This window comes from Danio rerio, chromosome 4 (genome assembly GCF_049306965.1).
Source record: "Danio rerio strain Tuebingen ecotype United States chromosome 4, GRCz12tu, whole genome shotgun sequence".
NCBI classification, from domain to species: domain Eukaryota; kingdom Metazoa; phylum Chordata; class Actinopteri; order Cypriniformes; family Danionidae; genus Danio; species Danio rerio.
The window spans coordinates 31207933-31349137 of NC_133179.1; the positions used below are offsets into that span (position 1 = coordinate 31207933).

Here is a 141205-nt window from a genome sequence, read left to right on the forward strand (position 1 = left end):
AGGTCTCTGACCCCAGCAAGCTACCCAGGGGCCCACCTTTCTCCCTGGACTTGCAGACGGGGCCCCAGAGGGCCCCCTAGCCATCCAACTAGTGGTCTCTGACCCCAGCAAGCTACCCAGGGGCCAACCTCTCTCCCTGGATTTGTTGTCTGGGCCCCAGAGGGCCCCCTTGCCCTCAACCTAGGGGCCTCTGACCCCAGCAAACTACCTAGGGATCCATCACTCTCCCTGGACTTGCAGTCTTTGCCTCAGAGGGCCGCCTTGCCCTCCACCTATGGGTCACTGACCCTAGCAAGCTACCCAGGTACCCACCTCTCTCCCTGGACTTGTTGTCTGGGCCCCAGAGGGCCCCCTTGTCCTTCACCTAGGGGTCTTTGACACCAGCAAGCTACCTAGGGGCCCACCACTCTCCCTGGCCTTGTTGTCTGTGCCCCAGAGGGCCACCTTGCCTTCCACCTAGTGTTCTCTGACCGCAGCAAGCTACCCAGGAGTCCACTTCTCTTCCTGGACTTGCAGCCTGGGCCCCAGAGGGCCCAGTTCCCCTTCACCTAGGCGTCTCTGACCCAAGCAAGCTACCAAGGGGCCCACCTTTTGTCCCTGAATTGCAGCCTGGGCCACAGTGGGCCCCCTTAACCTCCACTTAGGGGTCCCTGACCTCAGCAAGCTACCCAGGGGTCCACCTCTCACCCTGGACTTGCAGTCTGGGCCCCAGTGGGCCCCCTTGCCCTATACTTAAAGGGTTCCTGACCCCAGTAAGCTACCCAGGGGGCCACCTCTCTCTCAGGACTTGCAATCTGGGCCCCAGAGGGCCCCCTTGCCCTCCACCTAGGGGTCTCTGACCCCAGCAAGCTACCCAGGGGTCACCTCTCTCCCTGGACTTGCAGTCTGGGCCCCAGAGGGCCCCCTTGCCATCAAACTAGTCACATCTGACCCCAGAAAGCTACCCATGGGACACCCTTTTTTCAGTGGACTAGCAGTCTGGGCCCCAGAGGGTCCCTTGCCCTCCACCTAAGGGGTCCCTGCCCCCAGCAAGCTACTCAGTGGTCCACCTCTTTCCCTGGACTTGCAGTCTGGGCCCCAGAGGGCACCCTTGCCCTCCACCTTGGGGTCTCTGACCCCAGCAAGCTACTCAGGGGCCAACCTCTCTCCCTGAACTTGCAGTCTGGGCCCCAGAGGGCCCCCTTGTCCTTCACCTAAGGGGTCACTGACCCCAGCATGCTGTCCAGGGGTCCACCTCTCTCCCTGGACTTGCAGTCTGGGCCCCAGAGGTACCCCTTGCCCTCCACCTAGGGGCCCACCACTCTCCCTGGACTTGCAGTCTGGCATCCAGAGGGCCCCACTGCCCTCCACCTAGGGGTCTCAGACCCCAGCAAGCCACCCAGGTTTTCACCTCTCTTCCTGGACTTGCAGTCTGGGCCCCAGAGGGCACCTTTGCCATCCATCTTGGGGTCTCTGACCCCAGCAAGCTCTCCAGGGGCCAACCTATGTCCCTGAACTTGCAGTCTGGGCCCCAGAGGGCCATCTTGCCATCAAACTAGTGGTCTCTGACCCCAGCAAGCTACCCAGGGGTACACCTATCTCCCTCGACTTGCAGTCTGGGCCCCAGAGGGCCCCCTTGTCATCAAACTAGTGGTCTCTGACCCCAGCAAGCTACCCAGGGGTACACCTATCTCCCTCGACTTGCAGTCTGGGCCCCAGAGGGCCCCCTTGCCCTCCACCTAGGGGTCTTTGACCTATTTTAATACGTTTATCTGTTTTATCTATTTTTTATTCTTAGTTTTATAATTCTTATTATGTGTTTTTATTTTCTTACAGTTGTCTCTTTTATTTCTGTTTATGTAAAGCACTTTGAATTGCCACTGTGTATCAAATGTGGTATACAAAATAAACTTGCCTTGCCTGACTTTGTGTCCCTCTAATTGTAGGTCGAGTTGTGAGATCTGCTGTGTACAGGATTTAGGCCCAATAAGTAATAATTCTGTTTTGTCTGAGTTTAAGAGAAAGAAATTGTTGGTCATCCAGTCTTTAACATCTTTAATACACTCAGTTTAGACAGTTCAGCTTAGACAGTTCAGACATCTCATGAGGTTTAGTTGAAATATACAATTGAGTATCATCTGCATAGCAGTGAAAGCTGATCCCATGTCTTCTATTAATGTCTCCCAGGGGTGGCATGTATATTGTAAACAGCAAAGGGCCAGTGAAACAGTGTGAGTTAAATTGAGTTAAAATAGCCAAATACTGATGTGGTTTGTGTTTCTAGAACACTCTGCTAGACAACAGCCATCAGAGTCCAAAATAAACTGCTGGATGGACAAACAAGGATGGACGTCAAACATCCCACAGGCTGCAGTGGTTCTGAAGTAGTAGAAGTATGTTGCCAGGTTGAACTTGGTCATCAACAGCAGTTTTGTGCATAAAATGATCATGTCTTAATGGTGGAAAGGACAGACTATCAAGCCCCTTCCTGACAAGGGTGATGGTGTTTTCACCAAAACACCCTTTTAGATTGGGGAGGTTGTCTGTGAATGCCATGGCCAGTTGGTTAGCCATAAAGATGGGATGGCAATTGCTTCGACCAGCGGCATCAGAGCTAGTCATTTGTTTTTTTATAAGAACAAACAACATGAAGCCATGTGCATTGACGCACATGAAGAAAGTTGCCAGTGCCATATGAAATTCAATTATAGATGCCTGATACATCACTCTAGCAACAGAGCCAATATTCGGCCCAGGCTACATGACCTTAATGATAGAGACATGATTCTCTTAATTACTACAAAGGACATTTTGAGTAATGAGGAGTTACACTATGATTATGGTTTGATGAGGAGATCTTTTGCAGGGAAAGAGCTGGAATTGGACTGGATATGAAACAACATTTTTCCATCACCATCCCCAATCCTCAGCCACTTTTAACAAGTCCAACTTCAAGTTTCCACCTGTTGCCATATTCTTTTTTCTCTCTCTGGACTCTACAACCATCACTGCTCTTCTCACCCTGAAGTACCCTTCCTGCAATGTCAAGCACCAACACTGCTCTCCAAATAGAGATTTGGTTGTAATAGGCTAAATGAGTGGGTCTTACAAACCATTCACCTTTACTTCCAGAGAACTGTATTTTCTTTTACTGACATGTCTTTTTTACTTTTTTTTTTTTTCAAAAGTTTCCTTTATGCAGCGAGAGTGTGAGTAGGCTATTCCATATTCTCTCCTGTCTCTATGTTGTTTGAATAATGTTTAGATTTTGTTCATTTGTTTGCACTTGTATGTACTGGAAGTTGTTTATTTTCTTTAGTGTTGTTATTATTTGATATTACTATTATATATACAGTCCCTATCTGTGCCGTTTTTTCACATTCTCTTTTTATATACTTTATTTTTATTTCTCTTTATTAAGGAAAAAAATACAAATAATGGTCAAATAAATAAATTAAGTAATATATATAAAACACCAGAACTTAAAAGACTGGTTGACTGGTTACATATTTCCTTACAGGTCACAGGAACAAATACATATATAAATCAGATTACACTGTGAAAAGGCATAAGTACAATCCATTTCCCCAATATTGCAGGTATTTGTCCATTTGTAGTTTTAAAGAAAAAGTCATCCTCTCCATGCTTTGAACATTAGATTTGATATCCAACCATTCTGATTTTGTAGGGGGTTCCAGTTGTAGCCACTTTCGAGTCACAGTTTTCTTACTGGTTGCTAGGAGTATTTTTAATAATCACTTGTCTTTTACCTTTAAGTTGGCTGCAATATTTCCCAGATAAATTGTTGTAAAAGAAAAATCCACATCATCACCAAAAATATTTTGTATTACTTGCATTATGTCCTGCCAGTATGACTGAATGGATGGGCAACTCCAATTATGTGAAAGTGGTTTGCCAAGTCTTCTCCACATTTCTTCCAACACTGTCACCTGTTCCTCTCCAGTGTTGTTCCTCTCCTGTGCAAGCATGTTAATTTGGGGGTTATAAAGTACCTGGTAAGATTCCTCCAGCAAAAATCTCTCCACATTCCAGAGCTCAAAGAGGTGGCCTGTACTGAGCAGATATTCAACCAATCTTCCAATGAGATAACTAGGTTGGATTCTCTCTCCCATTTTAGTTATTTCACATTCTTATTAAAAAGTTGCAGAAATGACACAGTCACAAAGTTCTGTTTCAGTGGATTCATAATATGCTTTTTAAACTAAGTAAAAGTGTAAACACAGACACAGTGTTTCGGATATATTTAACAATCATTTAAACTATTTAGGCCTTAAAAGAAAAAAAAATACACTTCATTATTTAAAACATATAAAGCTTTTTCAAATAAGTGCAACATTTTTCCCCTTCACCTGAAAAGTGTGTGATAGTTCAAATAAAAAAGAAGAAGAAAAGGAAAATGACCGGGAAAAACAACTCAATGATCAAAATTCAAATTTGTCCCTGCCATTTTCCTTTTTCCATGTGATCAGCTGAGGACAAGAAAGAAGGAATTCACAAAATCCTGGAAAAAAAACACTGAAATAACAAGCTCTGTATGAGAGCTGCTCTTTGAACAGCTGGCCTAATAAAAAAAAAAGATAGTTACAGTCAAATACAATAAGAGTTTATTTAAACAAAAGGGGAAAAAAAGTCAATCTATTTGGGACAAAATTCAGTGTAAAATGTAAGACATTATTTATAAAGACAGATAGGCCTATAAAATTATTTTTAGAGTGCATCAACATGAATGGCAGCTGTTGTTTTTGATCTAACAGCAGCAAAACTACATGCTGAATGCTGTGAGTTTGCGTCAGGATGATGATGATACATGAGCCAACTTTTTTTTTCTTTCCTTTTTCAAAACAGTTTAGAATAAAACAAACAAAACAGCAAAAAAAAAAAAAAAAAGCAAACAAACAGACATTTTTAAAGGAACACAGAAACAAAAAAATACATACACTACAAATGTTAAAGGTCACCTAATACAATCTTGTTTACATTCATATTTATCGTTGATAAAATGTTGCTATATAAAATTCTGTTAAGGGTTACAAAGATCAACAGGCTCCAAACATATATAAAATAAAAGCACCACAATGAAATTAAAACAATACTTTTCTTCTGAACCATTTACCCCAGTACGCAGATATTTTTAAGCTTGTTTTCTTAAGGAAAATGTCAGAACTTTCATGTCATACACCTCTTTAACAATATTATACCAATCGCCTACAAATGGAGGATCTTCCTTGAGCCATTTCTTTGTAATGGCCTTTTTGCTACTTGTTAGTAGTGTGTTATTAAGATACACATCATTTTATGGTATTTTTGTAGAGTAAATCCCAGTTACATAGTTTTAAAATTATATTCTAGATTCAATCCCATTATTGCATTTATCTCTTTACTTAAATCTTGCCAATAGGTGTGTATAATATTACGATCCCAAAATATGTGGAAATGATCTGGCGATACATTTTCTCCAGCATTCACTATTGTTTTGATTTCTAGTTTGAAAGTATTTTATTTTAGGTGTTAGAAAGAACCTGATTACATTTTCCCAAATACATCCCCTCCATGAATCAGAATTAATTGTGATCATCTGTGTTTCCCAAATAGTTAACCATTCCTCATTTGTTATTATTATATTGGCTTACCTTTCTGCTTGATATACATTGTTGAGTGTTTCTTTGTTAACGTCAGACAGGAATAAATTCTTGATACTAGTTTTTTTATCAACCTTCTATTTGTAAGCATCTATAAATATACCTGCACTAATGTAGTTTTTATGTCTTCTGTTCTGAATCTCTTTGTTTTTATTGAAGTAGTCTCTAACTTAAAGGTAACAGAAAAGGTCTTGTTTATCGAAGTTATATGTATTGCAAAGTTGTTAAACTTTCTAATTCATTATCAGTAGTGATGAGACAGGAGGATGTTATGCCTTGCAAACTTCATTGTTTAAATCTCAGATCTAGTTTTGCTGATTTAAATTGAATATCGTGTTCAACCCATCTTAATATCTTAGCTTGTTTTTCACTTTTAGGATTCTTTAGGAAATTTATGCAATTCTGTATCTCCTAAAAAATACTCGGAGAGGTAATTGGATTTGTAATTGTTCAAATTCTTTCCACTTTGCACAGTATTTGTCATTGCACCAACAAATTATGTGTCTAAGCTGTGCTGCCTTATAATAATCATCTAATGATGGTAGACCTCTACCACCCTGATCTTTAGGAAGCTGTAGAGTGTTAAATTGGACTCTTGGATGTTTTCCGTTCCAACTGAAGTGAGATACTAGTTTTTTCCATTCATCAAATAGCCTTTTTGGTATCTCCACTGGTAAAGCTCGAAAAAGAAAAAGTAGGCATGTTAATATTTTCATCCTTATTATTTCTATTCGATTGAATGAATCTAAAGGTAGAAGGAGCCATCTGTTTAAATCCTTTTTTATTGTTTCTGTAATGGGGAAGTAATTTATTTTATAGATATCTGATAGTTCTGCAGGGATTTGAACTCTAAGATATCTGTTAAAAGGTGTATCCCATTTAAATTCCTTGCGTATTTTTCCTTAATCCAAATTTATCAAGAGAATACATCACCTTGGCTAAACTAAATTCTAAGTATGTAAGAAACAGTAACACATCATCAGCGTATAAACAAATTTTATGTTCTATATCTTTAATTTTCACTCCCCTTATTTCTGTATCATCTCTGATTAGTTGTGCCAATTGTTCTATAAATAACGCAAATAAGGAAGGTCTTAATGGGCACCCTTGTTGACACCCTCTTTCTATAATATGTTACGAAATATCTCCGTTAATTTAATTCTAGCTGTAGGAGTTAAATTTAAAGATTGTAAACATTGTAGTGTCATTCTCAAATCCAAATCATTGCAGAACTAAATTTAAAAAATCCCAGCTTACAGAATCAAATGCTTTTTCTGCGTCCAGGCTAATTAGGACAGTACAATGATGCATTGCTGCCACACACATATTTTTTTCCCCACTCAGCTATGTCGTTATAATGAGATTTTTTCTTGTTATAACGAGATCTTTGTCTTGAAAGCCAAGCTAACGAGGAGTTTCTTATTGGGCTGATAAATGTTACACACTTGAAGCAATGTTGTTTTGTTGTGCTGCTGCAATCTACACATAGAAAATTAAAAACCTAAAATATTAACAACAAAAAAAACAACAAATTATTATTATTATTATTATTATTATTTTATTATTATTGAATCAACACACGTGCATTTTAATATAAACAAATTCCAACTTAATCATAATCATGGCCAAAGTGCTGTACCATCTGGCAGTTTTTCCAACATTTATCCTAACACTCTCCAAAGCCTAATGTTTAAATGCATTCTAGCCAACCTTTAGTTATTAAAAGTCTTATTTTATTTGGAAAATAACAACTAATTTAATGTGACACTTCATTGACATATAATGTGCTTGGCCCATCCTTAAAGTTGGAGTTGGGCATGATGGAGCATTGAAAAAACAGAATCAATTTTGAGGCAAATAGATGTAAAAACGGGATGTTCTGTATTCCCACCAACAAAAATACTAACATATAAACCAAATGTGATAAATAAAGATGCAATATAGGCAGTTAAAACGTTACAAAATAAATATAGAACATCATGTCTTAAAAAAAGACTACAGCTAATTATGGGTTACATTTAATGTTAAAAGATTATTCTGAAACAACAAGTGAACTTATCAGTGCCTATATGAAAGAATATGCCTGGTAAAATCCCATAACGCTCTATAATTTCGGAACCTTAAAGACACTTAAAGCACATTGACGGACCTGTCTTATTCTGCCATCTAGTGGCTCAAGGCGAAATAATAATTTAATTTCAAAATAACGACTTATGTTGTTTTAAAGAGAAAAGTTGTCGTCTTAATGAAAAAAGATCTCGTTATAACGACAACGCTGAGTGGGAAAAATATCTGTGTGGCAGCAATGTGTCACCGTAGGAGAGTGCTAATTTTGTTATGACCTATATAATCTATTACATGAAGGGCTCGCCATATATTACCATATGTTTGTCTTTATTTTTTAAAGTCTGTTTGATCAGTATCTATTAGGTCTGAAAGAATGTCCTCTAATCATTTAGCTTTTATAGATGCATAAAGTCAATATTTAGGACTGAAATAGGTCTATATAAATCACACTCTAGTGGTTCTTTTCTCTCTTTTGCAATCACAGACATGATAGTTTCTCTCCAGGATCTGGGGGGGGGGGGGGGGGGGTTGTCGTCCTCATGTAAGGTACGATTAAAGCATTCAAAAATCATTGATAATTTATCCCATTCTGTAGAGAAGCTATCTATGCCTGGTACTTTAGATGTTTTAAGTTTTGATATAGTGTTGGTTATTTTTTCTAGTTATTTTTTGAGTTAGGGTTTTATTGTGTATTGATCAAAATCATGGTAAATCTAAAGTTGTGTAAAAATGCTTGCATGTTTCCAAGTTCAATATTATCTTTTGAGGCATATAATTCCTTATAGTATTTTCGAAAAGCCTGTTGTATTTCCTTCAATTTATTACATATCTTTTTAGGTTTTCTTGGGGGATCTTTAATTTTAAATATACTCCTTTCTGCCAGTTGTTTCCTTATTCTCCATGCCAGCTTTTTTGCTTTTGGACAATTTTTATAAAATTTAATTTTTAAAAATGTAAGTTTTAATTGTACTTGCTCATTGAGTATTTTATTGAGTTCCACTTTAACTTCTTTGATTTAAATAAAATATCTGGATCTTTTTTACTACCATATGTAGTCTCTAATTCTTTAAGTTGTATATTCAGATTATGTAATCCTGTTTTTTTTTCCCTTGATCCCCACATTATAAGTTTACCTTGCATAACAGCTTTAGCAGCATCCTATAGGGTACTAGGTGACACCTCTCTGTTATTAATATGTTTTAAATATTCTAAAAGTTCTTTTTTTTTTTTAAAGGGCACCTATGGTAAAAAATCTACTTTTCAAGCTGTTTGGACAGATCTGTGTGTTGGTATAGTGTATAGACCGTCATACTGGGGTGATGTGAACACACCCAGTCCTTTTTTTTTCAATTTAACTACAAAAAAAGGGTCGGCCAATTGGAGCTGTTTTCAAATCGATCGCACCATTACGTAGGTGTGCGATCCCCCCGCCCACCGAATTGATTAACAGCTGCGCGCATTAACATGTTCCGGTAGTCGCGTGTATATGTCAACAAGACCAGGCAGACATACACAAAGCAACCGGGAATAAAAGGTCTGTTCTGTTCGCTAGGATCAGCAATCATCATCAAATGTGATTAAGAGTAAGTTTCACATGTTTAAAGTGTTTTAAAACAGTATGTGTGTAATTAATTGCAGCGTTTTACTTCAGCTTTACTTCATCAGCACAGCCGCGTGTCAGAACAATTGAAAAAGAAGATGCTTCAATCCCAGTTTGTGGAAGTTAAATCAGGTTTATTTTGTACATTAGCATAACAGATATCCACACAGTACTTGAGGTTAGCCTTTACTAAGCTAAGCGCGCTCTGTCTGTCTGCCTGCCTGCGTGCGTGTGTGTGTGTGTCATCTGTGGTGTGCGTGTGTTCACAATACTGATTAGTAAAGGTTAGTTCTTACTGTAGTATCTCAAAAACGCTACCTGAGACCTTCTTCCTTTAAGTCAGCTGAGGGAGGAGGCATGTAGAAATAGTGGGCGGGAAAGACTCGTCTTAAAGGCGCAGTTCGACAAAACCACCCCCTGCTGGAAATCAGTATAAAACAGCATCTTGTAAAAGGTATAATGAAAAATCTGATGGGTATTTTGATCTGAAACTTTATATACACATTCTAGAGACGCAAAAGACTTATATTAAATCTGAAAAAAGGGGTAACCTAGGTGCCCTTTAAACATATTCTACACTGGTAAAAACATATTCAAGAAGTTTTACCAGTCTCTCAGAATGCTTTGTTAGGATCTGTCAGGTTTTGCCTTTCTTTCAAACAGAGCTAGTGTTGTCGCTTTGAAATTCACATAGTTTTTATTATTGGTAGCCTATTAATTTAGTAACCCCTTAATATTCAAAGTAATTACTCTATATTCCTGTTTTTGCATATACTATAATCAGATGTTATTGCGAAGATCACTGTGACCGGAAAATGAAAAACACAAACATGAATATCTTGAACCACTTAAAAAAAAACATAACAAAAAAGGTCTCCAAACCATGAAGTGTTAAATAAATTTTTAAAGTGAAGGGAAAGCCTTCCTTCTCTAAAGGGCCCCTCCATGCCTTGCCTATTGCACAAAAAATGTTAATGAAAATATTCAGCGCCCATTTCTGGAAATATTATATTCTTGTATTTTTATTTGGCTACGTTTTCAAGTTAAATATTTCTACTAATTATAGCAAGGGATTTTAAGTGTATAAATTAGAATCTCTTTATGTCTTCCTTCCAGTATGTTACTCAATGACTCGAGTCTTGTTTAATCGAGTGTGATCGAGTGTGCTTTAATCATTCATCTTGTGTCGTTGATCAGTCTGATTAAATAACATTCTTCCTTCAAACAATTTAAATGTCTATCATCAGTGAATCAAGTCAAGAAGTTTTACCAGTCTCTCAGATTGCTTTATTGGGATCTGTCAGGTATTGCCTTTCTTTCAAACATAGCTAGTGTTGTCGCTTTGAAATTCACATAGTTTTTCCCAGATCTTCGCTTAATGTTTTTCCTTACTTTTCTTCGATATCACTCCAACCTTTTGCCAAAGTCTTTTTTTACACTTTCCCAGAGATTCATACAATAGTTTTTCTTTTCTTTGTTGTTTATCAGTCCTTTTTCTTTCAGATCTCGATGCCTCCATCATCGAATTGTACATGACCGGCCCATTTTCCAGAAAGTGAAAGAAATCTCAATCCAGTGTAACTTGTTGCTTACTCTTAATGAAAAGGAGAAAATGTGTTTGATGATAAGCAACTTTAATGTTAGTGGTGATTCTTGTTCTCGCATTACACTTCATATTAAACAATTCACATCACTCTCATTGAGTTAGGTATAAAACAGTCTGCTAGAATTGCAGTTCAACACAACACGAGTTTGTACAGAATTTCTGTAACAGAATGTCTATTTGAATGTGTTGCAGAACAATTGTAAACACACTTTTTATTATAAAATATTATGAATTGTTGTAAGCCTTTAAAATGTTGAATAGACGAAAAAACATTTAAAAAGGTTCATTTTAATGCTGTTTAAGAACTGCATTTTAGTGTTTCTTGAGACTTCTGACTTGTTGAATTTTTGTTAAACAGCAATTGTAGCAGACAGAGTTGATATAGAATGTGTGTAACAGAATGTCTGCTATTGTGTAATATGAAGTGTAATGCGAGAACAAGAAAAACATAATCACTTACAATAAAGTTGCTTATCATCCAACAAATGATATCCTTTTCTTTAAGATTAAGCAACTCATTATATTTGATTGAGATATATTTCTTAAAGTTAAATGAACAACATGATTATCAATAAGTTTGAGCATGGGTGAGCAAACTCCACTAAACACTTCAAGTTCAACTGCAAGTTCACAGAGTAAGAATCACAGAGCCACCAATTTTCAGGATCTTTTTGGAGAATGTCAAATGTATATTGGATTTCCTTGAGATAAGTGATATTCAGGGCAAGAAGAAACCCTATTAGCACAGCAAAGTCATCTGACATAACTCAGGCCATCGTACAACGCCTTCCTCTAACACCACAGCCACATTCACTGTTTCTTTTGGATGAAGATTCGAGGTGATCTCCTTTATGACTATCAATAGTCCAACATTTATTCCTTTCACTGCTTCTTTTGCCTTATTCAGAATAGCAGCGACTTCGCAGCTGCCTGTCGCTTTGGTTGGCGACCTGCTTCAAATGCAGGTCTGTGTAGGTCTATACAGCACTAATACAACCAGCCTCTGAGCGAGCTGAGAGAGGATCTTATGAGCTCTACTGGTGTTCCCATTGGTTGTCGCTCAAGAAAGTCGCTCTTTATTTGCATAAAGTTAAAGCATTCTCAATGCTGCCATGTCCCTTGACACGCCCACCTTGTAGCCAACGATCGCTGTCGCTTGAGTAGACGGAGGTCACTGGAAGTTGCACGCTCTCTGTTGAAATGAATGGTCGCTTGTCACTTTGCCTCTGTGAGTTGCTTGTAGTGTGAATGAGGCTTTCCTCATCAGTTGTCTAACAGAAAAAACAACAACTATGAATTAGAAAAAAAAAAAAAATCACAAAATTTACACACCATCTGAGTTAAAAATTAATCAGTTTTAAACAGAGGTATCCCCACATCAGAAAGCTTGTATGTGAATAACTCATAGTTTCCAGAAGGAAAATGGATTTTAAGTGACAATTTACCTAAAAAAGAAAGTTGTCATTTACTTATCCTCCATATGTTCCAAACCAGTTTCCTTTCAAGTTAGATAGATGAAGAAAACTGACTTCCATAGTATTTTGTTCCTACTATGGAAGGCAATGGCTGTTTATTTTCCAACATTCTTTAGAATATATTTTTTTTAACAGAAAAAAAATTAATTTATAAAAAGTTTAGAACTACTTGAGTAAATAAGAATATAAATGTTTAGATGAACTTTCCTTTTAATCTTTTAATTACTTTATGACAAAATTTCTTTCAATTAAGGACATGATTAAAAATAGTAAAAAATTATTTCATTTATTTCAAAGAACTTTACATACTAGACACCCTCTCCTTGGGGAAATAAACATTAAAATAGTGTTACAGTATCAAAGAAAGCCAACAGAAAATCTTTTGGAAAAAAAAAAAAAAAAAAAAAAAAACAAGGATTAAACCAAATTCACATATTTAATATATTTACATACCTCACAAGTTTTGATGAACTTGATGGTGACTACTTTCCTGCAATAATGAAGGCCAAGCAGGACAACAGCTCTTTTACATTGTTTTGAGCTTTGCAAGGAAATACATGGTTTAAAACCTGTGAACTAGTGGTCACAAGCTGTGACGGGCAATATTGAGCATTAATGTCAAACTCAATGCTTTACTAAGGCAAACTAAAGTCTGCCCGTTACATGTGAAAATGTTTGGTCTGAAAGAGCATATTGTAGGTTAGACACCTCAGTGAGCCAATGTGCGTAAGAGTAAAGTAGGAACTTTATTATTTTTTTTAATTAACGTTTAAGTTTATTATAAAGCCATCTGGAGTTGTTTTTGTCCAAAAAAAAAAAAAAAAAAAAAAAAAAAATCGCCACACAATACCGGACATGAGGACGAGAGAGATTGCGTAAATAAAAAGTACGAAGACAATTGATCGCAGCGTCCGTTTTGATGGCGAGATAAGATATTCTGAGATATTCAAATGACGGACCGCAGCCATACAATTATGAGCCTGTGATCACACCAGCAGACAGAACAGCAGTCAGAGAAGAGTAATTGATCTGTAATGCCATAAGAACATCATCTATAAGTATTAATACTTACCAGTAACAGGAACTAATGAGCATTTAACAGAGTTATGCCACATTGACCCTATTTTTTAATTGTAGATAAGTGAATACAAAACACTAATAACACAGAACGTCTGGAATAATGCAGAAACATGTAAACAAGGTACTTAAAAATCTGTTTATTATACTAAAGGTTTTCAGAGGTTATGTATTAAAAAAACAACAACATCAAATATTAAAACAATTAAAATAAGTTTTAAAATATGTGTTTTTTGGCAACTTTTTGTTTGCAAAAATTTGATCAACAGATCTTATCTGCATTTATGGTTAAATAAACTTCAACCCTAATTCAAGTTCAAATTCTAATTCAACTCAAATTCTTGTTTTTTTTATATAGCACAAAATCATAAGCAGTGTTAATACCAGCATTTTTACTCTTTATATATGTTTAAGTATCTGTGTGAGTGTGTGCATAGTGAAAGAAAAATATTTGATCAGACCCATTTAAAAGTAAACCTTTTTAAATAATTTTTCAGTAAATTGGCCAACATTTATGTGGGTGCCACACTAACATGTCTTTAAAGTGTGCTAAATTGTGAATGCTGTGTAAAAAGATGCCGACAGCCTCATCCTTGTAAACCCACTGGAAGAATCTAGAAAGCAAACGTGGACAGTTCTGCATTCACGTCGAGCCTGTGATGACCTCCAGTATTCCACTGTCAGAGACGCAGTGAGGGTTGATGCATATATGCTGCGGAAATAATGCAAAAGTTTCAATCATCTTTATCAATCATGTATATTTCAAAATTTACCATATGATTTTAATATAACATAATACAGAATACCCAGCCACATTTGCAGACCCCTGGATAGTGAACTGCATACCACCTCACAAATATAGATTGTACCTATTATAAGTTGAGCATGTGTGAACAAACTTACATTTTTCAAATGTTATTTGTTTTTCTTCTACAAGAGGAATTTTCCTCATATGTGAATAAAAGATGTCTTTCCTCATTGAGAGGACAGAACATTTTTTACTCTCCCTTAAGTGGCTCCAAAACTTATTGTCTTTCTTTCTTTTGTTGATCACAAACAAAGATATTTTGAAGAAAGCTGAAAACCTGTAACCACTGACTTCTATAGTAGGAAAAACAAATACTATGGAAGTCAATAGTTACACATTTACAATAGTAAAAAAAGGAAGTCAAAGATAGTGTTTGAGTTTTACATGTCTGCATTATATAGAAATATTCTAGTAATTATTTCCCCCTCTAGCTTTTGTAAACAGATAATACCATGTATAATTGAGATAGGAGAAAAATTTATCTACCTGATGAACGAGGTGAAGGTCTGAGGTTACTCTGTGAGCCAAAGTGAAGCACAGTTGAGCGAGAGGCTGTGGAGAGAAAGCCTTCAGCTCCGGGTCAGCATCACTGCTGCAGATGGGTCTCCCACAGCCTTAAAAACACATCACATGACAATAAATTATTAATTAGCTGAACAAACAAAGTCACTATGCTGTAACTGTATAAGACATTTATAATATAAGCAAATTGATGGTACAAGTAGTTTTATTATATGTTTACATTTTTACATATTTAACATGCTTATGTTACAAGCTAACAGCTGTGCTGTACTGTAGGTTACTCCAACATAAACACATTGTGTTGCTTCAAATTATTCAAATAATCATGCTTTCTGATTTGAAAGTTGACAAATATTAAAGAAAATGAGTTATGTACAGTCATGTACAGTTCTCATTTTCATTGAGCTGCATCTCCAAGGATCCAGGAGCGCGTTTCGCCGTTTCGAGTCAGCTTTTGGTTTTATCGGGTTCATCTCATTTTATGAACAAAAATCAACCAAAATGACAACGGGAAACTTGTGGACTTGATATGCTGACAGGTTTGTGCAGTTCCCATAAACGCAATAATATACCATGATGATAATAAATCACACCAAAACTAACGACCGTTTCTGCTATATGCTACTCTGCTTCATTGTAAACAGTGCGCGCCTGTCAAATAAGTCCCCAGTCTGACGTCACTGGGGTGGTTAGATAAAAAGCGGATTTTCTGAAAGTGGGAAAACAGACACATTTTCCAAAAAATTTGTGCCCTTGCGCTTCGTAAAACATTTTAAAATGGTACTTTATAGTATTTTCACAAGCGATTCTACCTTTTTTTAAAATAGATTTTAAACCTACAATATGCTCTTTAAGGCTTTAGACCTGACCAGTGGTTTTCAAAAAAAGTTACAATGACAGAAATGCATTTTTTTTTTGCAGAAGTACACAAATTATATATCTGGTATTTATATGTTTTACAACAACAACAAAAAAGGAGATAACATGCCTCTTGCACTGGTTTACATGCATTTGCAGTCACATAAATAAACAAGACTGAAGGCCCCCTTAAATCTGATTTATTTTTAAATTATTTTAATGTTAAACACCAGTGATTTTCAACCTTTTTTTGAAAACTCCACACGATTTATTATATGCTGATATTTAAAAAGAAAAAAATAAGTTCAGGGTAAACTTAGTTATATAAGTTTATATAGTTTATATATATTTTGTATTTTCATAAAAAAACTAAAAAATTATGTAATTTACTCTCACTTTATTTGTTCAAAACAAGTTTGAGCTTTTATTTTTATTTCGTTAAACACACAAGCCAATATTTTAAAGTATTAGTAACTAATATTTTAAACTTGTAACCACTCACTGTCATAGTTTTTGTTTCCCGTACTGTTGATGCCCATGGTTACAGGTTTTCAGCTTTCTTTAATATCTTTTTTTGTGGTAAACAGAAGAAAGAAACCCAAACTTGTTTGGAACAAGTGAAGTGTGAGCCATTTTTTTATTTGTGAGTGAAATTACAATAAATTATTAAAAAAATAAGGCACAGACTCTTAGGATTTCTATATGATAGAGACAATGAATTTAAAAATTACTTACCCTAAACTTTCTTTCTGCAGAAATATTGAAGTTGGGCCACTTTATTTCTGTGTAATCTGCATCATATTGGCGCATGTAATGTTCAGTCTCAAAATGTTATAAGTCAAAATAGCCTCAAAGGACATACCCGTCAACATTGGGATGTGAAAATAAGGGCTATGTCCACCATAATATGACAACCCTATTTAGAAAATGCCCATATTACTAAATATGCTCATTTGAAGCTGTTTCGTTGTAAATAAACAGTTAAGTGGTCAGTAATAAGTTTTATTATTATTTACAAAAGAAAAAATAAATAGCATACATTAGCAGCAAATACATTAGCAAAAAGATCAGCTTATTTAATATTAATAGCTATTATAATGAAATAGAATCAATATCAAATCTCATAAGCCGTTTCTTCACTGTATAACTAACACATTCTGAATATAGAGCAGAGAATAAATGATTTATTTAGATTTTTTTAGTTTGATTACATTAATAATAGAGGTGTCACTTTAAAAATCCACACCTCTAACATTATAATTAAAGCATTCATCTGCTTTCCTAACTGTTTATGCTCATTTAGCACGAAATCCAAAAAAACCACCAAGATCGACATCTTTATATGTTATTATTATTAATTATGTGTATATGTCTGTTTAAACACTCACCCAAAACCCAGACTCTTGCTCCTCTTCAAATGGCGTGTACAGAATCAGTTTGGGAAACAGTGTCTTTTCATCATTATAGAGCGCGTCACCTGACAGTCATGCACCATTATATGACTGTTTTGAGACATGCATATGAAGGGGCGACCTCACCTGTAATGAAAAGGAAGGGAATCACGCCGTATTAATGTTTACTTCAAAGTGTTTTCCTACCCTAAACAAGGCAAAAGCACAGAACAGACTCGTATTTAAGAACAATCGACGCCTTCTAGTGGTTCGGCGGTATGGGTTGCGTATAGGGAGGCTCGACTCTTTAATGTTTATTTGCCACCCTTCAGAGAAAGACTAAAAATACAGGAAAAAATAGGGAAAATACCTTTATGGGATGATAGCAGGATAAAACTGTAAAATATGGAAAAAAACAGCAGGGTTGATAGGTAATGTTATGCTCAAAGGACCAGGTGACAGAGGCCATTAATGACTTTCATCCACATTTTGAGGCAAAATTATAATAAAGTTCGATTTTTGACCACTGCTAACTTCTTCAGCAATACTTCAAATCACTCTTAGACAACATTTTTGAAACGTTTAAAAGGATTTTTAAAAGGACTTACCATAAAACTTGCTCGTCTCTAAAGGGGAGAAAATGACAATGCTTTCAGTGTTGACCCCGGAGCATTGTGCGCTTGCACAGGGTAAACGAAGTCTCAGGAGTCAAGTGAACTAATCTATTAGTTGAATCAACTAATTTTTTTCATGTTAAATCAGTGAGTTACCACCATGCTATCCTTTTAATCAACCTAAACTAAAAATCTTTTGTTATCTCAACTACTATAGTGAATCTAGTTGACTTGACAAAAGAAATAACGTTGTGATGACAAATCATGGAAATAATTTTTTTACAGTGTGGGGTTGCATCAGTGGGTGGTTTTAGTCCGAGTGCCCAGTGACACCGTTGGATTTTAAGGTCATATTCGTCGAGTGACAGCTCCATTTTGATAATAGTTTCCACTAAGTCTTGGATATTATTCCCTTCGCTTCCTTCCGGGATTCCAAAGATCCAAATATTATTTCTACGGAAGCGTGTTTCTAGATCTCACCGTTTCTCTTGTAAATTTTCTTGAATATGGATGGATTGATTGAGCATTTCTTTCCTCCCAGCATTGTTCTCCTCCAATTCTCCAACTCGTTGCTCTGCTTCGTTGACCTTTTCTGCGGTTGCGTTTAGGTCCATGATAAGGCCATCCAGTTTTTGATTGACTTTTAATATCCATCCGGAAAGCTTTGATGTCCGTATGTATTGCTGCAATGCTAGCTGACAGGCTATCAGCTATTCCGTCTGTCTTTTTCTTTTCAGGTTTTAATGGTTGTTTTGTCTGCATGTGAATGGCTTCTCTCCAGTGTGGATCCTCATGTGTTTATTAAAGTATGATGATTGGCTGAAACTCTTCCCACACTGAGTGCATGTAAATTGTTTCTCTCTATTGTGGATCATCATGTGTTGTTTAAGGGATGATGATTGGTTGAAACTCTTCCCACAGTGAGAGCATGTGAAAGGTTTTTCTCCAGTGTGGATCTTTATGTGATTATTAAGATTTGATAATTGGTTGAAACTCTTCCCACACTGAGTGCAAGTGAATGGTTTCTCTCCAGTATGGATCCTCACGTGTAGATTAAGGTTTGATGATTGGTTGAAACTCTTCCCACACTGAGAGCATGTGAATGGTTTCTCTCCAGTGTGGATCATCATGTGTTTATTAAGATATGATGATTGGCTGAAACTCTTCCCACACTGAGTGCATGTGAATGGTTTTTCTCCGGTGTGAATCTTCATGTGTCTATAAAGCGATGAAGATTTGCTGAAACTTTTCCCACAATGAGGGCATGTGAATGGTTTCTCTTCAGTGTGGATCATCATGTGTTCATTAAGGTGTGATGAGTGGATAAAACTTTTCCCACACTGAGTGCAAGTGAATGGTTTCTCTCCAGTGTGGATCATCATGTGATTATTCCGTTTTGATAATTGGTTGAAACTCTTCCCACACTGAGTGCATGTGAATGGTTTCTCTCCAGTGTGGATCTTTATGTGATTATTAAGATTTGATAATTGGTTGAAACTCTTCCCACACTGAGTGCAAGTGAATGGTTTCTCTCCAGTGTGGATCCTCATGTGAATCTTAAGTTTGCTTTTGCTTGCCAAACTCTTTCCACACTGACTGCAGGTAATACGACTCTTGTCTCTTACTTTTAAAACACCATCAGTCTCTAAATGAGTTTTGTCCTCAATTTTGACAAGATGTTCCTCCTCTTTACTCTCTTCATACTCTTTAATTTGGTCTGAAAAAAAAAAGTTTAGTTTTTGGTAAATCATTAAAAACTCATCAAAAGCTGAAGTTAAAGGCACTGAAAACATTGGCTACATAAACCTTAATTTTGATGCACATTATATCCTGGGGTCCATGACACACATGTACATTTAAGCAGATTCTTGTATGATTAATTCTAGATCATTTTTAGTCATATTGATGATACATAAATTTGAAAGCTGTAAACGGTCAGTTCTTTTATTTGTATATTTTCGTAATCACAACAAAACAACATGTTTTTGTAAAACTTATAAAGCAGATAGGGAATTCTTTAAGGCAACACCATTATTTCTGCAGCTCTATAGGCGACAACCTGTTGAATTAGTTAGATTTAATAGATTTGTATTCCATATACAAATGTATACAAAATCTACTTTTCAAGCTGTTTGGACAGACGTGTGTAAGTATAGTTTCTAGTTTGTCATATTGTGGTAATATAAACAGACACAATCCTTTTGTTTTTCAATTTAAAAACATAAAAAAAAAAAAAACTGTGGACCAATTGGAGCTGTTTTTTAGATCAACCGCAACTTGATGTAGGAGTGCGGTCCCCCCACCCACCAATATTGATTGACAGTGGCGCGTCACGATCATATCCTCAGTTTCTTGTTTCATGTTAGCCATTTTTAGCATTTGAGTCAAAGCGATATCACTAAAGGTACACCCTTGCTCTATTTTTAAATGCAAGGCTCATTGGGCTCAACACAAGATCAATATTCTCCACATTATTGCTCTAATGGGAATTATTGTTTGTACCTTTTGGTAGGTTTGCAAACATGTGCACTTTTCATTGTGTCTACATTAAACATCAGCCGTTTGCATTTCTCGTGAACACAGAAGCTTCCTGTGATCTTAGATGCAGCTGGAAAAGTGCAAGCGCGTTGCCTCATGTGTGCGTTTCTCCATTAGAAATAAAATAACAAACTTGCCTGCAGGTCACACACCAGAAGCACCAGAAAATATTGGTGGTTTTAAAACCTTGACTTTTTTCAAACCGCGATATAACTTGAAACCTGTTATCGTCCCATGCCTAAGCAGCATAACACTGTTTTTAGGATCTAAAAATATATATATTTTAAAAAGTCTCAGGTAAAAAGATTCCAATGGCGGCACCTGCTGGTACGTGAAGAATATGGTCAATACTGACGAACTTTACACTCAAATGTTTGCATATCGTCAGCATGCTGTAATCCATTTGTTACACAGAAAAAGTCATTTGTAGACTATTTGTTGGCCAGTTGTAGTCAGTGCAATGCTAATCGTTATTGTTCCACTATAATTTGTTTTGTTTCATGTTTTCCCAACACATCATATAGTTTAGAATACTGTACAATGTTTTATAATAATTAATTATTTTAGTGTCCGTTTCATTCAGCATATTTATTATTGGGGCATCCACATTATTTGACATACTGTAAACCAGGCTTCACCAAGTTAAATGTAAGACTTAAGACCAGGGGTCACCAACCTTTTGGAAACTGAGAGCTACTTCTTGGGTACCGATTTGTGTGAAGGGCTACCAGTTATTAAATAACACATTTTTCTTAATTTACTTTTAATTATATGTTATTATTAATAATTAATAATATTCATCTATGTGAAGGCATTGATCATGTTAATGATTTCTCTCAGTAGTTGTCAACAATGATTTAACAAGTTAGATAAATATCAATATGCAACACTTCATTTGTCTGAAATTGTTTTTAAAGTTTTTTTTTTTTAATATATAACTTAAAGTAATTTTCAAATTTACGCCAATGCAAGTGTGATTTAAAAATAATACCTATAAAAATATTAGATGCAGCTTACTCATATGTGGTGCTATGGTGAGCTATTTTTAGAACAGGCCCGCGGGCAACTCATGTGAACCTGGCGGGCTACCTGGTGCCCATGGGCACCATGTTGGTGACCCCTGCTTAAGACCATTATAAATAAAATTTTAGACTCATAAGGCTAAGGAATGTTTCAAATGGCCCAGATGAAAACGATTTTTATTTGTCCTATCAAAAAATAGTATAATTTATTACATTCAATAATGTAATAATAATGAATAAAAATAAATTAAAACATTTTATATATTTCTTAGCAAAATATCTTAAATATTGTGTAAAAACAAGCAAGTTTTACATGTATTCATGCACTTTTTTGAAACATACACTTTTTTAAAAATTAAAAACAAATGTTTTAAACATTTTAAAAAGTATAATAAACTAAATCTATGCACAACAATCTGTCCAAGTTGATCTCCTTAGCAGTGAATACATAAAGCATGTTTAAACAAATGTTATATTAAGGAAAATAATTAAACCAATATAAAAAAATAGAAAAAAATGACATTTCTTTAATAAAAAAATAAACATTTATTGAGATGGATTGTTGATGATTGTAAGGGTTTTGGCCAGATTTTATAGCAAAACATGAACAAAGGAAAATGAAGTCTTGTTTAAAAAGATTTAAGACCTACAATACAATATTTCAGTAAATTTAAGACTTTTTAAGGCCCAACATTTAGATTTTGGAATTTAAGACATTTTAAGACCCTGTGGAAACCCTGTTTAAACACATTAGCCCTGGAAAAGTAGTTATTATAATAATTATGTAATTCTAACTCAGATATCATCTGTGAGAACTAGTAACAACTACTAAAAACAAGTTTAAACCCATAAAGAAATTGATTAAAAAAAAAATAGTGATCAAATGGAAATGAAAAGTACTAAGCCAGTACTAAGATGAAAAGCAACCAGAACTATGAATATACTCAAAAAAGTCTTTTCCATTGCAAATATTAATGTAGCCTATACTCTTTTTGATTTGTTTTATTATTATAATTATTATTCTTTTTCTGTTTATTAACGATGTGGATGTCATAATTGTAAGATTTTGGTATTATTTTGATTGTTAAATATTCAGCATATACAAAAACAAAACTATAAATATATGTATATATACATAAACATACACACACACACATATACATATATATATATATATATATATATATATATATATATATATATATATATATATATATATATATTAGTGCTGTCAAAATTAGTGCGTTAACGCATGCGATTAATTTGAAAATTTTAACGTGTTAAAAGAAATTAAAGCAATTAAAGCAGTTGCAGGTTATGGCTGTCAAGCCGGGATCTTGATGGTTTATTGTGGGTATGTTGTTTACATGAAGAAATCTGTGTTACAAGTTAAACAAAAATTCTAATAAACAATTATATTTTAAATTTCAATAGTTTTTGTGTTGCGTTTACATTAATTTTACATTTGAATAGCCAAAACTACAAATTTCAGTATTTTAAATGCGATTAATCGCAATTAATTAAAAAAAAAGTGCCATTAATTATCTGTTTGTAAAGGCTAAATACAAATAAAAATTGAACGAAAACTTTTTGTACTTTTTTTTTATTTAGAAAAAAATTATAAGAGCCTGGAGGTTTTAAAGACTTTGCAAATTCAGTTTACAGACATTTGTAGGTACAAACATCTTTTGTGTGCGTTCTTGGCAGTTTTTTCTAGTCTTTTTAATATTGTCCATATCAATATCGGTATATTATACCGTATCAACCGAAATTAAGAAATATATTGTGATATATTTGCCATATCGTCCAGCCCTTTAAGAAGGTAGATAAAATGGGAGACTAATACATAATAAGAAGGACAAAAGACATGGGAACAAGTAACAAGAAACACACTTCTTCCTGTCTTTTAATGAGCGTTTATGTGCATTTAGGGGAACTAGGCAGCACACTCAAGGCTGCAAGATAGATTTAATTTACTAGTCTTCTTATTAAAAATATCTGTATGGAAACCAACCTGTTTGTTCCTGCGGATCTTCATGTTTGACTCTGAACGTTTCTTCAATCTTCACATCTTCACTCTCCTCTTTAATAAACGCCATCTTTATAACAGTGTGGAGATTCCCTCTGTTTGGACACTTTATCCTGATTAAAATGAACAAAACAATTAAAATGTTTTTTTTTATAAATAAAACAATGAACAGAAAAAAAAAACTTCTCTTCAACACTTGCTTCAACAGAAATCAGGTAAAAGAGGAAATCCGAGCAAGAAACAATAGCCACAAATTATTAGCTGAATAAAACTGTGTCGCTTCATTTCTTATGATGATGTATACTTAGAAAGGAATGACATTATGCTATTTAATAAATTAAACCTTTATAAAAACACTTATTACACACATTTCTGTTGCTTTAGTCAAACAATAGCCCTCAATTAATGTAAGTGAAATAGTATTACGATGTAAAAAGGGTTAAAATCATTGTCAACAGCAGGTTTGTCATTTAGCATCGGCTGAAAACCTTAACTTTAATTGTCGGTTTATATTTATGTAAAAGTTTTAACACAAACCTTTCTCGAGTTGAATCACAACGCAGTTGCGGCGCAGCCTTATGACGTCACAAGCCACGCCAAAATAAAAGTCTTTTTTGTTTAGCTTACCCCTGGCATCTGTTTATACTATGTATTACTGAGATAATTTCTCTCATTTTATTTTATTTATTTTTTATTTTGTTTATAAATGTTGTGAGATGTATTCTCTTGTACTATTTTGTACATATTTATAATTAAAAATAAATAATAAAATTGTTTAGCTTTTTATTGCCACTTACTGTTGCAGTCATCATGACTAGGGCCAGACGGAATCTGCGGATGTTTTTTGCTATTTCTGCGGAAAATTTTGGTTAAAAAAAATCTGCGGATTTCTGCGGAATGATTTTGGGAGTATCATAACTAAAACCTTAATATGGGAAATTTAAAAAAAATACCTTTTTTACTTTTGTTTAATGTTTAAAATGCAAATCCAATTAGATTCACTTTATTTGGTAAACAAAGCAAGTCTATCATATAATATATCTACTAAAAGACAGAAAATATTACTTTACAAACTGCATCATACTTAAATCCGATTAACATTTTCAATAAAATTACTGTAATTAATTTTAAAACTGAATAAATTTAGATTTACACATATTTACTTAAAGTAAATAAACAGAATTAATGATGGGCTAAAAATCTGCTGAATTCTGTGGAAAATCTGCGGAATTCTGCGCGCGCAGATTCCTTGTGGGCCTAATCATTCATGACTTATTGATACATTTCTCCCTCGTTTTCCACTCCCATATATATATATATATATATATATATATATATATATATATATATATATATATATATATATATATATATATATATTTGTTTCCAAAGCTTAAAGTAGTTTATTCAAGGGTTCTTGCTTGCATGATATATTATCATTATTAAAGAGTAATACTCTTTTTTTTATATACTTTTTTATGATTACATGACAAATTGCACGTCCGTGCTGACTAACATTGCATTTGCACCTAAAATATCATCAAATAAATTACTTTTTTCCTCCGAAATTTGTATTGTTTTGAGGTTTATATGTGTGTTTCTATTTCCATAAGATATATTTATTTTATAATTTTTTTTGTAAATATTTCACGATTTTTGTGCACCCCATCACACTAACTTGTTTCATCTATAAATGATAAACTTTTGTTTTAAAGGACATCACAACAACAGAATTGACATCATATGGGCCCTGCACCCTCCAAGACTAAAAGCAGGAAATTACAGAAATTCATTTTTCTTTTTTTGTTGTTGTTTTTTCTTGTTAGACAGGGTCCGTCAAGCTCAACCCAACCACTCCGTCATGCAAAATAGATAGGGTAAACTTATTTATTTATTTACATTTATAAAGCAAAGTAGAGTAAATTTTATATTGAATGAATGTATTCTAGGTGAGGAACTTGACCACAGGGGAGATTTGTGGTGATTTTTGGATGCACTTTACCACATTGTCACATTTTTTGTTGTGAGTGGGTGGTAAGGGATGTGATGGGGTGGTTCTGCATCCTATTTGAATGTGAAGATGTATGAAATCAAAGAGGGGCAACGCAGTGGTGCAGAAGGCAGCGCTGTCGCCTCACAGCAAGAAGGTTGCTGGTTCGAGCCTTTGCATGTTCTCCCTGCGTTTGCGTGGGTTTTCTCCGGATGCTACGGTTTCCCCCACAGTTCAAAGACATGCGGTACAGGTGAATTGCGTAGGCTAAATTGTCCGTAGTGTATGAGTGTGAGTGGGTGTATATGGATGTTTCCCAGGGATGGGTTGCGGCTGGAAGGGCATCTGCTGTGTAAAACATGTGCTGGCAAAGTTGGTGGTTCATTCCGCTGTGGCGACCCTGGAATAATAAAGGGACTAAGCCGAAGAGAAAATATATTAAATCAAAGATTCTAATATAGGGCTAATCAATTAATTCAGAATTTTCTTTTAATTTAACCCTGTTTGGTCTCTCACACACTTCATTACTTTCTCTTTCACTCTTTCTCTTTTTTAATGTTTAGTCATTCACTCAATATCCCTTACTCAAACATTCATAATCTATCTGGTTTTAATAAAAAAAATTAAATTACATTTTACAACATAATTGCAGACAGATCTGTTTCCATCAAGAGTAGTACACAATTCAGATAAAACATTATTTGACATGCAGCCCAGATAGCAGGCAGTAATCGGCCCGAGCTCGGCTGCCCTCCGGCGCCTCCGGCTCCGACTCGGCATCGGCGAGTGTTATCCGGGCCGAGTGCGGCCCGCAGCTCGCTCGCGCACATGCGGTTGTGATGCGGCTGTAAAGCACTGGCCCGATTCCGATCAACCATATCCGGCCCGAGTCTGTCTGTAGAGTCCTGGCCGCTTCTGGCAAGGACTCGGCTGATGGCAACCGATTAAGTTCTTATTTTATCTAGTAATCTGTTAGCTCCACGTTTAATGATAATTTGAGAAAATATTCATGGTACGATAGCAAAAAAAAAAAAAAAAAAAAGAATATTTAGTGTGGATGGTCGCTATATTTAGACGCAAACAAAACAATATTATTTATAAATAGATTATACATGTCATCTAGAGAAAAACTATGTAAAATTCGCTTATTTTTGAGATAGCACGCTCCTGTGCTGACAGTTTTTTTTTTTAAAGCAGAAGTTGGTTTCATAATAAACACATGCGTGACTAAACTCATGATTCACACTCCAATCCAGACGGTGGCGGTAATGCTCCAAAAAGCTGGTTGTCAACCACCATGGCACGAAGATCACAAGAAGAAAAAGTTTGGTTTTTCAAAGATTCACGTGGATTCTGGTCAGAAAGGTAAGCTTTTTACTGCTTGTGTTCTGTATAATTAGCGAATTTAGAGCTTAAAACATTTCCACGGTGTTTGGTTGTAACAGCGTTTAGTAATTTAAAACAGTTTGATACGAAATGTAACTTGCTTTGAGAAACACGACTGGAGCTAATGTATGCTAACGCTAACAGTTACAAACACGTCTGAAAGTTCCTGTCCCTAACACAATGTTAGATTGTAACGTGTGTAGTAACTGAAAACTATTTTAATTATTTTAAAGAAACATGAAACGAATTTGTGTGTATTCTAACTTTGCGTTAAAGAAAGTTTCTGTAGACGAATCCATTAACTAACAAGGCAAAACGTGTTTTTTTTCCTGATTTAACATTATAAAGTACTGTGGATGTTGAAAAAATCATTGTACAGGCGTATACTTATCCAACAGTATTAATTCTGTGATTATGTGTAAATAAAAACTAATCGTTTTGGATTAATAAAATATTGTTTATCTTGTTTATGCAGTTAGTCACGAAAAATGATCGAAACTCGACTGTTTACTATTCTCTTTAAATTATCCAAGAGAAATATATTACTATGCACTTAAATTTATATGTGTTAGCCTATGTGAATAAATTATATCTTTTGTTCAAGCTGTAATGGTCAGTTAATGTAAAACTGAACGTCTTAAAGCAGATTTTGATGTTTTTTTATGTTATTGACAGTGATAAATTCTGATTTAAATGAATGGGTAACAATGTTTGTTGGTTAAGTCTTATTGTTCTTGTTTAACAAAGGTTAGTGAGATCATTTTGCAGCACATCACGACCAAAGAAGTCAATGGCACACTCTTTTGAACGTGAATAGGCATGTTATAGTTGTGTGCTAAAAGTCCATTATAAGCTGTAAACTGCTGATACATTTTTAACATAGATTGAGCTTTTCAGACATTACATTACTAATTGCTTCACAAACAGCTGAAATGGTTTATTGTTATTGGCTATCATCATCAAACATTTTTCACAAAGGTAGGTTAATCTTCATGGGTACAGAATAATGCATGTGCTTGACCATCTTACAAATCTATGTCTCAGATTCATAAGGCTGTCACTCTGCATGAATCTCCGAATAAATCTTGTGCAACCTTCTGTGTACTGATTATTTACACTATAGGTATTATATGCATTAATTAACTTTGATAGTATTTCAGGATTTGAACTTTTCTTTACGGGAGGTTAACAACAATGTGATATTTCATTATAGATGCATATGAGGAAGCTCGACTCAAACATCCACACGCAACTGTGATTTCTGACTGGTAGACAGATGAGGATGATGATCGCCTGTCATACATCTAAAGACAGAACAGGTTTGTTTGCAATTATTTTAAACACATACTGTCAACATTATGTCATTGATCTATTACAACCTGTGAGTTTTGCCCTGGCACTATACTAAAGTGATGTTTTGTTTTGTAAATGTATCTGATAAAGGGACAGTATAGACACATCTATACTATGATGAAGAAAAATTACTTGGAACAAAGAGGCTGGATAAAAGGCAGGTATGAAGATTTCAGAAATCAAGGCAGCACCACAAGTACCATGACCATCAATGACTATGGCAGAAATCTTAAGACCACCATCAAGATGCACAGATACTGTACATTCCAGTACACCAGGCGTGTCCAAACTACGGCCCGCGAGGCTTTTTATAAATATCAATAGAATCTGGCCCGCTATACAAAAATGAACGTAATTCAATAAATAACCACCGGGTGTCGCTATTACATGCATTCAATTAAGCAGCAGTTCTTGTTATGATCTATATATCTGTCTGTCTGTCTGTCTGTCTGTCTATCTATCTACACACAGTTGAAGTCTAAATTGTTAGCCCCTCATTGATTTATTTCTTCTTTTTTAAATATTTCCCAAATGATGTTTAACAGAGCAAGAACATTTTTACAGTATGTCTGATAATATTTTTTCTTTTGGAGAAAGACTTATGTTTTATTTCGGCTAGAATAAAAAGCGGTTTAAATTTTTTTATGAACCATTTTAAGGTCAAAATTATTAGCCCCTTAAGTCTTCAGAACAAACCATTGTTATAAAATAACTTGCCTAATTACCTTAACTTGACTAGTTAACTTGATTAACCTATAGTTAAGCCTTTAAATGTCACTTTAAGCTGTATAGAAGTGTCTTAAAAATATCTAGTCAAATATTATTTACTGTCATTATGGCAAAGATAAAATAAATCAGTTATTAGAAATGAGTTACTAAAACTAATATGTTTAGACGTGTGGGAAAAAATGTTTAACTCTCCGTTAAACAGAAATTGGGGAAAAAATAAACGGTGGCTAATAATTTAGGGGGGCTAACAATTCTGACTTCAACTGTATATATATATATATATATATATATATATATATATATATATATATATATATATATATATATATATATATATACACACACACACACACACACACACGTGTCTGTGTGATGTATGTAAAATTTGGCCCGCGACAACGTTTGTTTTTTTGCATCTGGCCCTCGGTACACCTATGAACATTTACAGTCTTTGTTCTAGTGCAGTTTGAGATCATGACAGAACTTATTGCATCTCGTGATGTCTTTGTAAGAATTGAAGACATCACTAAATTTGTTAAGGTTTAATGCAGCTAGAAAGTAAAGATCAACTAGAGAATATCAGCAGTGTCTAACCCACTGTTGTATTTACAGAAGTTGTATGAGAATAAGCTACAGGTTGATTTATACTAATCTGTTATTTTTCTTTTTTAGCACGACTGACTGAAGTTTTAAAATCATGCAACGTCATAAAGCAGCAGCTGGGCCTGATTCTCACAAAACCAAAACAGACGTGATGAAATTCCAGATGTAAACACATTTGACCTTCCTTTGGCCAATTTGATTTGGAAAAGCTTGAAAATCAACTAAAGGAGCAGCCTGAACAAATGAAGAAACTGGTAAGTTCAAGCTCTTGCTCATTTCAAAGTGTTTTAAGTTTATTTGTTTTTTTTTATTGTTTTTTTTTTTTTTGCTTCGTAGGTAGCCTACTTTTTTCCTACTTTTTTCTTTTTTTTTACATTAGTACTTGTTCACTACTAATTATCTGTTTATCTTTTAATCACAGATGGAGTGAAGACAAATGTCCATAACACGCCACTGATAAAGAAGTGGAAAAATGCATTACAAGGTAGCTACAACTTGCCCCTGACAGGGATGGAGGAAGAAAGAAGAGAAAGCTAATGTGTCAAATGTCTACATCACTATTTTGTTTTATTTTTTAAACAACATTTTAAGTGTATTAGGATGTTCCCTGATACTTGAACAATTTGTTTCTTTCATTTGCATTTATATATATATATATGTATATGTGTATATATGTGTGTGTGTGTGTATATATGTATGGTATGTATGTATGTATGTGTGTGCGCCAAATTCTGAAGAAACATCTTGATACATTTTTAATAAACGTAATACAAATAAAATTATAAATATAAAATTGCACAAGACGTGTATATATATGAAATGTATAATCATCTCACTCATGTCTTGCTGTTTGTGCAATTGATTTTGTTCAAGTTTATTTAAAAAAAAGTTTGACTTTATACTTATGCAATTATATTTATATATATATATATTTGTTTGTTTATTATTATTTTAATGTTTTATTAAAAAATGTTTCAAGATGTTTCTTCAGAATTCTGCAGTACTTTTTACAAGTTTGACTTGTATATTTTACGGATTGTCATTGGTATTTTTAAGATGTTTCTTGCTATATCTTAAATTGGTTTCTATATTTAGGTTTATATAAAATTTAGCTGTTTTTTTACCAATTTTTAATTCAAGTCTATTGGGAAAACAGGGTTGTTTTAAAAAACATCTGTGTTTGTGTGTAATTTTTAGATTTTTTGTTTAAATCTTTCTGTGTGTCTTTATTGTGTTGTTTTATTGTTGTTTTTATATTGATATTCTTGTGCACTACAAAATTATTTATAAAATTTTAGTACTATTTTTTTCATGCAATCAATAAACGTTTAACATTTATTTATTTTGTCATTTGTCTGATTATTTTCGTTACAGAATATGTATGCAGTTTGCACTTTATTCAAAGGTTAAACGCAGTGCTTACACTTTGTGTTTACATTATAGCCTGTGTTAGCTGTTATATAAATTCAAATGGTTGTAATACCATATATCAAGTACCAATGTAACACCAAAAGGTTTTATAAGGTGTATAAATACGGAGTCGCGCCAGCTCCGGGCCGCAGCGCACATTACCCTCGCGCCGATTCCGGCGCGGATGCGCAGCGTCGGCTCGCTTACGGCCGCCGCATCTGGCCCGCTTGATTCGGGCCGGAATCGGGCAGTGAGTCCACAGGCATCCGGCCCGAGTCCGGCAGCCGAAGTTGGGCCGAGGGGTTAGTCTCCGGCAGGCGACAATCTAGCCGGAACTGGCCCGAGTGTATTTTGCTATCTGGGAGTGCTCAGCATTCATTCTTTTTTATTTTTTTTTTGGCTTAGTCCCTTTATTCATCTGGGGTTACCACAGCAGAATGAACCACCAACTTATCCAGCATATGTTTTACGCAGCCGATGCTCTTCCATCATTCCATCATATTCCAACACCCATACTCATTCACACACATACACTAAGAACAATTTTACTTACCCAATTCACCTATATCACATGTGTTTGGACTTGGCAGAAAACCTACACCAACACGGGGAGAACATGCAAACTCCACACTAAAAAGCCAGCTGATGTGGTCCATCTTACCTCAATGGTCTAATTTTACATACCCCAAAATAAAAATGATATATTTTTAATTTCACAAATTACCCTGTTTAAAGGTTTACACTGGTTAAATTACTTTTAAAACACATTGTCCTTACCACCCTGTCACAGTGAACAACCCCGTCACAGCAGATGCCACACTGTCATTTTCTCGAAGGTTTATGTAAATGTGACATAAATTAATGTTGAATTGTGTTCTTACTGTGTCCATTTAATGAATTAAAAAGTAAGTTGATTTATATTTTTTTAAAGGAATTTGTTTTTTCAGTAAAAACAATGAGGCACTTGATGTGTCAAATTTATTTTTTAAAGTTAAAAATGTAATAATAAAAAAAATTATTAAACTACAAATTTTCTATTGACAGTTACATAAAAGAGGAAATTTTATTATTTAGAAAACATTTGAATTTAAAAAGCAATTTGTTGTTTTACTACTGTAATATCACACATATTGTCTGTAACGATGTGGTACAAGAGAGGCTCTCTTGCCTATAAGGAAAAGCAATATAATTAAAAAGGATTTTGTGCCTGAGGTGGGAAAAAAGCTGTTTTGGAGGGTTAAAATATCTTTCAAGTTGTATTTTTTTTACTTATTTTTTTTGAAGTTTGTACTTAATGAGAATTTTGAAAATTTCAATGTGGAAATGGCACCCATTTCATATGAATTATTTTCTGTATTCTTCGTTTCTTGCCATTCTATAGCAATATCTTCAGTAATAATACCTTTACATAAAGAAGCAATAAAGGGGTAGTTCACATAAAAACTACAATTCTGTCATTTACCCATCCTCTACTTGATCCACACCTATTTGAATTTCTTCTGTTGAATGCAAATGAAGATATACTGAAGAATACAGAGGCAAAAAAAACAGCCACTATGGTTCAATGGCACAAAGTGTTTTTGGGACTCGATTACAATTAAACTACTGAAGTCACATTGACTGTTTTGACAATGTTTTTGGTTCCTTGTCTGTTATTTAAGCATCTAGGGATTTTCAGATTTTATCTAAAGTGTCTTCATTTGTGTTCTGAAGATGAGCAAAGTTCTCAGGGGATTGAAACAACACGTGGTGGACAATACCTAAGTGCCTAGTGTACACCCAAGACTGCACTAAAACCCTAGATATAGCCTATGAAGTTGTAGAAATACAAAAATGTAAATGTCATAATTACGAAGAAGAGATTTGAATATTAATATTCATCTGGGCCATTTGAAACCTGCAGAAACCCTGGTTTAAAATATGTCAAAAAATGTGAATGCCCCCAATTTTAAATATGCTGAATGAAATGGACAGTAAAATTGTTAATTGTTATAAAACATTGTACAGTATTCTAAACTATATGATGTTGCTGTGGGACGATGTAAGACAAAATGAATTAACTATAGTGGAACAATAACGTTTAGCATTGTACTGATTACAACTGGCCAACAAACGAGTCTAAAAATGACTTTTGCTGCTTAAGAAATGGATTACAGCATGCTGATGATATGCAAAAATTTGTTAACCCTGGGTCTTTCTAACACTGGATAAACAGAATCCTGGGTTATCTGTAAGCACGTTCCACACTGCTCATACTATACCTGGGGTAACAAATAATCCTGGGTGTTTATTATCGGACGTTTCACATTTGCAAACACGGGTTAACATTATTATTTGCATATTTACGTTGTCACTGTCCCTGATTGGACAAACAGCAAAAGTACCTAAGATGGCATTTCTGCATCTTGTCAGCTTTATAAAATATCACCATATAGGTCTTTAGCTAAGCCTTAGGACATGCACAAAGGAAAACAAATACAAAAGTAAAAATTAATGAAAACAAGAAGCAAAGTATGTCATCCTGCCATCTCCTCATCACTCCAGTTTACAGCAAACAGGGCATAAAACATTTGCATAAGTTATATACAATAATGCAAACTCACAAATATAAGTGTGAATTATAGGTACTTGCTATGAACATGCAGGATTTGTGTCAATCAGGTTTTCCAAGCAGGATATATAATTTATACATATACATGTAGAAATTACCATTCTTTGCTGTTCAACCTTCCACAAAAAGGTACGGCACACTAGCACTATTTGCCTCCCACTGCAAAAGACCCCCTCTTGATGCCTCCGTCATCGAATTGTACATGACCAGCCTGTTTTGCAGAAAGATTCTAAGTTTCACAGGCGGTGGTGTTTGAAGCTTAATCCCCTTTTCTTTATGAATTTTTCTTATCGGGGTCTTTTCTGTTGGATTTCAGGTGGGTAGATTTGTCAAAGAAAATTCTTTTTTCCATTCCAGTGTATTACTTTCTTTCTTCATGCAAAGCGGAGGACCAGGTCCTCCGTTTTGTATTCCAGGAAGAATAGCATCGCTGATCTAGGGTGTGCGTCAGCGTGTGGTTTTGGTCCGAGTGCCCGGTGACACTGTTGAATTTTAAGGTCCAATTCGTCGAGTGACAGCTCCGTTTTGATAATCATTTTCACCAAGTCTTGGATATTATCTTGGATAGATTATTCCCGTCGCTTCCTTCTGGGACTCTAAAGATCTGAATTTATTTCTACGGGAGCGTGTTTCTAGATCTAAAAGTTTCTCTTTTAAACTTTTTTGAATTTGGATGGTTTGATCGAGCATTTCTTTTATTTCAGCAACGTTCTCCTCCAATTCTCCAACTCGTTGCTCCGCTTCATTGACCTTTTCTGCTGTTGCATTTATGTCCGTGATAAGGCCATCCAGTTTTTGATAGACTTCTTGTTTAAAGTTACTTTGTCTGTATGTATTGCTGGAATACTAGCTGACAGGCTATCAGCTATCCCATCCGTCTCCGATTTTTCATCTGTTGATTTCTCGTTTTTTTCAGGTTTCAATGGTTGTTTTGTCCTAGCCTTTTTGTTTTTGTCCCCCTCCATGTTATTTAAATATGGTTTAGGTAATCATATACAATGTAAAAAGGTGGATTAATACCAGTGTGTATGGGAGCGCTCTTTGTATGCTGCTACTTATTGACCCCATACCGGAAATCATCCCATGTGTTTCTTAAGCTGCCCTGAATGAGTGAAACTCTGTACACACTGGTCATGTCTACGGTTTCTCTCCAATGTGAATCATCTCATGTGTTTTCAGGGTTCCTGAGTGAGTAAACCTCTTATTGCAGTGTAAACACTTGTACGTTTTTTGCTCTAGTGTGAATTCTCAGGTGCCGTTTGAATCCTGCAGCTGTAATAAAAGTCTTCTCAAACTCCAAGCACATTTACTCTCTCACACCAGTGTGGATCTTCATGTGTCTATAAAGCGATGATGACTTACTGAAACTCTTCCCACACTGATTGCATGTAAATGGTTTCTCTCCAGTGTGGATCATCATGTGTTGATTAAGGTGTGATGAGTGGATGAAACTCCTCCCACACTGAGTGCATGAGAATGGTTTCACTCCAGTGTGGATTCTCATGTGTAGATTACGGGATGCTGATTGGGTGAAACTCTTTTTACACAGAGTGCATATAAATGGTCTCTCTCCAGTGTGGATCCTCATGTGTCTAATAAGGTATGATGATTGGCTGAAACTCTTCCCACACTGAGTGCATGTGAATGGTTTCTCTTCAGTGTGGATCCTTATGTGTTTATAAAGGTATGATGATTGGTTGAAACTCTTCCCACAATGATTGCAAGTGAAGGGTTTTTCTCTGGTGTGGATCTTCATGTGTCTATTAAGCGATGATGATTTGCTGAAACTCTTCCCACACTGATGGCATGTGAATGGTTTCTCTCCAGTGTGAATCATCATGTGTTGATTAAGGTGTGATGAGTGGATGAAACTCTTCCCACACTGAGTGCAAGTGAATGGTTTCTCTCCAGTGTGGATCCTCATGTGAATCTTAAGTGTGCTTTTGCTTGCCAAACTCTTTCCACACTGAGTGCAGGTAAAACAACTCTTTTCTTTCACTTTTAAAATACCATCAGTCTCTAAATTAGTTTTGTCCTCAATTCTGACATGATGTTCCTCCTCTTTACTCTTCTCATACTCTTTAATTAGGTCTGAAATAAAAAAAAAGTTCAGTTTTTAGTAAATCAAAAGCTGAAGTGAAAAATCACTAAAAACATTGGCTACACAAACCTTAAGTTTGATGCACATTAAATGTAAAAACTTAGCAGATCATATTTAGATTGATCTTGTTATATCAACCTCCCGGGGTCTATTACAAACATTTTTTATAACGGATTTTTATTTGAATGATCCCAGATAATTTTTGGTCATATTGATGAGACATAAATTTGAAAGCTGTAAATGGACAGCTTTTATTTGTATATGTTCATAATCACACAAAACAACATGTTTTTGAAAAACCTGTAAAGCAGATAGGGAATGCTTTTTCATTTTGTGCCTGACCGGTAAACCTGTCAGAAAAAACAGCTAATTCTATGCAAATATTTGCCTCACAGACATGAGACATATCTGCATAATATCTGCACAAGGCCTTTAATCTGCACCTTTAAATGAAACGTTTTAGAGGTAAGTAATCTGTATGTAACAAATGCAGTGCACAATTCTAACACTTAACGGTTTCAGCTCATCAAAGAAATGTAAATATTAGTCAAAGATTACACAATTATACACGTTGTGCAGTTTTTAAATGAAGGTTTTTATTCTTAAAAGGAAAACAAAGCAAAGTACTGAACTACATAGCTTTGTATGAAAATGTTTTTTTTCCCAATAAACCAACTAATTTATCACACTGAAGTTCTCTTGCCACACCCAGACCTGATTACAACCACACGTTCGCAATCAAGAAATTACCTAAATAGGATCTGTTTGAGTGAAGTGAAGTAGACCAAAAGAGCCTCAAAAGTAAACATTAACATTGGCCATGGTAGCCCATGATAAACATTTACATTCACACAGTTCAGTGGTGACACTGTTTTCCGAGTTCAGGGTTTGATATTGGCAGTTGATATAAGTACATTAATTGATAATAATAATAAAAAATAAATATAAATAAATAAAAAAACTCTGCCACATCTGATCTGATAGTCATTGCCAATAATGACTCGTATATCAATACATACATAGACAAGTTTATAATGGCAAGTCTGTGGGATGTGACACTGCAAAGAAACAACTTCCTGCTTAACTGCTACAAACTGGAGGAGGACATTTCTGGCAATGGAATAACCTTTTTATACATTGACTGTGTTAGATACATTTGCTTTTAAACAAACTTCTATATCACTAAGGGGTTTCAACTCCACTCCACTATCATCTCACCAGCTCTCCAAGAGGTACTTCCAGGACCAGGACCACCAGCCCAGACACACCCCATATCCTCAGCTCTCCATAAAATGTACTATTTCAAAAATAAATTATAAGTGTAATGCTTAAAAGTATCATTTGATTGCTATAACAATAGTTCAAAGTTAGTAAACTTTTACATAGTTGTCACAAGTATAAATTAAATTGAACCTTTAAAATATATATTTAAATATATATATATATATATATATATATATATATATATATATATATATATATATATATATGGCAATAAAGTGTATGTAAATATGTCATACATATAATGCTTAAAAGTGTCATTTGAATGTATTTGACAGTATGACCCAGGTGAAAAAAGACGTATTGTATTTTTATACTAAGTTAATGATTTACATTTCATTACTAAAATAAGTATCGATTATTTACAAACCATTTGTATTTGAGAGTAGTTGAGGGTTTTTAGGATCATTCAGGATGAGTTAGTAAATGATTAACAAACTATTGAAATCAACATTTATATGTCTTATTATTCAGGCATATACTAATAGTTAACTAATATGTTAATAAATGATTTATTAACTTAACTTCATGCAGTTTTGCAAACTAATCTAAAGTGAGGACTATTTATGCTTTATAAATCCCTTATAAATGACTATTAAAGGCTCAGAATCAAATGAACAGTAATCTTTGCAATCTTTTCAAAAAAGTAAAATTACTGTAAAGTATAAACATTGCTGAATAACAGGGGTGTCAAAATACGACAGAAAACTGGATAAAACAACAACAATATAATAATTGAACAATATAATAAGATGCAAAGTTTAAACTCTACAGTGATTTTATTTTAGATAAGGTTGCAAAGATTTATTTTTCATTTGAAGTACAGTTTCATTTGAGTATCTTTAAAAGAATAGGAATGAATAATGTCATTTTCCCTGTTTAGAATTTAACTGTGCCTTTATTTGTCATTTATAAGGGATTTATAAAGCATGAATAGTCTTCACTTTAGGTCACAAAACTAGATGAAGTTGAGTTAATAAATTTATTAATATACATAGTAAACATTAATATATGCCTGAATAATAAGACATAAACATTGATTTCAATAGTTTATTAATCATTTACTAACTCATTCTGAATTATCCTAAAAACCCTCAACTACTCTTAAATACAACTGGTTTGTAAATAATGCGATACTTAATTTAGTAATAAAAAATAAATCATTAACTAAGTATAAAAGGTGCTTATAAGTCAAGAATAGAGAATTTGTAGCTGCAGTTATAAACTGCTTACTAACATTTATTAATGTAGAGTTAATGCTTAACAGATAATGAATTCACCATTTGCTAAATTATTTATTGTGTGTAGTTATTATAAAATGTCTTAATCATAAAATATTCATCAAGTTTGTATTCTACTCAAAAAAAGTAAATGTAGTAAACTAGAACGAATCTTGAACCCAAAACTAAAGAAACTTTACTAATAAAAGCTGCAACACAGGACAATTGAATGGGCTTTCTAAACTTGAGGCCCTGGTATACTGCAAACTAACCATCCTGGAGCTCCACCTTCTCTTATGTGCAGTGTCTTTGTGGCTATTTGTTTCTCATTTAGAGAGCCAGACAGAGAACCTCATCCAAAACAACACTAGCTACATAAATACACTGAAGAGTGGAGGACAGATTTTGCCGCACTTGTACAATCAATTGCAAAGAGATTTCAAGCTGCAGAGTTGCTGTTTGCCAGATGTTTATGAAACTGTTCTTCTCTCAGCCGCCATCATTGTGTTTACGGCAAACGTGACACATTTACAACCCCACCTACTGCAGTGTAGGAGTGTTGGAAAACAGTATACCGTCACTCAGCCTTTTCAAACATTATTCAGACATGAAACATCCTGTGCACTTGAGAAAATGTTGCTGCATTAAGTTTCTTAAGCTGCGCCAAATGAGAGAAACTCTGTAGGCACTCATCAGATCTGTACAGGTTCTCTCCAGTGTGAATCCTCTTCTGTTTTCAGATGTGTTAACTGATTAAACCTCTTGTCACAGTGTGAACACTTGTACGGTCTCTCCAGTGTGAATTGTCTAGTGCAGTTTTAATTTTGGGTCAATTTTGAGGATGTGCTGAATCTCTTCTCACACCGAAGCTGCAGTCACACTAGAGTTTGAGCATGCAAAATTCTGTTGTATGGCGCTGCGAAAAGGGGCGGGATTAAGCAAGATGATTAGACATTAAAAAAGTGAGCGATTGGTCCATATTTTAAATTTCTGTCCAGAAAGGTAATTTTTTAATATTCGATTACACACATTCTCACACAGTCCAGTAATGTGACTTCGCAGGTCAGAGTTCACCAAGCTTGAACTTTGCAAGGCAATGAACTAGGAAACTTGACGCATGAACTTGCATTTCTGATCTGACGCATTTGCCTGCATATGAATGGAAGTCTATGGGGAAAAAAGTCCAGTGTGACCGCGGCTTAAGTGCAAGTGAATGGTTTCTCTCCAGTGTGGCTCATAATGTGTTTATTAAGAGATGATAATTGGCTGAAACTCTTCCCACACTGAGTGCATGTGAATGGTTTCTCTCCAGTGTGGATCCTCATGTGTTGATTAAGGTGTGATGGGCAGTAAAAGCTCTTCCCACACTGAGTGCAAGTGAATGGTTTCTCTCCAGTGTGGATCCTCATGTGTAGATAAAGGTGTGATGAGCAGTTAAAACTCTTCCCACACTGAGTGCAAGTGAATGGTTTCTCTCCAGTGTGGATCCTCATGTGTAGATTAAGGGATGATGATTGGCTGAAACTCTTCCCACACTGAGTGCATGTGAATGGTTTCTCTCCAGTGTGGATCCTCATGTGTTTATTAAGGGGTGATGTGCAGTTAAAACTCTTACCACACTGAGTGCACCTAAATGGTTTCTCTCCAGTGTGGATCCTCATGTGTAGATTAAGGTGCGATGATACGCTAAAACTCTTCCCACACTGAGAGCATGTGTAGGGTTTCTCTCCAGTGTGGATCCTCATGTGAATTTTAAGACTGTTTTGTCTTCCAAAGCTCTTTCCACACTGAGAGCAGGTGAAACTATTCTTGTCTCTTCTTTTCGAAATATCATCAGTCTGTAAATGAGTTTTTTCCTCAATTTTGACATGATGTTCTTCCTCTTTACTCCCCTTATTCTTTTCAAGTAGGTCTGAAAAAAGAAATAGTTTTCATTAAGTCTTAAAACTCTCATCAAAAGCTGAAAAGTGAAAAGACACTGGAAACATTGGGTACACATAGTGTAATTTTGATACACATTAAATGTAAAATAAATCAAACCATATTATGTTGTTAATCCATTAATGTTTACACATTTAAGCAGATTCGATTTAATTTATCTTTTTTTATCTAGTGCTTTTACAAATGTAAATTGTGTCAAAGCTGCTCAACATAGAAGTTATAGTAAATTGAAACAGTGTCAGTTCAGTTTTCAGAGTTTCTCATAAAAGTAATTTTGGTCATATTGATAAGACACAGATTTGAAAGCTGTAAATGGCCTATTTTAAGTAAATGGTATATTCATAATAACAACTAAATGTTTTTCAAAAATTTGTACAGCAGACGGAATACTTGTTCATTCTGTGACTGACTGGTAGACACATCGGAAAAAAAGTTCTGGGGTAACAGCTGAACAAAGAGCTGAATAATTGCTTCGCAGACACAAGACATCCCTGTACAGCATCTGCATAAAGGCTGGAATGTGCACCTTTCCCCTTGTGTGCTGTTGGGTCATTTTCATCCATTCTGGGGTGATTTTAAGGCTTAATTTGACCAAAACTTTCTCTGGTATTTGGGGACATCTTATTTTGACATGTTCTTGGAAAATGCTTCGAAATAAAATACACTGGTCAAATTTACTCCCTTTTCGTTTTAATTATGGCTGTTTATCGGCCACTATTGTAAAAAATGTTTTATTATTATTGCTAAGCCATGACAGCATATAATCATGCATTTATAATTGTTGGTGTTTTCTGTGGCGACAGTCAACATTGTTTAATTGGTCTCCACCCATGGGACGGCAAACAGGAAATGGGTGAGAGTATAAAGGAAGAGGAGGAGAGTTGAAGAGGGCAGCATTACGTGGTGTGTGGAAGAAAGAGAAGTTGACTGAACTGTTGAAGTGCGGGGAAACGAGTAGAGAAACCGGGACAAGACGAGCAGTGTAAACTTAACGACTGTGAGAAACAAAAAAGCGAAAGTATGTATTGAAGCAACAAAGACAGCTGTCTCGTTACTAAAGAGCTTGTGAACGGGTGCATCACCAAAGACATCAGTGCAGTGTGTCCTGAACAAAATCAACTTACTGATTTATCTCGCTGACATGGAGTGAGCTGCCGAAAGCCTTCATCCCGCAGTCGACGGTGTCAGAGTTTTCTGTTTGGCACCCATGGCTGCTACTCACCGGCTGGGTTCGTCGACGCCCTCAACCTTCACATCCACACCTCCACATTCGCCATTCACCTCTCATTTTCCTTGACCCCTCCGCTACGTGGGTAAGAAGCAAAAGTTTTTTTTGTTTTCTTTGCCTAAATTCTCATTTTATTTCTCTTGTTTTGTTTTCTCCCTGTACTATTATTATCATCATTATTATTATTTTCCCCCATTTTCAAATCTGATTAATCTGCTGGCCTGAAATCCTTTGCATTATTTCCTTTCACTTTCATTTGAGTTATAAGTGCTGAGGGTTTTGCGTTTCATTGTGATTATTGTTATATTGCTTGTTTTGGACTTTCGGTTGGAGTGGCGCCATGTAAAGACGGAAACGGTTGAGGTCCTCATGTAAAACTTAAAATTTCATTTAATATTGCTTGTATCCTAAATACAACCCCAATACCTTAAATCTACCTATACTGGAAAATAAGCGTTTATAACTACATGAGTTTAGCTGTTCTCAGCGTGATTCAACTTGAATCAGGATGAATAACGGCTGAAGCAAAGAGAGGTGGAATCCGCTACTAGCCTCCATGCTAATGCTTACCTTGAAATGCAAGCTGCATCTAGGAAAGAGATGGCTCCGGCGAGTAATAACAGTGTGGACCTTCAAGCTATTGATGCACTAAAGGCGATTTGATTGCTAAAATTGAAGAAAAGACCGTTGCACAGTCAAATGAACTTTGCAATCAAATTGACCAGCTTCGGACAGAGTCACACAATGCTGTGGAGCACATTAATGCCAAAGAGGAAGCAGCGGAAGAGCAAGTGACTGGTCTGGAGTCTGTGTTGGGTGGATACTCCAACTCTCTTACTACCCTGGAAAAAGAGTTTAGTATAGTGAAAAAGGAGCTGGCTCTGCTGAGAGACCGAAGCGAGGATCTTGAGGAGAGGTCTCGCCAATCAAATCTCCACATTACAGGAGTTAAAGAAGGGAGCAGACACATGACAGAATTTGATAACCTGAGATATAAAGATAACCTGAACCATGAGAAGACTCCACTTCTGGACTGGGCACACCGCACTCTACACAGCAAAATACTGGACGACAAGGAACCGCCACATGACTTCATGATTAAATGCCACTACTTTTCCGAAAAAGAGGACATTTTGAAGAAAGCCATTGAAATGAAGGCAATCACGAGAAGTAGCCAAGTACACTGGGCTGTCAAAGACCATACAAATGTTTATGTCACTTTAATGGAAATTCATTTTTAGATGAACATGTGTAGTGAAAACTAGCTTACTCCTCATCTTTAGATGTGTGAAAAGTCACTTGTGTTCACAGTGTACTTTTGTTTATACAGCCTTACATTCCAGTATGTGACCACCTGGTCCTTATCTTTCAATTAGGCTTTACGATGAACATCTGTTAGGGGTAGGGGGCATGGGCTGTGTGATATGTGACTGGAAAGCAGCAGGATGGTTTTCACACCTGTCGTGGTATGTGTGGTTTGGGTTGAACTGGAGTTGACCTGGTAAGCAGCACAACCCAGATAAAAGGATGAGCACACTTTGCTTCATTGTCTCACTCTACGGAAACTGTTGTTGCTGTATGACTGTGACCTTCTTTGCAAAGAATAAAAAAACCTTAAAAGACACTTTGGGTAAGAATTTGTCTTCTTGACCACTGAGAGAGCCTCTTTAAAGAAAATTGCCACTACATCACTCTCCGGTTAACTTTTAAATTACCACTATAGCACATGGTTGTTGTTGTTATTTATAGTTTTCAAGTATATTTTGTCAATAATGGGGTAGCTTTGTAGTAAAACATCAAGAGATGTTCAAATTGTTTTGTTTTATATGTGAGGTCCCACATGATAAGCTAGTTAAGAGAGGGAATAACTGGAAGTGTGAGCAAGTTTACACGCAAGGTTTCAATTAGCAAGGGCGCAATCACACCTTTCTTTTCTCTCTCTTTTTTTTCTTTCCTCTCTCCCACACACCCCCTCTGCATACAAAACCCACAGATACCTTTCAGATGCTTCTGATAAATGTTTTCGACAGCTCTCCATAAAATGGGTAAAGACAAACTTTACCAGTTGGAATGTGCGGGGGCTAAATCGCCCAGTGAAACGAAACAAGGTGTTCAGATATCTTAATAAGTTAAAATCTGATATTGTATATATACAGGAGACACATCTGTTGATAAAAGACCATTCTAAACCTAATAGAGGAGGCTATACACTTATATCATTCTAACTTCAATAGCACAAAGTGGCATTGCTGTACTTATACATGAGAATGTACAGTTTGTTATGGAGTCAAATGTGTTGGATAAAAATGTATAAAGGTATTTTTTGGTGCAAACTTCCCAAGCAGCTGTAAAAGTGTAATTTGTAGTTGTAAAGAATAGCCACAAATATGTATCATTAAATTTGTACTCCCAGAGCAAATTTGCAATTGGGACGCAACATTTTACACCTTTTCAAATTCTTCAGTGCAGGTGCACAAATCCCATCGGACAAATCACAAATACAGAAACTCATCTGCTCATGCCCTTTGCTACTATTGTTGCAGTGAAATAGTGCAAAATATTCACACACCTGCATACAGAAATGTGAAGTCACAGACTAAACTTGCACATCTGTAGATTAGAATGTGTATCCAAGCAAAGATAGCTGAACGCATGTAGAATGTTTGATTTATTTGGTTCTATGCACGAACACAAATATGTTACTGCAACGGCTAAAGTCTCCCGCTACAAGTGCGCTGTTTTTTTACTTGCAAATCTATGTTTTGCGCTCTCGCACTTTTGCCCCAAACATCACTGTGATATTTGGTGTAAAGTGACTTGCCAACCAAAATGTGAGCTCTCAGAGAAATCATAAGAGGTTTCCTTGATCTTGTTTAGCCATAGGAAAGAGCTTGCAACAGAACGAGTGGGGAAACAATGACATCCTAAAAGCAGCAGTCCAGTAAAGGTACGTTTTCATTGCTTCTTTTTTTAATAAAATCACTTATAGTTGGACAGTTTGTTGTTAGTTTAAATATATGTAAGTGATCAGTATTTATAGCTAGGATAGCAATTCTTGTTTTACGAAAGGTAACGTGGCTAGCTTACCCTAATGTCAAGTTCGCTATTCAGTCTTCTCGCATAATACGACCCTGTAAATTTAACTACTTAATTCATATTTATTTTAGAAAAATTGCAGACCAGGGTGCGTCCAATGCATTGAGGTGAAGTTGATTTTATAGTTGTAGATGTTGACTTTCTCCTTAATAATATAACTTGAGAAAAATATTACTTTCAAATTCTACACAGCGAAATCATATTAGCAGCCAATGACTATCAAAATACAGCTTTGTCCACAGTCAATCAAATAGTGCTAATGTTGTTTTGAAGTCATTCAGACCGATTATTTGAAGTACCATGGTAAACAATAGCCGCGTTTCCACTATCGCGCCTAAAGCGAGCGAGCCAGGGCGAGCCAAGGCCAGTGGCGTTTCCACTGTCACTTCCGGGGGCCTAATCGGGCCAAAGCGGGGCTTTTTTGGGGCCAGCGGCCGGCCTTTTTCGGCCCGCCGAATACCTTGGGCCAAAGAGGGCCAGCCGGGGCTTCGGGGCGGAGTGAAAGGAGAGGCGGGCACAGTTTTCCGATTGCACTCGAGTACATGCGCCAAACAAATAAATAAATAAGGGAAAGAAAACATCTGGAACAAATTATAGGCTGGGGTCTTTTTTTTTTTTTGCATATGATCGCCCTTATGTTTCTCTTTTAAATGTAAGGCTGTTGCATAAAATGATCTTTCTTTGCTGCATCTTTGATGTTTCAATAACGCATAATAATCTTTACACCATATTAAAGACACAGCTGACAGTAAAGGTTTTCAAGAGGTTTTGTCAAGTTTAATAAGTGTGTTTTTGAGCGTTTAGATGTCTGTGTATGTGTGTGAGACCGAGGAAAAGAGCGCTCCATTTATAGCTCTGTTGATGCGGCGAGCGGCTTTTTTCTTTTATTTTTATTGTTTTAATTTATTTTGGTGATAATACACTATATAAATACAACAGTAAGACATTAAACTTTACAAATTTCATGTCCACTTTTGTAGGCTCAAAACAATAGTGTCATATCTAGATAAAATAGCCCTATATTGAAATAATTTAAAGAATTACAAATATCAGATAGGCCAATAATAAAATCACATTAAATAAATAAACCAATATAAAACTAACAAAAGCTATAGCTATAACAATTAGGCACTATATCAAACGGTTTCAAATTTATATTTAACTTTCATTTTTCAAAAGCCTCTTTGAAAAAAAGATTTTAGATATTTTCTAAAAAAATAAATAAACAAATAAATAAACACCGGATAATGTTTTAAATATTATATATAAAGTATTTGGATTCGATGAAATTAATCAAATCATGCAAATAGAGCATTTTCGGGGTGAGTGAAAGCAGAAACTAGGCGACCTTTTTTTCTGTCTGCAGCCGCGCAGCACTTTTTTGACGGGGAAAACTGCAAGTTCAAAATGTGTTCTGTGTCCTCAAACAAGTGTGTATGTTTTTATATAACGTGGTAAAATTAAAAAAGGAAATTTTAAATACATAAAGAGCTTTATTAGTGCATAGCTGCTGAGTGCAACGAAATATAGGCTATACTTTATTACGTGCTGCTCTTATGTGCTGAAACACTTAACACTTTCCTTTACTTAAGATATAATAAGCAACATCTTTAAATAAAGGGAATCATCTATTAAGTGTCATAAAGCCTATAGGAAAAAAAAATCATGTTTCAGTTCTCTCCGGAGCATTTGGGATGAATGTTGGACAGATTCTGTCTAGAGGATGTTATAAAATACATTTTATATCGAGTTATTAACTGATAATTTTATATATGTGGTGTTATATTATGGATGTGTGCGCTCCCTGCGCTGCGGGTCCCTCCGTTGGCTGCAAGACCACTGGATTTCGATGCCAATAGTCGGTCGGCGAGTAAATTAATATGATGAATGAAAACACACAGGCATGTGCGTATAGACATGCGTTGTACTGCTGTACAATAACGTGTCATCTGTTTGTTTTGGTTGTCCTAATTTTAATAGTTTCGTGATGGTGTGCTTTATCTGCATGATTCTCGCTGAAGTGGGTGGTTTGAGTGACGTTCGATTCGGGGGATGTTCTGGGGGTGGGGTTTGCGTGACGCGCTGCGAGCTACTAGCCCCACAGTGGAAACGCGACATGATTTTGGCCTCACTGCTCAACCTCCCTGGCGATTGGCCCGGCCTGGCCCGATATAAGCCCTGGCTCGCACTGGCCTGATAGTGGAAATGCGGCTAGTATAGGGACCATTAAAATGTTTAAATGTGCAAATATAAAACCACTTTTACCTTAATAACCAATGCTACCATGTTTTTATGATTAAATTTACACTCTAAAAGCCACTTTAGTACTTTCTTATAGTTACTAAATTTTCAAATGTACCCCTTTCTTTAGGTATATTTCCTTCTACTATGAAACACCTAAGCAGGCATTTTCCCTGCTTAGGTCCCTTTCAGGACCGAGTTTGGACACCCCTGGTGTAAGTGACCCCTGGAGATTTAAACATTCATATTCCAAGCAATTTTCCTTCTATTCACCTGTGAAACAAACCTATTCCAGGACTGACCGTTTTCTCCTGGACAAGCAGTTACTTCCCTTAATATCAGAAGTAGAGTATGGTAATATTGTTATTTCGGACCATTGTCCAGTCTCACTAGAGCTATGTTTTCCAGGCAATGTAATCCCCTAACGTACATGGCAGTTTAACTCAAGACTCTTGGCAGACAACGATTTTGTAAAATTTATTGATGCTCAAATTGATTTCTTCCTTGAGACAAAGGAATCCCAAGAGATTATAGATTAGCATATATAAGGACAGGTTATTTCATATCAAGCTAGTGCAAATAAAAGAATGTCAAAACAGCTTAGAGAGATAATGAATAAAATTAATACAATTGATCAGCTACACTCAACATCACCTTCTGAAGAGCTTCATTAGAAAAGACTTCTTCTTCCAGCGGAATATGACTTCTTGACAAGTGAAAATGCAGAGGATCCCCACATGAGATCTTGCCAGATTCATTATGAACATGATGAACGAGCTGGCAGGTTATTGTGTTACCAACTGAAACAATCCTCAGCAGCTGGTTTTATAGCAGCAGTTAGTAAGGATGATGAAAGTATTACTACTGATCAACAAGGAATTAATGATCAATTTAAAAGCTAAACTATGTGCATGTTCGAGTAACAGCACTGTCGCTGTTCGGTTGCCTCGCTGCGTGTGTTTGGAGTTTAGATTCGCAATTTACATTTTTATCATAAAATAAATACTTAGGGTGAACAAAGCCTTAATACATTTATACAAACAAATCTGCTTTAAAACGTTCTGTCTTTTGAGCATCTGCTTGTTGTTTGTAGCTTTAGCCTGCTAGCACCGCTAGTCAGCTAAGGCTGCCGACCTCTTCCCTTAACTCATTAGCCGCATTTCCACTATCGCGCCTACAGCGAGCGAGCCAGGGCAAGCCAAGGCCAGTCACGTTTCCACTGTCACTTCCGGGGCCTAATCGGGCCAAACCGGGCTTCCTCTGGGCCAGCAGCCAGCCTTTTTTGGCCCGTTGAATACCTTGGGCCAAAGAGGGCCAGCTGGTGCTTCAGGGCGGAGTGAAAGGAGAGGTGGACACTAGTTTTCTCGATCGCACACGAGCACATGCACCATCAAATAAATAAATAAGAGAAAGAAAACATCTAGCCTTATAGGCGGGGGTCTTTTTGCGTATGATCGCCCTTATGTTTCCCTTTTAAATGTAAGGCTTTTGCATAAAATAATAAAGTTTTAATTTATAAGTGACTTTGCTGCGTCTTCGATGTTTCAATAACCCATAATAATCTTTACACCATATTAGAGACACAGCAGACAGTAAAGGTTGTCGAGAGTTTTTGTCAGTTTTAAAAGGCTTGTTTGTGCGCGTTTACATGCCTGTATGTGTGTGCGAGACTGGGCAAAAGAGTGCCCTGTTGATGCCGTGAGTGGGTTTTTTCTTTTTTTAAATTTATTTCTGTCCAACGCAGTGCCTCTTTACAAAGGCATCAGGGAAAACTGCAAATACACCGACTTGCGGCGCCGGTGTGTCCCCCGATAGAAACCTATGTTTAGAATTCTAAACTGCATGGTGCTGCATGGCGCGACGCTCTGCGTTGCCGAGCAGCGCTTTTGGTGTGCGACTGGCTTATGTCTGTAGCTATGTACTATGTTAATTTGTTGTTCAATATGGGTGTTGTGGAACAATTTAAGACTTGAAAAATCAATATAAGTATTTGAATAATAAGAATGTAAACAGTACTAAAAAATAGTTTTTAGAACGTGTAATCTCATTAATCTAGTTACAGTACATGTCTCTGTAGAAGGTCAGTGAATTTAAATTCTCTTAGTTCTTTGTGACTGAAATGAAGGCAATAGCTATGTTTCCATTCAAAAATGTGAATTAAATTTATGTGCAAAACTGGAATATCACATAAAAGATTTGCAAATAAAGCAGCGTTTCCATCAAATTAATAGAACAAAATCGTCACTTCCTGGTGCCAAATATCAACAGTAAAAACTAAATTTTCTGCAGTAGGAGAAGCTACATAAATCTTTTGTTTATTTAATAAATGACTATCACCTCAGAGGACAATGCCGACACAAAATCAACACGTGGTGGCATTTGAAGCCATGAGATGCGGTAAACAGTCGATCTAGACACGCTCCAGACGCTCAACATGTCGTGTCTTTTAAATAAAGACTCTGAAAATCACCAGTAAAGAGCACGTTAACAGTTCGAATCCAAACAACATAAAATACATACATACATCAGCTGGACCTTTTGTGTACTTATAGCTCTTTCTAGTGGTGTTGTATAGCCAATGCCAACCTGTAGATACATAGCACTAACCCCAAACTGGAGATCATCAAATAATATAACTTTAATAATAAAAAAGGTTAAGGCGTTTTAGAATGACCAAAACAACATTTCAGATGTTTTACAGTGTGCTCAGGCTGCTGGTTTGTTCATTCACACACATTTTCAACATCATTTGATCTTATAACAAACCTTTTTTAATGCACATACTAGAATTTGTTCAGTAAAAGTGCTTGCGTAGTTTAAGTAATGTTTATATTTTCTTATCGAATAAAAATTTATCCTACTCAGTTATGCACTTTTTTTATGTCTATATTTCAAAAAGTATGTGCATCATGACATTTCCATCAACCAATTTTTTTTATTCTCATAGCCTATCCAAAATGCACATAAAAATAGGTGGCTGGACATAAAGCTAAGTGAGAAATACCGGTTCATCTTTTAAAAAGGGGAGGAGACCGACAGAAACTCAAAAAAAAGTAAAAAAAAAAAAAAAGTAAGTGACAACGGTAACTGACCCCGAGTTAAAATGACCTCTCTTTCAGAAAAAGGCTTACCATGCTTTCTCGAGTTTGACAAACCTGTCATTTTGAAACGAAAAACACAGTTTCTCTCATTTCAGAGTTAACATACTCTGAACCTTCTGTCTGAAACGGGGCAATGATCTCATATGCTATTGTTTTAGAACTTCAGTTGCCTATTGGAGAAATGACCAGGAATAATAAATGGCTACTTACTCTACAAACAAGTGTGTTTGTGACTATACATACCAAGAAAAACTAAAAAATTAGAAAAATATGACTTTTGTAACAGCAAGCAGCATTAAACATGGGCCAGTACAAGATTGACGGTATGATAACCTTGAAAAAAAATATCACTCTTTCACGGTACCGCGATTACTGTTCTAAAATATATTCTTATTAAATGTCTGGGTAAAAAAACAAACACTTTTTCCCTTTTGAACGCAACATATTATCTTTTGAGAAACTTTTGAAATATTTTGGAGCATTAAACATGTCAGGCTGAATAATTCTAATGAATCAGTGACTTCGGTTGTCCTCATTAGTTTAAAAACAGAGTTTTCTTTATGATTCAAATCGGCATCTTTGGATATATTTTCTGCTGAAGATACTGTTGTCCTGAAAAACTTAAAACGTAAAAAAATAAATATATACCATATATACCATAGGGACGGTACAGCAGTCAATATTGTAGGTTTTAAAACCTTTGCTTTTTTTCAAACCGCGATATACCTTAAACTATTATCGTCCCATGCCTAAGCAGTATAACACTGTTTTTAGGATCTAAAAATTAATTCTTTAAAAAAATGTCTTAGACAAAAACATTCCAATGGCGCCGCCTGCTGGTAAGTGAAGAATATGGTCAATACTGACGAACTTTACACTCAAATGTTTGCATATCATTAGCATGCTATAATCCATTTCTTAAGCAGAAATAGTTATTTTTAGACTAGTTTGTTGCCCAGTTGTAGTCAGTGCAATGCTAAACGTTGTTGTTCCACTATAATTTGTTTGTTTTGTCTCATGTTTTCCGACAACAACATCATATGGTTTAGAATACTGTACAATGTTTTATAATTATTCATTATTTTAGTGTCCGTTTCATTCAGCATATTTAATATTGGCGGCGTCCACATTATTTGACATACTGTAAACCAGGGTTTCTGCAGGTTTCACCAAATTAAATGTAAGACTATTTAAGGCCATTATAAATGAAAATTTAGACTCATAAGGCTAAGAATTTTTCAAATTTCCCAGATAAAAAATATTTTTAAATTTGTTGAGTCAAAAATATTATAATTTAATACATTTAATAATATAATAATAAATTAATTATAATAAAATATGTTTGATATTTCTCAGCAAAAGAAATAAAATATTATATAAATAAATATTTTATAAATATTAAATATTGTGTAAAAACAAGCAAGTTTTACTTGTATCCACACACTTTTTTTTCCAATATAAACTTTGTTTAAAATAAAAAAAACAAATGTTTTAAAAATTTTAAAAACTATAATAAACTAAATCTATGCACAACAATCTGTCCAGGTCGATGTCCTTAGCAGTAAATACATGGAGCATGTTTAAAAAAAATGTTATTGTAAGGAAAATAATTAAACCATTATGATAGGGTTAAAATGACCTTTTTGAACAAAAAGTTTAAAGGTTTATTGAGATGGATTGTTGGTGATTGTATGGCTTTTGACCAGATTTGATAGCAAAACATGAACAAAGGAAAATGAAGACTTGTTTAAACATATTTAAGACCTACAACACAATATTTCAGTACATTTAAGACTTTTAAGGCCTAACATTTTGATTTTGGAATTTACAACATTTTGTGACTCGCGGAAACCCTGTTTAAACAAAATAGCCCTGGTAATTAGTTATTATAATAATGATGTAATAGCCCTGGTAATTAGTTATTATAATAATGATGTAATTCTAACAGATATCATCTGTGAGAACTAGTAACAACTACTAAAAACAAGTTTAAACCAATAAAGTTGATAAAAAAAGGGAATTGTGATCAATGTGACATATGCAAATGGAAAGTACTAAGCCAACACTATCACCGTAATAGCAGATACCTTCTATGAGAATACTGTAGGTCAAATATCGTCAGCTCAGTAACTTTTTTTTTATTTATTGTTTATTTTATTTATCTTTATAGCGCCAGTGCTTAAGAACTCTTTTACAAACAGTAGAAGACCAAGAAAAGCAAAAACCTTAAGAAGGCAGAGAAAATGGGAGACTAATAATATATATATTTTTAAAAATGACAAAAGACATGGAAACAAGTTACAAGAAACTCATTCCTGTCTTTCAATAAGTGCTCATGTGCATTTAGGAGAACTAGGCGCACATTCAGGGCTGCAAGGTCGATTTAATTTAGTATTCTTATTATTAAAAATATATCAGTATGAAAACCAACCTGTTTGTTCCTGCGGATCTTCATGTTTGACTCTGAATGTTTCTTCAATCTTTACATCTTCACTCTCCTCTTTAATAAACGCCATCTTTATCACAGTGTGGAGATCAGTTGCTTTAGCAGGAGTTTTTCTCTGCGTTTGGACACTTTAACCTGCTTAAAATGAACAAAACAATAAAAACGTTCCGTTTAAATAAATTCAACAGAAATCAGGTAAAAGAGTAAATCCAAGCCAGAAACAATAGCCACAAATTAGCTAAATAAAACTATGTTACTCCATTTCCTATATAGAGATGTAACTGTTATACTTAGAATGGAATGACATTATGCTATATAATAAATTAAACCTTCATACACATTTCTGTTGCTTTAGTCAAACAATAGTCCTCAATGTGAGAGAGATAGTTCTACGTTGAATAAAGGGTTAAAGTAATATCGTCAACAGCAGGAATATCATTTAGCATCGGCTAAAAACCTGAAACTTTAATCAATCGGTTTATATCTATGTCAAAGTTTTAAAACAAACCTTTCTCCAGTTGAATCACAGCGCAGTAGCGGCGCAGCCTTATGACGTCACACGCTATGCCAAAATAAAAGTCTTTTTTGTTTAGCTTTTTACTGTCACTTAATGTTGCAATCATGACTTATTGATACATTTCTCCCTCGTTTTCCACTTTCCCTCATACACAGACACACATACGTTCAGTATTTGAAGTTGATCAAAACCTTAACTCTAAACATTTTTGTGTCATTCTATGAAACGAGTGATATTTGTGTCAGTAACATTTGATGAGCTCCATGAAGCAATAACTTGTCCTATAATGTGTTTCCAAAGCTTAAAGTAATTAATTCAAGGGGTCTTGCCAGCATGATATATTATCATTATTAAAGAGTAATATAATATATATAATATAATATATATAATTTTTTTGAACAACAAATATGCAATTTAAACATGACATCCAAAAAATACAAAAGTAACTAACAACATTAACTAAAAAATAAATAACATAAATTAAACAAATAAAAAGACAATTCAACATGGAGATCTTTACAATGATAATATTTTAACTTAGCCAATAGACAGCAAGACTAATCAATTAATTTCAGCTCATTTGCCAGAATAATTGTATTTATACATTTTTCGCTCTTAACATATTGGAGCGATTTTATATACAAATCAAAATCTGTAATAGCAACCTTTAAACAAGGTTTAGTGTTATTTAGCCTGCATTTATGAACATGAAATTTACCAAACAAAATCAAAAGATTCAATAAAAATTCCACAGATAAATTTTTTGAAACAAAATAAAAAATAACGTCTTTGGGGGTCAAAATGCAACTAAAACCTGATTTTTTTGACATACAATGATAGCTCCTCCCAAAATTTTTTATTGAATATTCACAATCATAAAAAAGATTAATCTAAGTCTCTGTCTGGGTGATGTAAACAGAATGAACAGTTTCCATCCGTCTGCATAAATTTAGTTAATGTGTGATTACTAACTTAAATGTTATGTAAAATTTTTAAATGTAGTTCCCTGTATTTATTACTTATGCAAAAATGAAAAGGAAGCACCCAAGCTTTTTTTCCACACATTATCATCGAAATAAACATTCCAAAAAAAAATGTACTCTAGGTTTTAAGGCTCTATTTTTGAAAAATATTAATCTAATAACTTTGTTTGTATTTTTTACTACAAAAGTCTACCCCATTTAAGTAAAGTGGAGGATCATTTCTATTAATATTAATACTATATGAAGACATATGACTTCTCATTAGCATTAGTAAACCAGAGGGGATGGCTTTTGTTACAGAGTTATATTCTTTAAATTTAATAGGGAATGGCCATCTTTCCATAAAATTTTTGTAAGAAAGTAAATTAGCTGATTGGTCCAAATATCAGATAAGAAAAAAAAACCTAAATAATAATATAGGGTATATAATATTTATACTTTATTTATAGATAAAGTATGACTCTGCATGTAATCACTCTATCTTGCTGGATTTAATAGTCGTTTCGCTTTACTTCAGGACGCATTAACACCACTCTTTAGGTCTAATCGCTGTTTTAAGTTATCCAGAGCTGTATGAATGTACAAATCTTGAATATCAAAATATTATTAATATTACAATTGTAACAACATAGACAGCAACACTTTTGCACAATCGATACCCTGCTGATTCAGTCGCTTCAGTCGGAATAAAAAAAGCACATTAGCTGTGGTCGGCCACTTGTTCAACTGCAAGACATACTTAACTTGCGGGACGATAACGTATAACCCGTGCCTACAGACACATTTGCCAAAAAAGCAAAATGGAAGAAGAATATTGCTGTTTGAAACAGATGTGTTGATGCTAAACCAGCACTGATGTTGACCTGGATATGCGTCATAAACGCAACAAATAGGCTTTACCTTTTATTTTACAGCTTATAAAGCATGTTTACACATTAATGCAATATCATATTTAAACAACAAAACTGTTTACAAAAAGTCAACATATGCGCGCGTTGTTGTTGTCTTTTCATCGCGCAGCGCGCACACTTGAACCGCAAGGGAGAGAGAGGAAACCATATAGCAAGACATAATCTTTAAAATAATGATTTCTATTAAAAATGTAAAAAGATTATGTGATTATAATAACAGCGGGGATTTAAATAAATGCATATTTTCCGTGGAGCGAGCGATTTGAGGAAGTCTGATATTTTATTTGACGGAAGACAAAAAATATGATTGGGAAAAAAACAGCCTATGCCGGTTGTTAAAAATAATCAGTCAGTATTTTCGATATGTAATATAAATTAATTATTTAAGTGGAAAATAATTTAGGGCAGTCCTATTTATTTTATTCATCTTATTTAGTTTATTCTGCTCTTCTGTGCTAAACACTGCAGGTGCGTGAAAATGCTCTGTTGTATTGTTCTATTGTTAATATGGTGGCATGTAAAAATAAATCAGTATTTTAAAATGCAATATTTAATGTGTCAGACACAAAATAGACACGTCAATTTGTTTAATGTAAAATTAATAGTAATCTGACCAGTTAACCGTTAATAACCGATTAATAAGTGGCGGTTGTCGGTTAGCAAAATTAACCGAAATGAACATCCCTACCTGGAACAGTCACATCACCTGGACGATCAGACTGAACAAATAAGTTAACTTTTCACACTGACAAAGGGCCAGCGACCAAACAGTAGTTTTCTGTCAGTGTTCACTTTTCAGCTTCAAACTCCTCGACGGACAGTTTTTTGCCATCAATAAAAGCATTTGCACCACGAAAGTAAGCTCTCTTGCCCTGTTCTCTTGCATCTTTTACTTTTGGCCATAGCATCCTTCTCTGTTGTCTTTCTGCCAACGTCAAATCCTCCATCAGACAAACACCTCTTTTCTTAAAAACGGAAGGATCCCGAGCCGCTTTCCAGACTTTCTCTCTGTACACTCGAAGCGCAAACTAAATTGTGACCGGTCGAGGGCAATTTCCACCTGCTCCTGGTGGAATGGATTCTGTGAATGGTGTCAAAATAAAAATGGATGTCATCTGTTTCGTCTGGAGCTTTAAGGATTTCCAGCACTCTGCTTCTGATATTTTCTCCATCTGATTCTTTGAAATTGATGATCCTTAAATTCCACCTTCTTCTGTAGATCTCAGCTTGATCGCATTTGCTTTGAACCATTTGAACCACCTGCTGAATTTGCGTGATCTTATTTTCATTTGCCTTAACTCGTGTGGACATTGATTTTAACTCCTCTCCAACAAAATTAGCAGCCTTTGAAAGATTAGCAATCGTAATCGAATTCTGGGCAAGTTGTTGTTCCATCGACGCAAATCGATCACTGAGGGAATTAACAGCACGCAGTATATCAACATTAGAATCACTTTACATAAGGATCATCTTAATCCTGACAAAGTTTTTTTGATAGAGGACTGCTTGATGGTGTATTAGACGACAAATCATGGTCTCCAGAAGGTTCGAAAAGCGAAGAGAACAACTTTCAGTCTTTACTCTTTGGCATTTTTGCAGCGTTTGCACGTGCGCTGAACTCTTGAATCTGCATATAGTTCAGTCTATAACTGGGGTTTAGACATAGAAATTAGCTGAGTTATTACTTCTAAAAGTTCCCACCTTGATTTGATACATATTCGTCCAAACAATGTAAACTCCTCCAGATAGCTCAGAGCTCAAACCAGCACAACCGTCTAGGTCGCCATCTTGCGCCAACCCCACCTAAACCCCTTAAAGAGTAATATTCTTTTTAAATACTTTTTCATGATTACATAACAAATTTCACATGTCCTTGCTGACTAACATTGCACCTAAAATATCACCAAATAAATTACTTTTTTCCACCGAAATTTTCATTGTTTTGAGGTTTATATTTGTGTTATTATTTCCATAAGATATATTTATTTTATAATTTTACTTATTATTTTTTTTGTAAATTTTTCATGATTTGTGTGCATCCCTCAGTTTGACTTACCACCCCGTCACACTAACTTGTTTTATCTATAAAATATGTACTTTTAAATGACATCACAAAAACAGAATTCACATCATATGGGCCCTACACCCTCCAACACTAAAAGCTGGAAATTACAGAAATTCATTTACATTTCTTTTTCTTTCTTTCTTATTTTATTATATATATTTTTTTTGTTAGACAGGGTCCGTCAAGTTCAACCACCCCGTCACGCAAAATAGATAGGGTAAACTTTTTTTTATTTTTTATTTTACATTTATAAAGCAGAGTAAATTTAGATTGAATGAATGTATGCTAGGTGATGAACTTGACCACGGGGAGATTTGTGGCCATTTTTTGGTGCACTTTACCACCCTGATGTATAAAAGAGGGGCAATGCAGTGGCGCAGTGGGTAGTGCTGTCGCCTCACAGCAAGAAGGTCACTGGTTCGAGCCTCAGCTGGGTCAGTTGGTGTTTCTGTGTGGAGTTTGCATGTTCTCCCTACGTTTGCATGGGTTGCCTCCGGGTGCTCTTGTTCCCCCACAGGCCAAAGACATGCGGTACAGGCTGGAAGGGCATCTGCTGCGCAAAACTTGTGCTGGCTAAGTTGGTGGTTCATTACGCTGTGGCGACTAAGTAGAAAAATAATGAATGAATGAAATCAAAGATTCTAATATAGGGCTAATCAGTTAATTCCGTAATTTTCTTTTAATATAACCCTATTCGGTCTCTCACACACTTCATTACTTTCCCTTTCACACACTCATTTTTAGTCATTCACTCAGTATCCTTCACTCAAACATAATCTATCTGTTTTTAATTAAAAGTTTTACATTTTACAACATAATTGCAGACAGATCTGTTTCCATCAAGAGTAGCACACAGTTCAGATTAAACAATATTGGACATACAGTGCTCAGCATTCATTCTTTTTTGGCTTAGTCCCTTTATTAATCTGGGGTTACCACAGCAGAATGAACCACCAACTTATCCAGCATATGTTTTACGTAGCGGATGCCCTACCATCATGGGAAACACCCATAGTCATTCACACACATACTCTAAGGACAATTCAGCTTACCCAATTCGCCTATACCACATGTGCCAACTGATCCAGCCAAGGTGGTCCATCTTACCTCAATGGTCTATTTTTACTTACCCCAAAATAAAAATGATATATTTTTAACTTCACAAATTACCCTGTTTTAAGGTTTACACTGGTTAAATTACTTGCAAAACACATTGTCCTTACCACCCTGTCACAGTAAACAACCCCGTCACAGCAGATGGCACACTGTCATTTTCTTGAAGGTTTATGGAAATGTGACATAAATTAATGTTGAATGGTGTTCTTGCTGTGTGCACTTAATTAATAAAAATGCAAGTTGATTTGTATTTAAGCGAATAATTTTTTTCAGTAAAAACAATGAGGCACTTGACACGTCAAATTTATTTTTCAAAGTTAAAAATGTAATAATAATAAAAAAAGATTAAACTACAGAGTTTCTATTGATAGTTGCATAAAAGGGGACATTTTATTATTTGAAAAACATTTGAATTTAAAAAGCAATTAGTTATTTTACTACTGTAATATCATACATAGTCCGTAACAGTGTGGTACAAGAGAGGCTCTCTTGCCTAAAGAAAAGCAATATAAGTATTAAGGATTTTGTGCCTGAGGTGGGAAAAGAGCTGTTTTGGAGTGTTAAGATATCTTTTGAGTTGTGTTTTTTTTTTTTTTTTTTTTTTTTTAGTTTGTACTAAATGAGAATTTTGAAAATTGCAATGTGGAAATGGCACCTGTTTCATATGAATTGTTGTCTCTTATTATCTCTATTCTACGTTTCTTGCCATTCTTTAGCAAGTATTATTCAGTAATAATATTTACATTTACCTTTACTTAAAGAAGCATTAATGGGGTAGTTCATATAAAAATTACAATTCTTTCATTTACTCATCCTCTACTTGATCCAAACATGTTTTGACAATGTTTTTGGTTCCTTTTCTGGACTTTATGCATATCCGGACTCTCAGATTTCAAGTGTCTCCACTTGTTTTCTTAAGATGAGCAAGTTCTCAGAGGATTGAAACAGGTGCCTAGTGTACACCCTAGACTGCAATAAAAACCTAGGAAAGTAGATGTCATAATTACGAGGATGAGATTGGATATTAATAGTAATGTGCTTTAGACCTGCAAGTCATCATAAAGTGGAATAAAAATGTTTAGATTAAAGGTTTTAATCAACTTCAAATACTGTTTATCTGTGCCTGTGTGTGTGCGTGTTTGTGTGTGTAAGAGAGAGAGAGAGAGCAGATAGAGAGGAAAGTGGAAAACAAGGGGGAAATGTATCAATAAGTCATGAATGCAACATTAAGTGGCAAATAAGCTAAACAAAAAAAACTTATTTTGGCGTGTGATTCAACTGGAGAAAGTTTTTTAAAGCTTTTACATGAATATAAACTGATTGATTAAAGTTTCAGGTTTTACCCAACGCTTGATTATGTACCTGCTGTTGACAATATTTGTTTTTAAATTTAGCCCATTATACAACGTCGTACTATTTTACTCACAGTAAAAGGGCTATTGTTTGAATAAATTAACAGAAATGTGTGTAATAAGTGTTTTAATGAAGTTTTAATTTATTAAATAGCAAAATGACATTCTATTAAAAGTATACAAATGGACTACTAGTTTTAATCAGGTCATTTGTGGCAGTTGTTTCTTGCTCGGACTTACCTGATTTCTTTTTGTTAAGTGAAGCTTAATTTTAAACTAATTTCAAGAGGAGCATGTGCTCATGATTGACCCAGCTGGTCCACATTAGCTAATCATGATCCTCCAATCAAAGGATCCTAAGTCACTATATATATATATATATATATATATATATATATATATATATATATATATATATATATATATCCTCATTTCCTTTCTACAACTATTTTCGTCTGAAAGAAACCCCCCTCCTCCCCTTCTTCCTCCTTTATCCAGTATGGGTGGCATGGTGGCTCAGTAACTAGCACTGTTGCCTCACAGCAAGAATACCTTTGGTGTTAGGTCCTCGCTGAGCCATCTGGTATTTCTGTGCGGAGTTTACATGTCTTCCCTGTGTCCGAGTGGGTTTTCCCTGGGTTCCTCCCACCATCCAAATGTGCTCTATATTATAGATAAAATAAGCCTAAACTTTTTTTAATAATATCCTACTCTCAGGAAGTTCGTTTTGGCCTCAGCAGCGGGGGAGTTTGAGATTGACCTGAGCTCAATCTCCCCTCGCCTTGCGAAAGGGGGGAATCCTGGGCTTGAGGATCCCTTGAGCTCAGGGCTCTCTCCCGGGATAGCATGCCAAATAAGCTGTATGTATAATATATAAATCATGAGCTAAGTGTGAACTCTTGAAATATTCTCATATAAAGAAATTGTTGAAGCAAGTGTTGAGAATAAGGTATTTTGTTTTTGTTCATTTTTCATTCTGTTTTATTTATTTTAAACAGAACATTTTCATTGTTTTGTTCATTTTAAACACGATAAAGCGTCCAAACACAGAGAAAAACTGCTGAAGCGACGGATCTCCACAATTTTATAAAAATGGTGTTTATTAAAGAGGACAGTGAAGATGTAAAGATTCAAGAAACATTCAGAGAAAAACCCACACACTAACACACACAAACATGCCGGTCGATTGAAGTCACACTGCAGATGGATATTATTGAGTCTCTACCCAAAAATGAAACCTCAGCATTAGCCCAGCCTTGAGCAGTTTGAGTGCTTCTGGAAACTACATGCTACAAAGAATACTTCATCTGCCTTTTGTTAAAGGAAGGATCAGTAAAGAGTACTGATGGACATGTCAGGACATGGATCGGTTTCTTCCTCCATTTCTCAAGTGAAAGTACGTGCAAATTAGGGCTGCAAGAACAAATTGTTTAAAATCGCTTACTAAATCATTGGCAATGAATTTCGAAATCAATTTGCTGTGTCCTGCGACGCAGAGACGTTTGATTATTAAAAAAATCTTTGAGGGCGGAGCAGTACATCATACATCATACAATATATCATAAATATATGGAAAAATATATACAAAGATTGACTAATAATAATACAATTCTGAGTTAGATTTGCCAAGAATGTACACAACATAACATAACTTTTTAATATTATTGTTTTTTGCAAAACGCTATTTCCCCCTAAGGCTATGATCTACTACAGTAATACTATTAAGAAAAGCTAGTGAATCAATGTTTTGTTAGATAAGTAAGATTAAGTTAGTTAGATAAACGACTTGTAGCTTGTTACAGAAAGAGTGAAGGGCGGCTCCTTCACACCACTGCTGAAAACCAAACCTGCATGATCAAAGCGGGCGGAGCCACTGTGTCACAGTTCTTGTCTCTGTTGCGACAAGCTCGCCTTGCCCTGTTATATTAATGAATAATTTCGCTGTAATAGTAATAATTATAATAATATCTTATCTATTGTTTGTTGTGAAAAAGCAAAACCGTTAATTTTTCTCCATAACAATCTGTGCCCTCTATGTTCCCTTATAATAAATCAACAACAACAAGAATTAATGTGAGGTTTTAGGCTATAAATAAAAGGTGCAACCGCATAAATAAACCTCCAGATAGGCTACTCAGCAACATGTAAGAAATTATTTAAAAATTAGCTAACAAAGTGTCAGGGTTGTGGTGGGGAATGGGGAAAAAGGAGCGAGGACTCAAATGCAGGGAAATGGGATTTTATTAAATAATAAAAATAAAATAAAATGCAAAATAAACTACCCCGAGGGGGAAAACATTAACAAAACAAATACATACACATACAAGCAGGACTGGGCAGACTGGCAAGGATGAGGACTGGAAACACAACAGGACTAGACTTCAAACGACGAAATGTGATGACGAACTGACACAGGACAGCAAAAGTGAGGGGTATATAAACTGTAGAAAATTAACACACAAACAGGTGAACACAATTAACTAATAATGGGTTAACAAGGAGGGTGGGAAAAGACAATAGACGGGAGAGCGCATGACACAGAGAGACAATACACGCCATGCGCTCACATAACACAACAAGAACATGCAGCCAATGAGAGAACTCATTAACCGCATGTTCATGACAACAAACACAACACTGAAGCACACGACAAAAGCACGTGACCACAATGTAAACACCGAGCCACGTGCTTTGACAAGAGACGCAAGACACGAGCACACGATAGATAAACACCTTACCGTGCGCTCACACATAAGCAACGCACATGCTTCATCTCAGCGCCAACCAAAACTGAAACCAACTAGACGGAGGCGCCGAGAATAAAGCAGTGCGCTGCTGACAGAACAAACACAAACACTAGTACAAGAGCGTGCGCGGCGACATCAAGTGGCAGCGCGCACACTCTGCGTACACCCACGACGGCGCGCGCGCGCACACAGAGAAAGACACGGGACCAGACATGGAGTAGTGTCAGAGCTCTGCCACCAAAACAAGAATTTACAAGACCAAAGTGGCAGAACCCTGACACAAAGGACACTTAGAAATGTCGCCTTGCAGATAGGTATCTTGTGATGGGGAGGAGCGCAGGAAAAAAGGATCTCCCTGGCCTTCCTCTTGATTGACATCACCAGAGACTCGTTCTCTGCTGCACTTGCGTATTGTTGACAGCTGCAGAATTTATTTATTCTGGTCCATTTTTGTAGGGTTTTTATACACTTTAGTGAAGTTGAAGGCTTCATCTTCTATCGCTAAATCAATGAGCAAATTCGGAGCATTTCACAGACGGCGATTCTCTTCCCAGGGGATGCTGAGCTCGCGCAGCATCCTGAACGTTCTATAACTGTTATAATGTACTGTAAAGAAACTGGTCTGTCGGATATCGCGTTTTGTATACATTTTGTAGTAGGCCTAAAATGTACATTCTTAAATGTTATTAATGGCAGCAATTCACACATAAATTAAGGTACATCTGAACAGTGATTTCCAAAAATAAAATCCAAATGTCAAAAAAATTTGCAACCAAACTCTTCATGTACTTGCTGAATCATTTTAAGGAAAAAAATTCCAATAGTTCAAAAGTAATTAATTAAATGAATTAAAACCCTATTATTTCAATTACCAGAAACAATTATATTATAATATAGCAATTCACTGAATACATTTTTTTTTTTGTGTGTGCCACCCCAATATTTGGTGTGGCCTCTTTTGGCCACCCCTAAGAACATTTTCTGGGGGCACCACTGACAATAACATTGGTTAAATAGGAGATTAACTCCCTGATTATGTGTAGTTACCTGATGATCTAAAATCTTTAGCCAGGACAGATTACTGTGCATAGTTTTAGATACTTGACAATAATTATTTATTTAAATGTTTTTTTTTAAAGAAATGTTTTGTTAAATAAAAAGTACAGTATACATATTGATTGTTATGACACATTTAAAATTTGTGAATAAGAAATAATTATTAGGTATGTTTGGTGTGGTCAGAGATAAATTTTAGTAAACCCTTCATTTTGAGCTCTGAAAAATGAACTAATTTTAATATGACACTATGAAACTATGACCCATTTGCTGATGCACACTGAGCAAGCTCATACGCGAAACACAAAAAGTTAAATGAATGAGGAGGCATGCAGACATAACAAAATCTAAATCAAGTAATTTTAGCATGCCAAAATTTATTTTAGCATGCAAGTCAAATTTATGCATATAAAATAAATTTTCCTAACAACAAAATTGTGGCTATTGAAAATACAGAGTGGCTAGTAATGTTGGAAAACTACTAGCCACAGTGGAGGGGGTTATCAAAAAAGGTAAAGTCATTCCTGGGACAGCATGCCAAACCTGCCAAAATAGTCTAGCATTATCTAAGTCATCAAGATGGCACCGAGCATGGCCGCCACGTTGCGAGCTCCCAGCAAACTTTTTTTGTGTTTTGTGTGTTTTACTTGTATTTTTGTTGTTTTTCGACAAAAAAAGACTGTACTTCCTTTGTCAGCTGAGGAAATTTAACCTGTCACAGGAGCTGCTCGTACAGTTCTACTCAGCTGTCATCCAATCCATCCACTGCACTTCCATCACTGTCTGGTTCGGCTCAGCTGCCAAAACCTACCTCCATAGACTAGAGCGAATAGTCCGGACTGCTGAACGAATCATTGGCACTACCCTTCCTACACTTCAAGAACTAGAATCTTACAAAGTGAGTAAAAGGGCTCACAAAATCACTCTGGACGCCTCGCACCCAGCACACTACCTGTTCGAACTGTTACAGTTTGGTCAGCGTTACAGAGCACCTGGCACAAAAACAGCCAGACATAGGAAAAGTTTCTTTCCTCAGGCCATCTACCTCATGAACAGTTAAATATTCCCCTACTTTGCAATAAATGTGCAATACGTTCTCATACACACTTGTACACAGCACTTTATGTCAATATACAATGCAATACTTTCTCCATTTTTTTTTTTGATTAACCGCATCTCTGTTTAATATTTATAATATTTTTTCCCCCATATTTATTTTGTGTTGTCACTTTTCACTTTATGTACACTGAAAGCTTCTGTAGCCAAAACAAATTCCTTGTGTGTGAGAAAAAACACTTGGCAATAAAACTGAGTCTGATTCAGATTTTTTTTTCTGTTTTGAATTTGCAAGTTTATGTTTTACCTTTTTCCAGTTGAAAGTTTTTTTCTCACCCAATATTGTAATGTAAAAAAAAAAAAAAACATTACAAATAAAAAAGACACAACAAATAGGATTACATTTTCAAATGGGAAACATCTATTGAACAAAAAAAAAACAAAAAAAACATGCAGAGCAGGTTGAACGTTGAAATGAAATCAGGGAAGTGGCGTTTCTCCCGAACCGTCTTCATGCCACCCGAGCTGGATGGACATCCCTTCGATGTGATCTGCTTCTAAGCAGGCAACATCAGCTAGTTTAGTAGCCGCCACAGGTTGATTCTCCACAAACTCTGGTGCTGTAAGGAAGTGGTCCTTGATGGCCTATGCGTCGTTGAATAACAACGAAAGGTCAGCATCGCAGGGATAGCGGGTGAGTACCGAATTAGTCAAGAGAACTTTCTAGGTGCCATCATCCTCCATGACCACCTTTCCTTTCCCACCAAACACCGTGACGAAAAACAGCGACGCCTGCTTTAAACTGATTAACTTTTAAGTTGATTTTAACTTGATTAGTGTTCAAAAAAGGCTGAGTGTTAACGACTGTGGCAAAGCCATAAGGCAAGTGCACCCTTATAATGGGTCCTGGCAAAACACATGTCTCATATCTGCTCTTTCTAAGAGCAGACAACAAGATGCGTGTGGCACTGCCTGTCAATGATTTCTCTTGCTGCTAAAGACTATGAACAGACAAGGTTTTAATCTGCTACTATTGTCACTATCGGTACCCTCACAAAGGCACTGACTTGGATGCTGTAATTGGTAAGTGCTATTTGTTGGGGTAGTTTCAAGTGACCTGTGCTACAAGAGAATGTTGTCTTTTGGAATTCAGAGTGGCATCTGCATGCCTTGCTTATTAAATTTCAATCTAAAGCACATTAAGATCACTTCAAACAGGAGCATTGATTTGTCCTTTGTTCATAAGTGCTTCTCTTTGGGGTAGTTTTAATAAGGACAAGAACAACAAGCAAGACTGAACCCATTTTGTATGGAATTGCATTGTTTACTTTTACCTTTTTGTTCTTTGCTAATTTTACATCTTCTCGTCTTGATATTCCAACAAGTTGGAGTAATATGGGGACACTCCTTTGCATCTTCCTCATTTTTAATTTCTTTGCCCTTGTGATAGAAAACCAGTTGACGTCAACTCTAACTTTAGCATCTTTCTTTTAAGCAGAGTAGAAAGTGCTATCAAGTTGGGGTAGATGTTTGCTGACTAAGTCACCTCTGTCAACCATGATTCTGTTCCATTTGTACTCCTTTTTATCCAATTTTAAATCCTGGATTTTCCTTTGCTGGTGAAGACTTTAAACTGACAAGATTTTAGTCTGCCACCATTGTCTCTATCGGTACCCTCACAAAAACACTGACTTTGATGCTGTATTTGGTAAGTGCTATTTGTTGGGGTAGTTTCAAGTGACCTGTGCTACAAGAGAGTGTTGTCTTTTGGAATTTACAGTGACATCTGCATCTAAAACACATTAAGATCACTACAAACAGGAGCATTGATTTGTCCTTTGTTCATAAGTGCTTCTCTTTGGGGTAGTTTTAATAAGGACAAGAACAACAAGCAAGACTGAACCCATTTTGTAAGGAATTGCATTGTTTACTACTACCTTTTTGTTCTTTGCTAATTTTACATCTTCTCGTCTTGATATTCCAACAAGTTGGAGTAACATGGGGACACTCCTTTGCATCTGCCTCATTTTTAATTGATAGAAAAGCAGTTGACATCAACTCTAACTTTAGCATCTTTCTTTTAAGCAAAGTAAAAAGTGCTATCAAGTTGGGGTAGATGTTTGCTGACTTAGTCACCTCTGCCCACCAAGATTCTGTTCTTTTTGTAGTCCTATTCTATTCAATTTTTAATTGCAACCTAGTAATGTTTGGAAAGAGAGGCAATCGTAATTCTGTTTTAGAATAACTGTTTCTCATTTGGCCAGTGTTGTCCCTGTTTTTATTTTTATATTATGGTTTTGTCCATCATGCACTTCTACCACTTGCATCCAAACAGCAGCATACACACAGTAAACACTAGAGGGTGTGAGTTTGCATGAGAGTGCTCCCGTTGTTTACTGGTTTTGCACCTGGAATTGGTATAGCTTGTCAAATGGTCTCCTAATTCCTTCCTGCTGCAGGACACATAAAGCCTAGATGCATTTGCATCAAGTCAATTCAAATGTGTGAAAAATCCCATCACTTTCAACAATGCAGAGTTGTTCTGAAGACTTTCAGCCAGCAATCAAAACTTGATTAGCGTTCAAGAAAGGCTGAGTGTTAACGACTGTGGCAAAACCATAAGGCAAGTGCACCCTTATAATGGGTCCTGGCAAAGTACATGTCTCATATCTGCTCTTTCTAACAGCAGACAACAAGATGCGTGTGGCACTGCCTGCCAATGATTTCTCTGGCTGCTAAAGACTATGAACGGACAAGGTTTTAATCTGCTACTATTGTCACTATCGGTACCCTCACAAAGGCACTGACTTGGATGCTGTAATTGGTAAGTACTATTTGTTGGGGTAGTTTCAAGTGACCTGTGCTACAAGAGAATGTTGTCTTTTGGAATTCAGAGTGGCATCTGCATGCCTTGCTTATTAAATTTCAATCTAAAGCACATTAAGATCACTTCAAACAGGAGCATTGATTTGTCCTTTGTTCATAAGTGCTTCTCTTTGGGGTAGTTTTAATAAGGACAAGAACAACAAGCAAGACTGAACCCATTTTGTATGGAATTGCATTGCTTACTATTACCTTTTTGTTCTTTGCTAATTTTACATCTTCTCGTCTTGATATTCCAACACGTTGGAGTAACATGGGGAAACTCCTTTGCATCTGCCTCATTTTTAATTGATAGAAACCAGTTGAGGTCAACTCTAACTTTAGCATCTTTCTTTTAAGCAAAGTAGAAAGTGCTATCAAGTTGGGGTAGATGTTTGCTGACTTAGTCACCTCTGCCCACCAAGATTCTGTTCTTTTTGTAGTCCTATTCTATTCAGTTTTTAATTGCAACCTAGTAATGTGTGGAAAGAGAAGCAATCGTAATTTTGTTTTAGAATAACTGTTTCTCATTTGGCCAGTGTTGTCCCTGTTTTTATTTTTATATTATGGTTTTGTCCATCATGCACTTCTACCACTTGCATCCAAACAGCAGCATACACACTGTAAACACTAGAGGGTGTAAGTTTGCATGAGAGTGCTCCCGTTGTTTACTGCTTTTGCACCTGGAATTGGTATAGCTTGTCAAATGGTCTCCTAATTCCTTCCTGCTGCAGGACACATAAGGCCTAGATGCATTTGCATCAAGTCAATTCAAATGTGTGAAAAATCCCATCACTTTCAACAATGCAGAGTTGTTCTGAAGACTTTCAGCCAGCAATCAAAACTTGATTAGCGTTCAAGAAAGGCTGAGTGTTAACGACTGTGGCAAAACCATAAGGCAAGTGCACCCATATAATGGGTCCTGGCAAAATACATGTCTCATATCTGCTCTTTCTAACAGCAGACAACAAGATGCGTGTGGCACTGCCTGCCAATGATTTCTCTTGCTGCTAAAGACTATGAACGGACAAGGTTTTAATCTGCTACTATTGTCACTATCGGTACCCTCACAAAGGCACTGACTTGGATGCTGTAATTGGTAAGTGCTATTTGTTGGGGTAGTTTCAAGTGACCTGTGCTACAAGAGAATGTTGTCTTTTGGAATTCAGAGTGGCATCTGCATGCCTTGCTTATTAAATTTCAATCTAAAGCACATTAAGATCACTTCAAACAGGAGCATTGATTTGTCCTTTGTTCATAAGTGCTTCTCTTTGGGGTAGTTTTAATAAGGACAAGAACAACAAGCAAGACTGAACCCATTTTGTATGGAATTGCATTGTTTACTATTACCTTTTTGTTCTTTGCTAATTTTACATCTTCTCGTCTTGATATTCCAACAAGTTGGAGTAACATGGGGACACTCCTTTGCATCTTCCTCATTTTTAATTTCTTTGCCCTTGTGATAGAAAACCAGTTGACATCAACTCTAACTTTAGCATCTTTCTTTTAAGCAAAGTAGAAAGTGCTATCAAGTTGGGGTAGATGTTTGCTGACTTAGTCACCTCTGTCCACCACGATTCTGTTCCATTTGTACTCCTCTTCTATCCAATTTTAAATCCTGGATTTTCCTTTGTTGGTGAAGACTTTAAACAGACAAGATTTTAGTCTGCCACCATTGTCTCTATCGGTACCCTCACAAAAGCACTGACTTTGATGCTGTATTTGGTAAGTGCTATTTGTTGGGGTAGTTTCAAGTGACAGGTGCTACAAGAGAGTGTTGTCTTTTGGAATTTACAGTGACATCTGCATCTAAAACACATTAAGATCACTTCAAACAGGAGCATTGATTTGTCCTTTGTTCATAAGTGCTTCTCTTTGGGGTAGTTTTAATAAGGACAAGAACAACAAGCAAGACTGAACCCATTTTGTATGGAATTGCATTGCTTACTATTACCTTTTTGTTCTTTGCTAATTTTACATCTTCTCGTCTTGATATTCCAACACGTTGGAGTAACATGGGGAAACTCCTTTGCATCTGCCTCATTTTTAATTGATAGAAACCAGTTGAGGTCAACTCTAACTTTAGCATCTTTCTTTTAAGCAAAGTAGAAAGTGCTATCAAGTTGGGGTAGATGTTTGCTGACTAAGTCACCTCTGTCCACCATGATTCTGTTCCATTTGTACTCCTCTTCTATCCAATTTTAAATCCTGGATTTTCCTTTGCTGGTGAAGACTTTAAACTGACAAGATTTTAGTCTGCCACCATTGTCTCTATCGGTACCCTCACAAAAGCACTGACTTTGATGCTGTATTTGGTAAGTGCTATTTGTTGGGGTAGTTTCAAGTGACCTGTGCTACAAGAGAGTGTTGTCTTTTGGAATTTACAGTGACATCTGCATCTAAAACACATTAAGATCACTTCAAACAGGAGCATTGATTTGTCCTTTGTTCATAAGTGCTTCTCTTTGGGGTAGTTTTAATAAGGACAAGAACAACAAGCAAGACTGAACCCATTTTGTATGGAATTGCATTGTTTACTATTACCTTTTTGTTCTTTGCTAATTTTACATCTTCTCGTCTTGATATTCCAACAAGTTGGAGTAACATGGGGACACTCCTTTGCATCTGCCTCATTTTTAATTTCTTTGCCCTTGTGATAGAAAACCAGTTGAGGTCAACTCTAACTTTAGCATCTTTCTTTTAAGCAAAGTAGAAAGTGCTATCAAGTTGGGGTAGATGTTTGCTGACTAAGTCACCTCTGTCCACCATGATTCTGTTCCATTTGTACTCCTCTTCTATCCATCTTTAAATCCTGGATTTTCCTTTGCTGGTGAAGACTTTAAACTGACAAGATTTTAGTCTGCCACCATTGTCTCTATCGGTACCCTCACAAAAGCACTGACTTTGATGCTGTATTTGGTAAGTGCTATTTGTTGGGGTAGTTTCAAGTGACCTGTGCTACAAGAGAGTGTTGTCTTTTGGAATTTACAGTGACATCTGCATCTAAAACACATTAAGATCACTTCAAACAGGAGCATTGATTTGTCCTTTGTTCATAAGTGCATCTCTTTGGGGTAGTTTTAATAAGGACAAGAACAACAAGCAAGACTGAACCCATTTTGTAAGGAATTGCATTGTTTACTATTACCTTTTTGTTCTTTGCTAATTTTACATCTTCTTGTCTTGATATTCCAACAAGTTGGAGTAACATGGGGACACTCCTTTGCATCTGCCTCATTTTTAATTGATAGAAAAGCAGTTGACATCAACTCTAACTTTAGCATCTTTCTTTTAAGCAAAGTAAAAAGTGCTATCAAGTTGGGGTAGATGTTTGCTGACTTAGTCACCTCTGCCCACCAAGATTCTGTTCTTTTTGTAGTCCTATTCTATTCAATTTTTAATTGCAACCTAGTAATGTTTGGAAAGAGAGGCAATCGTAATTCTGTTTTAGAATAACTGTTTCTCATTTGGCCAGTGTTGTCCCTGTTTTTATTTTTATATTATGGTTTTGTCCATCATGCACTTCTACCACTTGCATCCAAACAGCAGCATACACACAGTAAACACTAGAGGGTGTGAGTTTGCATGAGAGTGCTCCCGTTGTTTACTGGTTTTGCACCTGGAATTGGTATAGCTTGTCAAATGGTCTCCTAATTCCTTCCTGCTGCAGGACACATAAAGCCTAGATGCATTTGCATCAAGTCAATTCAAATGTGTGAAAAATCCCATCACTTTCAACAATGCAGAGTTGTTCTGAAGACTTTCAGCCAGCAATCAAAACTTGATTAGCGTTCAAGAAAGGCTGAGTGTTAACGACTGTGGCAAAACCATAAGGCAAGTGCACCCTTATAATGGGTCCTGGCAAAGTACATGTCTCATATCTGCTCTTTCTAACAGCAGACAACAAGATGCGTGTGGCACTGCCTGCCAATGATTTCTCTGGCTGCTAAAGACTATGAACGGACAAGGTTTTAATCTGCTACTATTGTCACTATCGGTACCCTCACAAAGGCACTAACTTGGATGCTGTAATTGGTAAGTACTATTTGTTGGGGTAGTTTCAAGTGACCTGTGCTACAAGAGAATGTTGTCTTTTGGAATTCAGAGTGGCATCTGCATGCCTTGCTTATTAAATTTCAATCTAAAGCACATTAAGATCACTTCAAACAGGAGCATTGATTTGTCCTTTGTTCATAAGTGCTTCTCTTTGGGGTAGTTTTAATAAGGACAAGAACAACAAGCAAGACTGAACCCATTTTGTATGGAATTGCATTGCTTACTATTACCTTTTTGTTCTTTGCTAATTTTACATCTTCTCGTCTTGATATTCCAACACGTTGGAGTAACATGGGGAAACTCCTTTGCATCTGCCTCATTTTTAATTGATAGAAACCAGTTGAGGTCAACTCTAACTTTAGCATCTTTCTTTTAAGCAAAGTAGAAAGTGCTATCAAGTTGGGGTAGATGTTTGCTGACTTAGTCACCTCTGCCCACCAAGATTCTGTTCTTTTTGTAGTCCTATTCTATTCAGTTTTTAATTGCAACCTAGTAATGTGTGGAAAGAGAAGCAATCGTAATTTTGTTTTAGAATAACTGTTTCTAATTTGGCCAGTGTTGTCCCTGTTTTTATTTTTATATTATGGTTTTGTCCATCATGCACTTCTACCACTTGCATCCAAACAGCAGCATACACACTGTAAACACTAGAGGGTGTAAGTTTGCATGAGAGTGCTCCCGTTGTTTACTGCTTTTGCACCTGGAATTGGTATAGCTTGTCAAATGGTCTCCTAATTCCTTCCTGCTGCAGGACACATAAGGCCTAGATGCATTTGCATCAAGTCAATTCAAATGTGTGAAAAATCCCATCACTTTCAACAATGCAGAGTTGTTCTGAAGACTTTCAGCCAGCAATCAAAACTTGATTAGCGTTCAAGAAAGGCTGAGTGTTAACGACTGTGGCAAAACCATAAGGCAAGTGCACCCATATAATGGGTCCTGGCAAAATACATGTCTCATATCTGCTCTTTCTAACAGCAGACAACAAGATGCGTGTGGCACTGCCTGCCAATGATTTCTCTTGCTGCTAAAGACTATGAACGGACAAGGTTTTAATCTGCTACTATTGTCACTATCGGTACCCTCACAAAGGCACTGACTTGGATGCTGTAATTGGTAAGTGCTATTTGTTGGGGTAGTTTCAAGTGACCTGTGCTACAAGAGAATGTTGTCTTTTGGAATTCAGAGTGGCATCTGCATGCCTTGCTTATTAAATTTCAATCTAAAGCACATTAAGATCACTTCAAACAGGAGCATTGATTTGTCCTTTGTTCATAAGTGCTTCTCTTTGGGGTAGTTTTAATAAGGACAAGAACAACAAGCAAGACTGAACCCATTTTGTATGGAATTGCATTGTTTACTATTACCTTTTTGTTCTTTGCTAATTTTACATCTTCTCGTCTTGATATTCCAACAAGTTGGAGTAACATGGGGACACTCCTTTGCATCTTCCTCATTTTTAATTTCTTTGCCCTTGTGATAGAAAACCAGTTGACATCAACTCTAACTTTAGCATCTTTCTTTTAAGCAAAGTAGAAAGTGCTATCAAGTTGGGGTAGATGTTTGCTGACTTAGTCACCTCTGTCCACCACGATTCTGTTCCATTTGTACTCCTCTTCTATCCAATTTTAAATCCTGGATTTTCCTTTGTTGGTGAAGACTTTAAACAGACAAGATTTTAGTCTGCCACCATTGTCTCTATCGGTACCCTCACAAAAGCACTGACTTTGATGCTGTATTTGGTAAGTGCTATTTGTTGGGGTAGTTTCAAGTGACAGGTGCTACAAGAGAGTGTTGTCTTTTGGAATTTACAGTGACATCTGCATCTAAAACACATTAAGATCACTTCAAACAGGAGCATTGATTTGTCCTTTGTTCATAAGTGCTTCTCTTTGGGGTAGTTTTAATAAGGACAAGAACAACAAGCAAGACTGAACCCATTTTGTATGGAATTGCATTGCTTACTATTACCTTTTTGTTCTTTGCTAATTTTACATCTTCTCGTCTTGATATTCCAACACGTTGGAGTAACATGGGGAAACTCCTTTGCATCTGCCTCATTTTTAATTGATAGAAACCAGTTGAGGTCAACTCTAACTTTAGCATCTTTCTTTTAAGCAAAGTAGAAAGTGCTATCAAGTTGGGGTAGATGTTTGCTGACTTAGTCACCTCTGTCCACCATGATTCTGTTCCATTTGTACTCCTCTTCTATCCAATTTTAAATCCTGGATTTTCCTTTGCTGGTGAAGACTTTAAACTGACAAGATTTTAGTCTGCCACCATTGTCTCTATCGGTACCCTCACAAAAGCACTGACTTTGATGCTGTATTTGGTAAGTGCTATTTGTTGGGGTAGTTTCAAGTGACCTGTGCTACAAGAGAGTGTTGTCTTTTGGAATTTACAGTGACATCTGCATCTAAAACACATTAAGATCACTTCAAACAGGAGCATTGATTTGTCCTTTGTTCATAAGTGCTTCTCTTTGGGGTAGTTTTAATAAGGACAAGAACAACAAGCAAGACTGAACCCATTTTGTATGGAATTGCATTGTTTACTATTACCTTTTTGTTCTTTGCTAATTTTACATCTTCTCGTCTTGATATTCCAACAAGTTGGAGTAACATGGGGACACTCCTTTGCATCTGCCTCATTTTTAATTTCTTTGCCCTTGTGATAGAAAACCAGTTGAGGTCAACTCTAACTTTAGCATCTTTCTTTTAAGCAAAGTAGAAAGTGCTATCAAGTTGGGGTAGATGTTTGCTGACTAAGTCACCTCTGTCCACCATGATTCTGTTCCATTTGTACTCCTCTTCTATCCAATTTTAAATCCTGGATTTTCCTTTGCTGGTGAAGACTTTAAACTGACAAGATTTTAGTCTGCCACCATTGTCTCTATCGGTACCCTCACAAAAGCACTGACTTTGATGCTGTATTTGGTAAGTGCTATTTGTTGGGGTAGTTTCAAGTGACCTGTGCTACAAGAGAGTGTTGTCTTTTGGAATTTACAGTGACATCTGCATCTAAAACACATTAAGATCACTTCAAACAGGAGCATTGATTTGTCCTTTGTTCATAAGTGCTTCTCTTTGGGGTAGTTTTAATAAGGACAAGAACAACAAGCAAGACTGAACCCATTTTGTAAGGAATTGCATTGTTTACTATTACCTTTTTGTTCTTTGCTAATTTTACATCTTCTTGTCTTGATATTCCAACAAGTTGGAGTAACATGGGGACACTCCTTTGCATCTGCCTCATTTTTAATTGATAGAAAAGCAGTTGACATCAACTCTAACTTTAGCATCTTTCTTTTAAGCAAAGTAAAAAGTGCTATCAAGTTGGGGTAGATGTTTGCTGACTTAGTCACCTCTGCCCACCAAGATTCTGTTCTTTTTGTAGTCCTATTCTATTCAATTTTTAATTGCAACCTAGTAATGTTTGGAAAGAGAGGCAATCGTAATTCTGTTTTAGAATAACTGTTTCTCATTTGGCCAGTGTTGTCCCTGTTTTTATTTTTATATTATGGTTTTGTCCATCATGCACTTCTACCACTTGCATCCAAACAGCAGCATACACACAGTAAACACTAGAGGGTGTGAGTTTGCATGAGAGTGCTCCCGTTGTTTACTGGTTTTGCACCTGGAATTGGTATAGCTTGTCAAATGGTCTCCTAATTCCTTCCTGCTGCAGGACACATAAAGCCTAGATGCATTTGCATCAAGTCAATTCAAATGTGTGAAAAATCCCATCACTTTCAACAATGCAGAGTTGTTCTGAAGACTTTCAGCCAGCAATCAAAACTTGATTAGCGTTCAAGAAAGGCTGAGTGTTAACGACTGTGGCAAAACCATAAGGCAAGTGCACCCTTATAATGGGTCCTGGCAAAGTACATGTCTCATATCTGCTCTTTCTAACAGCAGACAACAAGATGCGTGTGGCACTGCCTGCCAATGATTTCTCTGGCTGCTAAAGACTATGAACGGACAAGGTTTTAATCTGCTACTATTGTCACTATCGGTACCCTCACAAAGGCACTAACTTGGATGCTGTAATTGGTAAGTACTATTTGTTGGGGTAGTTTCAAGTGACCTGTGCTACAAGAGAATGTTGTCTTTTGGAATTCAGAGTGGCATCTGCATGCCTTGCTTATTAAATTTCAATCTAAAGCACATTAAGATCACTTCAAACAGGAGCATTGATTTGTCCTTTGTTCATAAGTGCTTCTCTTTGGGGTAGTTTTAATAAGGACAAGAACAACAAGCAAGACTGAACCCATTTTGTATGGAATTGCATTGCTTACTATTACCTTTTTGTTCTTTGCTAATTTTACATCTTCTCGTCTTGATATTCCAACACGTTGGAGTAACATGGGGAAACTCCTTTGCATCTGCCTCATTTTTAATTGATAGAAACCAGTTGAGGTCAACTCTAACTTTAGCATCTTTCTTTTAAGCAAAGTAGAAAGTGCTATCAAGTTGGGGTAGATGTTTGCTGACTTAGTCACCTCTGCCCACCAAGATTCTGTTCTTTTTGTAGTCCTATTCTATTCAGTTTTTAATTGCAACCTAGTAATGTGTGGAAAGAGAAGCAATCGTAATTTTGTTTTAGAATAACTGTTTCTCATTTGGCCAGTGTTGTCCCTGTTTTTATTTTTATATTATGGTTTTGTCCATCATGCACTTCTACCACTTGCATCCAAACAGCAGCATACACACTGTAAACACTAGAGGGTGTAAGTTTGCATGAGAGTGCTCCCGTTGTTTACTGCTTTTGCACCTGGAATTGGTATAGCTTGTCAAATGGTCTCCTAATTCCTTCCTGCTGCAGGACACATAAGGCCTAGATGCATTTGCATCAAGTCAATTCAAATGTGTGAAAAATCCCATCACTTTCAACAATGCAGAGTTGTTCTGAAGACTTTCAGCCAGCAATCAAAACTTGATTAGCGTTCAAGAAAGGCTGAGTGTTAACGACTGTGGCAAAACCATAAGGCAAGTGCACCCATATAATGGGTCCTGGCAAAATACATGTCTCATATCTGCTCTTTCTAACAGCAGACAACAAGATGCGTGTGGCACTGCCTGCCAATGATTTCTCTTGCTGCTAAAGACTATGAACGGACAAGGTTTTAATCTGCTACTATTGTCACTATCGGTACCCTCACAAAGGCACTGACTTGGATGCTGTAATTGGTAAGTGCTATTTGTTGGGGTAGTTTCAAGTGACCTGTGCTACAAGAGAATGTTGTCTTTTGGAATTCAGAGTGGCATCTGCATGCCTTGCTTATTAAATTTCAATCTAAAGCACATTAAGATCACTTCAAACAGGAGCATTGATTTGTCCTTTGTTCATAAGTGCTTCTCTTTGGGGTAGTTTTAATAAGGACAAGAACAACAAGCAAGACTGAACCCATTTTGTATGGAATTGCATTGTTTACTATTACCTTTTTGTTCTTTGCTAATTTTACATCTTCTCGTCTTGATATTCCAACAAGTTGGAGTAACATGGGGACACTCCTTTGCATCTTCCTCATTTTTAATTTCTTTGCCCTTGTGATAGAAAACCAGTTGACATCAACTCTAACTTTAGCATCTTTCTTTTAAGCAAAGTAGAAAGTGCTATCAAGTTGGGGTAGATGTTTGCTGACTTAGTCACCTCTGTCCACCATGATTCTGTTCCATTTGTACTCCTCTTCTATCCAATTTTAAATCCTGGATTTTCCTTTGTTGGTGAAGACTTTAAACAGACAAGATTTTAGTCTGCCACCATTGTCTCTATCGGTACCCTCACAAAAGCACTGACTTTGATGCTGTATTTGGTAAGTGCTATTTGTTGGGGTAGTTTCAAGTGACAGGTGCTACAAGAGAGTGTTGTCTTTTGGAATTTACAGTGACATCTGCATCTAAAACACATTAAGATCACTTCAAACAGGAGCATTGATTTGTCCTTTGTTCATAAGTGCTTCTCTTTGGGGTAGTTTTAATAAGGACAAGAACAACAAGCAAGACTGAACCCATTTTGTATGGAATTGCATTGCTTACTATTACCTTTTTGTTCTTTGCTAATTTTACATCTTCTCGTCTTGATATTCCAACACGTTGGAGTAACATGGGGAAACTCCTTTGCATCTGCCTCATTTTTAATTGATAGAAACCAGTTGAGGTCAACTCTAACTTTAGCATCTTTCTTTTAAGCAAAGTAGAAAGTGCTATCAAGTTGGGGTAGATGTTTGCTGACTTAGTCACCTCTGTCCACCATGATTCTGTTCCATTTGTACTCCTCTTCTATCCAATTTTAAATCCTGGATTTTCCTTTGCTGGTGAAGACTTTAAACTGACAAGATTTTAGTCTGCCACCATTGTCTCTATCGGTACCCTCACAAAAGCACTGACTTTGATGCTGTATTTGGTAAGTGCTATTTGTTGGGGTAGTTTCAAGTGACCTGTGCTACAAGAGAGTGTTGTCTTTTGGAATTTACAGTGACATCTGCATCTAAAACACATTAAGATCACTTCAAACAGGAGCATTGATTTGTCCTTTGTTCATAAGTGCTTCTCTTTGGGGTAGTTTTAATAAGGACAAGAACAACAAGCAAGACTGAACCCATTTTGTATGGAATTGCATTGTTTACTATTACCTTTTTGTTCTTTGCTAATTTTACATCTTCTCGTCTTGATATTCCAACAAGTTGGAGTAACATGGGGACACTCCTTTGCATCTGCCTCATTTTTAATTTCTTTGCCCTTGTGATAGAAAACCAGTTGAGGTCAACTCTAACTTTAGCATCTTTCTTTTAAGCAAAGTAGAAAGTGCTATCAAGTTGGGGTAGATGTTTGCTGACTAAGTCACCTCTGTCCACCATGATTCTGTTCCATTTGTACTCCTCTTCTATCCAATTTTAAATCCTGGATTTTCCTTTGCTGGTGAAGACTTTAAACTGACAAGATTTTAGTCTGCCACCATTGTCTCTATCGGTACCCTCACAAAAGCACTGACTTTGATGCTGTATTTGGTAAGTGCTATTTGTTGGGGTAGTTTCAAGTGACCTGTGCTACAAGAGAGTGTTGTCTTTTGGAATTTACAGTGACATCTGCATCTAAAACACATTAAGATCACTTCAAACAGGAGCATTGATTTGTCCTTTGTTCATAAGTGCTTCTCTTTGGGGTAGTTTTAATAAGGACAAGAACAACAAGCAAGACTGAACCCATTTTGTAAGGAATTGCATTGTTTACTATTACCTTTTTGTTCTTTGCTAATTTTACATCTTCTTGTCTTGATATTCCAACAAGTTGGAGTAACATGGGGACACTCCTTTGCATCTGCCTCATTTTTAATTGATAGAAAAGCAGTTGACATCAACTCTAACTTTAGCATCTTTCTTTTAAGCAAAGTAAAAAGTGCTATCAAGTTGGGGTAGATGTTTGCTGACTTAGTCACCTCTGCCCACCAAGATTCTGTTCTTTTTGTAGTCCTATTCTATTCAATTTTTAATTGCAACCTAGTAATGTTTGGAAAGAGAGGCAATCGTAATTCTGTTTTAGAATAACTGTTTCTCATTTGGCCAGTGTTGTCCCTGTTTTTATTTTTATATTATGGTTTTGTCCATCATGCACTTCTACCACTTGCATCCAAACAGCAGCATACACACAGTAAACACTAGAGGGTGTGAGTTTGCATGAGAGTGCTCCCGTTGTTTACTGGTTTTGCACCTGGAATTGGTATAGCTTGTCAAATGGTCTCCTAATTCCTTCCTGCTGCAGGACACATAAAGCCTAGATGCATTTGCATCAAGTCAATTCAAATGTGTGAAAAATCCCATCACTTTCAACAATGCAGAGTTGTTCTGAAGACTTTCAGCCAGCAATCAAAACTTGATTAGCGTTCAAGAAAGGCTGAGTGTTAACGACTGTGGCAAAACCATAAGGCAAGTGCACCCTTATAATGGGTCCTGGCAAAGTACATGTCTCATATCTGCTCTTTCTAACAGCAGACAACAAGATGCGTGTGGCACTGCCTGCCAATGATTTCTCTGGCTGCTAAAGACTATGAACGGACAAGGTTTTAATCTGCTACTATTGTCACTATCGGTACCCTCACAAAGGCACTAACTTGGATGCTGTAATTGGTAAGTACTATTTGTTGGGGTAGTTTCAAGTGACCTGTGCTACAAGAGAATGTTGTCTTTTGGAATTCAGAGTGGCATCTGCATGCCTTGCTTATTAAATTTCAATCTAAAGCACATTAAGATCACTTCAAACAGGAGCATTGATTTGTCCTTTGTTCATAAGTGCTTCTCTTTGGGGTAGTTTTAATAAGGACAAGAACAACAAGCAAGACTGAACCCATTTTGTATGGAATTGCATTGCTTACTATTACCTTTTTGTTCTTTGCTAATTTTACATCTTCTCGTCTTGATATTCCAACACGTTGGAGTAACATGGGGAAACTCCTTTGCATCTGCCTCATTTTTAATTGATAGAAACCAGTTGAGGTCAACTCTAACTTTAGCATCTTTCTTTTAAGCAAAGTAGAAAGTGCTATCAAGTTGGGGTAGATGTTTGCTGACTTAGTCACCTCTGCCCACCAAGATTCTGTTCTTTTTGTAGTCCTATTCTATTCAGTTTTTAATTGCAACCTAGTAATGTGTGGAAAGAGAAGCAATCGTAATTTTGTTTTAGAATAACTGTTTCTCATTTGGCCAGTGTTGTCCCTGTTTTTATTTTTATATTATGGTTTTGTCCATCATGCACTTCTACCACTTGCATCCAAACAGCAGCATACACACTGTAAACACTAGAGGGTGTAAGTTTGCATGAGAGTGCTCCCGTTGTTTACTGCTTTTGCACCTGGAATTGGTATAGCTTGTCAAATGGTCTCCTAATTCCTTCCTGCTGCAGGACACATAAGGCCTAGATGCATTTGCATCAAGTCAATTCAAATGTGTGAAAAATCCCATCACTTTCAACAATGCAGAGTTGTTCTGAAGACTTTCAGCCAGCAATCAAAACTTGATTAGCGTTCAAGAAAGGCTGAGTGTTAACGACTGTGGCAAAACCATAAGGCAAGTGCACCCATATAATGGGTCCTGGCAAAATACATGTCTCATATCTGCTCTTTCTAACAGCAGACAACAAGATGCGTGTGGCACTGCCTGCCAATGATTTCTCTTGCTGCTAAAGACTATGAACGGACAAGGTTTTAATCTGCTACTATTGTCACTATCGGTACCCTCACAAAGGCACTGACTTGGATGCTGTAATTGGTAAGTGCTATTTGTTGGGGTAGTTTCAAGTGACCTGTGCTACAAGAGAATGTTGTCTTTTGGAATTCAGAGTGGCATCTGCATGCCTTGCTTATTAAATTTCAATCTAAAGCACATTAAGATCACTTCAAACAGGAGCATTGATTTGTCCTTTGTTCATAAGTGCTTCTCTTTGGGGTAGTTTTAATAAGGACAAGAACAACAAGCAAGACTGAACCCATTTTGTATGGAATTGCATTGTTTACTATTACCTTTTTGTTCTTTGCTAATTTTACATCTTCTCGTCTTGATATTCCAACAAGTTGGAGTAACATGGGGACACTCCTTTGCATCTGCCTCATTTTTAATTGATAGAAACCAGTTGAGGTCAACTCTAACTTTAGCATCTTTCTTTTAAGCAAAGTAGAAAGTGCTATCAAGTTGGGGTAGATGTTTGCTGACTTAGTCACCTCTGCCCACCAAGATTCTGTTCTTTTTGTAGTCCTATTCTATTCAGTTTTTAATTGCAACCTAGTAATGTGTGGAATGAGAAGCAATCGTAATTCTGTTTTAGAATAACTGTTTCTCATTTGGCCAGTGTTGTCCCTGTTTTTATTTTTATATTATGGTTTTGTCCATCATGCACTTCTACCACTTGCATCCAAACAGCAGCATACACACTGTAAACACTAGAGGGTGTAAGTTTGCATGAGAGTGCTCCCGTTGTTTACTGCTTTTGCACCTGGAATTGGTATAGCTTGTCAAATGGTCTCCTAATTCCTTCCTGCTGCAGGACACATAAGGCCTAGATGCATTTGCATCAAGTCAATTCAAATGTGTGAAAAATCCCATCACTTTCAACAATGCAGAGTTGTTCTGAAGACTTTCAGCCAGCAATCAAAACTTGATTAGCGTTCAAGAAAGGCTGAGTGTTAACGACTGTGGCAAAACCATAAGGCAAGTGCACCCTTATAATGGGTCCTGGCAAAATACATGTCTCATATCTGCTCTTTCTAACAGCAGACAACAAGATGCGTGTGGCACTGCCTGTTAATGATTTCTCTTGCTGCTAAAGACTATGAACGGACAAGGTTTTAATCTGCTACTATTGTCACCATCGGTACCCTCACAAAGGCACTGACTTGGATGCTGTAATTGGTAAGTGCTATTTGTTGGGGTAGTTTCAAGTGACCTGTGCTACAAGAGAATGTTGTCTTTTGGAATTCAGAGTGGCATCTGCATGCCTTGCTTATTAAATTTCAATCTAAAGCACATTAAGATCACTTCAAACAGGAGCATTGATTTGTCCTTTGTTCATAAGTGCTTCTCTTTGGGGTAGTTTTAATAAGGACAAGAACAACAAGCAAGACTGAACCCATTTTGTATGGAATTGCATTGCTTACTATTACCTTTTTGTTTTTTGCTAATTTTACATCTTCTCGTCTTGATATTCCAACACGTTGGAGTAACATGGGGAAACTCCTTTGCATCTTCCTCATTTTTAATTTCTTTGCCCTTGTGATAGAAAACCAGTTGACATCAACTCTAACTTTAGCATCTTTCTTTTAAGCAGAGCAGAAAGTGCTATCAAGTTGGGGTAGATGTTTGCTGACTAAGTCACCTCTGTCCACCATGATTCTGTTCCATTTGTACTCCTCTTCTGTCCAATTTCAAATCCTGGATTTTCCTTTGTTGGTGAAGACTTTAAACAGACAAGAATTTAGTCTGCCACCATTGTCTCTATCGGTACCCTCACAAAAGCACTGACTTTGATGCTGTATTTGGTAAGTGCTATTTGTTGGGGTAGTTTCAAGTGACATGTGCTACAAGAGAGTGTTGTCTTTTGGAATTTACAGTGACATCTGCATCTAAAACACATTAAGATCACTTCAAACAGGAGCATTGATTTGTCATTTGTTCATAAGTGCTTCTCTTTGGGGTAGTTTTAATAAGGACAAGAACAACAAGCAAGACTGAACCCATTTTGTATGGAATTGCATTGCTTACTATAACCTTTTTGTTTTTTGCTAATTTTACATCTTCTCGTCTTGATATTCCAACACGTTGGAGTAACATGGGGAAACTCCTTTGCATCTGCCTCATTTTTAATTGATAGAAACCAGTTGACATCAACTCTAACTTTAGCATCTTTCTTTTAAGCAAAGTAGAAAGTGCTATCAAGTTGGGGTAGATGTTTGCTGACTTAGTCACCTCTGCCCACCAAGATTCTGTTCTTTTTGTAGTCCTATTCTATTCAATTTTTAATTGCAACCTAGTAATGTTTGGAAAGAGAGGCAATCGTAATTCTGTTTTAGAATAACTGTTTCTCATTTGGCCAGTGTTGTCCCTGTTTTTATTTTTATATTATGGTTTTGTCCATCATGCACTTCTACCACTTGCATCCAAACAGCAGCATACACACAGTAAACACTAGAGGGTGTGAGTTTGCATGAGAGTGCTCCCGTTGTTTACTGGTTTTGCACCTGGAATTGGTATAGCTTGTCAAATGGTCTCCTAATTCCTTCCTGCTGCAGGACACATAAAGCCTAGATGCATTTGCATCAAGTCAATTCAAATGTGTGAAAAATCCCATCACTTTCAACAATGCAGAGTTGTTCTGAAGACTTTCAGCCAGCAATCAAAACTTGATTAGCGTTCAAGAAAGGCTGAGTGTTAACGACTGTGGCAAAACCATAAGGCAAGTGCACCCTTATAATGGGTCCTGGCAAAGTACATGTCTCATATCTGCTCTTTCTAACAGCAGACAACAAGATGCGTGTGGCACTGCCTGCCAATGATTTCTCTTGCTGCTAAAGACTATGAACGGACAAGGTTTTAATCTGCTACTATTGTCACTATCGGTACCCTCACAAAGGCACTGACTTGGATGCTGTAATTGGTAAGTGCTATTTGTTGGGGTAGTTTCAAGTGACCTGTGCTACAAGAGAATGTTGTCTTTTGGAATTCAGAGTGGCATCTGCATGCCTTGCTTATTAAATTTCAATCTAAAGCACATTAAGATCACTTCAAACAGGAGCATTGATTTGTCCTTTGTTCATAAGTGCTTCTCTTTGGGGTAGTTTTAATAAGGACAAGAACAACAAGCAAGACTGAACCCATTTTGTATGGAATTGCATTGTTTACTATTACCTTTTTGTTCTTTGCTAATTTTACATCTTCTCGTCTTGATATTCCAACAAGTTGGAGTAACATGGGGACACTCCTTTGCATCTTCCTCATTTTTAATTTCTTTGCCCTTGTGATAGAAAACCAGTTGACGTCAACTCTAACTTTAGCATCTTTCTTTTAAGCAGAGTAGAAAGTGCTATCAAGTTGGGGTAGATGTTTGCTGACTTAGTCACCTCTGTCCACCACGATTCTGTTCCATTTGTACTCCTCTTCTATCCAATTTTAAATCCTGGATTTTCCTTTGTTGGTGAAGACTTTAAACAGACAAGATTTTAGTCTGCCACCATTGTCTCTATCGGTACCCTCACAAAAGCACTGACTTTGATGCTGTATTTGGTAAGTGCTATTTGTTGGGGTAGTTTCAAGTGACCTGTGCTACAAGAGAGTGTTGTCTTTTGGAATTTACAGTGACATCTGCATCTAAAACACATTAAGATCACTTCAAACAGGAGCATTGATTTGTCCTTTGTTCATAAGTGCTTCTCTTTGGGGTAGTTTTAATAAGGACAAGAACGACAAGCAAGACTGAACCCATTTTGTATGGAATTGCATTGTTTACTATTACCTTTTTGTTCTTTGCTAATTTTACATCTTCTCGTCTTGATATTCCAACAAGTTGGAGTAACATGGGGACACTCCTTTGCATCTGCCTCATTTTTAATTTCTTTGCCCTTGTGATAGAAAACCAGTTGAGGTCAACTCTAACTTTAGCATCTTTCTTTTAAGCAAAGTAGAAAGTGCTATCAAGTTGGGGTAGATGTTTGCTGACTAAGTCACCTCTGTCCACCATGATTCTGTTCCATTTGTACTCCTCTTCTATCCAATTTCAAATCCTGGATTTTCCTTTGTTGGTAAAGACTTTAAACAGACAAGAATTTAGTCTGCCACCATTGTCTCTATCGGTACCCTCACAAAAGCACTGACTTTGATGCTGTATTTGGTAAGTGCTATTTGTTGGGGTAGTTTCAAGTGACATGTGCTACAAGAGAGTGTTGTCTTTTGGAATTTACAGTGACATCTGCATCTAAAACACATTAAGATCACTTCAAACAGGAGCATTGATTTGTCCTTTGTTCATAAGTGCTTCTCTTTGGGGTAGTTTTAATAAGGACAAGAACAACAAGCAAGACTGAACCCATTTTGTATGGAATTGCATTGCTTACTATTACCTTTTTGTTTTTTGCTAATTTTACATCTTCTCGTCTTGATATTCCAACACGTTGGAGTAACATGGGGAAACTCCTTTGCATCTGCCTCATTTTTAATTGATAGAAACCAGTTGAGGTCAACTCTAACTTTAGCATCTTTCTTTTAAGCAAAGTAGAAAGTGCTATCAAGTTGGGGTAGATGTTTGCTGACTAAGTCACCTCTGTCCACCATGATTCTGTTCCATTTGTACTCCTCTTCTATCCAATTTTAAATCCTGGATTTTCCTTTGCTGGTGAAGACTTTAAACTGACAAGATTTTAGTCTGCCACCATTGTCTCTATCAGTACCCTCACAAAAGCACTGACTTTGATGCTGTATTTGGTAAGTGCTATTTGTTGGGGTAGTTTCAAGTGACCTGTGCTACAAGAGAGTGTTGTCTTTTGGAATTTACAGTGACATCTGCATCTAAAACACATTAAGATCACTTCAAACAGGAGCATTGATTTGTCCTTTGTTCATAAGTGCTTCTCTTTGGGGTAGTTTTAATAAGGACAAGAACAACAAGCAAGACTGAACCTATTTTGTATGGAATTGCATTGTTTACTATTACCTTTTTGTTCTTTGCTAATTTTACATCTTCTCGTCTTGATATTCCAACAAGTTGGAGTAACATGGGGACACTCCTTTGCATCTGCCTCATTTTTAATTGATAGAAACCAGTTGAGGTCAACTCTAACTTTAGCATCTTTCTTTTAAGCAAAGTAGAAAGTGCTATCAAGTTGGGGTAGATGTTTGCTGACTTAGTCACCTCTGCCCACCAAGATTCTGTTCTTTTTGTAGTCCTATTCTATTCAGTTTTTAATTGCAACCTAGTAATGTGTGGAATGAGAAGCAATCGTAATTCTGTTTTAGAATAACTGTTTCTCATTTGGCCAGTGTTGTCCCTGTTTTTATTTTTATATTATGGTTTTGTCCATCATGCACTTCTACCACTTGCATCCAAACAGCAGCATACACACTGTAAACACTAGAGGGTGTAAGTTTGCATGAGAGTGCTCCCGTTGTTTACTGCTTTTGCACCTGGAATTGGTATAGCTTGTCAAATGGTCTCCTAATTCCTTCCTGCTGCAGGACACATAAGGCCTAGATGCATTTGCATCAAGTCAATTCAAATGTGTGAAAAATCCCATCACTTTCAACAATGCAGAGTTGTTCTGAAGACTTTCAGCCAGCAATCAAAACTTGATTAGCGTTCAAGAAAGGCTGAGTGTTAACGACTGTGGCAAAACCATAAGGCAAGTGCACCCTTATAATGGGTCCTGGCAAAATACATGTCTCATATCTGCTCTTTCTAACAGCAGACAACAAGATGCGTGTGGCACTGCCTGTTAATGATTTCTCTTGCTGCTAAAGACTATGAACGGACAAGGTTTTAATCTGCTACTATTGTCACCATCGGTACCCTCACAAAGGCACTGACTTGGATGCTGTAATTGGTAAGTGCTATTTGTTGGGGTAGTTTCAAGTGACCTGTGCTACAAGAGAATGTTGTCTTTTGGAATTCAGAGTGGCATCTGCATGCCTTGCTTATTAAATTTCAATCTAAAGCACATTAAGATCACTTCAAACAGGAGCATTGATTTGTCCTTTGTTCATAAGTGCTTCTCTTTGGGGTAGTTTTAATAAGGACAAGAACAACAAGCAAGACTGAACCCATTTTGTATGGAATTGCATTGCTTACTATTACCTTTTTGTTTTTTGCTAATTTTACATCTTCTCGTCTTGATATTCCAACACGTTGGAGTAACATGGGGAAACTCCTTTGCATCTTCCTCATTTTTAATTTCTTTGCCCTTGTGATAGAAAACCAGTTGACATCAACTCTAACTTTAGCATCTTTCTTTTAAGCAGAGCAGAAAGTGCTATCAAGTTGGGGTAGATGTTTGCTGACTAAGTCACCTCTGTCCACCATGATTCTGTTCCATTTGTACTCCTCTTCTGTCCAATTTCAAATCCTGGATTTTCCTTTGTTGGTGAAGACTTTAAACAGACAAGAATTTAGTCTGCCACCATTGTCTCTATCGGTACCCTCACAAAAGCACTGACTTTGATGCTGTATTTGGTAAGTGCTATTTGTTGGGGTAGTTTCAAGTGACATGTGCTACAAGAGAGTGTTGTCTTTTGGAATTTACAGTGACATCTGCATCTAAAACACATTAAGATCACTTCAAACAGGAGCATTGATTTGTCCTTTGTTCATAAGTGCTTCTCTTTGGGGTAGTTTTAATAAGGACAAGAACAACAAGCAAGACTGAACCCATTTTGTATGGAATTGCATTGCTTACTATAACCTTTTTGTTTTTTGCTAATTTTACATCTTCTCGTCTTGATATTCCAACACGTTGGAGTAACATGGGGAAACTCCTTTGCATCTGCCTCATTTTTAATTGATAGAAACCAGTTGACATCAACTCTAACTTTAGCATCTTTCTTTTAAGCAAAGTAGAAAGTGCTATCAAGTTGGGGTAGATGTTTGCTGACTTAGTCACCTCTGCCCACCAAGATTCTGTTCTTTTTGTAGTCCTATTCTATTCAATTTTTAATTGCAACCTAGTAATGTTTGGAAAGAGAGGCAATCGTAATTCTGTTTTAGAATAACTGTTTCTCATTTGGCCAGTGTTGTCCCTGTTTTTATTTTTATATTATGGTTTTGTCCATCATGCACTTCTACCACTTGCATCCAAACAGCAGCATACACACAGTAAACACTAGAGGGTGTGAGTTTGCATGAGAGTGCTCCCGTTGTTTACTGGTTTTGCACCTGGAATTGGTATAGCTTGTCAAATGGTCTCCTAATTCCTTCCTGCTGCAGGACACATAAAGCCTAGATGCATTTGCATCAAGTCAATTCAAATGTGTGAAAAATCCCATCACTTTCAACAATGCAGAGTTGTTCTGAAGACTTTCAGCCAGCAATCAAAACTTGATTAGCGTTCAAGAAAGGCTGAGTGTTAACGACTGTGGCAAAACCATAAGGCAAGTGCACCCTTATAATGGGTCCTGGCAAAGTACATGTCTCATATCTGCTCTTTCTAACAGCAGACAACAAGATGCGTGTGGCACTGCCTGCCAATGATTTCTCTTGCTGCTAAAGACTATGAACGGACAAGGTTTTAATCTGCTACTATTGTCACTATCGGTACCCTCACAAAGGCACTGACTTGGATGCTGTAATTGGTAAGTGCTATTTGTTGGGGTAGTTTCAAGTGACCTGTGCTACAAGAGAATGTTGTCTTTTGGAATTCAGAGTGGCATCTGCATGCCTTGCTTATTAAATTTCAATCTAAAGCACATTAAGATCACTTCAAACAGGAGCATTGATTTGTCCTTTGTTCATAAGTGCTTCTCTTTGGGGTAGTTTTAATAAGGACAAGAACAACAAGCAAGACTGAACCCATTTTGTATGGAATTGCATTGTTTACTATTACCTTTTTGTTCTTTGCTAATTTTACATCTTCTCGTCTTGATATTCCAACAAGTTGGAGTAACATGGGGACACTCCTTTGCATCTTCCTCATTTTTAATTTCTTTGCCCTTGTGATAGAAAACCAGTTGACATCAACTCTAACTTTAGCATCTTTCTTTTAAGCAAAGTAGAAAGTGCTGTCAAGTTGGGGTAGATGTTTGCTGACTTAGTCACCTCTGTCCACCACGATTCTGTTCCATTTGTACTCCTCTTCTATCCAATTTTAAATCCTGGATTTTCCTTTGTTGGTGAAGACTTTAAACAGACAAGATTTTAGTCTGCCACCATTGTCTCTATCGGTACCCTCACAAAAGCACTGACTTTGATGCTGTATTTGGTAAGTGCTATTTGTTGGGGTAGTTTCAAGTGACATGTGCTACAAGAGAGTGTTGTCTTTTGGAATTTACAGTGACATCTGCATCTAAAACACATTAAGATCACTTCAAACAGGAGCATTGATTTGTCCTTTGTTCATAAGTGCTTCTCTTTGGGGTAGTTTTAATAAGGACAAGAACAACAAGCAAGACTGAACCCATTTTGTATGGAATTGCATTGTTTACTATTACCTTTTTGTTCTTTGCTAATTTTACATCTTCTCGTCTTGATATTCCAACAAGTTGGAGTAACATGGGGACACTCCTTTGCATCTGCCTCATTTTTAATTGATAGAAACCAGTTGAGGTCAACTCTAACTTTAGCATCTTTCTTTTAAGCAAAGTAGAAAGTGCTATCAAGTTGGGGTAGATGTTTGCTGACTTAGTCACCTCTGCCCACCAAGATTCTGTTCTTTTTGTAGTCCTATTCTATTCAGTTTTTAATTGCAACCTAGTAATGTGTGGAATGAGAAGCAATCGTAATTCTGTTTTAGAATAACTGTTTCTCATTTGGCCAGTGTTGTCCCTGTTTTTATTTTTATATTATGGTTTTGTCCATCATGCACTTCTACCACTTGCATCCAAACAGCAGCATACACACTGTAAACACTAGAGGGTGTAAGTTTGCATGAGAGTGCTCCCGTTGTTTACTGCTTTTGCACCTAGAATTGGTATAGCTTGTCAAATGGTCTCCTAATTCCTTCCTGCTGCAGGACACATAAGGCCTAGATGCATTTGCATCAAGTCAATTCAAATGTGTGAAAAATCCCATCACTTTCAACAATGCAGAGTTGTTCTGAAGACTTTCAGCCAGCAATCAAAACTTGATTAGCGTTCAAGAAAGGCTGAGTGTTAACGACTGTGGCAAAACCATAAGGCAAGTGCACCCTTATAATGGGTCCTGGCAAAATACATGTCTCATATCTGCTCTTTCTAACAGCAGACAACAAGATGCGTGTGGCACTGCCTGCCAATGATTTCTCTTGCTGCTAAAGACTATGAACGGACAAGGTTTTAATCTGCTACTATTGTCACTATCGGTACCCTCACAAAGGCACTGACTTGGATGCTGTAATTGGTAAGTGCTATTTGTTGGGGTAGTTTCAAGTGACCTGTGCTACAAGAGAATGTTGTCTTTTGGAATTCAGAGTGGCATCTGCATGCCTTGCTTATTAAATTTCAATCTAAAGCACATTAAGATCACTTCAAACAGGAGCATTGATTTGTCCTTTGTTCATAAGTGCTTCTCTTTGGGGTAGTTTTAATAAGGACAAGAACAACAAGCAAGACTGAACCCATTTTGTATGGAATTGCATTGTTTACTATTACCTTTTTGTTCTTTGCTAATTTTACATCTTCTCGTCTTGATATTCCAACAAGTTGGAGTAACATGGGGACACTCCTTTGCATCTTCCTCATTTTTAATTTCTTTGCCCTTGTGATAGAAAACCAGTTGACATCAACTCTAACTTTAGCATCTTTCTTTTAAGCAGAGCAGAAAGTGCTATCAAGTTGGGGTAGATGTTTGCTGACTAAGTCACCTCTGTCCACCATGATTCTGTTCCATTTGTACTCCTCTTCTATCCAATTTCAAATCCTGGATTTTCCTTTGTTGGTGAAGACTTTAAACAGACAAGATTTTAGTCTGCCACCATTGTCTCTATCGGTACCCTCACAAAAGCACTGACTTTGATGCTGTATTTGGTAAGTGCTATTTGTTGGGGTAGTTTCAAGTGACATGTGCTACAAGAGAGTGTTGTCTTTTGGAATTTACAGTGACATCTGCATCTAAAACACATTAAGATCACTTCAAACAGGAGCATTGATTTGTCCTTTGTTCATAAGTGCTTCTCTTTGGGGTAGTTTTAATAAGGACAAGAACAACAAGCAAGACTGAACCCATTTTGTATGGAATTGCATTGCTTACTATTACCTTTTTGTTTTTTGCTAATTTTACATCTTCTCGTCTTGATATTCCAACACGTTGGAGTAACATGGGGAAACTCCTTTGCATCTGCCTCATTTTTAATTGATAGAAACCAGTTGAGGTCAACTCTAACTTTAGCATCTTTCTTTTAAGCAAAGTAGAAAGTGCTATCAAGTTGGGGTAGATGTTTGCTGACTAAGTCACCTCTGTCCACCATGATTCTGTTCCATTTGTACTCCTCTTCTATCCAATTTTAAATCCTGGATTTTCCTTTGCTGGTGAAGACTTTAAACTGACAAGATTTTAGTCTGCCACCATTGTCTCTATCAGTACCCTCACAAAAGCACTGACTTTGATGCTGTATTTGGTAAGTGCTATTTGTTGGGGTAGTTTCAAGTGACCTGTGCTACAAGAGAGTGTTGTCTTTTGGAATTTACAGTGACATCTGCATCTAAAACACATTAAGATCACTTCAAACAGGAGCATTGATTTGTCCTTTGTTCATAAGTGCTTCTCTTTGGGGTAGTTTTAATAAGGACAAGAACAACAAGCAAGACTGAACCCATTTTGTATGGAATTGCATTGTTTACTATTACCTTTTTGTTGTTTGCTAATTTTACATCTTCTCGTCTTGATATTCCAACAAGTTGGAGTAACATGGGGACACTCCTTTGCATCTTCCTCATTTTTAATTTCTTTGCCCTTGTGATAGAAAACCAGTTGACATCAACTCTAACTTTAGCATCTTTCTTTTAAGCAAAGTAGAAAGTGCTATCAAGTTGGGGTAGATGTTTGCTGACTTAGTCACCTCTGTCCACCACGATTCTGTTCCATTTGTACTCCTCTTCTATCCAATTTTAAATCCTGGATTTTCCTTTGTTGGTGAAGACTTTAAACAGACAAGAATTTAGTCTGCCACCATTGTCTCTATCGGTACCCTCACAAAAGCACTGACTTTGATGCTGTATTTGGTAAGTGCTATTTGTTGGGGTAGTTTTAAGTGACATGTGCTACAAGAGAGTGTTGTCTTTTGGAATTTACAGTGACATCTGCATCTAAAACACATTAAGATCACTTCAAACAGGAGCATTGATTTGTCCTTTGTTCATAAGTGCTTCTCTTTGGGCTAGTTTTAATAAGGACAAGAACAACAAGCAAGACTGAACCCATTTTGTATGGAATTGCATTGCTTACTATTACCTTTTTGTTTTTTGCTAATTTTACATCTTCTCGTCTTGATATTCCATTACGTTGGAGTAACATGGGGAAACTCCTTTGCATCTGCCTCATTTTTATTTGATAGAAACCAGTTGAGGTCAACTCTAACTTTAGCATCTTTCTTTTAAGCATAGTAGAAAGTGCTATCAAGTTGGGGTAGATGTTTACTGACTTAGGCCCCGTTTACACTAATGCGTTTTAGTTTGAAAACGCATAAGTTTTGCTACGGTTACGCCATCCGTCCACACTACGCCGGAGTTCTCGAGCGCCGAAAACGGAGCGTTTCGAAAACGCTGGAGAGGCCGTTTTCATTCTAAAACGCTGCAGCTCCGTCTCAGTGTGGATAGGGAAAGACGGAGACTTCTGAAAACGGAGGCGGGGCTGCAGACATTCGCCTCTCTGATTGGGGCTTTTCCTCAATATTAAGTAGCCTAACACAGTTCAGTCCTGAATCTTCTCCGTGTAAGTTCAGACTTCGCAAGTTTGATCAAGGCTGCATCTCTTCTTCTCAGTTTGATATGGAAAACATACAGAGGACACGCGTCAATCTTCACAGGGAACAGTGTACTTTATAACTTCATTCACATCACCTTGGCTACGTTGTTTCACTTTCTCAACAATAAAATGTAAACTTGATATAAGGAACTGCCTATTTTTATTTTAATATTAACAACTAAACAGACAGCAGAAATGTTGAGGCGTCGTGCTGCATGAGCGTCATCTTCACTGTGTGCATATTTATAACAAAACGGAGCCGATAACAACTGCCTCCTTTCAATTTCAGTGAAAATACGAAACACACCCTCTCTTTGCTGAATATCAGTTTTAATAATCGATAATGGCCATTATAAAAGTATAACATACAATAGGTTTATACATTATAGGAAATAAAGGCAAGCGATCAGTCAATATACAGAATGTAGGCTACGTGCTTACATTAATTATTAACTTATCTTTGCGCTCAGCCAAAACACGTTACCTGAGAACAAGTAATAGATTCCAATGACCAAAGTCAGGGAATATGTCGTTAGATAAAGACAACAAGATGAATGAAATATCACGTTTAATAAATATAGTGAGATTAGATCCAGCGGGAGATGCTTGATGAGAAGTCCGACTAGCAGAGCTCTCATCTGGGTAGATGGGCTCCAGCGATTGCCAAAGTGTGTGTGTGTGGTCACGTGATGTGCGTTTTCAGCGTTTTGGTGTGGACGGAGAGCAGTTCAGAAACGCTGGGTAAAACGCGAGTGTGGACGCGGATCGTTTTCATTCTAAAACGCCGTTTTAAAACTAATACGCACTAGTGTAAACGGGGCCTTAGTCACCTCTGCCCACCAAGATTCTGTTCTTTTTGTACTCCTATTCTATTCAATTTTTAATTGCAACCTAGTAATGTTTGGAAAGAGAGGCAATCGTAATTCTGTTTTAGAATAACTGTTTCTCATTTGGCCAGTGTTGTCCCTGTTTTTATTTTTATATTATGGTTTTGTCCATCATGCACTCTACCACTTGCATCCAAACAGCAGCATACACACAGTAAACACTAGAGGGTGTGAGTTTGCATGAGAGTGCTCCCGTTGTTTACTGGTTTTGCACCTGGAATTGGTATAGCTTGTCAAATGGTCTCCTAATTCCTTCCTGCTGCAGGACACATAAAGCCTAGATGCATTTGCATCAAGTCAATTCAAATGTGTGAAAAATCCCATCACTTTCAACAATGCAGAGTTGTTCTGAAGACTTTCAGCCAGCAATCAAAACTTGATTAGCGTTCAAGAAAGGCTGAGTGTTAACGACTGTGGCAAAACCATAAGGCAAGTGCACCCTTATAATGGGTCCTGGCAAAGTACATGTCTCATATCTGCTCTTTCTAACAGCAGACAACAAGATGCGTGTGGCACTGCCTGCCAATGATTTCTCTTGCTGCTAAAGACTATGAACGGACAAGGTTTTAATCTGCTACTATTGTCACTATCGGTACCCTCACAAAGGCACTGACTTGGATGCTGTAATTGGTAAGTGCTATTTGTTGGGGTAGTTTCAAGTGACCTGTGCTACAAGAGAATGTTGTCTTTTGGAATTCAGAGTGGCATCTGCATGCCTTGCTTATTGAATTTCAATCTAAAGCACATTAAGATCACTTCAAACAGGAGCATTGATTTGTCCTTTGTTCATAAGTGCTTCTCTTTGGGGTAGTTTTAATAAGGACAAGAACAACAAGCAAGACTGAACCCATTTTGTATGGAATTGCATTGTTTACTATTACCTTTTTGTTCTTTGCTAATTTTACATCTTCTCGTCTTGATATTCCAACAAGTTGGAGTAACATGGGGACACTCCTTTGCATCTTCCTCATTTTTAATTTCTTTGCCCTTGTGATAGAAAACCAGTTGACATCAACTCTAACTTTAGCATCTTTCTTTTAAGCAAAGTAGAAAGTGCTATCAAGTTGGGGTAGATGTTTGCTGACTTAGTCACCTCTGCCCACCAAGATTCCTTTCCATTTGTACTCCTCTTCTATCCAATTTTAAATCCTGGATTTTCCTTTGTTGGTGAAGACTTTAAACAGACAAGATTTTAGTCTGCCACCATTGTCTCTATCGGTACCCTCACAAAAGCACTGACTTTGATGCTGTATTTGGTAAGTGCTATTTGTTGGGGTAGTTTCAAGTGACCTGTGCTACAAGAGAGTGTTGTCTTTTGGAATTCAGAGTGGCATCTGCATGCCTTGCTTATTAAATTTCGATCTAAAGCACATTAAGATCACTTCAAACAGGAGCATTGATTTGTCCTTTGTTCATAAGTGCTTCTCTTTGGGGTAGTTTTAATAAGGACAAGAACAACAAGCAAGACTGAACCCATTTTGTATGGAATTGCATTGTTTACTATTACCTTTTTGTTCTTTGCTAATTTTACATCTTCTCGTCTTGATATTCCAACAAGTTGGAGTAACATGGGGACACTCCTTTGCATCTGCCTCATTTTTAATTGATAGAAACCAGTTGAGGTCAACTCTAACTTTAGCATCTTTCTTTTAAGCAAAGTAGAAAGTGCTATCAAGTTGGGGTAGATGTTTGTTGACTTAGTCACCTCTGCCCACCAAGATTCTGTTCTTTTTGTAGTCCTATTCTATTCAGTTTTTAATTGCAACCTAGTAATGTGTGGAAAGAGAAGCAATCGTAATTCTGTTTTAGAATAACTGTTTCTCATTTGGCCAGTGTTGTCCCTGTTTTTATTTTTATATTATGGTTTTGTCCATCATGCACTTCTACCACTTGCATCCAAACAGCAGCATACACAATGTAAACACTAGAGGGTGTAAGTTTGCATGAGAGTGCTCCCGTTGTTTACTGCTTTTGCACCTGGAATTGGTATAGCTTGTCAAATGGTCTCCTAATTCCTTCCTGCTGCAGGACACATAAGGCCTAGATGCATTTGCATCAAGTCAATTCAAATGTGTGAAAAATCCCATCACTTTCAACAATGCAGAGTTGTTCTGAAGACTTTCAGCCAGCAATCAAAACTTGATTAGCGTTCAAGAAAGGCTGAGTGTTAACGACTGTGGCAAAACCATAAGGCAAGTGCACCCTTATAATGGGTCCTGGCAAAATACATGTCTCATATCTGCTCTTTCTAACAGCAGACAACAAGATGCGTGTGGCACTGCCTGCCAATGATTTCTCTTGCTGCTAAAGACTATGAACGGACAAGGTTTTAATCTGCTACTATTGTCACTATCGGTACCCTCACAAAGGCACTGACTTGGATGCTGTAATTGGTAAGTGCTATTTGTTGGGGTAGTTTCAAGTGACCTGTGCTACAAGAGAATGTTGTCTTTTGGAATTCAGAGTGGCATCTGCATGCCTTGCTTATTAAATTTCAATCTAAAGCACATTAAGATCACTTCAAACAGGAGCATTGATTTGTCCTTTGTTCATAAGTGCTTCTCTTTGGGGTAGTTTTAATAAGGACAAGAACAACAAGCAAGACTGAACCCATTTTGTAAGGAATTGCATTGTTTACTATTACCTTTTTGTTCTTTGCTAATTTTACATCTTCTCGTCTTGATATTCCAACAAGTTGGAGTAACATGGGGACACTCCTTTGCATCTTCCTCATTTTTAATTTCTTTGCCCTTGTGATAGAAAAGCAGTTGACATCAACTCTAACTTTAGCATCTTTCTTTTAAGCAAAGTAGAAAGTGCTATCAAGTTGGGGTAGATGTTTGCTGACTTAGTCACCTCTGCCCACAAAGATTCTGTTCCATTTGTACTCCTCTTCTATCCAATTTTAAATCCTGGATTTTCCTTTGTTGGTGAAGACTTTAAACAGACAAGAATTTAGTCTGCCACCATTGTCTCTATCGGTACCCTCACAAAAGCACTGACTTTGATGCTGTATTTGGTAAGTGCTATTTGTTGGGGTAGTTTTAAGTGACATGTGCTACAAGAGAGTGTTGTCTTTTGGAATTTACAGTGACATCTGCATCTAAAACACATTAAGATCACTTCAAACAGGAGCATTGATTTGTCCTTTGTTCATAAGTGCTTCTCTTTGGGCTAGTTTTAATAAGGACAAGAACAACAAGCAAGACTGAACCCATTTTGTATGGAATTGCATTGCTTACTATTACCTTTTTGTTTTTTGCTAATTTTACATCTTCTCGTCTTGATATTCCATTACGTTGGAGTAACATGGGGAAACTCCTTTGCATCTGCCTCATTTTTATTTGATAGAAACCAGTTGAGGTCAACTCTAACTTTAGCATCTTTCTTTTAAGCATAGTAGAAAGTGCTATCAAGTTGGGGTAGATGTTTACTGACTTAGTCACCTCTGCCCACCAAGATTCTGTTCTTTTTGTACTCCTATTCTATTCAATTTTTAATTGCAACCTAGTAATGTTTGGAAAGAGAGGCAATCGTAATTCTGTTTTAGAATAACTGTTTCTCATTTGGCCAGTGTTGTCCCTGTTTTTATTTTTATATTATGGTTTTGTCCATCATGCACTCTACCACTTGCATCCAAACAGCAGCATACACACAGTAAACACTAGAGGGTGTGAGTTTGCATGAGAGTGCTCCCGTTGTTTACTGGTTTTGCACCTGGAATTGGTATAGCTTGTCAAATGGTCTCCTAATTCCTTCCTGCTGCAGGACACATAAAGCCTAGATGCATTTGCATCAAGTCAATTCAAATGTGTGAAAAATCCCATCACTTTCAACAATGCAGAGTTGTTCTGAAGACTTTCAGCCAGCAATCAAAACTTGATTAGCGTTCAAGAAAGGCTGAGTGTTAACGACTGTGGCAAAACCATAAGGCAAGTGCACCCTTATAATGGGTCCTGGCAAAGTACATGTCTCATATCTGCTCTTTCTAACAGCAGACAACAAGATGCGTGTGGCACTGCCTGCCAATGATTTCTCTTGCTGCTAAAGACTATGAACGGACAAGGTTTTAATCTGCTGCTATTGTCACTATCGGTACCCTCACAAAGGCACTGACTTGGATGCTGTAATTGGTAAGTGCTATTTGTTGGGGTAGTTTCAAGTGACCTGTGCTACAAGAGAATGTTGTCTTTTGGAATTCAGAGTGGCATCTGCATGCCTTGCTTATTGAATTTCAATCTAAAGCACATTAAGATCACTTCAAACAGGAGCATTGATTTGTCCTTTGTTCATAAGTGCTTCTCTTTGGGGTAGTTTTAATAAGGACAAGAACAACAAGCAAGACTGAACCCATTTTGTATGGAATTGCATTGTTTACTATTACCTTTTTGTTCTTTGCTAATTTTACATCTTCTCGTCTTGATATTCCAACAAGTTGGAGTAACATGGGGACACTCCTTTGCATCTTCCTCATTTTTAATTTCTTTGCCCTTGTGATAGAAAACCAGTTGACATCAACTCTAACTTTAGCATCTTTCTTTTAAGCAAAGTAGAAAGTGCTATCAAGTTGGGGTAGATGTTTGCTGACTAAGTCACCTCTGCCCACCAAGATTCCTTTCCATTTGTACTCCTCTTCTATCCAATTTTAAATCCTGGATTTTCCTTTGTTGGTGAAGACTTTAAACAGACAAGAATTTAGTCTGCCACCATTGTCTCTATCGGTACCCTCACAAAAGCACTGACTTTGATGCTGTATTTGGTAAGTGCTATTTGTTGGGGTAGTTTCAAGTGACATGTGCTACAAGAGAGTGTTGTCTTTTGGAATTTACAGTGACATCTGCATCTAAAACACATTAAGATCACTTCAAACAGGAGCATTGATTTGTCCTTTGTTCATAAGTGCTTCTCTTTGGGGTAGTTTTAATAAGGACAAGAACAACAAGCAAGACTGAACCCATTTTGTATGGAATTGCATTGTTTACTATTACCTTTTTGTTCTTTGCTAATTTTACATCTTCTCGTCTTGATATTCCAACAAGTTGGAGTAACATGGGGACACTCCTTTGCATCTGCCTCATTTTTAATTGATAGAAACCAGTTGAGGTCAACTCTAACTTTAGCATCTTTCTTTTAAGCAAAGTAGAAAGTGCTATCAAGTTGGGGTAGATGTTTGCTGACTTAGTCACCTCTGCCCACCAAGATTCTGTTCTTTTTGTACTCCTATTCTATTCACTTTTTATTGCAACCTAGTAATGTTTGGAAAGAGAAGCAATCGTAATTCTGTTTTAGAATAACTGTTTCTCATTTGGCCAGTGTTGTCCCTGTTTTTATTTTTATATTATGGTTTTATCCATCATGCACTTCTACCACTTGCATCCAAACAGCAGCATACACACAGTAAACACTAGAGGGTGTGAGTTTGCATGAGAGTGCTCCCGTTGTTTACTGGTTTTGCACCTGGAATTGGTATAGCTTGTCAAATGGTCTCCTAATTCCTTCCTGCTGCAGGACACATAAAGCCTAGATGCATTTGCATCAAGTCAATTCAAATGTGTGAAAAATCCCATCACTTTCAACAATGCAGAGTTGTTCTGAAGACTTTCAGCCAGCAATCAAAACTTGATTAGCGTTCAAGAAAGGCTGAGTGTTAACGACTGTGGCAAAACCATAAGGCAAGTGCACCCTTATAATGGGTCCTGGCAAAGTTCATGTCTCATATCTGCTCTTTCTAACAGCAGACAACAAGATGCGTGTGGCACTGCTTGCCAATGATTTCTCTTGCTGCTTAAGACTATGAACGGACAAGGTTTTAATCTGCTACTATTGTCACTATCGGTACCCTCACAAAGGCACTGACTTGGATGCTGTAATTGGTAAGTGCTATTTGTTGGGGTAGTTTCAAGTGACCTGTGCTACAAGAGAATGTTGTCTTTTGGAATTCAGAGTGGCATCTGCATGCCTTGCTTATTAAATTTCAATCTAAAGCACATTAAGATCACTTCAAACAGGAGCATTGATTTGTCCTTTGTTCATAAGTGCTTCTCTTTGGGGTAGTTTTAATAAGGACAAGAACAACAAGCAAGACTGAACCCATTTTGTATGGAATTGCATTGTTTACTATTACCTTTTTGTTCTTTGCTAATTTTACATCTTGTCGTCTTGATATTCCAACAAGTTGGAGTAACATGGGGACACTCCTTTGCATCTGCCTCATTTTTAATTGATAGAAACCAGTTGAGGTCAACTCTAACTTTAGCATCTTTCTTTTAAGCAAAGTAGAAAGTGCTATCAAGTTGGGGTAGATGTTTGCTGACTTAGTCACCTCTGCCCACCAAGATTCTGTTCTTTTTGTAGTCCTATTCTATTCAGTTTTTAATTGCAACCTAGTAATGTGTGGAAAGAGAAGCAATCGTAATTCTGTTTTAGAATAACTGTTTCTCATTTGGCCAGTGTTGTCCCTGTTTTTATTTTTATATTATGGTTTTGTCCATCATGCACTTCTACCACTTGCATCCAAACAGCAGCATACACACTGTAAACACTAGAGGGTGTAAGTTTGCATGAGAGTGCTCCCGTTGTTTACTGCTTTTGCACCTGGAATTGGTATAGCTTGTCAAATGGTCTCCTAATTCCTTCCTGCTGCAGGACACATAAGGCCTAGATGCATTTGCATCAAGTCAATTCAAATGTGTGAAAAATCCCATCACTTTCAACAATGCAGAGTTGTTCTGAAGACTTTCAGCCAGCAATCAAAACTTGATTAGCGTTCAAGAAAGGCTGAGTGTTAACGACTGTGGCAAAACCATAAGGCAAGTGCACCCTTATAATGGGTCCTGGCAAAATACATGTCTCATATCTGCTCTTTCTAACAGCAGACAACAAGATGCGTGTGTCACTGCCTGCCAATGATTTCTCTTGCTGCTAAAGACCATGAACGGACAAGGTTTTAATCTGCTACTATTGTCACTATCGGTACCCTCACAAAGGCACTGACTTGGATGCTGTAATTGGTAAGTGCTATTTGTTGGGGTAGTTTCAAGTGACCTGTGCTACAAGAGAATGTTGTCTTTTGAAATTCAGAGTGGCATCTGCATGCCTTGCTTATTAAATTTCAATCTAAAGCACATTAAGATCACTTCAAACAGGAGCATTGATTTGTCCTTTGTTCATAAGTGCTTCTCTTTTGGGTAGTTTTAATAAGGACACGTACAACAAGCAAGACTGAACCCATTTTGTATGGAATTGCATTGTTTACTATTACCTTTTTGTTCTTTGCTAATTTTACATCTTTTCGTCTTGATATTCCAACAAGTTGGAGTAACATGGGGACACTCCTTTGCATCTGCCTCATTTTTAATTTCTTTGCCCTTGTGATAGAAAACCAGTTGACGTCAACTCTAACTTTAGCATCTTTCTTTTAAGCAGAGTAGAAAGTGCTATCAAGTTGGGGTAGATGTTTGCTGACTAAGTCACCTCTGTCCACCACGATTCTGTTCCATTTGTACTCCTCTTCTATCCAATTTTAAATCCTGGATTTTCCTTTGCTGGTGAAGACTTTAAACTGACAAGATTTTAGTCTGCCACCATTGTCTCTATCGGTACCCTCACAAAAGCACTGACTTTGATGCTGTATTTGGTAAGTGCTATTTGTTGGGGTAGTTTCAAGTGACCTGTGCTACAAGAGAGTGTTATCTTTTGGAATTTACAGTGACATCTGCATCTAAAACACATTAAGATCACTTCAAACAGGAGCATTGATTTGTCCTTTGTTCATAAGTGCTTCTCTTTGGGGTAGTTTTAATAAGGACAAGAACAACAAGCAAGACTGAACCCATTTTGTAAGGAATTGCATTGTTTACTATTACCTTTTTGTTCTTTGCTAATTTTACATCTTCTCGTCTTGATATTCCAACAAGTTGGAGTAACATGGGGACACTCCTTTGCATCTTCCTCATTTTTAATTTCTTTGCCCTTGTGATAGAAAAGCAGTTGACATCAACTCTAACTTTAGCATCTTTCTTTTAAGCAAAGTAGAAAGTGCTATCAAGTTGGGGTAGATGTTTGCTGACTTAGTCACCTCTGCCCACAAAGATTCTGTTCCATTTGTACTCCTCTTCTATCCAATTTTAAATCCTGGATTTTCCTTTGTTGGTGAAGACTTTAAACAGACAAGAATTTAGTCTGCCACCATTGTCTCTATCGGTACCCTCACAAAAGCACTGACTTTGATGCTGTATTTGGTAAGTGCTATTTGTTGGGGTAGTTTTAAGTGACATGTGCTACAAGAGAGTGTTGTCTTTTGGAATTTACAGTGACATCTGCATCTAAAACACATTAAGATCACTTCAAACAGGAGCATTGATTTGTCCTTTGTTCATAAGTGCTTCTCTTTGGGCTAGTTTTAATAAGGACAAGAACAACAAGCAAGACTGAACCCATTTTGTATGGAATTGCATTGCTTACTATTACCTTTTTGTTTTTTGCTAATTTTACATCTTCTCGTCTTGATATTCCATTACGTTGGAGTAACATGGGGAAACTCCTTTGCATCTGCCTCATTTTTATTTGATAGAAACCAGTTGAGGTCAACTCTAACTTTAGCATCTTTCTTTTAAGCATAGTAGAAAGTGCTATCAAGTTGGGGTAGATGTTTACTGACTTAGTCACCTCTGCCCACCAAGATTCTGTTCTTTTTGTACTCCTATTCTATTCAATTTTTAATTGCAACCTAGTAATGTTTGGAAAGAGAGGCAATCGTAATTCTGTTTTAGAATAACTGTTTCTCATTTGGCCAGTGTTGTCCCTGTTTTTATTTTTATATTATGGTTTTGTCCATCATGCACTCTACCACTTGCATCCAAACAGCAGCATACACACAGTAAACACTAGAGGGTGTGAGTTTGCATGAGAGTGCTCCCGTTGTTTACTGGTTTTGCACCTGGAATTGGTATAGCTTGTCAAATGGTCTCCTAATTCCTTCCTGCTGCAGGACACATAAAGCCTAGATGCATTTGCATCAAGTCAATTCAAATGTGTGAAAAATCCCATCACTTTCAACAATGCAGAGTTGTTCTGAAGACTTTCAGCCAGCAATCAAAACTTGATTAGCGTTCAAGAAAGGCTGAGTGTTAACGACTGTGGCAAAACCATAAGGCAAGTGCACCCTTATAATGGGTCCTGGCAAAGTACATGTCTCATATCTGCTCTTTCTAACAGCAGACAACAAGATGCGTGTGGCACTGCCTGCCAATGATTTCTCTTGCTGCTAAAGACTATGAACGGACAAGGTTTTAATCTGCTGCTATTGTCACTATCGGTACCCTCACAAAGGCACTGACTTGGATGCTGTAATTGGTAAGTGCTATTTGTTGGGGTAGTTTCAAGTGACCTGTGCTACAAGAGAATGTTGTCTTTTGGAATTCAAAGTGGCATCTGCATGCCTTGCTTATTGAATTTCAATCTAAAGCACATTAAGATCACTTCAAACAGGAGCATTGATTTGTCCTTTGTTCATAAGTGCTTCTCTTTGGGGTAGTTTTAATAAGGACAAGAACAACAAGCAAGACTGAACCCATTTTGTATGGAATTGCATTGTTTACTATTACCTTTTTGTTCTTTGCTAATTTTACATCTTCTCGTCTTGATATTCCAACAAGTTGGAGTAACATGGGGACACTCCTTTGCATCTTCCTCATTTTTAATTTCTTTGCCCTTGTGATAGAAAACCAGTTGACATCAACTCTAACTTTAGCATCTTTCTTTTAAGCAAAGTAGAAAGTGCTATCAAGTTGGGGTAGATGTTTGCTGACTAAGTCACCTCTGCCCACCAAGATTCCTTTCCATTTGTACTCCTCTTCTATCCAATTTTAAATCCTGGATTTTCCTTTGTTGGTGAAGACTTTAAACAGACAAGATTTTAGTCTGCCACCATTGTCTCTATCGGTACCCTCACAAAAGCACTGACTTTGATGCTGTATTTGGTAAGTGCTATTTGTTGGCGTAGTTTCAAGTGACCTGTGCTACAAGAGAGTGTTGTCTTTTGGAATTCAGAGTGGCATCTGCATGCCTTGCTTATTAAATTTCAATCTAAAGCACATTAAGATCACTTCAAACAGGAGCATTGATTTGTCCTTTGTTCATAAGTGCTTCTCTTTGGGGTAGTTTTAATAAGGACAAGAACAACAAGCAAGACTGAACCCATTTTGTATGGAATTGCATTGTTTACTATTACCTTTTTGTTCTTTGCTAATTTTACATCTTCTCGTCTTGATATTCCAACAAGTTGGAGTAACATGGGGACACTCCTTTGCATCTGCCTCATTTTTAATTGATAGAAACCAGTTGAGGTCAACTCTAACTTTAGCATCTTTCTTTTAAGCAAAGTAGAAAGTGCTATCAAGTTGGGGTAGATGTTTGCTGACTTAGTCACCTCTGCCCACCAAGATTCTGTTCCATTTGTACTCCTCTTCTATCCAATTTTAAATCCTGGATTTTCCTTTGTTGGTGAAGACTTTAAACAGACAAGATTTTAGTCTGCCACCATTGTCTCTATCGGTACCCTCACAAAAGCACTGACTTTGATGCTGTATTTGGTAAGTGCTATTTGTTGGGGTAGTTTCAAGTGACATGTGCTACAAGAGAGTGTTGTCTTTTGGAATTTACAGTGACATCTGCATCTAAAACACATTAAGATCACTTCAAACAGGAGCATTGATTTGTCCTTTGTTCATAAGTGCTTCTCTTTGGGGTAGTTTTAATAAGGACAAGAACAACAAGCAAGACTGAACCCATTTTGTATGGAATTGCATTGTTTACTATTACCTTTTTGTTCTTTGCTAATTTTACATCTTCTCGTCTTGATATTCCAACAAGTTGGAGTAACATGGGGACACTCCTTTGCATCTGCCTCATTTTTAATTGATAGAAACCAGTTGAGGTCAACTCTAACTTTAGCATCTTTCTTTTAAGCAAAGTAGAAAGTGCTATCAAGTTGGGGTAGATGTTTGCTGACTTAGTCACCTCTGCCCACCAAGATTCTGTTCTTTTTGTAGTCCTATTCTATTCAGTTTTTAATTGCAACCTAGTAATGTGTGGAATGAGAAGCAATCGTAATTCTGTTTTAGAATAACTGTTTCTCATTTGGCCAGTGTTGTCCCTGTTTTTATTTTTATATTATGGTTTTGTCCATCATGCACTTCTACCACTTGCATCCAAACAGCAGCATACACACTGTAAACACTAGAGGGTGTAAGTTTGCATGAGAGTGCTCCCGTTGTTTACTGCTTTTGCACCTGGAATTGGTATAGCTTGTCAAATGGTCTCCTAATTCCTTCCTGCTGCAGGACACATAAGGCCTAGATGCATTTGCATCAAGTCAATTCAAATGTGTGAAAAATCCCATCACTTTCAACAATGCAGAGTTCTGAAGACTTTCAGCCAGCAATCAAAACTTGATTAGCGTTCAAGAAAGGCTGAGTGTTAACGACTGTGGCAAAACCATAAGGCAAGTGCACCCTTATAATGGGTCCTGGCAAAATACATGTCTCATATCTGCTCTTTCTAACAGCAGACAACAAGATGCGTGTGGCACTGCCTGCCAATGATTTCTCTTGCTGCTAAAGACTATGAACGGACAAGGTTTTAATCTGCTACTATTGTCACTATCGGTACCCTCACAAAGGCACTGACTTGGATGCTGTAATTGGTAAGTGCTATTTGTTGGGGTAGTTTCAAGTGACCTGTACTACAAGAGAATGTTGTCTTTTGGAATTCAGAGTGGCATCTGCATGCCTTGCTTATTAAATTTCAATCTAAAGCACATTAAGATCACTTCAAACAGGAGCATTGATTTGTCCTTTGTTCATAAGTGCTTCTCTTTGGGGTAGTTTTAATAAGGACAAGAACAACAAGCAAGACTGAACCCATTTTGTATGGAATTGCATTGTTTACTATTACCTTTTTGTTCTTTGCTAATTTTACATCTTCTCGTCTTGATATTCCAACAAGTTGGAGTAACATGGGGACACTCCTTTGCATCTTCCTCATTTTTAATTTCTTTGCCCTTGTGATAGAAAACCAGTTGACATCAACTCTAACTTTAGCATCTTTCTTTTAAGCAGAGCAGAAAGTGCTATCAAGTTGGGGTAGATGTTTGCTGACTAAGTCACCTCTGTCCACCATGATTCTGTTCCATTTGTACTCCTCTTCTATCCAATTTCAAATCCTCGATTTTCCTTTGTTGGTGAAGACTTTAAACAGACAAGAATTTAGTCTGCCACCATTGTCTCTATCGGTACCCTCACAAAAGCACTGACTTTGATGCTGTATTTGGTAAGTGCTATTTGTTGGGGTAGTTTCAAGTGACATGTGCTACAAGAGAGTGTTGTCTTTTGGAATTTACAGTGACATCTGCATCTAAAACACATTAAGATCACTTCAAACAGGAGCATTGATTTGTCCTTTGTTCATAAGTGCTTCTCTTTGGGGTAGTTTTAATAAGGACAAGAACAACAAGCAAGACTGAACCCATTTTGTATGGAATTGCATTGCTTACTATTACCTTTTTGTTTTTTGCTAATTTTACATCTTCTCGTCTTGATATTCCAACACGTTGGAGTAACATGGGGAAACTCCTTTGCATCTGCCTCATTTTTAATTGATAGAAACCAGTTGAGGTCAACTCTAACTTTAGCATCTTTCTTTTAAGCAAAGTAGAAAGTGCTATCAAGTTGGGGTAGATGTTTGCTGACTAAGTCACCTCTGTCCACCATGATTCTGTTCCATTTGTACTCCTCTTCTATCCAATTTTAAATCCTGGATTTTCCTTTGCTGGTGAAGACTTTAAACTGACAAGATTTTAGTCTGCCACCATTGTCTCTATCAGTACCCTCACAAAAGCACTGACTTTGATGCTGTATTTGGTAAGTGCTATTTGTTGGGGTAGTTTCAAGTGACCTGTGCTACAAGAGAGTGTTGTCTTTTGGAATTTACAGTGACATCTGCATCTAAAACACATTAAGATCACTTCAAACAGGAGCATTGATTTGTCCTTTGTTCATAAGTGCTTCTCTTTGGGGTAGTTTTAATAAGGACAAGAACAACAAGCAAGACTGAACCCATTTTGTATGGAATTGCATTGTTTACTATTACCTTTTTGTTCTTTGCTAATTTTACATCTTCTCGTCTTGATATTCCAACAAGTTGGAGTAACATGGGGACACTCCTTTGCATCTGCCTCATTTTTAATTTCTTTGCCCTTGTGATAGAAAACCAGTTGAGGTCAACTCTAACTTTAGCATCTTTCTTTTAAGCAAAGTAGAAAGTGCTATCAAGTTGGGGTAGATGTTTGCTGACTAAGTCACCTCTGTCCACCATGATTCTGTTCCATTTGTACTCCTCTTCTATCCAATTTTAAATCCTGGATTTTCCTTTGCTGGTGAAGACTTTAAACTGACAAGATTTTAGTCTGCCACCATTGTCTCTATCAGTACCCTCACAAAAGCACTGACTTTGATGCTGTATTTGGTAAGTGCTATTTGTTGGGGTAGTTTCAAGTGACCTGTGCTACAAGAGAGTGTTGTCTTTTGGAATTTACAGTGACATCTGCATCTAAAACACATTAAGATCACTTCAAACAGGAGCATTGATTTGTCCTTTGTTCATAAGTGCTTCTCTTTGGGGTAGTTTTAATAAGGACAAGAACAACAAGCAAGACTGAACCCATTTTGTATGGAATTGCATTGTTTACTATTACCTTTTTGTTCTTTGCTAATTTTACATCTTCTCGTCTTGATATTCCAACAAGTTGGAGTAACATGGGGACACTCCTTTGCATCTGCCTCATTTTTAATTTCTTTGCCCTTGTGATAGAAAACCAGTTGAGGTCAACTCTAACTTTAGCATCTTTCTTTTAAGCAAAGTAGAAAGTGCTATCAAGTTGGGGTAGATGTTTGCTGACTAAGTCACCTCTGTCCACCATGATTCTGTTCCATTTGTACTCCTCTTCTATCCAATTTTAAATCCTGGATTTTCCTTTGCTGGTGAAGACTTTAAACTGACAAGATTTTAGTCTGCCACCATTGTCTCTATCGGTACCCTCACAAAAGCACTGACTTTGATGCTGTATTTGGTAAGTGCTATTTGTTGGGGTAGTTTCAAGTGACCTGTGCTACAAGAGAGTGTTGTCTTTTGGAATTTACAGTGACATCTGCATCTAAAACACATTAAGATCACTTCAAACAGGAGCATTGATTTGTCCTTTGTTCATAAGTGCTTCTCTTTGGGGTAGTTTTAATAAGGACAAGAACAACAAGCAAGACTGAACCCATTTTGTAAGGAATTGCATTGTTTACTATTACCTTTTTGTTCTTTGCCAATTTTACATCTTCTCATCTTGATATTCCAACAAGTTGGAGTAACATGGGGACACTCCTTTGCATCTGCCTCATTTTTAATTGATAGAAAAGCAGTTGACATCAACTCTAACTTTAGCATCTTTCTTTTAAGCAAAGTAGAAAGTGCTATCAAGTTGGGGTAGATGTTTGCTGACTTAGTCACCTCTGCCCACCAAGATTCTGTTCTTTTTGTAGTCCTATTCTATTCAGTTTTTAATTGCAACCTAGTAATGTGTGGAAAGAGAAGCAATCGTAATTTTGTTTTAGAATAACTGTTTCTCATTTGGCCAGTGTTGTCCCTGTTTTTATTTTTATATTATGGTTTTGTCCATCATGCACTTCTACCACTTGCATCCAAACAGCAGCATACACACTGTAAACACTAGAGGGTGTAAGTTTGCATGAGAGTGCTCCCGTTGTTTACTGCTTTTGCACCTGGAATTGGTATAGCTTGTCAAATGGTCTCCTAATTCCTTCCTGCTGCAGGACACATAAGGCCTAGATGCATTTGCATCAAGTCAATTCAAATGTGTGAAAAATCCCATCACTTTCAACAATGCAGAGTTGTTCTGAAGACTTTCAGCCAGCAATCAAAACTTGATTAGCGTTCAAGAAAGGCTGAGTGTTAACGACTGTGGCAAAACCATAAGGCAAGTGCACCCTTATAATGGGTCCTGGCAAAATACATGTCTCATATCTGCTCTTTCTAACAGCAGACAACAAGATGCGTGTGGCACTGCCTGCCAATGATTTCTCTTGCTGCTAAAGACCATGAACGGACAAGGTTTTAATCTGCTACTATTGTCACTATCGGTACCCTCACAAAGGCACTGACTTGGATGCTGTAATTGGTAAGTGCTATTTGTTGGGGTAGTTTCAAGTGACCTGTGCTACAAGAGAATGTTGTCTTTTGGAATTCAGAGTGGCATCTGCATGCCTTGCTTATTAAATTTCAATCTAAAGCACATTAAGATCACTTCAAACAGGAGCATTGATTTGTCCTTTGTTCATAAGTGCTTCTCTTTGGGGTAGTTTTAATAAGGACACGTACAACAAGCAAGACTGAACCCATTTTGTATGGAATTGCATTGTTTACTATTACCTTTTTGTTCTGTGCTAATTTTACATCTTCTCGTCTTGATATTCCAACAAGTTGGAGTAACATGGGGACACTCCTTTGCATCTTCCTCATTTTTAATTTCTTTGCCCTTGTGATAGAAAACCAGTTGACATCAACTCTAACTTTAGCATCTTTCTTTTAAGCAGAGCAGAAAGTGCTATCAAGTTGGGGTAGATGTTTGCTGACTAAGTCACCTCTGTCCACCATGATTCTGTTCCATTTGTACTCCTCTTCTGTCCAATTTTAAATCCTGGATTTTCCTTTGTTGGTGAAGACTTTAAACAGACAAGAATTTAGTCTGCCACCATTGTCTCTATCGGTACCCTCACAAAAGCACTGACTTTGATGCTGTATTTGGTAAGTGCTATTTGTTGGGGTAGTTTCAAGTGACATGTGCTACAAGAGAGTGTTGTCTTTTGGAATTTACAGTGACATCTGCATCTAAAACACATTAAGATCACTTCAAACAGGAGCATTGATTTGTCCTTTGTTCATAAGTGCTTCTCTTTGGGGTAGTTTTAATAAGGACAAGAACAACAAGCAAGACTGAACCCATTTTGTATGGAATTGCATTGCTTACTATTACCTTTTTGTTTTTTGCTAATTTTACATCTTCTCGTCTTGATATTCCAACACGTTGGAGTAACATGGGGAAACTCCTTTGCATCTGCCTCATTTTTAATTGATAGAAACCAGTTGACATCAACTCTAACTTTAGCATCTTTCTTTTAAGCAAAGTAGAAAGTGCTATCAAGTTGGGGTAGATGTTTGCTGACTTAGTCACCTCTGCCCACCAAGATTCTGTTCTTTTTGTAGTCCTATTCTATTCAATTTTTAATTGCAACCTAGTAATGTTTGGAAAGAGAGGCAATCGTAATTCTGTTTTAGAATAACTGTTTCTCATTTGGCCAGTGTTGTCCCTGTTTTTATTTTTATATTATGGTTTTGTCCATCATGCACTTCTACCACTTGCATCCAAACAGCAGCATACACACAGTAAACACTAGAGGGTGTGAGTTTGCATGAGAGTGCTCCCGTTGTTTACTGGTTTTGCACCTGGAATTGGTATAGCTTGTCAAATGGTCTCCTAATTCCTTCCTGCTGCAGGACACATAAAGCCTAGATGCATTTGCATCAAGTCAATTCAAATGTGTGAAAAATCCCATCACTTTCAACAATGCAGAGTTGTTCTGAAGACTTTCAGCCAGCAATCAAAACTTGATTAGCGTTCAAGAAAGGCTGAGTGTTAACGACTGTGGCAAAACCATAAGGCAAGTGCACCCTTATAATGGGTCCTGGCAAAGTACATGTCTCATATCTGCTCTTTCTAACAGCAGACAACAAGATGCGTGTGGCACTGCCTGCCAATGATTTCTCTTGCTGCTAAAGACTATGAACGGACAAGGTTTTAATCTGCTACTATTGTCACTATCGGTACCCTCACAAAGGCACTGACTTGGATGCTGTAATTGGTAAGTGCTATTTGTTGGGGTAGTTTCAAGTGACCTGTGCTACAAGAGAATGTTGTCTTTTGGAATTCAGAGTGGCATCTGCATGCCTTGCTTATTAAATTTCAATCTAAAGCACATTAAGATCACTTCAAACAGGAGCATTGATTTGTCCTTTGTTCATAAGTGCTTCTCTTTGGGGTAGTTTTAATAAGGACAAGAACAACAAGCAAGACTGAACCCATTTTGTATGGAATTGCATTGTTTACTATTACCTTTTTGTTCTTTGCTAATTTTACATCTTCTCGTCTTGATATTCCAACAAGTTGGAGTAACATGGGGACACTCCTTTGCATCTGCCTCATTTTTAATTGATAGAAACCAGTTGAGGTCAACTCTAACTTTAGCATCTTTCTTTTAAGCAAAGTAGAAAGTGCTATCAAGTTGGGGTAGATGTTTGCTGACTTAGTCACCTCTGCCCACCAAGATTCTGTTCTTTTTGTAGTCCTATTCTATTCAGTTTTTAATTGCAACCTAGTAATGTGTGGAATGAGAAGCAATCGTAATTCTGTTTTAGAATAACTGTTTCTCATTTGGCCTGTGTTGTCCCTGTTTTTATTTTTATATTATGGTTTTGTCCATCATGCACTTCTACCACTTGCATCCAAACAGCAGCATACACACTGTAAACACTAGAGGGTGTAAGTTTGCATGAGAGTGCTCCCGTTGTTTACTGCTTTTGCACCTAGAATTGGTATAGCTTGTCAAATGGTCTCCTAATTCCTTCCTGCTGCAGGACACATAAGGCCTAGATGCATTTGCATCAAGTCAATTCAAATGTGTGAAAAATCCCATCACTTTCAACAATGCAGAGTTGTTCTGAAGACTTTCAGCCAGCAATCAAAACTTGATTAGCGTTCAAGAAAGGCTGAGTTTTAACGACTGTGGCAAAACCATAAGGCAAGTGCACCCTTATAATGGGTCCTGGCAAAATACATGTCTCATATCTGCTCTTTCTAACAGCAGACAACAAGATGCGTGTGGCACTGCCTGCCAATGATTTCTCTTGCTGCTAAAGACTATGAACGGACAAGGTTTTAATCTGCTACTATTGTCACTATCGGTACCCTCACAAAGGCACTGACTTGGATGCTGTAATTGGTAAGTGCTATTTGTTGGGGTAGTTTCAAGTGACCTGTGCTACAAGAGAATGTTGTCTTTTGGAATTCAGAGTGGCATCTGCATGCCTTGCTTATTAAATTTCAATCTAAAGCACATTAAGATCACTTCAAACAGGAGCATTGATTTGTCCTTTGTTCATAAGTGCTTCTCTTTGGGGTAGTTTTAATAAGGACAAGAACAACAAGCAAGACTGAACCCATTTTGTATGGAATTGAATTGTTTACTATTACCTTTTTGTTCTGTGCTAATTTTACATCTTCTCGTCTTGATATTCCAACAAGTTGGAGTAACATGGGGACACTCCTTTGCATCTTCCTCATTTTTAATTTCTTTGCCCTTGTGATAGAAAACCAGTTGACATCAACTCTAACTTTAGCATCTTTCTTTTAAGCAGAGCAGAAAGTGCTATCAAGTTGGGGTAGATGTTTGCTGACTAAGTCACCTCTGTCCACCATGATTCTGTTCCATTTGTACTCCTCTTCTATCCAATTTCAAAACCTGGATTTTCCTTTGTTGGTGAAGACTTTAAACAGACAAGATTTTAGTCTGCCACCATTGTCTCTATCGGTACCCTCACAAAAGCACTGACTTTGATGCTGTATTTGGTAAGTGCTATTTGTTGGGGTAGTTTCAAGTGACATGTGCTACAAGAGAGTGTTGTCTTTTGGAATTTACAGTGACATCTGCATCTAAAACACATTAAGATCACTTCAAACAGGAGCATTGATTTGTCCTTTGTTCATAAGTGCTTCTCTTTGGGGTAGTTTTAATAAGGACAAGAACAACAAGCAAGACTGAACCCATTTTGTATGGAATTGCATTGCTTACTATTACCTTTTTGTTCTTTGCTAATTTTACATCTTCTCGTCTTGATATTCCAACAAGTTGGAGTAACATGGGGACACTCCTTTGCATCTGCCTCATTTTTAATTGATAGAAAAGCAGTTGACATCAACTCTAACTTTAGCATCTTTCTTTTAAGCAAAGTAGAAAGTGCTATCAAGTTGGGGTAGATGTTTGCTGACTTAGTCACCTCTGCCCACCAAGATTCTGTTCTTTTTGTAGTCCTATTCTATTCAATTTTTAATTGCAACCTAGTAATGTTTGGAAAGAGAGGCAATCGTAATTCTGTTTTAGAATAACTGTTTCTCATTTGGCCAGTGTTGTCCCTGTTTTTATTTTTATATTATGGTTTTGTCCATCATGCACTTCTACCACTTGCATCCAAACAGCAGCATGCACACAGTAAACACTAGAGGGTGTGAGTTTGCATGAGAGTGCTCCCGTTGTTTACTGGTTTTGCACCTGGAATTGGTATAGCTTGTCAAATGGTCTCCTAATTCCTTCCTGCTGCAGGACACATAAAGCCTAGATGCATTTGCATCAAGTCAATTCAAATGTGTGAAAAATCCCATCACTTTCAACAATGCAGAGTTGTTCTGAAGACTTTCAGCCAGCAATCAAAACTTGATTAGCGTTCAAGAAAGGCTGAGTGTTAACGACTGTGGCAAAACCATAAGGCAAGTGCACCCTTATAATGGGTCCTGGCAAAGTACATGTCTCATATCTGCTCTTTCTAACAGCAGACAACAAGATGCGTGTGGCACTGCCTGCCAATGATTTCTCTTGCTGCTAAAGACTATGAACGGACAAGGTTTTAATCTGCTACTATTGTCACTATCGGTACCCTCACAAAGGCACTGACTTGGATGCTGTAATTGGTAAGTGCTATTTGTTGGGGTAGTTTCAAGTGACCTGTGCTACAAGAGAATGTTGTCTTTTGGAATTCAGAGTGGCATCTGCATGCCTTGCTTATTAAATTTCAATCTAAAGCACATTAAGATCACTTCAAACAGGAGCATTGATTTGTCCTTTGTTCATAAGTGCTTCTCTTTGGGGTAGTTTTAATAAGGACAAGAACAACAAGCAAGACTGAACCCATTTTGTATGGAATTGCATTGTTTACTATTACCTTTTTGTTCTTTGCTAATTTTACATCTTCTCGTCTTGATATTCCAACAAGTTGGAGTAACATGGGGACACTCCTTTGCATCTTCCTCATTTTTAATTTCTTTGCCCTTGTGATAGAAAACCAGTTGACATCAACTCTAACTTTAGCATCTTTCTTTTAAGCAAAGTAGAAAGTGCTATCAAGTTGGGGTAGATGTTTGCTGACTTAGTCACCTCTGTCCACCACAATTCTGTTCCATTTGTACTCCTCTTCTATCCAATTTTAAATCCTGGATTTTCCTTTGTTGGTGAAGACTTTAAACAGACAAGATTTTAGTCTGCCACCATTGTCTCTATCGGTACCCTCACAAAAGCACTGACTTTGATGCTGTATTTGGTAAGTGCTATTTGTTGGGGTAGTTTCAAGTGACATGTGCTACAAGAGAGTGTTGTCTTTTGGAATTTACAGTGACATCTGCATCTAAAACACATTAAGATCACTTCAAACAGGAGCATTGATTTGTCCTTTGTTCATAAGTGCTTCTCTTTGGGGTAGTTTTAATAAGGACAAGAACAACAAGCAAGACTGAACCCATTTTGTATGGAATTGCATTGTTTACTATTACCTTTTTGTTCTTTGCTAATTTTACATCTTCTCGTCTTGATATTCCAACAAGTTGGAGTAACATGGGGACACTCCTTTGCATCTGCCTCATTTTTAATTGATAGAAACCAGTTGAGGTCAACTCTAACTTTAGCATCTTTCTTTTAAGCAAAGTAGAAAGTGCTATCAAGTTGGGGTAGATGTTTGCTGACTTAGTCACCTCTGCCCACCAAGATTCTGTTCTTTTTGTAGTCCTATTCTATTCAGTTTTTAATTGCAACCTAGTAATGTGTGGAAAGAGAAGCAATCGTAATTCTGTTTTAGAATAACTGTTTCTCATTTGGCCAGTGTTGTCCCTGTTTTTATTTTTATATTATGGTTTTGTCCATCATGCACTTCTACCACTTGCATCCAAACAGCAGCATACACACTGTAAACACTAGAGGGTGTAAGTTTGCATGAGAGTGCTCCCGTTGTTTACTGCTTTTGCACCTGGAATTGGTATAGCTTGTCAAATGGTCTCCTAATTCCTTCCTGCTGCAGGACACATAAGGCCTAGATGCATTTGCATCAAGTCAATTCAAATGTGTGAAAAATCCCATCACTTTCAACAATGCAGAGTTGTTCTGAAGACTTTCAGCCAGCAATCAAAACTTGATTAGCGTTCAAGAAAGGCTGAGTGTTAACGACTGTGGCAAAACCATAAGGCAAGTGCACCCTTATAATGGGTCCTGGCAAAATACATGTCTCATATCTGCTCTTTCTAACAGCAGACAACAAGATGCGTGTGTCACTGCCTGCCAATGATTTCTCTTGCTGCTAAAGACCATGAACGGACAAGGTTTTAATCTGCTACTATTGTCACTATTGGTACCCTCACAAAGGCACTGACTTGGATGCTGTAATTGGTAAGTGCTATTTGTTGGGGTAGTTTCAAGTGACCTGTGCTACAAGAGAATGTTGTCTTTTGGAATTCAGAGTGGCATCTGCATGCCTTGCTTATTAAATTTCAATCTAAAGCACATTAAGATCACTTCAAACAGGAGCATTGATTTGTCCTTTGTTCATAAGTGCTTCTCTTTGGGGTAGTTTTAATAAGGACATGTACAACAAGCAAGACTGAACCCATTTTGTATGGAATTGCATTGTTTACTATTACCTTTTTGTTCTTTGCTAATTTTACATCTTCTCGTCTTGATATTCCAACAAGTTGGAGTAACATGGGGACACCCCTTTGCATCTGCCTCATTTTTAATTTCTTTGCCCTTGTGATAGAAAACCAGTTGACGTCAACTCTAACTTTAGCATCTTTCTTTTAAGCAGAGTAGAAAGTGCTATCAAGTTGGGGTAGATGTTTGCTGACTAAGTCACCTCTGTCCACCACGATTCTGTTCCATTTGTACTCCTCTTCTATCCAATTTTAAATCCTGGATTTTCCTTTGCTGGTGAAGACTTTAAACTGACAAGATTTTAGTCTGCCACCATTGTCTCTATCGGTACCCTCACAAAAGCACTGACTTTGATGCTGTATTTGGTAAGTGCTATTTGTTGGGGTAGTTTCAAGTGACCTGTGCTACAAGAGAGTGTTGTCTTTTGGAATTTACAGAGACATCTGCATCTAAAACACATTAAGATCACTTCAAACAGGAGCATTGATTTGTCCTTTGTTCATAAGTGCTTCTCTTTGGGGTAGTTTTAATAAGGACAAGAACAACAAGCAAGACTGAACCCATTTTGTAAGGAATTGCATTGTTTACTATTACCTTTTTGTTCTTTGCTAATTTTACATCTTCTCATCTTGATATTCCAACAAGTTGGAGTAACATGGGGACACTCCTTTGCATCTGCCTCATTTTTAATTGATAGAAAAGCAGTTGACATCAACTCTAACTTTAGCATCTTTCTTTTAAGCAAAGTAGAAAGTGCTATCAAGTTGGGGTAGATGTTTGCTGACTTAGTCACCTCTGCCCACCAAGATTCTGTTCTTTTTGTAGTCCTATTCTATTCAATTTTTAATTGCAACCTAGTAATGTTTGGAAAGAGAGGCAATCGTAATTCTGTTTTAGAATAACTGTTTCTCATTTGGCCAGTGTTGTCCCTGTTTTTATTTTTATATTATGGTTTTGTCCATCATGCACTTCTACCACTTGCATCCAAACAGCAGCATACACACAGTAAACACTAGAGGGTGTGAGTTTGCATGAGAGTGCTCCCGTTGTTTACTGGTTTTGCACCTGGAATTGGTATAGCTTGTCAAATGGTCTCCTAATTCCTTCCTGCTGCAGGACACATAAAGCCTAGATGCATTTGCATCAAGTCAATTCAAATGTGTGAAAAATCCCATCACTTTCAACAATGCAGAGTTGTTCTGAAGACTTTCAGCCAGCAATCAAAACTTGATTAGCGTTCAAGAAAGGCTGAGTGTTAACGACTGTGGCAAAACCATAAGGCAAGTGCACCCTTATAATGGGTCCTGGCAAAGTACATGTCTCATATCTGCTCTTTCTAACAGCAGACAACAAGATGCGTGTGGCACTGCCTGCCAATGATTTCTCTTGCTGCTAAAGACTATGAACGGACAAGGTTTTAATCTGCTACTATTGTCACTATCGGTACCCTCACAAAGGCACTGACTTGGATGCTGTAATTGGTAAGTGCTATTTGTTGGGGTAGTTTCAAGTGACCTGTGCTACAAGAGAATGTTGTCTTTTGGAATTCAGAGTGGCATCTGCATGCCTTGCTTATTAAATTTCAATCTAAAGCACATTAAGATCACTTCAAACAGGAGCATTGATTTGTCCTTTGTTCATAAGTGCTTCTCTTTGGGGTAGTTTTAATAAGGACAAGAACAACAAGCAAGACTGAACCCATTTTGTATGGAATTGCATTGTTTACTATTACCTTTTTGTTCTTTGCTAATTTTACATCTTCTCGTCTTGATATTCCAACAAGTTGGAGTAACATGGGGACACTCCTTTGCATCTTCCTCATTTTTAATTTCTTTGCCCTTGTGATAGAAAACCAGTTGACATCAACTCTAACTTTAGCATCTTTCTTTTAAGCAAAGTAGAAAGTGCTATCAAGTTGGGGTAGATGTTTGCTGACTTAGTCACCTCTGTCCACCACGATTCTGTTCCATTTGTACTCCTCTTCTATCCAATTCTAAATCCTGGATTTTCCTTTGTTGGTGAAGACTTTAAACAGACAAGATTTTAGTCTGCCACCATTGTCTCTATCGGTACCCTCACAAAAGCACTGACTATGATGCTGTATTTGGTAAGTGCTATTTGTTGGGGTAGTTTCAAGTGACATGTGCTACAAGAGAGTGTTGTCTTTTGGAATTTACAGTGACATCTGCATCTAAAACACATTAAGATCACTTCAAACAGGAGCATTGATTTGTCCTTTGTTCATAAGTGCTTCTCTTTGGGGTAGTTTTAATAAGGACAAGAACAACAAGCAAGACTGAACCCATTTTGTATGGAATTGCATTGTTTACTATTACCTTTTTGTTCTTTGCTAATTTTACATCTTCTCGTCTTGATATTCCAACAAGTTGGAGTAACATGGGGACACTCCTTTGCATCTGCCTCATTTTTAATTGATAGAAACCAGTTGAGGTCAACTCTAACTTTAGCATCTTTCTTTTAAGCAAAGTAGAAAGTGCTATCAAGTTGGGGTAGATGTTTGCTGACTTAGTCACCTCTGCCCACCAAGATTCTGTTCTTTTTGTAGTCCTATTCTATTCAGTTTTTAATTGCAACCTAGTAATGTGTGGAAAGAGAAGCAATCGTAATTCTGTTTTAGAATAACTGTTTCTCATTTGGCCAGTGTTGTCCCTGTTTTTATTTTTATATTATGGTTTTGTCCATCATGCACTTCTACCACTTGCATCCAAACAGCAGCATACACACTGTAAACACTAGAGGGTGTAAGTTTGCATGAGAGTGCTCCCGTTGTTTACTGCTTTTGCACCTGGAATTGGTATAGCTTGTCAAATGGTCTCCTAATTCCTTCCTGCTGCAGGACACATAAGGCCTAGATGCATTTGCATCAAGTCAATTCAAATGTGTGAAAAATCCCATCACTTTCAACAATGCAGAGTTGTTCTGAAGACTTTCAGCCAGCAATCAAAACTTGATTAGCGTTCAAGAAAGGCTGAGTGTTAACGACTGTGGCAAAACCATAAGGCAAGTGCACCCTTATAATGGGTCCTGGCAAAATACATGTCTCATATCTGCTCTTTCTAACAGCAGACAACAAGATGCGTGTGTCACTGCCTGCCAATGATTTCTCTTGCTGCTAAAGACCATGAACGGACAAGGTTTTAATCTGCTACTATTGTCACTATCGGTACCCTCACAAAGGCACTGACTTGGATGCTGTAATTGGTAAGTGCTATTTGTTGGGGTAGTTTCAAGTGACCTGTGCTACAAGAGAATGTTGTCTTTTGGAATTCAGAGTGGCATCTGCATGCCTTGCTTATTAAATTTCAATCTAAAGCACATTAAGATCACTTCAAACAGGAGCATTGATTTGTCCTTTGTTCATAAGTGCTTCTCTTTGGGGTAGTTTTAATAAGGACATGTACAACAAGCAAGACTGAACCCATTTTGTATGGAATTGCATTGTTTACTATTACCTTTTTGTTCTTTGCTAATTTTACATCTTCTCGTCTTGATATTCCAACAAGTTGGAGTAACATGGGGACACCCCTTTGCATCTGCCTCATTTTTAATTTCTTTGCCCTTGTGATAGAAAACCAGTTGACGTCAACTCTAACTTTAGCATCTTTCTTTTAAGCAGAGTAGAAAGTGCTATCAAGTTGGGGTAGATGTTTGCTGACTAAGTCACCTCTGTCCACCACGATTCTGTTCCATTTGTACTCCTCTTCTATCCAATTTTAAATCCTGGATTTTCCTTTGCTGGTGAAGACTTTAAACTGACAAGATTTTAGTCTGCCACCATTGTCTCTATCGGTACCCTCACAAAAGCACTGACTTTGATGCTGTATTTGGTAAGTGCTATTTGTTGGGGTAGTTTCAAGTGACCTGTGCTACAAGAGAGTGTTGTCTTTTGGAATTTACAGAGACATCTGCATCTAAAACACATTAAGATCACTTCAAACAGGAGCATTGATTTGTCCTTTGTTCATAAGTGCTTCTCTTTGGGGTAGTTTTAATAAGGACAAGAACAACAAGCAAGACTGAACCCATTTTGTATGGAATTGCATTGCTTACTATTACCTTTTTGTTTTTTGCTAATTTTACATCTTCTCGTCTTGATATTCCAACACGTTGGAGTAACATGGGGAAACTCCTTTGCATCTGCCTCATTTTTAATTGATAGAAACCAGTTGAGGTCAACTCTAACTTTAGCATCTTTCTTTTAAGCAAAGTAGAAAGTGCTATCAAGTTGGGGTAGATGTTTGCTGACTAAGTCACCTCTGTCCACCATGATTCTGTTCCATTTGTACTCCTCTTCTATCCAATTTTAAATCCTGGATTTTCCTTTGCTGGTGAAGACTTTAAACTGACAAGATTTTAGTCTGCCATCATTGTCTCTATCAGTACCCTCACAAAAGCACTGACTTTGATGCTGTATTTGGTAAGTGCTATTTGTTGGGGTAGTTTCAAGTGACCTGTGCTACAAGAGAGTGTTGTCTTTTGGAATTTACAGTGACATCTGCATCTAAAACACATTAAGATCACTTCAAACAGGAGCATTGATTTGTCCTTTGTTCATAAGTGCTTCTCTTTGGGGTAGTTTTAGTAAGGACATGTACAACAAGCAAGACTGAACCCATTTTGTATGGAATTGCATTGTTTACTATTACCTTTTTGTTCTTTGCTAATTTTACATCTTCTCGTCTTGATATTCCAACAAGTTGGAGTAACATGGGGACACTCCTTTGCATCTGCCTCATTTTTAATTGATAGAAACCAGTTGAGGTCAACTCTAACTTTAGCATCTTTCTTTTAAGCAAAGTAGAAAGTGCTATCAAGTTGGGGTAGATGTTTGCTGACTTAGTCACCTCTGCCCACCAAGATTCTGTTCTTTTTGTAGTCCTATTCTATTCAGTTTTTAATTGCAACCTAGTAATGTGTGGAAAGAGAAGCAATCGTAATTCTGTTTTAGAATAACTGTTTCTCATTTGGCCAGTGTTGTCCCTGTTTTTATTTTTATATTATGGTTTTGTCCATCATGCACTTCTACCACTTGCATCCAAACAGCAGCATACACACTGTAAACACTAGAGGGTGTAAGTTTGCATGAGAGTGCTCCCGTTGTTTACTGCTTTTGCACCTGGAATTGGTATAGCTTGTCAAATGGTCTCCTAATTCCTTCCTGCTGCAGGACACATAAGGCCTAGATGCATTTGCATCAAGTCAATTCAAATGTGTGAAAAATCCCATCACTTTCAACAATGCAGAGTTGTTCTGAAGACTTTCAGCCAGCAATCAAAACTTGATTAGCGTTCAAGAAAGGCTGAGTGTTAACGACTGTGGCAAAACCATAAGGCAAGTGCACCCTTATAATGGGTCCTGGCAAAATACATGTCTCATATCTGCTCTTTCTAACAGCAGACAACAAGATGCGTGTGTCACTGCCTGCCAATGATTTCTCTTGCTGCTAAAGACCATGAACGGACAAGGTTTTAATCTGCTACTATTGTCACTATTGGTACCCTCACAAAGGCACTGACTTGGATGCTGTAATTGGTAAGTGCTATTTGTTGGGGTAGTTTCAAGTGACCTGTGCTACAAGAGAATGTTGTCTTTTGGAATTCAGAGTGGCATCTGCATGCCTTGCTTATTAAATTTCAATCTAAAGCACATTAAGATCACTTCAAACAGGAGCATTGATTTGTCCTTTGTTCATAAGTGCTTCTCTTTGGGGTAGTTTTAATAAGGACATGTACAACAAGCAAGACTGAACCCATTTTGTATGGAATTGCATTGTTTACTATTACCTTTTTGTTCTTTGCTAATTTTACATCTTCTCGTCTTGATATTCCAACAAGTTGGAGTAACATGGGGACACCCCTTTGCATCTGCCTCATTTTTAATTTCTTTGCCCTTGTGATAGAAAACCAGTTGACGTCAACTCTAACTTTAGCATCTTTCTTTTAAGCAAAGTAGAAAGTGCTATCAAGTTGGGGTAGATGTTTGCTGACTAAGTCACCTCTGTCCACCATGATTCTGTTCCATTTGTACTCCTCTTCTATCCAATTTTAAATCCTGGATTTTCCTTTGCTGGTGAAGACTTTAAACTGACAAGATTTTAGTCTGCCACCATTGTCTCTATCGGTACCCTCACAAAAGCACTGACTTTGATGCTGTATTTGGTAAGTGCTATTTGTTGGGGTAGTTTCAAGTGACCTGTGCTACAAGAGAGTGTTGTCTTTTGGAATTTAGAGTGACATCTGCATCTAAAACACATTAAGATCACTTCAAACAGGAGCATTGATTTGTCCTTTGTTCATAAGTGCTTCTCTTTGGGGTAGTTTTAATAAGGACACGTACAACAAGCAAGACTGAACCCATTTTGTATGGAATTGCATTGTTTACTATTACCCTTTTGTTCTTTGCTAATTTTACATCTTCTCGTCTTGATATTCCAACAAGTTGGAGTAACATGGGGACACTCCTTTGCATCTGCCTCATTTTTAATTTCTTTGCCCTTGTGATAGAAAACCAGTTGACGTCAACTCTAACTTTAGCATCTTTCTTTTAAGCAGAGTAGAAAGTGCTATCAAGTTGGGGTAGATGTTTGCTGACTAAGTCACCTCTGTCCACCATGATTCTGTTCCATTTGTACTCCTCTTCTATCCAATTTTAAATCCTGGATTTTCCTTTGCTGGTGAAGACTTTAAACTGACAAGATTTTAGTCTGCCACCATTGTCTCTATCGGTACCCTCACAAAAGCACTGACTTTGATGCTGTATTTGGTAAGTGCTATTTGTTGGGGTAGTTTCAAGTGACCTGTGCTACAAGAGAGTGTTGTCTTTTGGAATTTACAGTGACATCTGCATCTAAAACACATTAAGATCACTTCAAACAGGAGCATTGATTTGTCCTTTGTTCATAAGTGCTTCTCTTTGGGGTAGTTTTAATAAGGACAAGAACAACAAGCAAGACTGAACCCATTTTGTAAGGAATTGCATTGTTTACTATTACCTTTTTGTTCTTTGCTAATTTTACATCTTCTCGTCTTGATATTCCAACAAGTTGGAGTAACATGGGGACACTCCTTTGCATCTGCCTCATTTTTAATTGATAGAAAAGCAGTTGACATCAACTCTAACTTTAGCATCTTTCTTTTAAGCAAAGTAGAAAGTGCTATCAAGTTGGGGTAGATGTTTGCTGACTTAGTCACCTCTGCCCACCAAGATTCTGTTCTTTTTGTAGTCCTATTCTATTCAATTTTTAATTGCAACCTAGTAATGTTTGGAAAGAGAGGCAATCGTAATTCTGTTTTAGAATAACTGTTTCTCATTTGGCCAGTGTTGTCCCTGTTTTTATTTTTATATTATGGTTTTGTCCATCATGCACTTCTACCACTTGCATCCAAACAGCAGCATACACACAGTAAACACTAGAGGGTGTGAGTTTGCATGAGAGTGCTCCCGTTGTTTACTGGTTTTGCACCTGGAATTGGTATAGCTTGTCAAATGGTCTCCTAATTCCTTCCTGCTGCAGGACACATAAAGCCTAGATGCATTTGCATCAAGTCAATTCAAATGTGTGAAAAATCCCATCACTTTCAACAATGCAGAGTTGTTCTGAAGACTTTCAGCCAGCAATCAAAACTTGATTAGCGTTCAAGAAAGGCTGAGTGTTAACGACTGTGGCAAAACCATAAGGCAAGTGCACCCTTATAATGGGTCCTGGCAAAGTACATGTCTCATATCTGCTCTTTCTAACAGCAGACAACAAGATGCGTGTGGCACTGCCTGCCAATGATTTCTCTTGCTGCTAAAGACTATGAACGGACAAGGTTTTAATCTGCTACTATTGTCACTATCGGTACCCTCACAAAGGCACTGACTTGGATGCTGTAATTGGTAAGTGCTATTTGTTGGGGTAGTTTCAAGTGACCTGTGCTACAAGAGAATGTTGTCTTTTGGAATTCAGAGTGGCATCTGCATGCCTTGCTTATTAAATTTCAATCTAAAGCACATTAAGATCACTCCAAACAGGAGCATTGATTTGTCCTTTGTTCATAAGTGCTTCTCTTTGGGGTAGTTTTAATAAGGACAAGAACAACAAGCAAGACTGAACCCATTTTGTATGGAATTGCATTGTTTACTATTACCTTTTTGTTCTTTGCTAATTTTACATCTTCTCGTCTTGATATTCCAACAAGTTGGAGTAACATGGGGAAACTCCTTTGCATCTTCCTCATTTTTAATTTCTTTGCCCTTGTGAGAGAAAACCAGTTGACATCAACTCTAACTTTAGCATCTTTCTTTTAAGCAAAGTAGAAAGTGCTATCAGGTTGGGGTAGATGTTTGCTGACTTAGTCACCTCTGTCCACCACGATTCTGTTCCATTTGTACTCCTCTTCTATCCAATTTTAAATCCTGGATTTTCCTTTGTTGGTGAAGACTTTAAACAGACAAGATTTTAGTCTGCCACCATTGTCTCTATCGGTACCCTCACAAAAGCACTGACTTTGATGCTGTATTTGGTAAGTGCTATTTGTTGGGGTAGTTTCAAGTGACATGTGCTACAAGAGAGTGTTGTCTTTTGGAATTTACAGTGACATCTGCATCTAAAACACATTAAGATCACTTCAAACAGGAGCATTGATTTGTCCTTTGTTCATAAGTGCTTCTCTTTGGGGTAGTTTTAATAAGGACAAGAACAACAAGCAAGACTGAACCCATTTTGTATGGAATTGCATTGTTTACTATTACCTTTTTGTTCTTTGCTAATTTTACATCTTGTCGTCTTGATATTCCAACAAGTTGGAGTAACATGGGGACACTCCTTTGCATCTGCCTCATTTTTAATTGATAGAAACCAGTTGAGGTCAACTCTAACTTTAGCATCTTTCTTTTAAGCAAAGTAGAAAGTGCTATCAAGTTGGGGTAGATGTTTGCTGACTTAGTCACCTCTGCCCACCAAGATTCTGTTCTTTTTGTAGTCCTATTCTATTCAGTTTTTAATTGCAACCTAGTAATGTGTGGAAAGAGAAGCAATCGTAATTCTGTTTTAGAATAACTGTTTCTCATTTGGCCAGTGTTGTCCCTGTTTTTATTTTTATATTATGGTTTTGTCCATCATGCACTTCTACCACTTGCATCCAAACAGCAGCATACACACTGTAAACACTAGAGGGTGTAAGTTTGCATGAGAGTGCTCCCGTTGTTTACTGCTTTTGCACCTGGAATTGGTATAGCTTGTCAAATGGTCTCCTAATTCCTTCCTGCTGCAGGACACATAAGGCCTAGATGCATTTGCATCAAGTCAATTCAAATGTGTGAAAAATCCCATCACTTTCAACAATGCAGAGTTGTTCTGAAGACTTTCAGCCAGCAATCAAAACTTGATTAGCGTTCAAGAAAGGCTGAGTGTTAACGACTGTGGCAAAACCATAAGGCAAGTGCACCCTTATAATGGGTCCTGGCAAAATACATGTCTCATATCTGCTCTTTCTAACAGCAGACAACAAGATGCGTGTGTCACTGCCTGCCAATGATTTCTCTTGCTGCTAAAGACCATGAACGGACAAGGTTTTAATCTGCTACTATTGTCACTATCCGTACCCTCACAAAGGCACTGACTTGGATGCTGTAATTGGTAAGTGCTATTTGTTGGGGTAGTTTCAAGTGACCTGTGCTACAAGAGAATGTTGTCTTTTGGAATTCAGAGTGGCATCTGCATGCCTTGCTTATTAAATTTCAATCTAAAGCACATTAAGATCACTTCAAACAGGAGCATTGATTTGTCCTTTGTTCATAAGTGCTTCTCTTTGGGGTAGTTTTAATAAGGACATGTACAACAAGCAAGACTGAACCCATTTTGTATGGAATTGCATTGTTTACTATTACCTTTTTGTTCTTTGCTAATTTTACATCTTCTCGTCTTGATATTCCAACAAGTTGGAGTAACATGGGGACACCCCTTTGCATCTGCCTCATTTTTAATTTCTTTGCCCTTGTGATAGAAAACCAGTTGACGTCAACTCTAACTTTAGCATCTTTCTTTTAAGCAGAGTAGAAAGTGCTATCAAGTTGGGGTAGATGTTTGCTGACTAAGTCACCTCTGTCCACCACGATTCTGTTCCATTTGTACTCCTCTTCTATCCAATTTTAAATCCTGGATTTTCCTTTGCTGGTGAAGACTTTAAACTGACAAGATTTTAGTCTGCCACCATTGTCTCTATCGGTACCCTCACAAAAGCACTGACTTTGATGCTGTATTTGGTAAGTGCTATTTGTTGGGGTAGTTTCAAGTGACCTGTGCTACAAGAGAGTGTTGTCTTTTGGAATTTACAGAGACATCTGCATCTAAAACACATTAAGATCACTTCAAACAGGAGCATTGATTTGTCCTTTGTTCATAAGTGCTTCTCTTTGGGGTAGTTTTAATAAGGACAAGAACAACAAGCAAGACTGAACCCATTTTGTAAGGAATTGCATTGTTTACTACTACCTTTTTGTTCTTTGCTAATTTTACATCTTCTCGTCTTGATATTCCAACAAGTTGGAGTAACATGGGGACACTCCTTTGCATCTGCCTCATTTTTAATTGATAGAAACCAGTTGAGGTCAACTCTAACTTTAGCATCTTTCTTTTAAGCAAAGTAGAAAGTGCTATCAAGTTGGGGTAGATGTTTGCTGACTAAGTCACCTCTGTCCACCATGATTCTGTTCCATTTGTACTCCTCTTCTATCCAATTTTAAATCCTGGATTTTCCTTTGCTGGTGAAGACTTTAAACTGACAAGATTTTAGTCTGCCACCATTGTCTCTTTCGGTACCCTCACAAAAGCACTGACTTTGATGCTGTATTTGGTAAGTGCTATTTGTTGGGGTAGTTTCAAGTGACCTGTGCTACAAGAGAGTGTTGTCTTTTGGAATTTAGAGTGACATCTGCATCTAAAACACATTAAGATCACTTCAAACAGGAGCATTGATTTGTCCTTTGTTCATAAGTGCTTCTCTTTGGGGTAGTTTTAATAAGGACAAGAACAACAAGCAAGACTGAACCCATTTTGTATGGAATTGCATTGTTTACTATTACCTTTTTGTTCTTTGCTAATTTTACATCTTCTCGTCTTGATATTCCAACAAGTTGGAGTAACATGGGGACACCCCTTTGCATCTGCCTCATTTTTAATTGATAGAAACCAGTTGAGGTCAACTCTAACTTTAGCATCTTTCTTTTAAGCAAAGTAGAAAGTGCTATCAAGTTGGGGTAGATGTTTGCTGACTAAGTCACCTCTGTCCACCATGATTCTGTTCCATTTGTACTCCTCTTCTATCCAATTTTAAATCCTGGATTTTCCTTTGCTGGTGAAGACTTTAAACTGACAAGATTTTAGTCTGCCACCATTGTCTCTATCGGTACCCTCACAAAAGCACTGACTTTGATGCTGTATTTGGTAAGTGCTATTTGTTGGGGTAGTTTCAAGTGACCTGTGCTACAAGAGAGTGTTGTCTTTTGGAATTTACAGTGACATCTGCATCTAAAACACATTAAGATCACTTCAAACAGGAGCATTGATTTGTCCTTTGTTCATAAGTGCTTCTCTTTGGGGTAGTTTTAATAAGGACAAGAACAACAAGCAAGACTGAACCCATTTTGTATGGAATTGCATTGTTTACTATTACCTTYTTGTTCTTTGCTAATTTTACATCTTCTCGTCTTGATATTCCAACAAGTTGGAGTAACATGGGGACACTCCTTTGCATCTGCCTCATTTTTAATTGATAGAAACCAGTTGAGGTCAACTCTAACTTTAGCATCTTTCTTTTAAGCAAAGTAGAAAGTGCTATCAAGTTGGGGTAGATGTTTGTTGACTTAGTCACCTCTGCCCACCAAGATTCTGTTCTTTTTGTAGTCCTATTCTATTCAGTTTTTAATTGCAACCTAGTAATGTGTGGAAAGAGAAGCAATCGTAATTCTGTTTTAGAATAACTGTTTCTCATTTGGCCAGTGTTGTCCCTGTTTTTATTTTTATATTATGGTTTTGTCCATCATGCACTTCTACCACTTGCATCCAAACAGCAGCATACACAATGTAAACACTAGAGGGTGTAAGTTTGCATGAGAGTGCTCCCGTTGTTTACTGCTTTTGCACCTGGAATTGGTATAGCTTGTCAAATGGTCTCCTAATTCCTTCCTGCTGCAGGACACATAAGGCCTAGATGCATTTGCATCAAGTCAATTCAAATGTGTGAAAAATCCCATCACTTTCAACAATGCAGAGTTGTTCTGAAGACTTTCAGCCAGCAATCAAAACTTGATTAGCGTTCAAGAAAGGCTGAGTGTTAACGACTGTGGCAAAACCATAAGGCAAGTGCACCCTTATAATGGGTCCTGGCAAAATACATGTCTCATATCTGCTCTTTCTAACAGCAGACAACAAGATGCGTGTGTCACTGCCTGCCAATGATTTCTCTTGCTGCTAAAGACCATGAACGGACAAGGTTTTAATCTGCTACTATTGTCACTATCGGTACCCTCACAAAGGCACTGACTTGGATGCTGTAATTGGTAAGTGCTATTTGTTGGGGTAGTTTCAAGTGACCTGTGCTACAAGAGAATGTTGTCTTTTGGAATTCAGAGTGGCATCTGCATGCCTTGCTTATTAAATTTCAATCTAAAGCACATTAAGATCACTTCAAACAGGAGCATTGATTTGTCCTTTGTTCATAAGTGCTTCTCTTTGGGGTAGTTTTAATAAGGACATGTACAACAAGCAAGACTGAACCCATTTTGTATGGAATTGCATTGTTTACTATTACCTTTTTGTTCTTTGCTAATTTTACATCTTCTCGTCTTGATATTCCAACAAGTTGGAGTAACATGGGGACACCCCTTTGCATCTGCCTCATTTTTAATTTCTTTGCCCTTGTGATAGAAAACCAGTTGACGTCAACTCTAACTTTAGCATCTTTCTTTTAAGCAGAGTAGAAAGTGCTATCAAGTTGGGGTAGATGTTTGCTGACTAAGTCACCTCTGTCCACCACGATTCTGTTCCATTTGTACTCCTCTTCTATCCAATTTTAAATCCTGGATTTTCCTTTGCTGGTGAAGACTTTAAACTGACAAGATTTTAGTCTGCCACCATTGTCTCTATCGGTACCCTCACAAAAGCACTGACTTTGATGCTGTATTTGGTAAGTGCTATTTGTTGGGGTAGTTTCAAGTGACCTGTGCTACAAGAGAGTGTTGTCTTTTGGAATTTACAGAGACATCTGCATCTAAAACACATTAAGATCACTTCAAACAGGAGCATTGATTTGTCCTTTGTTCATAAGTGCTTCTCTTTGGGGTAGTTTTAATAAGGACAAGAACAACAAGCAAGACTGAACCCATTTTGTAAGGAATTGCATTGTTTACTACTACCTTTTTGTTCTTTGCTAATTTTACATCTTCTCGTCTTGATATTCCAACAAGTTGGAGTAACATGGGGACACTCCTTTGCATCTGCCTCATTTTTAATTGATAGAAACCAGTTGAGGTCAACTCTAACTTTAGCATCTTTCTTTTAAGCAAAGTAGAAAGTGCTATCAAGTTGGGGTAGATGTTTGCTGACTAAGTCACCTCTGTCCACCATGATTCTGTTCCATTTGTACTCCTCTTCTATCCAATTTTAAATCCTGGATTTTCCTTTGCTGGTGAAGACTTTAAACTGACAAGATTTTAGTCTGCCACCATTGTCTCTTTCGGTACCCTCACAAAAGCACTGACTTTGATGCTGTATTTGGTAAGTGCTATTTGTTGGGGTAGTTTCAAGTGACCTGTGCTACAAGAGAGTGTTGTCTTTTGGAATTTAGAGTGACATCTGCATCTAAAACACATTAAGATCACTTCAAACAGGAGCATTGATTTGTCCTTTGTTCATAAGTGCTTCTCTTTGGGGTAGTTTTAATAAGGACAAGAACAACAAGCAAGACTGAACCCATTTTGTATGGAATTGCATTGTTTACTATTACCTTTTTGTTCTTTGCTAATTTTACATCTTCTCGTCTTGATATTCCAACAAGTTGGAGTAACATGGGGACACCCCTTTGCATCTGCCTCATTTTTAATTGATAGAAACCAGTTGAGGTCAACTCTAACTTTAGCATCTTTCTTTTAAGCAAAGTAGAAAGTGCTATCAAGTTGGGGTAGATGTTTGCTGACTAAGTCACCTCTGTCCACCATGATTCTGTTCCATTTGTACTCCTCTTCTATCCAATTTTAAATCCTGGATTTTCCTTTGCTGGTGAAGACTTTAAACTGACAAGATTTTAGTCTGCCACCATTGTCTCTATCGGTACCCTCACAAAAGCACTGACTTTGATGCTGTATTTGGTAAGTGCTATTTGTTGGGGTAGTTTCAAGTGACCTGTGCTACAAGAGAGTGTTGTCTTTTGGAATTTACAGTGACATCTGCATCTAAAACACATTAAGATCACTTCAAACAGGAGCATTGATTTGTCCTTTGTTCATAAGTGCTTCTCTTTGGGGTAGTTTTAATAAGGACAAGAACAACAAGCAAGACTGAACCCATTTTGTATGGAATTGCATTGTTTACTATTACCTTTTTGTTCTTTGCTAATTTTACATCTTCTCGTCTTGATATTCCAACAAGTTGGAGTAACATGGGGACACYCCTTTGCATCTTCCTCATTTTTAATTTCTTTGCCCTTGTGATAGAAAACCAGTTGACATCAACTCTAACTTTAGCATCTTTCTTTTAAGCAAAGTAGAAAGTGCTATCAAGTTGGGGTAGATGTTTGCTGACTTAGTCACCTCTGCCCACCAAGTTTCCTTTCCATTTGTACTCCTCTTCTATCCAATTTTAAATCCTGGATTTTCCTTTGTTGGTGAAGACTTTAAACAGACAAGATTTTAGTCTGCCACCATTGTCTCTATCGGTACCCTCACAAAAGCACTGACTTTGATGCTGTATTTGGTAAGTGCTATTTGTTGGGGTAGTTTCAAGTGACCTGTGCTACAAGAGAGTGTTGTCTTTTGGAATTCAGAGTGGCATCTGCATGCCTTGCTTATTAAATTTCAATCTAAAGCACATTAAGATCACTTCAAACAGGAGCATTGATTTGTCCTTTGTTCATAAGTGCTTCTCTTTGGGGTAGTTTTAATAAGGACAAGAACAACAAGCAAGACTGAACCCATTTTGTATGGAATTGCATTGTTTACTATTACCTTTTTGTTCTTTGCTAATTTTACATCTTCTCGTCTTGATATTCCAACAAGTTGGAGTAACATGGGGACACTCCTTTGCATCTGCCTCATTTTTAATTGATAGAAACCAGTTGAGGTCAACTCTAACTTTAGCATCTTTCTTTTAAGCAAAGTAGAAAGTGCTATCAAGTTGGGGTAGATGTTTGTTGACTTAGTCACCTCTGCCCACCAAGATTCTGTTCTTTTTGTAGTCCTATTCTATTCAGTTTTTAATTGCAACCTAGTAATGTGTGGAAAGAGAAGCAATCGTAATTCTGTTTTAGAATAACTGTTTCTCATTTGGCCAGTGTTGTCCCTGTTTTTATTTTTATATTATGGTTTTGTCCATCATGCACTTCTACCACTTGCATCCAAACAGCAGCATACACAATGTAAACACTAGAGGGTGTAAGTTTGCATGAGAGTGCTCCCGTTGTTTACTGCTTTTGCACCTGGAATTGGTATAGCTTGTCAAATGGTCTCCTAATTCCTTCCTGCTGCAGGACACATAAGGCCTAGATGCATTTGCATCAAGTCAATTCAAATGTGTGAAAAATCCCATCACTTTCAACAATGCAGAGTTGTTCTGAAGACTTTCAGCCAGCAATCAAAACTTGATTAGCGTTCAAGAAAGGCTGAGTGTTAACGACTGTGGCAAAACCATAAGGCAAGTGCACCCTTATAATGGGTCCTGGCAAAATACATGTCTCATATCTGCTCTTTCTAACAGCAGACAACAAGATGCGTGTGGCACTGCCTGCCAATGATTTCTCTTGCTGCTAAAGACTATGAACGGACAAGGTTTTAATCTGCTACTATTGTCACTATCTGTACCCTCACAAAGGCACTGACTTGGATGCTGTAATTGGTAAGTGCTATTTGTTGGGGTAGTTTCAAGTGACCTGTGCTACAAGAGAATGTTGTCTTTTGGAATTCAGAGTGGCATCTGCATGCCTTGCTTATTAAATTTCAATCTAAAGCACATTAAGATCACTTCAAACAGGAGCATTGATTTGTCCTTTGTTCATAAGTGCTTCTCTTTGGGGTAGTTTTAATAAGGACAAGAACAACAAGCAAGACTGAACCCATTTTGTAAGGAATTGCATTGTTTACTATTACCTTTTTGTTCTTTGCTAATTTTACATCTTCTCGTCTTGATATTCCAACAAGTTGGAGTAACATGGGGACACTCCTTTTCATCTTCCTCATTTTTAATTTCTTTGCCCTTGTGATAGAAAAGCAGTTGACATCAACTCTAACTTTAGCATCTTTCTTTTAAGCAAAGTAGAAAGTGCTATCAAGTTGGGGTAGATGTTTGCTGACTTAGTCACCTCTGCCCACCAAGATTCTGTTCCATTTGTACTCCTCTTCTATCCAATTTTAAATCCTGGATTTTCCTTTGTTGGTGAAGACTTTAAACAGACAAGATTTTAGTCTGCCACCATTGTCTCTATCGGTACCCTCACAAAAGCACTGACTTTGATGCTGTATTTGGTAAGTGCTATTTGTTGGGGTAGTTTCAAGTGACATGTGCTACAAGAGAGTGTTGTCTTTTGGAATTTACAGTGACATCTGCATCTAAAACACATTAAGATCACTTCAAACAGGAGCATTGATTTGTCCTTTGTTCATAAGTGCTTCTCTTTGGGGTAGTTTTAATAAGGACAAGAACAACAAGCAAGACTGAACCCATTTTGTATGGAATTGCATTGTTTACTATTACCTTTTTGTTCTTTGCTAATTTTACATCTTCTCGTCTTGATATTCCAACAAGTTGGAGTAACATGGGGACACTCCTTTGCATCTGCCTCATTTTTAATTGATAGAAACCAGTTGAGGTCAACTCTAACTTTAGCATCTTTCTTTTAAGCAAAGTAGAAAGTGCTATCAAGTTGGGGTAGATGTTTGCTGACTTAGTCACCTCTGTCCACCATGATTCTGTTCCATTTGTACTCCTCTTCTATCCAATTTTAAATCCTGGATTTTCCTTTGTTGGTGAAGACTTTAAACAGACAAGATTTTAGTCTGCCACCATTGTCTCTATCGGTACCCTCACAAAAGCACTGACTTTGATGCTGTATTTGGTAAGTGCTATTTGTTGGGGTAGTTTCAAGTGACATGTGCTACAAGAGAGTGTTGTCTTTTGGAATTTACAGTKACATCTGCATCTAAAGCACATTAAGATCACTTCAAACAGGAGCATTGATTTGTCCTTTGTTCATAAGTGCTTCTCTTTGGGGTAGTTTTAATAAGGACACGTACAACAAGCAAGACTGAACCCATTTTGTATGGAATTGCATTGTTTACTATTACCTTTTTGTTCTTTGCTAATTTTACATCTTCTCGTCTTGATATTCCAACAAGTTGGAGTAACATCGGGACACTCCTTTGCATCTGCCTCATTTTTAATTTCTTTGCCCTTGTGATAGAAAACCAGTTGACGTCAACTCTAACTTTAGCATCTTTCTTTTAAGCAGAGTAGAAAGTGCTATCAAGTTGGGGTAGATGTTTGCTGACTAAGTCACCTCTGTCCACCACGATTCTGTTCCATTTGTACTCCTCTTCTATCCAATTTTAAATCCTGGATTTTCCTTTGCTGGTGAAGACTTTAAACTGACAAGATTTTAGTCTGCCACCATTGTCTCTATCGGTACCCTCACAAAAGCACTGACTTTGATGCTGTATTTGGTAAGTGCTATTTGTTGGGGTAGTTTCAAGTGACCTGTACTACAAGAGAGTGTTGTCTTATGGAATTTACAGTGACATCTGCATCTAAAACACATTAAGATCACTTCAAACAGGAGCATTGATTTGTCCTTTGTTCATAAGTGCTTCTCTTTGGGGTAGTTTTAATAAGGACAAGAACAACAAGCAAGACTGAACCCATTTTGTAAGGAATTGCATTGTTTACTACTACCTTTTTGTTCTTTGCTAATTTTACATCTTCTCGTCTTGATATTCCAACAAGTTGGAGTAACATGGGAACACTCCTTTGCATCTGCCTCATTTTTAATTGATAGAAAAGCAGTTGACATCAACTCTAACTTTAGCATCTTTCTTTTAAGCAAAGTAGAAAGTGCTATCAAGTTGGGGTAGATGTTTGCTGACTTAGTCACCTCTGCCCACCAAGATTCTGTTCTTTTTGTAGTCCTATTCTATTCAATTTTTAATTGCAACCTAGTAATGTTTGGAAAGAGAGGCAATCGTAATTCTGTTTTAGAATAACTGTTTCTCATTTGGCCAGTGTTGTCCCTGTTTTTATTTTTATATTATGGTTTTGTCCATCATGCACTTCTACCACTTGCATCCAAACAGCAGCATACACACAGTAAACACTAGAGGGTGTGAGTTTGCATGAGAGTGCTCCCGTTGTTTACTGGTTTTGCACCTGGAATTGGTATAGCTTGTCAAATGGTCTCCTAATTCCTTCCTGCTGCAGGACACATAAAGCCTAGATGCATTTGCATCAAGTCAATTCAAATGTGTGAAAAATCCCATCACTTTCAACAATGCAGAGTTGTTCTGAAGACTTTCAGCCAGCAATCAAAACTTGATTAGCGTTCAAGAAAGGCTGAGTGTTAACGACTGTGGCAAAACCATAAGGCAAGTGCACCCTTATAATGGGTCCTGGCAAAGTACATGTCTCATATCTGCTCTTTCTAACAGCAGACAACAAGATGCGTGTGGCACTGCCTGCCAATGATTTCTCTTGCTGCTAAAGACTATGAACGGACAAGGTTTTAATCTGCTACCATTGTCACTATCGGTACCCTCACAAAGGCACTGACTTGGATGCTGTAATTGGTAAGTGCTATTTGTTGGGGTAGTTTCAAGTGACCTGTGCTACAAGAGAATGTTGTCTTTTGGAATTCAGAGTGGCATCTGCATGCCTTGCTTATTAAATTTCAATCTAAAGCACATTAAGATCACTTCAAACAGGAGCATTGATTTGTCCTTTGTTCATAAGTGCTTCTCTTTGGGGTAGTTTTAATAAGGACAAGAACAACAAGCAAGACTGAACCCATTTTGTATGGAATTGCATTGTTTACTATTACCTTTTTGTTCTTTGCTAATTTTACATCTTCTCGTCTTGATATTCCAACAAGTTGGAGTAACATGGGGAAACTCCTTTGCATCTTCCTCATTTTTAATTTCTTTGCCCTTGTGAGAGAAAACCAGTTGACATCAACTCTAACTTTAGCATCTTTCTTTTAAGCAAAGTAGAAAGTGCTATCAGGTTGGGGTAGATGTTTGCTGACTTAGTCACCTCTGTCCACCACGATTCTGTTCCATTTGTACTCCTCTTCTATCCAATTTTAAATCCTGGATTTTCCTTTGTTGGTGAAGACTTTAAACAGACAAGATTTTAGTCTGCCACCATTGTCTCTATCGGTACCCTCACAAAAGCACTGACTTTGATGCTGTATTTGGTAAGTGCTATTTGTTGGGGTAGTTTCAAGTGACATGTGCTACAAGAGAGTGTTGTCTTTTGGAATTTACAGTGACATCTGCATCTAAAACACATTAAGATCACTTCAAACAGGAGCATTGATTTGTCCTTTGTTCATAAGTGCTTCTCTTTGGGGTAGTTTTAATAAGGACAAGAACAACAAGCAAGACTGAACCCATTTTGTATGGAATTGCATTGTTTACTATTACCTTTTTGTTCTTTGCTAATTTTACATCTTGTCGTCTTGATATTCCAACAAGTTGGAGTAACATGGGGACACTCCTTTGCATCTGCCTCATTTTTAATTGATAGAAACCAGTTGAGGTCAACTCTAACTTTAGCATCTTTCTTTTAAGCAAAGTAGAAAGTGCTATCAAGTTGGGGTAGATGTTTGCTGACTTAGTCACCTCTGCCCACCAAGATTCTGTTCTTTTTGTAGTCCTATTCTATTCAGTTTTTAATTGCAACCTAGTAATGTGTGGAAAGAGAAGCAATCGTAATTCTGTTTTAGAATAACTGTTTCTCATTTGGCCAGTGTTGTCCCTGTTTTTATTTTTATATTATGGTTTTGTCCATCATGCACTTCTACCACTTGCATCCAAACAGCAGCATACACACTGTAAACACTAGAGGGTGTAAGTTTGCATGAGAGTGCTCCCGTTGTTTACTGCTTTTGCACCTGGAATTGGTATAGCTTGTCAAATGGTCTCCTAATTCCTTCCTGCTGCAGGACACATAAGGCCTAGATGCATTTGCATCAAGTCAATTCAAATGTGTGAAAAATCCCATCACTTTCAACAATGCAGAGTTGTTCTGAAGACTTTCAGCCAGCAATCAAAACTTGATTAGCGTTCAAGAAAGGCTGAGTGTTAACGACTGTGGCAAAACCATAAGGCAAGTGCACCCTTATAATGGGTCCTGGCAAAATACATGTCTCATATCTGCTCTTTCTAACAGCAGACAACAAGATGCGTGTGTCACTGCCTGCCAATGATTTCTCTTGCTGCTAAAGACCATGAACGGACAAGGTTTTAATCTGCTACTATTGTCACTATCGGTACCCTCACAAAGGCACTGACTTGGATGCTGTAATTGGTAAGTGCTATTTGTTGGGGTAGTTTCAAGTGACCTGTGCTACAAGAGAATGTTGTCTTTTGGAATTCAGAGTGGCATCTGCATGCCTTGCTTATTRAATTTCAATCTAAAGCACATTAAGATCACTTCAAACAGGAGCATTGATTTGTCCTTTGTTCATAAGTGCTTCTCTTTGGGGTAGTTTTAATAAGGACAAGAACAACAAGCAAGACTGAACCCATTTTGTATGGAATTGCATTGTTTACTATTACCTTTTTGTTCTTTGCTAATTTTACATCTTCTCGTCTTGATATTCCAACAAGTTGGAGTAACATGGGGACACTCCTTTGCATCTTCCTCATTTTTAATTTCTTTGCCCTTGTGATAGAAAACCAGTTGACATCAACTCTAACTTTAGCATCTTTCTTTTAAGCAAAGTAGAAAGTGCTATCAAGTTGGGGTAGATGTTTGCTGACTTAGTCACCTCTGCCCACCAAGWTTCCTTTCCATTTGTACTCCTCTTCTATCCAATTTTAAATCCTGGATTTTCCTTTGTTGGTGAAGACTTTAAACAGACAAGATTTTAGTCTGCCACCATTGTCTCTATCGGTACCCTCACAAAAGCACTGACTTTGATGCTGTATTTGGTAAGTGCTATTTGTTGGGGTAGTTTCAAGTGACCTGTGCTACAAGAGAGTGTTGTCTTTTGGAATTCAGAGTGGCATCTGCATGCCTTGCTTATTAAATTTCAATCTAAAGCACATTAAGATCACTTCAAACAGGAGCATTGATTTGTCCTTTGTTCATAAGTGCTTCTCTTTGGGGTAGTTTTAATAAGGACAAGAACAACAAGCAAGACTGAACCCATTTTGTATGGAATTGCATTGTTTACTATTACCTTTTTGTTCTTTGCTAATTTTACATCTTSTCGTCTTGATATTCCAACAAGTTGGAGTAACATGGGGACACTCCTTTGCATCTGCCTCATTTTTAATTGATAGAAACCAGTTGAGGTCAACTCTAACTTTAGCATCTTTCTTTTAAGCAAAGTAGAAAGTGCTATCAAGTTGGGGTAGATGTTTGYTGACTTAGTCACCTCTGCCCACCAAGATTCTGTTCTTTTTGTAGTCCTATTCTATTCAGTTTTTAATTGCAACCTAGTAATGTGTGGAAAGAGAAGCAATCGTAATTCTGTTTTAGAATAACTGTTTCTCATTTGGCCAGTGTTGTCCCTGTTTTTATTTTTATATTATGGTTTTGTCCATCATGCACTTCTACCACTTGCATCCAAACAGCAGCATACACAMTGTAAACACTAGAGGGTGTAAGTTTGCATGAGAGTGCTCCCGTTGTTTACTGCTTTTGCACCTGGAATTGGTATAGCTTGTCAAATGGTCTCCTAATTCCTTCCTGCTGCAGGACACATAAGGCCTAGATGCATTTGCATCAAGTCAATTCAAATGTGTGAAAAATCCCATCACTTTCAACAATGCAGAGTTGTTCTGAAGACTTTCAGCCAGCAATCAAAACTTGATTAGCGTTCAAGAAAGGCTGAGTGTTAACGACTGTGGCAAAACCATAAGGCAAGTGCACCCTTATAATGGGTCCTGGCAAAATACATGTCTCATATCTGCTCTTTCTAACAGCAGACAACAAGATGCGTGTGTCACTGCCTGCCAATGATTTCTCTTGCTGCTAAAGACCATGAACGGACAAGGTTTTAATCTGCTACTATTGTCACTATCGGTACCCTCACAAAGGCACTGACTTGGATGCTGTAATTGGTAAGTGCTATTTGTTGGGGTAGTTTCAAGTGACCTGTGCTACAAGAGAATGTTGTCTTTTGGAATTCAGAGTGGCATCTGCATGCCTTGCTTATTGAATTTCAATCTAAAGCACATTAAGATCACTTCAAACAGGAGCATTGATTTGTCCTTTGTTCATAAGTGCTTCTCTTTGGGGTAGTTTTAATAAGGACAAGAACAACAAGCAAGACTGAACCCATTTTGTATGGAATTGCATTGTTTACTATTACCTTTTTGTTCTTTGCTAATTTTACATCTTCTCGTCTTGATATTCCAACAAGTTGGAGTAACATGGGGACACTCCTTTGCATCTTCCTCATTTTTAATTTCTTTGCCCTTGTGATAGAAAACCAGTTGACATCAACTCTAACTTTAGCATCTTTCTTTTAAGCAAAGTAGAAAGTGCTATCAAGTTGGGGTAGATGTTTGCTGACTTAGTCACCTCTGCCCACCAAGWTTCYKTTCCATTTGTACTCCTCTTCTATCCAATTTTAAATCCTGGATTTTCCTTTGTTGGTGAAGACTTTAAACAGACAAGATTTTAGTCTGCCACCATTGTCTCTATCGGTACCCTCACAAAAGCACTGACTTTGATGCTGTATTTGGTAAGTGCTATTTGTTGGGGTAGTTTCAAGTGACCTGTGCTACAAGAGAGTGTTGTCTTTTGGAATTCAGAGTGGCATCTGCATGCCTTGCTTATTAAATTTCAATCTAAAGCACATTAAGATCACTTCAAACAGGAGCATTGATTTGTCCTTTGTTCATAAGTGCTTCTCTTTGGGGTAGTTTTAATAAGGACAAGAACAACAAGCAAGACTGAACCCATTTTGTATGGAATTGCATTGTTTACTATTACCTTTTTGTTCTTTGCTAATTTTACATCTTCTCGTCTTGATATTCCAACAAGTTGGAGTAACATGGGGACACTCCTTTGCATCTGCCTCATTTTTAATTGATAGAAACCAGTTGAGGTCAACTCTAACTTTAGCATCTTTCTTTTAAGCAAAGTAGAAAGTGCTATCAAGTTGGGGTAGATGTTTGYTGACTTAGTCACCTCTGCCCACCAAGATTCTGTTCTTTTTGTAGTCCTATTCTATTCAGTTTTTAATTGCAACCTAGTAATGTGTGGAAAGAGAAGCAATCGTAATTCTGTTTTAGAATAACTGTTTCTCATTTGGCCAGTGTTGTCCCTGTTTTTATTTTTATATTATGGTTTTGTCCATCATGCACTTCTACCACTTGCATCCAAACAGCAGCATACACAATGTAAACACTAGAGGGTGTAAGTTTGCATGAGAGTGCTCCCGTTGTTTACTGCTTTTGCACCTGGAATTGGTATAGCTTGTCAAATGGTCTCCTAATTCCTTCCTGCTGCAGGACACATAAGGCCTAGATGCATTTGCATCAAGTCAATTCAAATGTGTGAAAAATCCCATCACTTTCAACAATGCAGAGTTGTTCTGAAGACTTTCAGCCAGCAATCAAAACTTGATTAGCGTTCAAGAAAGGCTGAGTGTTAACGACTGTGGCAAAACCATAAGGCAAGTGCACCCTTATAATGGGTCCTGTCAAAATACATGTCTCATATCTGCTCTTTCTAACAGCAGACAACAAGATGCGTGTGGCACTGCCTGCCAATGATTTCTCTTGCTGCTAAAGACTATGAACGGACAAGGTTTTAATCTGCTACTATTGTCACTATCTGTACCCTCACAAAGGCACTGACTTGGATGCTGTAATTGGTAAGTGCTATTTGTTGGGGTAGTTTCAAGTGACCTGTGCTACAAGAGAATGTTGTCTTTTGGAATTCAGAGTGGCATCTGCATGCCTTGCTTATTAAATTTCAATCTAAAGCACATTAAGATCACTTCAAACAGGAGCATTGATTTGTCCTTTGTTCATAAGTGCTTCTCTTTGGGGTAGTTTTAATAAGGACAAGAACAACAAGCAAGACTGAACCCATTTTGTAAGGAATTGCATTGTTTACTATTACCTTTTTGTTCTTTGCTAATTTTACATCTTCTCGTCTTGATATTCCAACAAGTTGGAGTAACATGGGGACACTCCTTTTCATCTTCCTCATTTTTAATTTCTTTGCCCTTGTGATAGAAAAGCAGTTGACATCAACTCTAACTTTAGCATCTTTCTTTTAAGCAAAGTAGAAAGTGCTATCAAGTTGGGGTAGATGTTTGCTGACTTAGTCACCTCTGTCCACCATGATTCTGTTCCATTTGTACTCCTCTTCTATCCAATTTTAAATCCTGGATTTTCCTTTGTTGGTGAAGACTTTAAACAGACAAGATTTTAGTCTGCCACCATTGTCTCTATCGGTACCCTCACAAAAGCACTGACTTTGATGCTGTATTTGGTAAGTGCTATTTGTTGGGGTAGTTTCAAGTGACATGTGCTACAAGAGAGTGTTGTCTTTTGGAATTTACAGTKACATCTGCATCTAAAGCACATTAAGATCACTTCAAACAGGAGCATTGATTTGTCCTTTGTTCATAAGTGCTTCTCTTTGGGGTAGTTTTAATAAGGACACGTACAACAAGCAAGACTGAACCCATTTTGTATGGAATTGCATTGTTTACTATTACCTTTTTGTTCTTTGCTAATTTTACATCTTCTCGTCTTGATATTCCAACAAGTTGGAGTAACATCGGGACACTCCTTTGCATCTGCCTCATTTTTAATTTCTTTGCCCTTGTGATAGAAAACCAGTTGACGTCAACTCTAACTTTAGCATCTTTCTTTTAAGCAGAGTAGAAAGTGCTATCAAGTTGGGGTAGATGTTTGCTGACTAAGTCACCTCTGTCCACCACGATTCTGTTCCATTTGTACTCCTCTTCTATCCAATTTTAAATCCTGGATTTTCCTTTGCTGGTGAAGACTTTAAACTGACAAGATTTTAGTCTGCCACCATTGTCTCTATCGGTACCCTCACAAAAGCACTGACTTTGATGCTGTATTTGGTAAGTGCTATTTGTTGGGGTAGTTTCAAGTGACCTGTACTACAAGAGAGTGTTGTCTTATGGAATTTACAGTGACATCTGCATCTAAAACACATTAAGATCACTTCAAACAGGAGCATTGATTTGTCCTTTGTTCATAAGTGCTTCTCTTTGGGGTAGTTTTAATAAGGACAAGAACAACAAGCAAGACTGAACCCATTTTGTAAGGAATTGCATTGTTTACTACTACCTTTTTGTTCTTTGCTAATTTTACATCTTCTCGTCTTGATATTCCAACAAGTTGGAGTAACATGGGAACACTCCTTTGCATCTGCCTCATTTTTAATTGATAGAAAAGCAGTTGACATCAACTCTAACTTTAGCATCTTTCTTTTAAGCAAAGTAGAAAGTGCTATCAAGTTGGGGTAGATGTTTGCTGACTTAGTCACCTCTGCCCACCAAGATTCTGTTCTTTTTGTAGTCCTATTCTATTCAATTTTTAATTGCAACCTAGTAATGTTTGGAAAGAGAGGCAATCGTAATTCTGTTTTAGAATAACTGTTTCTCATTTGGCCAGTGTTGTCCCTGTTTTTATTTTTATATTATGGTTTTGTCCATCATGCACTTCTACCACTTGCATCCAAACAGCAGCATACACACAGTAAACACTAGAGGGTGTGAGTTTGCATGAGAGTGCTCCCGTTGTTTACTGGTTTTGCACCTGGAATTGGTATAGCTTGTCAAATGGTCTCCTAATTCCTTCCTGCTGCAGGACACATAAAGCCTAGATGCATTTGCATCAAGTCAATTCAAATGTGTGAAAAATCCCATCACTTTCAACAATGCAGAGTTGTTCTGAAGACTTTCAGCCAGCAATCAAAACTTGATTAGCGTTCAAGAAAGGCTGAGTGTTAACGACTGTGGCAAAACCATAAGGCAAGTGCACCCTTATAATGGGTCCTGGCAAAGTACATGTCTCATATCTGCTCTTTCTAACAGCAGACAACAAGATGCGTGTGGCACTGCCTGCCAATGATTTCTCTTGCTGCTAAAGACTATGAACGGACAAGGTTTTAATCTGCTACCATTGTCACTATCGGTACCCTCAC

General features: G+C 37.1%; 2 protein-coding genes, 1 long non-coding RNA gene and 46 other non-coding genes across 61 annotated transcripts; 47 read left to right on the forward strand and 2 right to left on the reverse strand.

Annotated features, from left to right (window-relative positions):
- Positions 1–10570: 10570 nt before the first annotated feature.
- LOC101886712 (uncharacterized) lies at positions 10571–23839 on the reverse strand. Of its 13 annotated transcripts, none has more exons than XM_073947819.1 (8): positions 23784–23839; positions 23232–23359; positions 18138–19374; positions 17414–17439; positions 17037–17190; positions 16388–16591; positions 14759–14886; positions 13592–14176 (listed from the first exon to the last, which is right to left on the reverse strand). In XM_073947819.1, exons 2-3 carry the CDS (start codon positions 23314–23316, stop codon positions 18398–18400), a joined length of 1062 nt encoding a protein of 353 aa, XP_073803920.1. In that variant the 5' UTR covers positions 23317–23359; positions 23784–23839; the 3' UTR covers positions 13592–14176; positions 14759–14886; positions 16388–16591; positions 17037–17190; positions 17414–17439; positions 18138–18397. The 13 variants fall into 13 exon arrangements, with proteins under 13 accessions (XP_073803921.1, XP_073803920.1, XP_073803915.1 ...); XM_073947814.1 differs by having other exon boundaries at positions 17652–19374; XM_073947820.1 differs by lacking the exons at positions 16388–16591; positions 17414–17439 and adding an exon at positions 10571–12183 and having other exon boundaries at positions 14070–14176; positions 17041–17190.
- A 2691-nt stretch (positions 23840–26530) lies between these two features.
- LOC141381710 (uncharacterized) lies at positions 26531–29861 on the forward strand. The gene is made up of 5 exons (XR_012402327.1): positions 26531–26601; positions 27836–27941; positions 28066–28136; positions 29377–29561; positions 29729–29861. It is a non-coding gene; the product is annotated as an uncharacterized lncRNA (long non-coding RNA).
- A 3118-nt stretch (positions 29862–32979) lies between these two features.
- Positions 32980–52521, reverse strand: LOC137490849 (uncharacterized). Its single transcript, XM_073946787.1, has 6 exons — positions 52492–52521; positions 51969–52118; positions 39133–39842; positions 38970–39031; positions 36648–36726; positions 32980–35414 (listed from the first exon to the last, which is right to left on the reverse strand). The coding sequence occupies exons 2-6, from the start codon at positions 52051–52053 to the stop codon at positions 34635–34637; spliced, it is 1716 nt and encodes a 571-aa protein (XP_073802888.1). The 5' UTR covers positions 52054–52118; positions 52492–52521; the 3' UTR covers positions 32980–34634.
- A 12300-nt stretch (positions 52522–64821) lies between these two features.
- dre-mir-430a-6 (microRNA 430a-6) lies at positions 64822–64903 on the forward strand. Its single transcript, NR_039281.1, has one exon. It is a non-coding gene; the product is annotated as a microRNA 430a-6 (primary transcript).
- An 81-nt stretch (positions 64904–64984) lies between these two features.
- Positions 64985–65057, forward strand: mir430c-2 (microRNA 430c-2). Its single transcript, NR_034211.2, has one exon. It is a non-coding gene; the product is annotated as a microRNA 430c-2 (primary transcript).
- Positions 65058–65241: 184 nt separating this feature from the next.
- On the forward strand, positions 65242–65322 carry dre-mir-430b-6 (microRNA 430b-6). Its single transcript, NR_034257.1, has one exon. It is a non-coding gene; the product is annotated as a microRNA 430b-6 (primary transcript).
- Positions 65323–66725: 1403 nt separating this feature from the next.
- dre-mir-430c-10 (microRNA 430c-10) lies at positions 66726–66798 on the forward strand. The gene has a single exon (NR_034219.2). It is a non-coding gene; the product is annotated as a microRNA 430c-10 (primary transcript).
- Positions 66799–66968: 170 nt separating this feature from the next.
- Positions 66969–67049, forward strand: dre-mir-430b-2 (microRNA 430b-2). Its single transcript, NR_034254.1, has one exon. It is a non-coding gene; the product is annotated as a microRNA 430b-2 (primary transcript).
- Positions 67050–67699: 650 nt separating this feature from the next.
- Positions 67700–67781, forward strand: dre-mir-430a-2 (microRNA 430a-2). Its single transcript, NR_034231.1, has one exon. It is a non-coding gene; the product is annotated as a microRNA 430a-2 (primary transcript).
- An 81-nt stretch (positions 67782–67862) lies between these two features.
- Positions 67863–67935, forward strand: mir430c-1 (microRNA 430c-1). Its single transcript, NR_045220.1, has one exon. It is a non-coding gene; the product is annotated as a microRNA 430c-1 (primary transcript).
- Positions 67936–68119: 184 nt separating this feature from the next.
- Positions 68120–68200, forward strand: dre-mir-430b-5 (microRNA 430b-5). Its single transcript, NR_045253.1, has one exon. It is a non-coding gene; the product is annotated as a microRNA 430b-5 (primary transcript).
- A 125-nt stretch (positions 68201–68325) lies between these two features.
- dre-mir-430a-12 (microRNA 430a-12) lies at positions 68326–68407 on the forward strand. The gene has a single exon (NR_034241.1). It is a non-coding gene; the product is annotated as a microRNA 430a-12 (primary transcript).
- A 59-nt stretch (positions 68408–68466) lies between these two features.
- On the forward strand, positions 68467–68539 carry dre-mir-430c-16 (microRNA 430c-16). The gene has a single exon (NR_034225.2). It is a non-coding gene; the product is annotated as a microRNA 430c-16 (primary transcript).
- Positions 68540–68709: 170 nt separating this feature from the next.
- dre-mir-430b-3 (microRNA 430b-3) lies at positions 68710–68790 on the forward strand. Its single transcript, NR_034255.1, has one exon. It is a non-coding gene; the product is annotated as a microRNA 430b-3 (primary transcript).
- A 125-nt stretch (positions 68791–68915) lies between these two features.
- Positions 68916–68997, forward strand: dre-mir-430a-13 (microRNA 430a-13). Its single transcript, NR_034242.1, has one exon. It is a non-coding gene; the product is annotated as a microRNA 430a-13 (primary transcript).
- Positions 68998–69056: 59 nt separating this feature from the next.
- Positions 69057–69129, forward strand: mir430c-4 (microRNA 430c-4). The gene has a single exon (NR_034213.2). It is a non-coding gene; the product is annotated as a microRNA 430c-4 (primary transcript).
- A 184-nt stretch (positions 69130–69313) lies between these two features.
- On the forward strand, positions 69314–69394 carry dre-mir-430b-1 (microRNA 430b-1). Its single transcript, NR_039081.1, has one exon. It is a non-coding gene; the product is annotated as a microRNA 430b-1 (primary transcript).
- A 125-nt stretch (positions 69395–69519) lies between these two features.
- Positions 69520–69601, forward strand: dre-mir-430a-14 (microRNA 430a-14). The gene has a single exon (NR_034243.1). It is a non-coding gene; the product is annotated as a microRNA 430a-14 (primary transcript).
- Positions 69602–70798: 1197 nt separating this feature from the next.
- Positions 70799–70871, forward strand: mir430c-3 (microRNA 430c-3). Its single transcript, NR_045238.2, has one exon. It is a non-coding gene; the product is annotated as a microRNA 430c-3 (primary transcript).
- A 901-nt stretch (positions 70872–71772) lies between these two features.
- Positions 71773–71854, forward strand: dre-mir-430a-3 (microRNA 430a-3). The gene has a single exon (NR_034232.1). It is a non-coding gene; the product is annotated as a microRNA 430a-3 (primary transcript).
- Positions 71855–71935: 81 nt separating this feature from the next.
- dre-mir-430c-8 (microRNA 430c-8) lies at positions 71936–72008 on the forward strand. The gene has a single exon (NR_045242.2). It is a non-coding gene; the product is annotated as a microRNA 430c-8 (primary transcript).
- Positions 72009–72192: 184 nt separating this feature from the next.
- dre-mir-430b-17 (microRNA 430b-17) lies at positions 72193–72273 on the forward strand. The gene has a single exon (NR_034268.1). It is a non-coding gene; the product is annotated as a microRNA 430b-17 (primary transcript).
- A 125-nt stretch (positions 72274–72398) lies between these two features.
- On the forward strand, positions 72399–72480 carry dre-mir-430a-15 (microRNA 430a-15). Its single transcript, NR_034244.1, has one exon. It is a non-coding gene; the product is annotated as a microRNA 430a-15 (primary transcript).
- A 59-nt stretch (positions 72481–72539) lies between these two features.
- mir430c-5 (microRNA 430c-5) lies at positions 72540–72612 on the forward strand. Its single transcript, NR_045239.2, has one exon. It is a non-coding gene; the product is annotated as a microRNA 430c-5 (primary transcript).
- Positions 72613–72988: 376 nt separating this feature from the next.
- Positions 72989–73070, forward strand: dre-mir-430a-4 (microRNA 430a-4). Its single transcript, NR_039280.1, has one exon. It is a non-coding gene; the product is annotated as a microRNA 430a-4 (primary transcript).
- Positions 73071–73129: 59 nt separating this feature from the next.
- Positions 73130–73202, forward strand: dre-mir-430c-7 (microRNA 430c-7). Its single transcript, NR_045241.1, has one exon. It is a non-coding gene; the product is annotated as a microRNA 430c-7 (primary transcript).
- A 531-nt stretch (positions 73203–73733) lies between these two features.
- Positions 73734–73806, forward strand: dre-mir-430c-14 (microRNA 430c-14). The gene has a single exon (NR_034223.2). It is a non-coding gene; the product is annotated as a microRNA 430c-14 (primary transcript).
- A 1065-nt stretch (positions 73807–74871) lies between these two features.
- Positions 74872–74944, forward strand: dre-mir-430c-12 (microRNA 430c-12). Its single transcript, NR_034221.2, has one exon. It is a non-coding gene; the product is annotated as a microRNA 430c-12 (primary transcript).
- Positions 74945–75845: 901 nt separating this feature from the next.
- Positions 75846–75927, forward strand: dre-mir-430a-7 (microRNA 430a-7). Its single transcript, NR_034236.2, has one exon. It is a non-coding gene; the product is annotated as a microRNA 430a-7 (primary transcript).
- An 81-nt stretch (positions 75928–76008) lies between these two features.
- On the forward strand, positions 76009–76081 carry mir430c-6 (microRNA 430c-6). The gene has a single exon (NR_045240.2). It is a non-coding gene; the product is annotated as a microRNA 430c-6 (primary transcript).
- Positions 76082–76265: 184 nt separating this feature from the next.
- On the forward strand, positions 76266–76346 carry dre-mir-430b-16 (microRNA 430b-16). The gene has a single exon (NR_034267.1). It is a non-coding gene; the product is annotated as a microRNA 430b-16 (primary transcript).
- A 266-nt stretch (positions 76347–76612) lies between these two features.
- dre-mir-430c-17 (microRNA 430c-17) lies at positions 76613–76685 on the forward strand. The gene has a single exon (NR_039273.1). It is a non-coding gene; the product is annotated as a microRNA 430c-17 (primary transcript).
- Positions 76686–77202: 517 nt separating this feature from the next.
- On the forward strand, positions 77203–77275 carry dre-mir-430c-18 (microRNA 430c-18). Its single transcript, NR_039274.1, has one exon. It is a non-coding gene; the product is annotated as a microRNA 430c-18 (primary transcript).
- A 531-nt stretch (positions 77276–77806) lies between these two features.
- On the forward strand, positions 77807–77879 carry dre-mir-430c-11 (microRNA 430c-11). Its single transcript, NR_034220.2, has one exon. It is a non-coding gene; the product is annotated as a microRNA 430c-11 (primary transcript).
- A 1065-nt stretch (positions 77880–78944) lies between these two features.
- dre-mir-430c-9 (microRNA 430c-9) lies at positions 78945–79017 on the forward strand. Its single transcript, NR_034218.2, has one exon. It is a non-coding gene; the product is annotated as a microRNA 430c-9 (primary transcript).
- A 901-nt stretch (positions 79018–79918) lies between these two features.
- Positions 79919–80000, forward strand: dre-mir-430a-9 (microRNA 430a-9). Its single transcript, NR_045246.1, has one exon. It is a non-coding gene; the product is annotated as a microRNA 430a-9 (primary transcript).
- An 81-nt stretch (positions 80001–80081) lies between these two features.
- On the forward strand, positions 80082–80154 carry dre-mir-430c-13 (microRNA 430c-13). Its single transcript, NR_034222.2, has one exon. It is a non-coding gene; the product is annotated as a microRNA 430c-13 (primary transcript).
- Positions 80155–81218: 1064 nt separating this feature from the next.
- Positions 81219–81291, forward strand: dre-mir-430c-15 (microRNA 430c-15). The gene has a single exon (NR_034224.2). It is a non-coding gene; the product is annotated as a microRNA 430c-15 (primary transcript).
- A 184-nt stretch (positions 81292–81475) lies between these two features.
- On the forward strand, positions 81476–81556 carry dre-mir-430b-4 (microRNA 430b-4). Its single transcript, NR_034256.1, has one exon. It is a non-coding gene; the product is annotated as a microRNA 430b-4 (primary transcript).
- A 509-nt stretch (positions 81557–82065) lies between these two features.
- Positions 82066–82146, forward strand: mir430b-15 (microRNA 430b-15). Its single transcript, NR_034266.1, has one exon. It is a non-coding gene; the product is annotated as a microRNA 430b-15 (primary transcript).
- A 650-nt stretch (positions 82147–82796) lies between these two features.
- Positions 82797–82878, forward strand: dre-mir-430a-8 (microRNA 430a-8). Its single transcript, NR_039283.1, has one exon. It is a non-coding gene; the product is annotated as a microRNA 430a-8 (primary transcript).
- Positions 82879–86741: 3863 nt separating this feature from the next.
- On the forward strand, positions 86742–86822 carry dre-mir-430b-14 (microRNA 430b-14). The gene has a single exon (NR_034265.1). It is a non-coding gene; the product is annotated as a microRNA 430b-14 (primary transcript).
- Positions 86823–87472: 650 nt separating this feature from the next.
- Positions 87473–87554, forward strand: dre-mir-430a-5 (microRNA 430a-5). The gene has a single exon (NR_034234.2). It is a non-coding gene; the product is annotated as a microRNA 430a-5 (primary transcript).
- Positions 87555–89213: 1659 nt separating this feature from the next.
- On the forward strand, positions 89214–89295 carry dre-mir-430a-10 (microRNA 430a-10). The gene has a single exon (NR_034239.1). It is a non-coding gene; the product is annotated as a microRNA 430a-10 (primary transcript).
- A 1532-nt stretch (positions 89296–90827) lies between these two features.
- On the forward strand, positions 90828–90908 carry dre-mir-430b-13 (microRNA 430b-13). The gene has a single exon (NR_034264.1). It is a non-coding gene; the product is annotated as a microRNA 430b-13 (primary transcript).
- A 125-nt stretch (positions 90909–91033) lies between these two features.
- Positions 91034–91115, forward strand: dre-mir-430a-16 (microRNA 430a-16). Its single transcript, NR_034245.1, has one exon. It is a non-coding gene; the product is annotated as a microRNA 430a-16 (primary transcript).
- A 2597-nt stretch (positions 91116–93712) lies between these two features.
- Positions 93713–93793, forward strand: dre-mir-430b-12 (microRNA 430b-12). Its single transcript, NR_034263.1, has one exon. It is a non-coding gene; the product is annotated as a microRNA 430b-12 (primary transcript).
- Positions 93794–95475: 1682 nt separating this feature from the next.
- Positions 95476–95556, forward strand: dre-mir-430b-11 (microRNA 430b-11). Its single transcript, NR_034262.1, has one exon. It is a non-coding gene; the product is annotated as a microRNA 430b-11 (primary transcript).
- A 1659-nt stretch (positions 95557–97215) lies between these two features.
- On the forward strand, positions 97216–97296 carry dre-mir-430b-10 (microRNA 430b-10). The gene has a single exon (NR_034261.1). It is a non-coding gene; the product is annotated as a microRNA 430b-10 (primary transcript).
- Positions 97297–141205: the final 43909 nt, after the last annotated feature.

Coding starts and splice junctions, on each gene's coding strand:
- LOC101886712 (XM_073947820.1), bottom strand. CDS start 23,316: ATGGCGTTTATTAAAGAGGAGAGTGAAGATGTGAAGATTGAAGAAACG. Junction 19,375..23,231: donor AGATCCGCAGGAACAAACAG/GTTGGTTTCCAT, acceptor TTTTTTTTTCAG/ACCAAATTAAAGAGTATGAA.
- LOC137490849 (XM_073946787.1), bottom strand. CDS start 52,053: ATGGCGTTTATTAAAGAGGAGAGTGAAGATGTAAAGATTGAAGAAACA. Junction 39,843..51,968: donor AGATCCGCAGGAACAAACAG/GTTGGTTTTCAT, acceptor TTCTTTTTTCAG/ACCTACTTGAAAAGAATAAG. Junction 35,415..36,647: donor AAGTACCTCTTGGAGAGCTG/GTGAGATGATAG, acceptor ATTTCAGACCTA/ATTAAAGAGTATGAGAAGAG.